Here is a 119,038-nt window from a genome sequence, read left to right on the forward strand (position 1 = left end):
ATTGTAGCCATGTCTGAATACAAAGTAGCTTGAATTCAATCAGGGCTGGACTGGGACAAAAATCGTCCTGGGCATTTTGACTAGAGAACCACAAAGACATAAAACCTTTGAATGAAAACAAATGCTGTTGTGACAGTGATGTACACTGTCTTGTTGGTATATATGTATGATTTCTATACATTTTGCATCAGATGACCACTTTGGTTGTTTTGAGAATAATAGATTGCTGAATATACATTAGAGCTAAAGAGACTGTATTTTAGGGTGGCTTGCAAAATTATAATATGGAGTTTGCTAGTGTGTAAGAATACAAACAGAAAAGGCCTGGAATGTGAACAATGAACTGGGGTGCAGGGCAGGAGAAGAATTAACCCCCACCCCCAGGACAGAAGCAAGAGTTACTGCAAGAGTTACTGAGGGTGAGGGGCAGACAAATAACAAAAGGACACTACCTTAAACACTTAGACCCCCGGAGAGCAGTCATTTTGGTTTTCTACCTTAGACCCCCGCGGAGTCATCATTTTGCGTTTCTACCTTTAAAAGCCGGAGAGCAGTCAGTCAAATGCTGGAGTCATTCATATGTATATTAGGTCGTTACCTAGGAATTCTGGAGGGAGGGGAGTGGGGGTGAGTGATTGAGGGGGTGGGGGAGTGGAGTGTTTCAGTTTGCCATCTTAGGGAGAAATCAACACATGTCCTTTGTATGTCCTTTGTTGCTGACATTTATTGATGAAAACAGTACAAAAAACCAACCATTTGTACACATATTTACAAATAATGATAAAAAGTGAGTGAGTACATTTCAACATTTTCAGCAATCACTCACAATCCTGGCACTGCCACGGTATCTGTCGTCTGCATTTACCACATGTGTACCTGTAGCAGTGAACACATCGCACAGTGGCCTGATTTTTTTTGCATCTGTGTTTGACCTGACACGTGGCTCTTTTTCCAGGGCTCGGTGTGGAGGGTTGTGTCCGAAGCAACTGATCTTTTCTTGCCTTCTTCGCAGCTACATGAGAGTGAGCCAACTCTGTTGCAAGCGCAACCAGGAAGTCCACCCGTCTTTCCTTCGTCCCGGTGCATGCTTGATACAGCACATGTGCATTCAGTGCTGCCATGTCAATCATGTTATAAAACACGGCAACTGGCCAGCGCCGTGTTCCTTTGCGGACAGTGTACTCCCGAACCATCTGGTCCATCACATCCACGCCACACTTTGTTTTGTTGTAAAGGGTGACAGTGTTTGGCTTCCTTTTGGTAGTGTTATCAGTCTGAACCACGCTGTGCATGCTGCTAAGAATATAGACTGTCCTCTTCCGTTTGGCCGCATACGCCGTCAGCGTGGCAGCAGAGGTTGAAAACACCTAAGAAATAAGATAAATTGTTATTTCCATAGCCCTTTTACACACAATGAAACACATAAACATAGAACCACAAAAGACCTGCAACATACCTGAGTGGTGAATTCATTGCGATCTGTCTGTCTAGTGGATTGAGGAATTTCCCTGCGAATCTTGTTGACTGTGCCGAGGATGGTGGTTTTCCGTCCAAGAAGTTTTTGCGCAAGTGAAAGCGATGTGAAGAAATTGTCTGTGGTAACATTTCTGTCCTTGTCTAGGAATGGTTCCATCAGCCTCATTACTACATTTTCAGCTGTTGTGTTGAATTCTTGAGATCAGCCTTTAGAATAGGACTGCAAAGGACTGCAGTGTGCTGATCTCCAGATGTATCTGTAAGGAAAAATGGGTAACAACAGGATTGTGTGAAACTTGGAAACATCTCTGCATGCTCTCTACCAACACGAAAGGATCGGAGAGAGCGGCGTTGTCTCCCACAGTTGTAAGATTCAGACATTTTAAATGAGAATAAGAAAGAAAAGTATTTCTTTGTGCCCCCCTCCTCTCCCTGTTAATGCTCTACTTGGCCCCCTGGCAAAACTTTGCTAGACCCGCCCCTGCACAGTTACCAGCTGTCAGCTACATAAAAAAAAAGGATGCTGGTGTTATTGGTCTCTCAGAAACAGTTCATAACTTCCCTTCACTCATGTCACCTATCATGTTTCTCCATCACCTGTTCAGCTCTGATGATCCAGTAAGGACATCTCCTGGTTTCATCTTCATGTTTCCCTCTCACCAGATAACCAACCTGACATCATGACCAGCAGCTTTACGGCTGTGGCTCCAACAAACATCAGCAGATCCTAGAAAGTAATATTAAATCAATTAAATAAATGATTTAATAAATAAATTAAATAAACAACTTATCAGGCTTTAACATGCTGCATGTATGTTTAGCGCAACATCCGCTGGTTTCCTCTTTCTGGCGCAAAGTGGGCGATAAACAAACAAGAGAGACGGGACCTGAGACAGAAAAGCCGATCATTGATCATTGATCAGTTTCATAACTGAAGTAGCAACAGGAGAGGGAGGGGGAGAGAGTGAGAGAAGAAGAAGCTGTGCAGCGGAGGACACAGATTAACTCCAGTTTTGTGTCTGTTTTTTTATTCTAGCTGAAGCACGGGACAAACTGCGTTCCTTTTCGCTGCTTTCAGAGCCGTTGCCCAAACAAGGAGGAGAGTGTATCCGACCTCCTCGGCTGTAATTGTTCCAGCCCAGAGTCGATCATGACCAATTGGCCAATCGACCACCTGTCATTGTTTATACCGTTACAAAAAAAACATAAAAACTAAAAGTCACCATCGCCCTTTGTGCCCGATACTCAGTCACAGTACTTCAAAAACACAATTACATTCCATTTCTGGGTTTAAAAAGTTCCCTGTCATTTTTTTTTTATTTAGCAAAATTCAATTCACTTTTATTTATATAGTGCCAAATTGCAACAATAGTTGTCTCAACGTACTTAAAAAAGAGTGAGAAAGGACAAACAAAAGGTTGTTTTTACACCTGGCTGTGCAGACTGCCCTCCATGTGCTATACAGACTGAGTACTGGCCAATACATTTAGCTAACATGTCTGACTTCTGTTTGTTGTTATTTCATAAAATTGTTAAACAACACATCTGTGTTAATTGTAGCAGGTTTATATTGTAACAGAGATTGTAACATTTAAGTAACCAGCAGGCTAACTGAAGCTGTCAAATAAGTGCAACATAGAGTAAACTCTTTTAAGTAGTGGAGGTAGTTCTTTAAGGAGGCAGCTGCCCGATCACACGAAACAAACAAAATACGCTTTAGGATTCAAACATCCTCGAACACTAGTGTGAGCACAATACATTCTAATGGTGCTTTTCCTGCTGTTGTTCTCTGCAGCGAGGAACAAGACTGTGACAGCTTCTGATTTAGAGACCTTCAGAAAACAAGGTGAATGCCTCAGGTTTCCCACGACACCCAAGTTTAACTACAACCCTAACAATGGTAAGCACCACATATCGTCTACATTGAAATAGAATATGAAATCAATCTGCTACATAACTTAAATGCAGTAGATTGCCCAGTGAGCAAGTTACTGATAGGTTCGTAGCATAAACCTATTGGCTGGAACGTTCAAGACAATTCTACTACACAGCAAAAGCAAGACACAAGTAGTCAAAGTTCTTTGTGTTACTCATGCATGAGGGAGAGGACTGGACGATAGTGATGGGTCGTTCGCGAATGAAATGGCTCTTAGAGCCGGCTCCTTGACGTGAACGACGCGAGCCGTCACGTGGGGTTTTTTTTTTCTTTCTCTCACCCTCTCTCGCACTTTTTTTCCGCTTCACTCTGCACGCGAGCCTTTTGCTTTACGCTGGGCAGAGGGGGGGAGGGTATGGAGCGGTAGTTACACACAGGAACAGAGCCAGAGGGAGAAAGAGAGAAAGAGAGCCAGGGACAACAACGTCACATTAGAAAGGTATAGTAATCATCCACAACTATTTTTGGTTGCAGATGATGAAGGATTCAAAAAGTTTATTCATGCAGGTCCATATGACAGAGAATATGCATGTTCTAGGCTAGGCACAGTGTTGAGCTTTTGTTATCATGTGGCTACACAAGCCAGCAAGTACCAATGACTGGATTTGGTGTGTGGTAGTAACAGGTAAATGAACTTTTTTTTAAATTATTTGAATATATATGAGTGCCTGTGTATAAATACACAAACAATACACACATGCTTTCAATTGTGTAATTTAAGTGATCTAGTAGCTCTGCTTTGGAAGTTCAGTTCATGCTAGAAATGTGTTTTGGAGTTTGTACGTGTTTTGTCTCTAGGGGCCACCGCATATATTTATATATAAACATATATAAATAAAACCACTTTTTTTACGTTAGTAATTCCTTTTGTGCATAATTTTATATTATTGTTAATAATAAATTAATTAAAGCAACAAAACAACCTGAAGAGCCGGTTCGGAGCCGAAAGAGCCGGCTCTTTTTAGTGAGCCGAACCGAAAGAGCCGGATCTCTAAAAAGAGCCGGAAATCCCATCACTACTGGACGAGCGCCGTTCCTTCGCTTGACCATAGGTTGCTCTCGTCTGCCCCCTCGTAACACTGCTCTTTTATTGAGGTTACATGAATGAACATATGAGTCTTACATAGGTATACATGTTTACATGTAGACAAAGAGTACCGTGTGTGTGTGTGTGTGTGTGGTCAAGATGTGACCCCATAAATGAATTCCCTAATCCTGCTGGTCTGGAAGTCCAGCCGTTCATCTAAACAAAAGGCAGTTAGACTAAAACAGATATACTTGTGTTTGCTATACCATGAAACAAAAAAAGAAGGTACGACCTCTTCTCGTGACCCCAGGATGTGAGTGTGTTTGCCAGAACACTCTGGAAGGCACACAGAGTCTTTACAGACTGCTAAGGATCAAACCTCTATCAATATGCAATTGATTATAAAACTCTAAGCATATATGAGTAAATATTTCTAAGCATAAATGACAACCTAATAATATAAACCTGACAGTTACCACACACTGAAAATGGTGTTGTAGAACAGGTTATCCCTGAACTTGTTTTAGCATTTCGGTTCATGAGTACAATAAAGCTTCAGAGGTGCTGGAAGATGGGGGTCTAATCATTTTTTGGCTGAAAGAAATCATCTCATACATCATGGACAATTTCTCAGTTGAGTGTGAGGAAGTAAAACTTAACATAAGGAGGTCTATAAAGAAAAGGCACAATACAATGTAAGCTTTGTTAGATTATTTGGTAGCTGTAACTCAGGAAGTACAGCATGTCATCTAATAGTTAGGAGGGTTTTTCTTTTTTTTTTTTGCTCTAATCAGTAGCCTATGCAATGTATCCTTGGTGAAGAAACTAAATGCTCTCCAATACATGAGGGATGCATCCAGTGAGGGATATTGTATAATCACTAGAAGTCCCAGACTTTTCTAACCCTCTGTCAGCCAAGTGGAAGCGAACTTGTCTAGTCTTTTCGCATCAATTCATATGTATATTAGGTCGTTACCTGAGAATTCTGGAGGGGAGTGGGTGTGTGTGAATGATTGCTGATGTCTAACTGCCAACTGCCTCTTTGTGTGTGTGTGGGGGGGGGGGACGACTTCCTTTTGTGTTGAGGTGGATATAATCTCACTGCATTTAGCCTAATCCTTCATTGCCCTGAAGAATTCTGTGGTGTACGAACCTCCTCTCCAAGGAAAGAAAATGCAGCAGGCCTTGGAAATGATCCTGAGCGAAGTCAACCCTTGTGACTCGGATGGAGAAGACCTAGAACTTCAGCTGGATTCGGACTCGGAGCTGTCTGATCAGTCTTCAGGTTAGATTTCATTTCATATTATTTCCAATTTCATTTCAAACAAGTAAGTGAAAAATACTAAAAAAGCAGAGCAGGATTAGGGTTAGCTAGTAACCCTAACTCTAGTTGTATCTTTTTATTTAGGAAGACATTTCATATCATTTCCTATTTCATTTCAAACAAGTAAGTGGATGTAGTAAGTAAGATATTTCAGACATTATTCTGATACAGATGAGGAGATACTGGAATTATAATTAGTATCTATGCATGCATTTGTGATTTCGTTTGACCTTCCCATTGCTCACAGTTTGAATTTGTTCACACTGCAGATGAGGAGACTGCTTCTCCACCTAAAAAGAGAGCTTGTTTGGGGACTGAGACAGCAAAAGATGGCACAGTGTGGCGTGAAGAACAGGTGGGGACCTGTCTCCCTTTCACCCCAATAGAAGCGTACGCTGCAGATGGAGAGCCAACGGCTAAGGCCAGGAAAAGTATCTCGAGTCGCCTTCAGAGCTTCCTGTGTTTCATCACTCTTGACATGCTTCGTAGCATTCAAGAATGGACTATTCAACATGCACAGGAAACGGAGCATGTTCATTGGTTCATGGACCTCCCTGAACTAATGGCATTTATTGCAATTGTGATCTTGCGGGGGGTTTGCAGGCTTCCATCTCTAAATGACTGCTGGTCAGCAAACCTGGGAAACCCACAGATCATTGGAATTATGGCACGAAACCGCTTCAAAGAAATCATGCAACACCTACGCTTTGATGACAAGTCCACCCGCAGTGATCGAGCAAAGACTGATAAGTTCGCTGCAATTTCCAGTGTGTGGGGATCATTTGTCACCAACTGCATCACGTGCTACAACCCTGGTCTACATATCACCGTTGATGAGCAGCTTTTCCCATCAAAGACTCAGTGCTGTTTCCTGCAGTATATTGCAAGTAAACCTGACAAGTTTGGGATCAAGTTTTGGGTGGCTTGCGACCTAAAATCCAAGTACATTTGCAATGTCTTCCCATATCTTGGCAAGGACCCCAATCGTCCCAGTGGGGAGAGACTTTCTGAAAATGTAGTAATGAGGCTGATGGAACCATTCCTAGACAAGGGCAGAAATGTTACCACGGACAATTTTTTCACATCGCTTTCACTGGCACAAAAACTTCTTGGACGGAAAACCACCATCCTCGGCACAGTCAGCAAGATTCGCAGGGAAATTCCTCAATCCACTAGACAGACAGATCGCAATGAATTCACCACTCAGGTATGTTGCAGGTCTTTTGTGGTTCTATGTTTATGTGTTTCATTGTGTGTAAAAGGGCTATGGAAATAACAATTTATCTTATTTCTTAGGTGTTTTCAACCTCTGCTGCCACGCTGACGGCGTATGCGGCCAAACGGAAGAGGACAGTCTATATTCTTAGCAGCATGCACAGCGTGGTTCAGACTGATAACACTACCAAAAGGAAGCCAAACACTGTCACCCTTTACAACAAAACAAAGTGTGGCGTGGATGTGATGGACCAGATGGTTCGGGAGTACACTGTCCGCAGAGGAACACGGCGCTGGCCAGTTGCCGTGTTTTATAACATGATTGACATGGCAGCACTGAATGCACATGTGCTGTATCAAGCATGCACCGGGACGAAGGAAAGACGGGTGGACTTCCTGGTTGCGCTTGCAACAGAGTTGGCTCACTCTCATGTAGCTGCGAAGAAGGCAAGAAAAGATCAGTTGCTTCGGGCAGAACCCTCCACACCGAGCCCTGGAAAAAGAGCCATGTGTCAGGTCAAACACAAATGCAAGAACAATCATGCCACTGTGCGATGTGTTCACTGCAAAAGATACACATGTGGTAAATGCAGACTACAGGTACCATGGCAGTGCCAGGATTGTGAGTGATTGCTGACAATGTTGAATTATTTGTAAATATGTGTACAAATGGTTGGTTTTTTTGTACTGTTTTTATCAATAAATGTCAGCAACAAAGGACATACACCCATGTGTGTTGATTTCTCCCCAAGATGGCAAACTGAAACACTCCACTCCCCCACCCCCACTCCCCTCCCTCCAGAATTCCTACTTAACAGCCTAATATACATATGAATGACTAGCCAATTTAGCTTCCACTTCCACCATTTGACTGCTCTCCGGGTTTTATAGGTAGGAATCCCTAAAATGATGGCTCGCGGGGGTTTAAGTGTTAAACTGTTGGTTTGCTGCAAACTGATTGGTTCAGAGCTGTCACACCTTAGCCAGTATTTCATCTTATTTTGAAAAGCTTCCTCTTGATGGTTTGGCAGGATGTGATGTAGAGAGCGAGCAGCAGGTGGCAGTAGTGATGTGCGATACCACTGATTTCCTTTCCGATCAGATACCAAGTAAAATTCAAGGTGGTATCGACGATACTGATCCGATACCGATACTTTGTATATAAACTTATTCTATTTATTGTATCTTTTATTGTATCTCAAAGTATAGCGTCATAATGATTACAGGACATCAGATTACTTGTTCTTATCACTTAATAATGCAGAATTCATCATATAGAAATAAAAAAACTGAAGTTGTGAACATCTTGCCTGCCAATCAGATCTGAGAGCAAACTCGAACACAAAGATCACATCCAACTTTATTTATTCAGACTTTCCTAACAAACACACAAATTTCCCAAAGGAACATCAGAACTGTGGCGGCAGCGTTAGCGATCCATCCAGAAGCTCACAGGGAACCCACAGCATCAGTTTGTCAGCTAAACTACCAGCTGATTGATCACAGGGAGGGGTCGGCGATGGTCTCGATGGTCTGTGATGGTTTTCTCATGGACTTCTGTTTCACAGTCAGCGGGTTCGCCACCTGCTGGATTTTAGAGAGAATGCGCTTCCATGTCGGCTTCACTCTTCAGATCAGGAAGCTACAACTAATTTTTTTAACTTTATCACTTCTAAACTAACAAGTTATTAAAGATGAACCAATGACCATGAACCCCCAACCCCCCCGTTGGCTTTTAAGGTGCTCTGTAGTTATCTCAGTGTCCATCGTCTCTCCTGGTCCGTCACTCTGTGGAGAAACACAATACGACACTGTGGTGGCGTCTGCTATTTTCTATGCTGTGGTCTGCTGGAGTGGTGGAATGGCAGAGAGGGACGGGGGAGACTCAATGAACTGGTCAGGAGGACCAGCTCTGTCCTGGAACATCCGCAGAAGTCCATCGAGCAGGTTGGAGAGGAGAGGATGTTGTCTAAGCTAACATCCATCATGGACAACACCTCCATCTCCTGCATGAGACTGAACACCGAGCAGCTCGTTCAGCAGTGGACTTTTACACCCACAGTGTAGGAAGGAGCGCTACTGCAGGTCATTCTTACCAGCAGCTGTCAGACTCTGTAACACAGTTTAACATTCTTTTGGTCATCTTACTCACCAGCTTGTTTGTTTACTGTACATTTTATACATATCTCTGTACAATTTTCTCAGTTTTTCTATACCTATTCTGTGCATTGGTACCTGTATATATGAACTTCAGTTGCTTGTGTTTATAGGACCACCTTGTGTCTTCCTTTTATATTTTATTTTCCCTTGCTTTAAGAGCTCTGTAACACCGAAATTTCTCATCCGTGGGATAATAAAGGTTTATTCTATTCTATTCTAAACACAAGCTCCAGGAGCTGTGAGGAGGGTGTTCGTGTTTCCTGAATCAGTAACAGCTCACAGGTGAACAGGATGTATGCAGGTAAACTGGAGGGTCCGTCGAGCTGATCGGTGGTTTCCTGAGAATAATGTCGATACGTGCATGCATTTGTACAAGCTGCAGATGGAGACTTTGTTTGCCAAGGTCTTCAGTCTTGTCAAACCGCCTGACACTCTGGCAGACAGACACAGAAACCCTTAACCTGAAACACCGGCACAGGTTAACGTGGAGTCGAAGTCTGAATAGAATAGAATTCAACTTTATCGTTGTTACGTCCCCCCCTACCATGGTGGAGGCAAAAGTTGGAAGGAGACAGCAACACTGGACAACCACAATCAATGAAGGAGGAAGACCACAGAACAGTTAAGAATCAGGCAGGATTTATTGGTTGCTTGCCTGGATAGTCAAACTTAACAAAAGAAAAGAGGTGGGGGAGGAGGACTGGGCGGTTGATCCAAATCAAAGAAATTAATAAAACAAAAAGAGGTTGATAGCTTCCAGGGCCTAACTGAAACAAAAAATGCAAAACAAAAGGCCTACCTAGCTACTCGTCAAAAAGGTCAGTGAAAACATACAAAAGTGGCATCAACCGCATAACCTAGTGTGTCTAACAGTTTAAAACCTGCAACCAGTGTATAGGATACCCCAGCTTACCTGTCCAGCCTCCCACCACACATAATACAAAGAAGCCTGTTCGCAAATGTTTGTCATAGCAGAAGCCAGCACCCACCAGCTGGCCAGGGAGCTGCTCATTTGTAGTGATCCTCGGCGTGTGATTGGCCAACTGGGCGCAGATAGCCAATAGACACATGCCAATCAACTTCGAACTGGCCAATAGGTGGAGGCTTGACACCTGAAAGATAAAAAGAACACCAAAAGCAAAGCCACATCTCTTGGCACGTTACAATCGTCATTGCAGATGTCACAAGTACAAGGCAATGAAATGCAGTTTGCATCCATCCAGAAAGTGCTTTAGCAATAATACAGATATATTACAGAATATGGATCTATGTTACAATGTACACGGTATAAAGATATGTTAGGAATATGCTATAACTACAAGTATGTACAGGCTGTAGTGAGTGTACAAGCTATGTACAGGCTACGAACAGTCTGTTTAATTTTAACCATGTACAGTGGTACAGTACAGAGTGAACTGAGACAACCTGGTGCTACATATGACAGACGAACACAGGATTACATAAAGTGCAATGTGCAAAAATTTGAAAAAAAAAACCAAGACAAGACAGTGCAACACTAGACAGAACAGGACAATGGAAATGTGCAAAATTGAGTAATGTGCAAAAAGTAGCTTGGTGTCTGAAGGTGTGTGTGTGTGTGTGTGTGTGTGTGTGTGTGTGTGTGTGTGTGTGTGTGTGTGTGTGTGTCGCTCCAGTCACTGAGGTTTCAGGAGTCTGATGGCTTGGGTGAAAAAACTGTTCCATAGTCTGGCAGTGAGGGCCCGAATGCTCCGGTACCTCCTTCCAGAAGTCAGCAGGGTGAAGAGGGTGTGTGCGGGGTGTGTGGGGTCCTCCACAATGCTGGTGGCTTTGCGGATGCAGTGGCTGCAATAAGTGTCCGTGATGGAGGGAAGAGAGGCTCCAATGATCTTCTCAGCTGCTCTCACTATCTGTTGTAGGATATTGCAATCCAGGTGCTGAGGAATGATTGTGTTGAATGCTGAACTGAAGTCTATGAACAGCAATCACATATGTGTCCTTTTTGTCCAGGTGGGTGAGGGCAAGGCGTAGGGTGGTGGCGATGGTGTCATCTGTTGATCGGTTGGGGCGATAGGCAAACTGCAGTCTTAGGTCAAACATCTGCAAATCCAAACCCACAATGGTTATGCTTAGTTCTATAGTATTCATACATAAATATATTTGTCTGACACCTTTCTCACCCAAAGGAAAACATTTCTTCAGTTTGTGAATAATTTGAAAGTCTGATTCAATAAAAGGACTAGATGTTACAATCCTTGATATTGCATCACTTCTAATGGAGAACTGGAAGCTTTACCAGCAGGACACATCATCAGTTATGTGCCTCAACTTAACAGGGTGTTTTGGCCTTTTATCACATGACACCCTCTGCTGAGACAGGCCCACTAAAAGTTGATCAAGCCTGGTCATGTGTCTCACGGTTAGCTGACTGCCTTAGGCTGCCCATGTGTTGTCAGCCCTCTGCAGCTATAGCCAATGACTGGTCCTCTCAGCAGTGTTAGCTAACTCTCCTATAGCATGCCGTTGCAGCTGTCTCCTGACTCCAATTTCTCTAAGTAGTTTTGCTGTTGTACTGGCAACAAAGCCCCTGCACCCCACTTCCACCAGGCACACCCTGATCTTCCAGCCTCTGTCCTCTGCCTCAGCTCCCAAGTTTGCATACCGCAGCTTCCTATACTCAAATGCTTCCTCAATTGCTTCCTCCCATGGTACTGTCAGGTCAATGACATAAGCACGTTTCTGGGAGTTAAACCAAAGGATGAGGTCTGGTCGCAGAGTAGTTGTTAAGATCTCTGTGGGGAAAATGAGTCTCTGATCCAAGTCGAGTTGTATCTGCCAATCCCTGGCGACCTTCAGTGGTCCCACATCCGGGGTTGAAGGGCTAGTCCTCAGCTTGTCCCCGTCCCAGACAAATGCTAATGGATGCTGATGCTCCTCTTGGTTTGTGAAAGGCTGAGCATTGATGGATTCCCTCTTGTACTCAACCTTTTCAGCAAGACACCTGAGGAACTGGTTGTATTTCCGTGTATCTGCCCTTAGTAAGGCTAGTCCTACAACCAACCAACATGTTCTTGAGTGTTGCTGGGACTGTACACAGGAGCCAGGATGGCTCCTTTCCAAACCACAGCTGCAGATTTATGGGGGAAGGCAGCACATTGTATGTGGCTCATGTGATGAGACATCGCCTATTAGACTCCATTCTGAAACTGTTTTTGCACTGAAAACACTACATCCGGATGAACAGAATCAAGCTTTTTGGGAAGATGAAAAGTATTTTTTTCAGTCATAAAACAAAAAACATCAAACACTATTGTTTATGCACATGTTGATCATTCACTTTGTGGATCACAAAACTAACTAAATGATTGCTGATTGCCACTAAAGCAATTTGGACTCAAATGCAGGACTCTTAATTTAAAAGATCAAAAGGTTTATTTACAGCATAAGCAAAGATGAAGACTTCAAACACAATGTCAGTGTTAATAAAAGCCTCAGTTCCAGAAAGGCAGGCTATTCCACAGATGCAATTACTCCACAGAGTCTTTCTCATCAGACTCAAGTTTTCAGCTCCTACCTTAAGTACTGGTAGTGGAGTCAAGGGTGGGAACTGAGAATAAGTCATGTAAAATAAATATTTGACCAATTAAACAAAGATAGCGGAGGGCATTATACAGCAGTTGTTTTGATTGCTCTCAATTTTGACAGCCCTAAAAAAGATTAATATCAGTTTGTACTCACTCGCTTTTGTGCATGCGCAGGACTGGAACGTAAGCGTTTTGGGCTGTTTCAATGTGGACGCACAACTCTGTGAAAACGACTGAAAACGCTAATGTGGACGCAGAGCGTTTTCACACAAAAACGCAGTTTTCAAATCTATGTCAAATCATGTCAGGTTTGTTCACACTTTGTCTCCCAGCAAGATCATGGAGGAGATTGCAGGAGACCTGTAGTCACCCTAGAACAGCTGGACAGGACTATAGAAGGTCTTTAATGAGTCAATGTAAACAAAGAAGTAGATAATTAAAACTAATTAAAAATACAGGTAGCTGATCAGACAGTGGATGTGGCGCAGTATTTGTCAGAAGTGTTAACCCACCAATCCCCTGCAAAGTGTAATTGAACACTAATTTGTTTAGCAATTGTTTACATTGTAAATAGTCAAAATGATAAAGTTATTAGATAAACTATGTTAGGTTTTGTATGTTTGTTGTCTGTCTTCTAGAGTCAAAACCGAACCACATAGTAAGCCCACAATTAATCCTGCTATTACCATAAAAACTGGTTCTACAATTAAAATGGATCCATTAAAGTAATGATGAATGTGGTTATTTATCGCTGTTTCATAACTGAGTTATGTCATTTAGTTTCAGCTGCAGTGAGAAGAGGAGCAGGAGCATTAGAGGCCATACAGTTTGAATGTGGTAGCAAAGGCTCTGTTGCCACCTGCTGGTAAAGTCATGCAATTCCCCAGTGAATATTTAAGAAAAAAATGCTACTATATTTTGCATAAATTGAAAAAGTTATTTTTTAATCTTTCTACGTTGTACAAATATCCCATTTCATGTGTTTCTTTATGTAGTATGAAGATGCATTTTTATACTGCAGGATATTGCCCATGACATGGACAGAAACTTCACTTGACTTATTTGAAGCTTCTTAAAATAGTTCTTAGCTCCTTTTAAGCTCAGAAGTAACTATTTGATTTGATATCACCTGGCACTTTCCCTTTAAATTGATCAAATCTTCCACTACTGGTGCACACCAGTTCATGTTTGCAGAATTTGACTTGACCCAGCAAGTTTGATAAACCACCAGGTCCCAGTCACTCCTGTCCATGTGTACAGGGACAATTTTGATCCCTCATTCTGAATCATTCATTTACTCACATGTGTGGACAAAATATAACTCCAAACTTAAAGTCTTTCCAGTTCTGAAAAAATTGGGACACTGTGTAAAAAGTAAATAACATGTAAATAACACTTCATGCAATGCTTTTCAAACCTCATAAACTCAGGGCCATGAGTACACCACTGAGTAGCATCCCCTGTTCTTTTAAGTTTGTAAACATCTGGCCTTAAAAATGTTGGCCTTTGTTTGTCTGATATAGGATTTTAGCTGTTCAACAGTCCGTTGTCATCTCTTTCAGAGCCAAAGGTGTCATAGTCCTGGCTCAGTTTACCCAGTGTTTTGAGTTTTCTTGTGTCTTTTGTCATTTTGCATTACTTTTTATGTTTAGGTCCGCTGTGTAAGTCTGGGGTTTATTCTATAAGACCTGGGTTGGTCTGTTGAGATTTGTTTATTAGATTTCCCCTTGTGTCCTTACCATCGGTCTCCCGCTGTGTGTCTGTTGTATGAGTTCTTGTGCCTTGTTTCACCTCCCCGTGTTTTATTGCATCATGTTGATGTATGTTTCCCCGGCCCGTCATGTCTGCTCTCTCCCTCGTACTCCCTCACTCCCTCTCATCTGCCTCTCCTCCACTCGTGCATCCTGTTCCTCTGTTTCCTGTTTTATCCTTTTTCCTGTGAAGGTCTCATGTTTCCATGTTTGTTCTGTTCAGTTTTGCTTCGCCTGTCTCATTATGATTATTCATGTCAGCTGTGCTCCTTGTATGTTCTCATTTTTTCGTTATCTTTCTGTGTATTTATGTCAGCATCTCACTCAGTCCCTGATAGTTGCGTGTGATTCTCCATCTATTTCTTAGTGTGATCAGTTGTTTAGATTTCCCAGTTTAGTGTTGAACTGTTTATTCATTCAGCAAATAAAGCTGTGGGCTTTTTTGTTTTGTTTTTTTGAGTTTTTGTTTCTCTCAGTAAGTCTGTGTTTTTGTCACGGTTTGCAAGGCAAGCCGTGTGGAAACACGGGATGATAAGCAGGGAAACACAGACGGACCAACGACGAGCACAGGAGGAAACTGCACACAGAAGGGAGAGGTGGCTGAACCTAATTAAGCATGACGAGCCGGGGAGGAAACAAAACAAAATACGAGACATGGACCTTCAAAGTAAAACAGTAAACACAGAACACGGGAAGCCAGATAACAAAACCTAAAACTAGAACCCAGGAAATGCTAAAGAGCTAAGGAGCTAGACATACTGATAAAGAAACCAAAACACTACCATGATCAACCATGGTGGAATCAAAAACTAAAAGTACAAAAAAACACTGGGTCACCAACCTAGGACCATCACAGTTTTGGTCCTATCCTGCCTGCACACAGCTGTTTTATGACAAAAGGTAGTTTTACTACCACCCGAATCTTTTGTCAGTCACCTGTCAAAATGCACTGTGTTATCAAAAATGTAAGTGCAAATGCCTGTCAGCTTATCAAGCTCTAACCTTTGGTAATGAGACATGAAAATCCCCATTAAAATCTCAGTGGATTGGGGCCAAACTGACTTCCAAAGACAATAAGCAGATGTCACCAAAAGATGTCAGTAATATACAGGAAGGTTGCAAACAGGAGATATGCAATTCTTTAAAGAACAGAAAGGCATTCTGGTAGAGATTCTGAGATTGTGTTCACTTTGATATGTTTTATCAATGTATATTTTTAGATTGCACTTTGCTTTCACTGATCAAACACTCATAAATAACTGGTACCCCCAAGTTTGAGGCCCTGCTTTTCAGCTGAAAAGGGGTCAAATGCTGACTCTGTCATGAACCGAAGTTCAGTACACAAGCTGGACCCAGAAGCAGAGACAACACGCACAGGAGTACGATAAATAAACTTTATTTCAACTAAAGGTGTCCCGGAAGGGTCAAAGGAAAACACGCGAGAAACTAGAAAAACCAAAGGACCGGGGGATGAGTTACGCAGGAACGCCATAATCGGGACTGTGGGAGGCTGCAACAGAAAGAGGAAGAGAGTTACTGGGGAGCGGGGAAATAGCAGCATACGTGGGGGAGAGTGTGAGTCTTACAGTCAAAGCGGGGCCGTGGGAGCCGGAGGGAGGGGTGAGGGTCCGCGGGGGCCGGAGGGAGGGGTGAGGGTCCGCGGGGGAGCTCCAGGAAAGTAGAGGTGGTTGGTACTGGAGGCGATCCAAACTCCAGACGGGCAGGTGGCTCAAAAACACGCCGAGCTGTTACCTGAGCGCAAAGGAAAAGATTAGCGTTTGTTCAGGTAAATGAGGGTTTTCACAACCGCCTTCCCGTGGGTGTACGTTACCGCTGTGAGACGACTAACGGACTGACGTGGAGCAGCTGGCTGGGCTGGATCAAATAGTCCACCTGATAATCGCCTGAGATGGAATGCAGGTGTGGAGTTAACAGCCACACCCGTGGGCGTGGGCATCCCATCAGCTCCTCGGACACCGGGCCGCGTACCATGACAGTCTCCAGGTTGGAGAACCGTTTGTTCACAAGTGTGTGGAAGACTGGAGGAGAGACTAACAAATGGAGTAGAGTCGTATACTTTACTGGACTGCTATGTTGAAGAGGGAAAATAGCTGTCCTGCAAAGCTGTTAATTTAGTAACTGACAGACTGAGGTGACTGTATAGATAGATTATCATGAGAAATCATTGCTGCTCATAATTTACAGTTACGCTGTTTGCAGTAAGTCCAGGTTGTTTGGAAGAAAATTTAAACTATTTCTCAGTCGCTTACTTGGTGTTTGCACAGAACCTGGCCGTAAAAGTACAGTAAGCAAATTAGTTTTAGGTTATTTAAAGAATAAAAGAATATCATATTTATGAATATACATTGATCAGTGTGTAATTATGTCTTCCAACAAATTGTATTCTTATAAACTAAGAATGAATACATTAAAAATCCATAGGACTGGGTGTTGATTTCTGGAAACCGCCATGTTGCTCCCATCATGAATACAATGGCCGAGATGGCCTTTGCCACTCCTCCTAATCACATTTTAACTATGTGGCTAGAAACAAGCATCATATGTAGTACACCTATAAGTTACCTTTCATTTTAAAATCATAAATACTGCTTTTAAATTCAACAAGTGCCTTGAGGCAGCTGTTGTTGTTATTTGGCGCTGTGTAAATAAAATTGATTTGAATTAAATTATGTATGACTATCTAACATTTGTACATGTATATTATCATGGCTGAGATGGTTTAACTGGAAAACTCCAAGTTGATCAGTGTTACAGCCCCTGGCCTCGGGGGAAGTGAGCTGGCCTTCAAGGAAATCCAAGCGTGCCAGGACCCACAGACGATTGGCTGTCTGGGGACCCGTGGGTAGCACCTCCGGGGAAAGGTGGCTCAAGAGTTGACAGTTCATCTTGTAATTGGAAGGTTGCCAGTTCAAGGCCCGGTTTGGACAGTCTCGGTCATTGTGTCCTTGGGCAAGACACTTCACCTACCGCCTATGCTGGTGATGGCCAGAGGGGCCGATGGCGCGATATGGCAGCCTCGCTTCTGTCAGTCTGCCCCAGGGCAGCTGTGGCTACAACTGCAGCTGCCTCCACCAGTGTTGAGAGTGAATAGTGGAATTGTAAAGCGCTTTAAGGGTCTTGAAAAGCGCTATATAAATGCACTCCATTATTATTATAAAGGGACCAATCAGCCACTGATTGTGCTCGCCTGTGCTCTACAAATGGCTGTTGAAAATGTATTTGGGGGCTGCTTTGAACTGAATGTGCAGTTCACCTCACATGCTTCTGTCTGTGAGACTTTCTTGTGAAACTCTGTTTGAGGTGTGGAACTTGTTTGAATAGCGTCTAGTTCTACTGCTAGTTTTATTTTCTACTCGTACGTGAACCTGTTATTTTTGTGTTGGGTATTTGCCGGTTTTTTAGTTCCAAGTTCTTTTTCTGTGAATAAAACTGTGCCTTAACTGGTTTCCTTCCCCTGTCCCATAGCAGAGCCGGGTCTTAACAATCAGCTCCTGAAATACTCAAATCAAAGTATCTAATCATTGATTTCCTGACTAAATACTTTGGTTAAGGAGCTACACATGCACATACACGCACGCATATAAAACGCTAACAATAACTTGAATTAAACAGGTGCAACTGATGATATGAGCAGTGACTGTATTGTGCTATTACTTTAGCTTAAAAATGTTTTCCATTAGTAAATAAAGATGATCCTATGCAGTTACACATTACACAAAATGTTGTATACTGTGCAAAATGTACATGTTGAATTGCCATGGAAACCTAAATGTATTCAGTTCATGGTGCAGAAATACCAAATGTGCTTCAGGGATTTGTCCTAATTTGCTTTAAAGTTCTTTTTATACTGCTGATATTAAAAAAGTGAAAGAAGAGAGAAAGAAGGAAAACTGATTAGACTGTTGGTTCTGCAGATAATAGTAGATAAAAGCATCAAATCATTCATGTTTAGGTCGAGTGGGCTAAACATGAATGATTAAATGAGACAATCGAAAGTGTTAAAAAGTGAGTAATTGAGTTCTGGTGAATGGTTTTGCTCCACAAATTACACATTAGTTTTGTTTTTTCAAGAAGCTAAACCATGCATCGCTGTTCAGTCTGCTTTTCTGCTCTTCTGAAGAACGAAATGTCATGGCGCCTCACCAATGAAACATACAGCTTGCAAATTTCTTTTGAAGTGCTGAGTTTGATGTATTTTAGGTATTTCTTGCAGTACACACCACAACCAGTCGTAGAAGTCATGCATGTTGTGTTTTCTGTTCTGAACATTTGAGAACGTGAATTATAATCAGACAGAAATAGTCAAAAATTAACAGTAAATAATAAGAAAAATTGCAACGGGAGATTAAACAGAGATAATAAGAGTTAGAAAATGCTGAAGAGAGACCAATGTGACAGGAAGTGTATTTTAAGTCTTTTCTGTTTTAACCAATCGGATGCATTTTATGGTCTAACCCAGTGTGCTCATTTCCCCTTCGTAACTTACTGAAAAACCCCAAAGCACATTCTCAAGATGGTCGTCTTATGGATTACATTGCTTTTTCTTCATCAAGGAAGTAAGGGGGGATTTGTTTCTGTTTGTTTTTGTTTTATCTGACCATCTGACCAAACTGAACGTATTATTTATGTTGAATAGATTCATATATAGATAGACGTAGAGATAATAACATAAAAACTGAACGTTTTCTTTTACAGCAGATTCTCTGGTTCCAGTGAAAACAGTCCATGTTGGTGAAACAGCAACATTAACATGTGTTTTACCAAATGAAGAGCTCGGCAGCAGAAAGGTTCAGTGGTACAAGCAGAGAGTCGGGGATACTCTTAAATTATTAGTGTCACTTTCTGGAAAACCTTCTTCAGAGTTTTTTCAGTCAAGATTTTCTGCACATAACAGTAAAGATTTTAGCAACCTGACCATTTGGAATGTAGCCCAAGAGGATGAGGGAATGTATCACTGTGGAATAGACACCTGGATTAAACTTGAATGGAGTGGGACATATTTGTTAGTAAAAGGTAATGAACTGACCAACTTTTACAAAATTATTAAATGCCTCTGAGAATGTGGTGAATAATTTACTTGTATTACATTTTGTATTACACAGGAAACACTGAAAGGGCATCAAACTATATTGTTGTACAGCAGCCGACAGAATCAAATCCACTCCGTCCAGGAGACACAGCAACTCTTCAGTGTTCAGTTCTGACAAATTCTGAGAACAACACATGTTCAGGACATCATAATGTTTTCTGGTTCAGAGATGGATCTAATAAATCTCTTCCAAACATCATCTACACTCATGGAAACAGAACTGATCAATGTGAGAAAAGATCTGACCCTCAGGATGGATGTGTTTATCGCTTCTCTAAGAACGTCAGCTCCTCTGATGCTGGGACCTACTACTGTGCTGTGGCCACATGTGGGGAGATATTATTTGGAAATGGAACTACACTGGATGTTCAAGGTATCTGTGCCTGATTTTGTCTAAAGTACTTTTCAGTTTGTACTTAAAACACGCTCATATCAAGATCAGTGATAAAACCTTTTTTGTTTGTTTTGTAGAGAAAACAACACGACTGGTATTTATTGGAATTGTAATATTAATAACCTGTTTTGCCATTTCGGTCATTGGAAATCTTTTCTTCATCTGCAACCGAAGGGTATGCAAAAAATGTAAAGGTAAGTGTTGTCAGTAGCTTAACATTTATGTATAAAATCATAAAAACAAGTTTGCTGTAAAACTGCAAGGAGGCAACTATTGTACTAATTGTTAATGTTTAAGCGCTCCATAATGGTTGTTATTTCTTTGTGTACCTCATTAAACAATCTAACTTCTCATTAACTTAACTTATCGCTTCACTTGAATGATACATTTATGTAAGTAAGACTTTTGTAAAAAAAAAAAAAAAAACATCAGAGGAGAAATGTCACATTAAGTGCATTTCACTATCATATATTTATTGTTATTATTTTTGTTTATCTTAGAAATAAAAAGTGATACAACAGAAGTACAAACTGACAACTTGTACCAACCAGTAAGTAATCAAACAGATTTTGTGTAGGTTAAATATGTATGCACAGTTCCACATCCTCTTCTACATGTTTGTGTACTGTATACTCTTTCTGTTACTGCACAGACTGAAGCTGATGATGATATAAACTACGCTGCGCTCAGTTTCTCTGAAAGAAAAACACGAGGAAGAAGGACAAGAGAGCATACCGAGGACACTGTTTTCTCCTAAATGTTGAGTTAAATGAATATGACATTGTTGAGCATCTCCTTAATATTAAAATAAACCTTAAATTAAGTTTTGGGCCTTTTATTTGTCACTCTTTGGCACCCTTTGTTTTCTTATTTCTTTTCTAATTTTTCTTTTTCCATCTTTGTTAAAAACTAACCCCCACAGCCCCCCACTCCAAGAAAAACAAATCTAGTGTTTATTTGTACGACAGTGCAGGAAAGGAAAGCATGTTACTTAATTTGCTTTGTAATTGTCTTAATGTAAGTGCATTTTCAATTTTTAATTATAATTGAACCTTTTTTCATACAGGTTGAGACCTGGTGTCTCATTTACAACAGGGGCTTGTTTCAGACAAACAAAATTGCAGAGTGATATCTAATCCTACATTTTTACCAAGTAATCTCACTCCGCAGATCAGTTGCAAATGTAAACATGAAGAGAGACCCAAGAACTTCTTTTTATAAGAAACTTCTTTTTTTCTGGTTCTGTGTACTGTGTTGTATTGTTTTAAGACTGAAACACAGTCATTCTTGTAATGTTGAAAAAGAAATATTACCATACCTCCACAGAGACTATAATAAAACTTTTATCCAAAACTTTGTCCTTCAAATTATCATAACAATCCAGGCAGTTTGAATGTATAGGATTCACCTGTTGTTCAATTCAGTTTATTTTATTTTATTTTTTATAATATCTTGAACTGCAAGATATTAGCTGTAGATAGAAAAAGATATTTAGCTCTGGTGACTACAAATAGAAAAACGTAATAAGTTCTGTAGTGATAAAATATATATCATTGTGCATTGCTAAACAGATTGTGCAACAAACATGCACTGCATGTGCATATAACACTATCTATTAATCAGAAGAGAGACCGAAAATGAGAATCCTGTCAAAATAATAATTAAGGACCTTGCAAAAATCACTGCAGAATCGGAATTTTGTTTGTGTTTTGAAACCTTCTTTGCACCAGACTAAGCACAAAATCTTAATATGTTACCATTTTTCCATGTTGTGACAAAGCTCCAAATCATTTTAAGGATACTTTAGAGTTAAATTTAATAGCACTTCAAAATCAATGTCAAAGTATAGGTTCAGAAACTCAAGACAGTAGAAAGAACAGTGAAACATCTGTCATCATCATGCTGGAGAATCCCACAAGTAACACCCTACAAGTTCTTACAATTCACACCATGTAGCTAAGTTTGGACTTTATTCTAAAGTAAACAATTTGTGAAGCTGAAATAATTAAAACATTAAATTGTGTCTTTTGGACTGATTGTCAAACACATATATACATAAAGTGGCTGGTGCTGTCACGGTCCGTTCTGCCACCCTCACCTCTTGCTCCACCGCTCTCCTGTCACCGGTTCCAAATAAGCATTCACTTTGATTCATCGCCTGTCAGTTACTCTCTGCCTTGCACTAACCCCTCTTTCCCTGTGTTTGCAGTGGCTTCAACACCTGACTGACTCTCACTCAGATGTCCCTAAATTAAATAAACTTTTCTTGATCAGTAAATCAGTCTGTTTATTGATTCTGCTTCTGGGTCCAATCCACGTACAGCACACAGCACAAAGGGGAATAAAAGATTCTCTTTTGAATGATAGTAAATTGGTGTTGACATTTACTTCTGGTCTGCCTGACCAGCACAGACCAGGTCAGTGTCATATATTTGGACAGTTTTCAGCATACGGAAGCACTTTTAAGTTTGTTCTTAGGAAGTAAGGAATCTTTTCAGCAAAAGCTCAAATCAAAAACATTCAGGACTGCAACAACTTCACTGACTTCATCTCCTAGATGTGCTTTATCTTTGTGATAAAGTTTGCTATTTTTTATGGATCCAGGAATCTTTTACTTAGCACAACTTTAAAAAACTTTTAAAAAAAATTTAAAAAACTGTGCTACATACTGCAGCTTATGACAAAAAGCCTGCAGTCGGCATGTTTCTCCATCAACCTCACAACAAAAATCAGCATGTAACCTGCATAAGACAACGCGAGCAGCTGAAACTCAGGTGCCTTTATGTAACAGAGGACACCACAGGAAACGAGAAGAAAACACAGAAATACAGAGAAAGAACAAAGAGGGCAAATGTCACAGACTCAGCCAAATGCCACCTGTGAAATCATCAACTCATGTAGGCTAAAAATTGAAAGCAGTTTATATAAGATCAGTCTAACTTGAATGATCTGGGTATAATTTACTGTGACAGTGAAACAACAAGAAAACAACTTCTTTGCTTACATCTCTTATAGTTAGAGAATACACCTTACCCCCTTTGAACCTTTGTCTTTTTTTAAACCCTCCCTGAAGGGATATTTAGTCAAACTTTCCTCAAACAATTATTTGAGTAATATTTTGAAGATTCAATTTATACCAGTAAGCAGCACATCATCCCTAAAGACATTATATGATAGAGTCACACCATCTCTAAGGTTAGCCTCAGTCAGTTAATACAGAACCTCATTCATTTTGCTCAGAGCTGAAGAAAAAATAAAGGCAAAAAAAGGCAATATAGTGTCTTGAGTGAACTGTTGGTGTGATTTGGTGCTGTGGAAAGAAAATTCAAATGAATTAAACTGAGCTGAAGACAAAGCAATTTAAAGAGGTATAATCATCACGCATACATTGTTACATTGTATACAATCGTACATCCTACAGCGCGCAAGAAGAAAACTCACACAAGAGATCAAAGAAACTGATCGTTGTGGTACCTCAACCTTCTCTTGCACAACTGAGCTATTAGCTCTATCTATCTATCTGGAGCTGTTACCTTTATTAATCATGAAGACAAAACAGTAACTTGTAGTAAGATAGTCCTGCACTAAAGTAGCTAAGCCATCTAAAGGATATGTGTAAAATACGAGATTCAAACTAGTGCTCAAGAGAGTCATGTTTACACGATAATGTAGTGGACATCCAGTGGTGCATGAGTCAGTTGTTGTAGTTTGATTCTGAGTGTGTTGAAACTGATTTGTGTCCTTTAATTCATGCCAATCAAACTGATAATAGAGCTAGAACCGTACTTTATCTGACTTATACTTCTGCTGAGCTACAGTTCAGTAAGATCTGATTGCAATGCATGGTTTTCACTTCTATCTAACTTTTCATTATTATCACATTTCATTGTTTTATTGAGAAATTGTCTGAGAGGTGAGATATAATGTGGGAAATTGTAAACAATGACCACAACAGACATATGCTGACTGGCTTGATAAAAAAATCTGAATGCAGCAAGTGGATGGTGCAGTCTGAAACTATGATACATGTTAGTTTTTTGTTTTCTTTTAGTGCTATAAGTATGTTTTGCAATTTTTGCACCCCAAATTGGAATCACATTTTCTATAATTTATGTTTTATGCAAGCAAATCCCACTTCATGTCACATACTTAGACTTTTCAGACTTGAATTTGTTGTCAGGACTGATTCTGATTGATTGTGATTCACAAACTCATGTCTATATCAGGAAACACCTATACAGTTGAGTTTGTGAATCACAATGAATCAGAATTAAAGCCTGAGCTGTTGCTCTGTAATTAAAAAAACAAAACCTCAGCACTCATCTCATGGAGTAAAACCGTAGTAAAACAGCTCTGTAATGCTTTGCTTTTGTTTCTTCGGGGATCAAAATGAGTGTAAGAACAGCTCATTTGACCTTTTCGGCTACTGGTGGCTTCCTGCAACGCTGTGTCTCACACAGACAAGCCCAGCTGTTTCCGTTCCTTCTTTATGTAATTTATTAGCCATGCTATCAACTGGATCGAAAAAAATGTAGTGGATACAAATATGTGCACTGACACAAATTAATATGTTAAAGTTTATGTTCACAAAAAAGGGAACAAAAATCATTGGACTAAACTTTGTTTTGCACTACCAGTCTCAAGATTGTGTCGTAACTCCAGATGTACTAAATCAAAAGCTTAGTAGACTCCCACTCACAAACAAATACGTAGTGAACTGAAACCTATTGAACAAGAGTGTTTGTTGTGGTGGGGGCAATGTTTTAGCACACTTTCAGTATTTTCGAGAAATCTGTTTTAACTTGGGGGGTCTCAAACTCGCGGCCCACGCACCACTTACGGCCCACGTCACCTCTGTTTGTGGCCCGCATATTGAAGTGAGGAAATATTTTTAAAAATTATTATTGAAAAGATGATTTAATATTAGTTGATATGAGCAGAGCGCTTCAGGCATAGCCCTTTAAGAAGCCTCATGGGCAGTGTATTCTGTGCTGCAGGGAGAATATGTGGGACTGCCCCTCCCATTGTGTGTGTGTGTGTGTGTGTGTGTGTGTGTGTGTGTGTGTGTGTGTGTGTGTGTGTGTGTGTGTGTGTGTGTGTGTGTGTGTGTGTGTGTGGCGGGAGGGAGGGAGGGAGAAAAAGGAGATTCAAAAAGTATGAGTTGCTACTGACAAGAAACAGAAGATGAAAGCATGTAAATACAATAATAACCACTGCAGCCAAAAAGAGGACCTGACCAGCCCAGGTGTAAGTAAGCTGTTAAGACTCGACTGTACACAGTGTTCGCCGCCTCCGAAACAATAAAGTTCAGTTGGAGCTGCCTTTCAACGCCTCTCTCTGTCTCTCGCTAGCAAAGTTGACCCAGACAGTGAAGTTATTTACAGACAGTAAAGCTATTTACTGTCTACGAGCCAGACACGGAAAGCGCAGTATTAGTCAGAGGTCCTGTTACCACGGACAGAGCCGCGGACATGGCCCAGGTAACAAGAGAGTACAAACATGTTGATATTTTGGCTGTGTTAGTTCAATGATAGATTTAATTAGGTAAGAAAACACTTTTGCTAGGGGTCAAAAACTAATGTCTACACTTATGTCTGCATTTTGATTTTGTTAAATACAAACTGAATTATAGTAGAAGAGCTGCCACGTGTCTGGCCAGAAAGAGGTTACCAATGGGTTTATTGAAAGCCTTCAGTTAGTTAAGCGTGAGAGAAAAAAATGCATTCATGTTTGCAGTTTTGTCTTGTCATACAATATTTGAAATTTTAAAAAACAAACAAAATACTACATTTTAGTGGGTGTTTTCTTGTTTTTGTTTGTTTTTTGTACTTGTTGAACCCTAAAGTGGCCCACCAATGAGATGAAAGTGCCAGTAGTGGCCCATGGCTCAGCTGAGTTTGAGACCCCTGACTTAGATGCTTTAAATTAAGTTATCCTTTTCTCTTGCAAGCTATGTGTGAATTTTCAGGGAGACTGTTAAGAAAACTTTTTTAAAATTTCAACAACTCATTTTGACTAATTGCAAAAATGCCATTGTACAAATCAATCACTCTACATCCAAACAACAGAAAAGATTAAACTTTCTGAAAAACAGAGTGAAAAATTAACCTATGAAATGGGGGGTAGGCCTCACCACTTCAGACCAGCCAGGGGTGTGAAACATAAGCCTGGAGGAAAGCCAACCCTGCAAAGACTCTAAATGACCCATTGGATGGGAAACAACAAGTGTTAATAGCAAACACAACAAATAAATCATAAATAAATCCAGTTTTAAACAGTGGTTAACACAGTAAACTGAACCTGTCGCATAGCCTGCGGCGTTGCTGCTTTGAAAGTGACCAGTCATATAGTATAATGACTTTATTTTCTTGTTCATATTTTGTATTAACTAATTAAGTAATTAATTAAGTTTACACATTTGACTACAAACACACATCCTTTTCTTAGAAATGATGTGTGTTTCTACCATTTAGTTTCTGAATTTTTTTTTTTTTTATCATGAAAGATATGTGATAGTGTAAAACAGATAATGGCACCGGAGTGCAGAGGCTTCACCCTTTTATGGAAGCCCGTTTTTCCGCCACACAAAAAAAGTATCCATAACTCAAAATTTCAAATTATCTTTCTCAAAATTTAGACTTATTAACTGGAAATTTTGAGAAAAGTAATTCGAAATTTCGAGTTAGCCAATCAGTAATCTATGTGAATGACGTAATTTTCTTGTTACCGGGAAGGACTATGGCGCAGAGGAATGCGCACTCAAAACCGAATCGCAACAAATTGGTGCTTTCAAGAGTACGTTTGCTGATAGTAATGCCTTCTGATTCAGCTAATAACACAAGGATTTCATCATTTGTGAAGCCAGGCTGAAAATACTCAGCAATTTGTGATTCAAGACTGGCTGTAATACCGGTAGCTTAGCTGTAGCATTTGTAGCTGAGGGCTTCAGCTTCCGGGTAACAAGGAAATGACATCATTCACGTAGATCACTGATTGGCAGCGCTATAACTTTTTAGGGATTTCTGCTGTGTTTTTACTGCTTTGAAAGCAGAGTTATCCAAAAGCATGAATCTGCCGTAGTCTGTCTTATGGCTTCTTTGTACACATGACTGCTCATTTTAATTTTTCATGGGTTATTGAATTTATGTTTGACGAATGTAATTGTCTGATAATTTACTCATGATTGTGTTTTTCCTTGCGAGCGACCTTTAGAATAAATAGAACTCCACAGATGTCTGCCAACCTGTATTTTACAGAGAGAGAAGGCTTGAAGAAGGTCCTTGTAAACACACAAACAGAGCTTGGTGTTCCTTCCTGGAAGTCAAGGTTCAAGGTTCAAGGTTCTTTATTTGTCACATGCATAGTTATACAAGTATAACACACAGTGAAATGTAGCCTGACACGCTCCTCGACATGTGCAAAAATTGGGGGGGGGGGGGGGGGGGGTGTAGAGGAAGAACATTATATATACACATAGTATATACACTGGGTGAATGTGCAGTAGTAGTAGCAAGCAGGTGAATTCTGTACATTAATATGAATAGACATCTGACTATTTTACAGGATAGACAATATAAACATATTTAAAATTAAAGGAATTGAAATGTACATTGTGCCTTGGTTTAGAGTGTCTGGAAGAGTCCTGTCTCAGTCAATTATAGATGATGTGAGAGGGCGGGTGTGTGTGTTTAGGGCACGGATGGCTTGGGGATAGAAGCTCCTCTTGAGTCTCTATGTCCTTGCCCGGAAGATGCTGAACCTTCTACCAGATTGCAGAAGTTGGAACAGTTTGTTGCCTGGATGGGACGGGTCCTTCAGTATCTGCGCTGCTCTAGTCCGGCATCTCCTGGTGTAGGTGTCCTGAAGCGGGGGGAGAGCAATCCTGCAGCAGCGTTCTGCTGTACGGATCACTCTCTGGAGAGCTTTTTGGTCCTTCACACAGCTGTTCCCGAACCACGATGTCATGTTCTGTGTGAGGATGCTCTCCACAGCGCCTGTATAGAAAATCCTGAGGATCTTTGGAGAGACCCTGAACTTCCTCAGTTGTCGTAGGTGATACAGGCGCTGCCTAGCCTTTTTGGTCTGGACCTGAATGTGGGCAGCCCATGTCAGGTCTGAGGAGATGTGGACACCAAGATACTTGAAGGACTGCACCCTCTCCACTGGAGCTCCATTGATGATAATGGGCTTGTAGTCTCTGTGCTGACCCCTTCTGAAGTCCACCACCAGCTCCTTGGTCTTGCTGACGTTCAGCTGGAGGTGGTTGTCCTGGCACCACGATGCCAGATTCTTCACTTCATCCATGTAGGCCGCCTCATCGTTGTTGGAGATGGCACCCAACACCACTGTGTCGTCAGCAAACTTCACAATGGTGTTGGAGCCATGGGTGGCCACACAGTCTGAAGTGTAGAGGGAGTAGAGCAGTGGCGAGAGGACACATCCCTGAGGTGCTCCTGTGTTGATGGTGATGCTGTTGGAGAAGCACCTGCCCACCCTCACCACCTGAGTTCTGCCAGTGAGGAAGTCCAACACCCATGCACACAGACGGCTGTTAAGTCCCAGTTCCCTGAGCTTTGTGAACAGTCTGCAGGGCACTATTGTGTTAAATGCTGAACTGTAATCAACAAACAGCATTCGCACATAGTTACCCTGTTTCTTGTCCACGTGGCTGAGAGTGGTGTGTAGGACGTGGGCGATGGCATCCTCTGTGGATCTGTTGGATCTGTAGGCGAACTGCAGCGGATCTGTGGTGTCTGGGATGGAGGAGGAGATGATGTTCTTCAGCAGCCTCTCAAACACCTTCATTACTACCGAGGTCAGTGCAACTGGCCGGTAATCGTTCAGGGATGAGGGTTTGCTGTTCTTGGGCACAGGGATGATGGTGGATCTTTTGAAGCATGTGGGGACCACAGACTTCGCCAGGGACTCGTTGAAGATGTAAGTGAACACACCTGCTAGCTGGTCAGCACAGCAGCGCAGCAGACGGCCGGTGATGCCGCCTGGCCCCGCCGCTTTCCTTGTGTTCACTCTCCTCAGTGCCGCTCGGACGTCATGCTCCGCGATGCTGGTCACCGGTCTCTCGCTGATGACGTCACTGTCCTCGGTAGTCAAGCGGTAGATAGCATTAGCCGCCTGGCTAACCTCGAAACGGGAGTAGAACCGATTCAGCTCGTTGGTGAATGCAGAGTCAGCGTTGATCGGCGCAGTGTCCCTGGCTTTGTAGTCCGTAATGGTGCGTAGTCTGTGCCACATACTCCGTGTGTCGCCCTGGTGGAAGCGCGACTCCACACGTTCCCGGTACCGGCGTTTGGCATCTCTCACCGCGCGCCGCACGCCGTATGAGGCCGCTTTGTAGGCGCTCATATCGCCAGTGGCGAGACCCGCGTTGTAGGAGGCGGTCCTGGCGTTTACTGCAGTGCGGATCGATCTGTCCATCCACGGTTTCTGGTTTGGGAATGTGGTGACTCTCGCAGTGGAGATAATCTCCTCCGCTAGCATATTGACGAAGCATACTGCTACTTCCGTAAACTCGTTGATGTCGACTGCGCATGCTCTGAACATGTCCCAGTCTACGTCGTTGAGTGCGTCCTGTAGCGTAGCTTCTGATTGGGCAGTCCACCGTTTTACTTCCCTCTTGGTCACGTCTTCCCTCCATATGCTTTGTTTATACTGGGGAATGAGGAAGATGGCGTTGTGGTCAGACTTCCCAAAAGCCGGGTGTGAGACAGCTTTGTAGCCCTGCTTGTATGGCGTGTAGCAGTGATCCAAAATCCGATCCCCTCTCGTTGGACACGAGACATGCTGGTAAAAGTTTGGCATGACTTGTCTGAGGTTCGCTTTGTTAAAGTCTCCTGCTACAATGAGGGCTGCGCCCGGGTCCTTGTTTTGAAGCGAGCTCAGCACATCATGTAATTCGGACAAAGCCATACCTGTGTCCGCTTGGGGTGGGATGTAGACCGCCGTGGCGATGACTGAGGTGAACTCACGGGGCAGATAGAAAGGGCGGCACTTAATGCTCAGGATCTCCAGATGTGGCGAGCAGCCGCTGGAGAGAGTAGAAATGCTCCTGACATCACACCACTTTCTGTTTACCATGAAACACACTCCCCCACCTTTGGTTTTGTTCGACTCTGCCGTTCTGTCCGCGCGGAGCACAAAGAATGAATCCGACGGAGTTACGGCCTGGTCCGGCACGGTGGGGGTCAGCCATGTCTCCGTGAAGCACAGAATGTTGCAGTCCCTCATGCCACGTTGGAAGGTGACCCTTGCTCTTAGGTCATCGAGCTTGTTCTCCATGGATTGTACATTGGCCAGTAGGATACTGGGCAGTGGTGCGCGATGCGCCTGCTGTCTCAGTCTGTTCCTAATACCAGCGCGTTTTCCCCGGCGCTTCTTTGTTCTGTGCCTCGGATGAGCGGCCCGTCCTTTGTTGTTCTCCGCGCCGCGTAGAATCTCTGGCGGCCAGGAAGGGTCAGGTTTAAAAGTGTCCAAGATTAGATGTGCAACCTTGGCACCGATGTTTACAAGTGATCCGCTGTCGTATACTATAAGACTAGAGGATTTTGGGATGTAAACCAGAGCAAAAAATAAGTAAAAAACAAGAAAAGTGGATAGTCGGAGCGGAGCGGTCAGGAAGGCGTCTGGACGTGGCCGCGCCATCTTGGTTGAAACCATCTTGGTTGAAAGTCAAAGGAATTCCTGGTGGGTGTTGGATTCCCCCCTTTGTTAATGATCCAGTTTGCAATTTTGACAGATAGAATTTGTAGACATGGTCAGAGATGGATTGAGGCCAATGCAGACATTTTTCCTGTCTGCTGGGTTTGAGAGAAACCTGAATGTAAAATAGAAGCTGTCAATTTACTTGTCGCTCAAATGTGGTTACAAGTTCTTGGTAGTGATCAAAAGAAAGAGATCAAAGCTACATGGTTCATGCATCTGACGTGACTCCCCTCTGGGCACCTTCTTGATGAGATATTCCTGGAGGATGGCCCACTCTCAAACATGCTGGAAAGACTTTTCTGACTGGATTTAGAGTGTGTGAGCTGGAGGAGTTGGTAATGCTGCACCTTGAAAAAAGACACACACAAAAATCTGACAGAGGAACAGGAGAGACAGAAGTTTAATTCCTTGAAGTCCAATCAGGGGAATGGGACACAGTTAGGGAAATAAGGAAAGGAAAACTAAAGAAACTAGGCCTCTAAATACCAAAACATCAGTGAACTTTAAACAGAAAAAAAATAATAACAGAGATCGCAATGCACACACACACACACACACACACACACACACACACACACACACACACACACACACACAGACTATGGCATTTACGTACAACAAGACTACTAAACCAGTTGCACAGACAAAGGAAGTCACTCAGATCTGGATCTATTGTTCCGTATGTGTTATCATTGCTTAATCAAGACAGTAAAGCACTTCTAAGAGTTAACAAATTTACACGACAGCTGCATAAACAAGAGCTGTTTATGTGTGCAAAAAATAAGCATTGCATAGGTGCATGTAAACTAGTTAACACTGGCTAGTGAGCATGCAACAGCGCAGAAATAGTTTGCCTGAATCAACAAGTCTTGTACTTTTTTATTTCAAAGAATTGTGGTATGTGTACGGTGACAGTGTCTGTAAAAGAAAACTCAAAGCCACATGTGGCAGCTGAAGTGTGAGATTCAGGCTGTGGCTGGCCACTTCTCTGTTTCCGACATCCCCTCAAACCTGTTTACTCAGAATGTTCATGAATTTTGTTATCAACAGAATATGCAGCTGGTTCACAAGAAGCCTTCGCTGGCTTTTTTAAACTTAAACCATTAACAAGATCGTTTTCTGATCTGTCTTCCTGGTCGTGGCCATGTTTCGTTCAATTTTATGCAGAGTTGTACAAAAGTAATTATTTTCAGTCACACAAACGCCACACACCTGTGCTTACAGTTTAAAATGTAATAGTCGACTTTCGTCAGGTAAAATCTTTCATGCACTCATGATGTTAAATATGTAGCACTTAAGGCTTATTTGATCAGAGGTCAAATTAAATCTCATCGGTATCTCAGAAAGAAGTTTGCCGACCACCAGGTGATTTGCATGTGACTGAAAAGCAAGACATGACAGATATTAGAAGCCTGGCCTTTTATTTGTTATTGCAGCAGAAACACACTTTGTACATAAATTAGCCACACTAGCATCTTTGACAAAATAGCACTAAATGGCACCTCGAGGATGGGGAATAAGGTGCATTAAAAGAATGCTCAGACACGATAGCTAAGAGGATATCCTCCCTTTGGCTGTTTGCACCTCTGATGGCTTCCTTTCTGAAAAAACTAATTAGGGTAGGCACAATTCAGTTGCAAATGCAACACTGGAAGCATTGCATTGTATCAGTGTAGTTCTGTTGAAATCCAAATATCAACAGATGTTGTTTTGTTTTCTTAAGCAAACTTGTGTTTTTAGCTATTGTGTTGAGAACTATATTGAGTCACAGACTGCATTAAGGTCAGAAAAAGAAGTGCGTGAGGGGAAGATCAGCTGTTTCAGCCCCCGAGACTTTCTACAAACATTAAAGCGACACCAGTGACTAATTAAGGAAACCACATTGTTGAAATGGAAATTCTCATTGAACAACTGTTCTTATCAAGTGCTTGATATGCTGCAAACTGCTATTGTTTAAAACCTTCTTATTTTTATCTGACATGTCCTGTGAAAAAGGAGAGAAAAACATTAGCCCCCTACACAGAAACTAAAAATAAAAAAGCAAGAGAGAAAAAAAATCCCCCCTGTGGATTCACACCAGATAACCACCGCTGAATTTTCCATGCATCATTCGTTTCTCACTGCTTGTGAAACATGAACCAAAGAGTTTTTACAAGAAGCTGATCAGAGAGTGGATGTGACAGCAGAACGCATGAGCCAAAACTGTTTAGCCCTTTGTTTCATTATGAATGGTCGACGTTATTAAGGTCAACAGACAACACGTACAAAATCGAATTTAATGTGCACAATCTTCTAGTGAGTGGTGAAACACAAAGTAACACCACAGTTTGCCACGCAAGTACTACAAAAACTGTTGAAGTGCTGAAGTTAAAATTCATAAAAGTAATGATGACTGGTGTTATTGCCTGAGATTAATTAATTTAGTATCAGATGCTCTGATAGGAGGAGCAGGAACCTTGCAGGCCCCACATGTTAATGATATGATGACAAATACTCTGTTGCCACCTGCTGATGAGTTCTTAAATCCTTTAAATGTAATTCCCCAGTGATTATTAAAGAAAAAAGTTACAATTATAATATTATTATTATTATTATTGTTGTTGTTGTTGCTATATTTTGCCTAAATGAAAAACTTCTTTTAACTTACATCTTTCTATAATGTATTAATATCATATAAAAATAATTTGTCAGTCTGTCAGTTGTCACTAATTAAAATTAATAAAAAAGACTTTGTGATTGTGATCATCTGCCTCTGTCTCATCCCATTCGTAGCATCCTCCTTTGTGACGCGTTACTCTAATCCGATTACTTTTTTCGAGTAACAAGTAAAGTAAGGGATTACTATTGCAAAAACGGTAATTAGATTACTTTTACTTTCCCGTAGGAACGCTGCGTTTCTGCGTTACTAAAACCGTGATTTTCTTGCGAGAATGTCTCACGACAGTGACGTAAGCGAGTGCGACGTTAGTGACAACAGCTGTGTGCAGATCAACAATGGATCATATATCGAGTGCAGAGAGAGTATGAGCGTGCAGCGTTTAAAGCGTGGAAGTACTGACCTTACTTTGAGTTTGATTCCATAAAAAGTGACAAAAACATTAGCGTCCGCTGTGCGTGGGAAGAAAACTTCTTTTTACAGCGAAAAAACCCCTAAACTTCCGAGCAAGCACCGAGTAGCTACGACGTAATGGGAGATTCTTCAACTGACCGCGGCACACCTGCACCAGGGTAAACCTCCGCCTGCCCCACTCCTGCTATACAGGTGAAAATAGAGCAACAGGACCGCTGAGTCTTTGACTTTATTTATGTTCTGCTGTGTTTTACTTGCATCTATTTGAAAGAGTGAGTGTAAACACAAAAAATATTTTATTTTATGTGCTGGAATGTGCAGAAAATAGGTTTAAATGTTAAACTAATTTCTTCCAGTCAGAGAATGTTGCATATAATTTAATTTTTGCTTGATGCATAAAGTTAAAAGATTAAAACTAATAAAACAAGTTTTAAAAAGAGATTTTTCCATTTGATTACATTTTGTATGATGGATTATGCAGAAAAAGTAGAATTGGGCTGAAAGATCTATCACTTTATCACCTACTCAGGTTGTAAATTGTGTTTTTAAAAAGTAACTAATTACTTTTGAAAATAAGTAATCAGTAAAGTAACGGGGTTACTTTTTTGGAGAAGTAATCAGTAATTAGTTACCGATTACTTGACGGTAACTTGACCAACACTGTTCACAACATGCACAGTCCCTGCTCTCCACAAGTGAATCAGTTTGCCTCCCTTACTAAGTCTCAAACCAGCAGGGCTCACTGCCCGTCATGTAAACTTTGACCTTTACTTTTGCTACTATCCATCTGTGGCAATTCCACTCCACTCACTCCACCTTGCTTGCACTCGCTTCTTCACTTCTCTTATGGACTGTCCGTTACTTCGTTTTCGCAGGTTTATTGAACCTCTGCTCATCTTTACTTCTGAGAAGCTCTACCTCTCTGATGTACTTTTTTATATCCACTGTGTGGTCGCCCTGATGCCATTTAAGGTAAATAGTTGCAAAATGTTCCTCCATCAAATTCATTAATTATGAGATATGCAAATATTTGCATTTGTTCCTATCTATATTTAACACTGCTTCCCAACTTCGGAATTGTGATTATATATGTAACAATGGTTACAGTCCTTATATTAACATGCAATTGCACACATGGACACAGACTCAGAAAAAGCTCAGGATGAGACCAATGTGACAGAAAGTGTAAAGAAAAAGTGCACAACAAACTACACTTTCCAGCAGCCAATAGAATCAAATCCACTCCTCCCATGAGACTCTCTCACACATTCATGTTGAGGTTAGTGGGATTTTTTCAAACCTTTAAATTGATGTCAAATAAATGTCAGCCAAGCACCTGAAATATATCTATCTGAAAAGATAGACATAATCAATGTGAGAAAACAGCAAACCAAACAGTATGTTACCAATTCAAAAAGTGTAATAAAGAAGCTAAAAAGGTTAAAGAGTGAAAGAAAAGAGCAAAATTAAGTGAACTCAGTAAGTGAACTTGCTTAAACCCCTCTTCCAAGGTTAGTATTCTGTAAAACCCAGGTAGTTTATGTTTACATCTGGCAATAAATATTAGTATTTTCTGTATCTCTGTGTGCTTTGTCTGCATCATTTTTCTGCTGTAAAGATAGCTGGTATTTGAGATACTTTTGTTTCCATTAATAAATGCTTTATAAGGAAAAATCAGTGATCGCTTTATATGAACTCACACAAAATACTTAATGTTGATAGATCAGAGGTTGTGTCGTCTTTTTTAAAAGATGACACAACCCCTGATATATCTCATTAACTAACAATTAGTAACTGGATGAAATAACCCTAATTTACCCTATGAAATAAGTATTAATAAAACCTCTGTTAACACACTCACAAGCAATGAGGTTATATCTTAATTATATAGATAAATGCGCTTATAAATACATCACTTATTTAAACTTTATAAATGATACCATGAACACATTATATATGGGGTTGTTAAACAAAAATAAACATTTATATCTGTAGCTATAAATTATATAGTAAAGATGAGTAACGCTGTATAAATGATTAATTAAAAAATCAAACACATCAGTCATTTCCTCCACAGAACCATTTCTCACTGATATTTTCTCTTTTGGACTGTTGTTGTCAGTTGGTGCTGCATAAATAACAATAATTTGGATGAATTGAATTTTAGCCTGTATGCATATTTTGCCACCTCAGTATTAACCTTGTAAATTCTGGAGTCAATGGGGTTAAAATAATTATAAAAAATATTGAATTGCATGTCAGTCTTAATGGAAAATTTGCACAGAGCCAGATTAAGAAAAACTGTCTTTGACAACAGAAAACTTAATTTCATCTCTACTGACCCCAGAACATACTGATGTTCTAGGGTCTGTTGTTAAAGAGGTCTGGTATCCTAGTGCAAAGCGAGGTGCTGAGGCCCAGGTTGCTTTGCTTTGAAACCACTCTGTGTATTAAGGGGAGAGCATCCTCACATGGGTGCTGCTGTTGTCCAGGCAGGTGATGGTTGAGATCTTGCACTTGGCATGATTCTGGCTTTACCTATAGCTCCACCATAGGAATAATTTATATGATATTAACAAAATATCTGCTGCTGCTTTTCGTGTAATTTCGTCCACTAAAGCTAAACCATATAGTATTTGTTCATCCTGCTCTTCAGATCTTATGACGAACAAAATGTTATTGCCCCGCACCAATGAAAAAATACAGATAGTAAACTTACTCTGTAGTGCAGAGTTTGATGTATTTGATGTATTTCTTGCAGCACGTATTACAACCCGGAGTAGAATTGCCATTTGCTTTTCCTGTGTTTAACATCTGACAACATGAACTACTATCAGACAGACATCTGAAAGACTGCAGAAGAAGATGAAAAAGAGGCAAAAAATGTTAAGATCAGTGTGACAGGAAGTGTACTTTTAAGTCTGTTCTGTGTTAACCAATCAGATGCTTCAACCAATCAGATGCTCTAACAAACAAGCACATGTCACCTCTTAAACCTACTGAAATGCCTCAACAAGGACCAGTGTCAAGATGGTCATATTATGGATGGTATTGGTTTTTCTCCTTGATTTGTGTGTGTGTGTGTGTGTGTGTGTGTGTGTGTGTGTGTGTGTGTGTGTGTGTGTGTGTGTGTGTGTGTGTGTGTGTGTGTGTGTGTGTGTGTGTGTGTAAAAACACACATTGGAATATGTTGGAATATTTTCCCCTCATGATTCTTCTTTCTATGTTTTGTTTTCACTCAGATTCTCTGGTTCCAGTGAAAACCGCTCATCTTGGTGAAGCAGCAACTTTAACATGTGCTAGAACTACTAAAGAGATCAGCAGTAGAGTCCAGTGGTACAAGCAGAGTGTCGGAGATGCTCTTAAATTAGTTGTTACATTTTATGGAACTACACAACCTGTTTATACTCCAGAGTTTCCTGAATCAAGATTTGAGGCAAAAATTGATAAACATTTTGGCAACCTGACTATTGTGAAGACAGTCCAAGAAGATGAGGGCTACTATCACTGTGAGCAAGGCAGTTGTGTTAGTGGTGAATGGAGCGGGATGTATTTGTTAGTAAAAGGTATTCAACTGTTCTACTTTTACAAACATTTTAAAAATCTCTGAGCATGTTTTGAAGAATGTCTTTGTGTTTTGTATTACACAGGAAACACTCAGAGGTCATCAAACTATATCGTTGTCCAAAAGCAGATGGAATCAAATCCAGTCTATTCAGGAGACACAGCGACTCTCGAGTGTTCAGTCTTCTCCGATTCTGAGAACAAGACGTGTCCAGGAGATCATAATGTTTTCTGGTTCAGAGCGGGATCTCATCCAAACATCATCTACACTGACGGGAAAAGACATAATGAATATGAGAACAGATCTAACCCTCAGAAAAGATGTGTTTATCGCTTCTCTAAGAACGTCAGCTCCTCTGATGCTGGGACTTACTACTGCGCTGTGGCCACATGTGGGGAAATAATATCTGGAAATGGAACTATACTTAATATTCAAGGTACCTATGCCTGATTTTGTCTCCCGTACTGGAAGTTATACTCAAAACATGTTTTTAAGAACTGATTTTTTTTGTTTGTTTTGTAGAGCAAACAACACAACCAGTATTTATTCAAATGACAATATTAATAGTCTGTTTGGCTGTTTCTGTTATTGGAAACGTTTTCTTCATCTGCAACCGAAGGATATGTAAAAAATGTAAAGGTAAGCGTTAACAGTGGTTCAACATTCATGCATTTTAAAAACATAAAACCAATTCAACTTTAAAATCATAAGGAAAAATTATTGAACCGACTGATGACAATTTTTTTATGGATTATGCTCCAGAGTGGGTATCATATCTTTGTGAAACTTCAGTAACTGCAGTAAATTGAGAAGGCAATGTCTCATTAAGTGTATTTCACTATCATATATTTATCATGATAATATTTTTTTTTATGTCAAGGAATAGGAAATGCTGTATCGAAAGTACAAACTGACAACTTGCACCAACCAGTAAGTAATGAAAATGATGCTATAATTTAGTTTAAATATGTCCAAAGATTTTTGTATCTTCATCTAAACTACTATTTTATTTGCTTTTTGTTACTACGCAGACTGAAGCTGATGATGAAATAAACTATGCTGCACTGAATTTTTCTGCTAGAGAAACAAGAGCGAGAAGGGCAGAGTTTGCTGAGAACCGTGTGCTCTCTATGTTGAGTTGAATGCTAAAGGAAATTTTGAGCATGTCCTGAATTTTAAAATAAAACTCACATTGTGTTACAGATCCCATGCCTGCTGCTTTCTGTTTTGTTTTTTTATAAATTAATATAATTAGTAATATGATCACATGTTTATGTCTATTATGTGTATTGTTAAACTTAAATGTAAAAGTATAGGTTCAGGAAACATGAGCTTTGTTTTACTCTAAAGCAGGGGTCTCAAACTCGCGGCCCACATGCCATTTACGGCCCACGTTACCTCTACTTGCGGCCCGCATATTGATGTAAAGAAATTATTATTTTTTAAATTATTATACGAAAAATGATTTAATATGACAGCAGAGTGTAACAGGCCCTTTAAGTGGCCACTTTAAAGTGGCCCTCCAATGAGATGACAGAAGTGGCCACGGCTCATTTGAGTTTGAGACCCCTCCTCTAAAGCATAATTTCTGTGAAGTTGAAATAAGGAATAAAAACAATAAACTGTGACTTGTCTTTGTCAAATACATGAATCATGAACACATGAGGTACATATAACATAGTTTTAATGACAGCAGATTATTTATTGGTATTTATCCATTTGAGTGGTTAATCAATATTGCATGCATATAATATTAACACAGTAAATATGTAATATATATATATATATCTTCTTCAAAGGGGAAAGATTTACTAGTAGTCTCTTATTCCAGAGTACATGCTGTGTCATCCGGTAGCTCCCTGTTATTCTTTCATCTTTTAGCTGTTCTTGAGGGAAAATCAAGTGCCGCATAGTTTACTCCCACTTCTTCACCCTCCTGCAAATTAGTAAGAGCAAACTGTAATTGAACAATCAATTTCAAGCCTGGTTACGATTTACATTATACGGTTAAAAACACACAGAACATAGTCACAGTTAACTGCAAATACCTCACAAACTCTGCTTCCTATAAGAATAACCATATAAATTAATAACCATAACCAAAGTACTTTTTTAGTGTTAAATTTTAAAAAATGGAAAATGAAAAAAAACAAAGAGTACAGTTGAAAATTGAACATTAACGAGTGTCTCTCTGTGTCAAAGTTCAATTCTTGTTGACTCATCAGTCCAATCCAACCCCCTCTCTTACAGCTTTTGTTGGGATGCCAGTGGTGATCGATGACTACACTGTAATTTTACACTTCAGCTTCAGATTCATTTGACAATTTTCATGTATTTCACATGATAAAAGTGTTTTTCTTAACGAAAATTTTAAGCTTGCTGGTTCTGTGTTTGTCTGAAAATCTAATATTTTATATACCACATTATTCAGCTGATCCACAGTCGATCTCTCCTGTTGACTGACTGGAGATTGATTGGAGGCTGTAACTTTTCCTGTTAATAAAAAGAAGACATTACCATTGGCAGAAGACCTAAAATGGAGATGTTAACAGTGTTAAAAATATATGCTATTTGATGTAAATGTTTCCCAGGTCAGAACCAAGAATCTAATCATCAAGACTAAATTAATACTGCATAGGGACTCAGTTAGCTGTCATGGTAGCTTCAGTTCTTTTTACTATAAATATTATGATGGATACATTCAGTTCATAGTTTGATCTACTCTAGCTGTCACCAGAAGATTCATACTCTGAACACCCTGTTCTTTTACATCAAGAAATAAAGTCTGTCTACCACAATGGCTGCATTAGTCTATGGAGTCACTATCATGGTCATAGAATGAAACGTGATACGACTTCTGCTTCGCTTTCTGTATCCGTGACTCATCCAGGAAGTGGGCTTCTGAGGTTTGGTGTTTGAAAATGCGCAAGACAGATTTGATAGATCTCTAGTGTTTATGTCTAATTCTGACTGAAATCTATCACATCATGCATTATTAGTGAGGATTTCCCCAATGTCACCTCAATTTTTTGTCATTGCTATAAAAGGCTCAGCAGAAGCTCTTCTGTTTATGTACTCTATGGGAAGTTGGGACATAGTTCATTTCTGACATTCATAATTCGTAAAAAACTATGGTGGTGAAAGTACAAACAACATGTTTGGGGTATACTGCCGAGAAAACTTGAACTAATATTACCTGATATGACATTTGAATTTCTACTAGTTCAGAAACTTTGCAGTTCATGAACTGGAAACTTTGTTCCCCTTCTTTTTTTTCCCTCAGAGGACCATCCACTAAATAAACCAAAGCTGGAACCTTTCACGCAAAGTGCTGAAAGATGTAATTTTGTAGACATGGCCAATCACGAGCATGACAGTAAACAGTAACTCAAAAAAACACTCATTATAATCAAGGGATCCGGAAGAGAATCTCTGAATTTTGAGCAGAACCTTGAAGCAGATGAGCAACAGCAGCAGAAGGCGACACCCGATGTTACTCGCGCGCTTGTATGTGTGTGCACATGCGTACATATGTGTATGCATTAGGGGTGCAACGATACACAAAATTCACGGTTCGGTTCGGTTCGATACTTTGGTGTCACGGTTCGATATTTTTTCGATACAAAAAAAATGTTCATGCCTTTTTAATTTGTCATTTATTAAAATTATAAATATATATTTTAACTCAAAAGTACAGTTTTTAAATTTAACCCTAACCCTTGTGCGTGTTTTTTATTTTGACAGCGAATGCGCACCTGCGGACCACTTATGTGCAGCCCTGGTTATTTAGCTCATCATATTGCAGCCACAGAAATTCTTTTGTCCATGAAACCATAAAGCTGCACTTTCTTTTTGCCTTATAGTCTGATTTGTCATAACTTCTCCGTTTTGTGGTAAGCTTTTCTTTGGCTGTCACTTCTTCACCCTGACCTGTCTTATTTGGCTCAGCAGAACTGAAATGCTTTTACACGCTCACTCACATAAGCTCAGCGATTCTCTGCGCGATCAACCTCTCACATGTTTAAGCTGCGGGAGATTTCACTTGTCATGTTTGCATAGTAAGCTAACGATTAATAAGACGATGTCAGAGGAATTGGTGCACAAATTATCATCACTCACAGATCAGTGCTGTCGCTCTCTATACACAGTTCGCACGATTGCAAAGTGAAAGCAAAAAAACAAGCGCAAATTCAAACGCGATTTCAATGTCACATATTGACAGTGGCTCACCGATGCCAATGACATAATTACCCAGCTACATTTCTGAAAGAATGCAAAAGCATTGACATATATTTTTCCTACAATAGCCCGACGGGCAGGGCAGAGAGATTTTTGTAGCCCGACTGAAAAAATCGCTAGCTCCGGGACGTCGGGCTAGCGATATTGCGAGCCCTGTATCTGATTGAGGAATCACTCATCTTTGGAAAAGAGAGTTTATTACAGAGAAATGGCTCTTTCCAAAATAAAAGCTATACTATCCGCTTCTTCTGGGCTATATTCTCAGCAGCATAAGGAGAATCATGTGCTAACAGCTGTCTAAATGACTCGGCTAAAGTTAGTAGCATGCTTGTTGTATTTGTCTTTGCACTAGGATGATGTCGGAGTAAATGTGCAGTCATATTCGTTGTGTTCCCACTAGTGCTTTCAGGTTAATCTCGTTGAAATGACCTTAACGCCACAACACGGCAAATCTCCGTTAACGAGCTACCGCCGATCGCTCCGTGCATGGGGCTAGACGGCCAACACGTTAACGAGCTAACTGCGCTAACACACTAGTTCACACCAATGTAATTGAGCATTGCATGGCACATCCAACATACTGTTTTACTTTAGTCCATGACTCGCTTACCTTCAGGGTCATACGTCACATGAAAACCAAAATAATTCCAAACGCCAGATCTGAATGAGGTTCAATTTGCCTGTTACAAGGAGAGCTTAGCTTCTGTCTCGCTAGCTTGCCCTGCGCTCTTCCTTCTGACGATGCTGTCTGTGTTGAGCGCTCAGTGAATCTGCATTCGACTACTCCGCCTAGGCTGCACTGTCGAGCCTAGGCGGAGTAGTCGAACGCAGATTCACTGAGCGCTCAACACAGACAGCATCGTCAGAAGGAAAGTTGATAAAATAAATTACAAATGTTGTATTGTTCGATACATATGCGTACCGAACCGAAAGCACTGTATCGAACGGTTCAATATCGATACGAATATCGTTGCACCCCTAGTATGCATGTGTCAGTAACCTACCTCTGCTGTGTTTCCAATCTGGTTTTTGTTTTTGTTTTCTGGTGAGAATCAGTGCAATATTCACAACCACAGAGCAGGTCAGCAGTATCACAAGCACAGTAACCAGCGGGAACCCCTCTGGAATGAGAAAACATCCCAGACATTTAACATCTCATTTACAAGTCTGTGTAACAGTGCACGTCTACATACAGATCAGTTCTATGTTAAGTACGTATAATGATTGTTTTCATATTTAGGACTTTAAGACTCTTTTCACAAAAGCTAGAAACAAAAAACATTCTGGACTCCAACCACTTCATTGACTCATTTTCCTACATGTGCAGTAATAAATTATCATAAAAGTTCAGACATTCATTCATGATTTTTTATGTATACGTTCAACTTTTACTAAGCACTACTTCAGAACAATTATATTAAAAAGAACTTGGCCCACCCTGAAAATCATGACATGCCTGCAGACAACCTTTTTCTCCTCAACCTCAAGAGCACTTTTTCTTCCCTACATTACACAGTAACAGCTGTACAACAAAGCCAGATTAATGGGCTAGTGAACTATGTGTAGCTTAGTTCAATTTCCACTTTCACAAAGGTGACGCTCTTTGAATCTGGCAAAATGAATGTTGTACCTCGTGTTGAATGCATTCATTTACTCACCCATTGCATTTACTCACCATTGGATTGTACAATATAAATAAAAAATAATACAGATAAATTACTATTTCATGGAAATTTGTCAATATACGGGAAATAAAAGAGAGTGGTGCAGAAAGAGTTCACAAATACAGTTGTAGCCTTTTTTAATATGAATAACCGTTTCCCTTAATTTCTTTGTACAGATATATTTATCTTACTCATCAGTGGGTTTGTCATGATCAAATCACAAGATTAATGATTTTCTGCAGCGAAAGATGATAATGAGACCAATCATCTCTTACTGCATTTTAGATTTTGTCACAAAGAGCCCAGCTATGTTGAACATGTGTCATAGTGCACCCCTCTGCTAAACATCAGCACGTTCATATTTGGGAGAGTTTAAACACAGTTGAAAAAATAAAACAAAACTAATTTATTAACATGCTTGTAAACTTCATGTGACATATTCTTATTATACAATTTTCCTATTGGATTGTGGTGTATTTTAAGTGTTCATATGAACAACACTGTCACAACAAAAATCATCATGTGAAGTACACAAGACAACATGAGCAGCTGAAACAGAGGGGCCTTTACGTGAACAATGCAGGAAATGGGGATAAAACACATACACAGAAAAGTACAGAGAAAAAAGAAGCAAAGGTCACAGAGGCAGCTAAATGCCACCTGTGAATTTATCAACTCATGTGGGCTGCAAACTGAAAAAATACTTCATAGGGCAAAGAAACCAGTGATGCTTAAGAACATTATAATGTTTATATACGATCGATCAAACTTAAATTGCTCTCTTACATGCTCACAAAATCAGTGCAGCAACAACTAGTACAGATAAGCAAATATTAAAATAATACTTTAAAAACATACCTATCTCCACTTCAGTTCCTTCACCAAACAGGATCTGTCCACATGTCGCCACGGCACAGTAGTACGTCCCAGCATCAGATGAGTTTGTTACAGTTTTGGACAGACTGTAGTCACATCTCCCGTCCTCTTTATTTCTGAGACTGCCGTGGTAAATGCTGCCTGGATGGGATTCTGATGCACCTTTAAACCAGTGCACTTTGTCTTCATCTGGACACTGATCTGTGTCATCTTTGTTCTCAGAGAGGAGCGAACACTGCAGACTCATTGTATCACCCAGATGTACTGACTCCACGTCTGAAGTTTGTTTCACGGTGAAAGATTTCTGCAGCATTTTTGTATCTGTGTGAATTACAAAAAGACACAAAATAGCATTAACTGTAATTATTTGGGCTTAGAAGCAGATATGACAAAAACAGTCAAATTAAAATACGTTACCATCCACGACCAAAAGTGTGCTATTAAAAAATTCCATTATGTATGCCGTTCCTCCTTGGCATAAGTAAGTTGCTTCATCTTCTTTGGTTGCATTTGTTATGGTAAGAGAATAGATATCACCCACTTTTGTGGCATTGAATCTTGAGTTGTTAAATGGTCCCTTTAGTGATATTTTGTCAAAACTTCCTGAGGCAATTGTTTCAATCATGTTTCCAAAATTCAGCTTATACCAGTAAGACAACCCAACATCATCCCTAGGGATTTTACATGTCAGAGTCACATTATCTCCAAGTTTAGTCACAGTTATAGAGCTCTGGAAAGGATCCTCATCCCCTTCGGTCAAAGCTAAAATCAAAACAAAAATTGGTTAGAACATGACAGGACAAAGCACTTAAAAAGGTATCATCTATATATAAACATTACTCAACCTTACAGATTTTTGTTTTATATTGTTTACAATGTCAGATGTTTCAGTGAAGTAAACTCACACAATGTACTTAGAAGAATCAAAGGAACCAGTCTTCCGATCATTGTGGTACCTCAACCTTCTCTTGCACAACTGATGTCTTCCCACTCAAAGGAAGATTTAGTCACAAGCTGATCAAGGTTTACCAAGTGGAAATCACTGTGATTGGCTGAAGCACAGAAAATGTACTTCCTGTAAAATTCAAACCATTTACAGTGAATCTACACAGGTTGTTGTCGCTGCTGATTCTGCAGGAATAACTTTCATTGGTCATTGCTTTTATTAATCTTGTATAACTGAAGAATAACAATAACAACTAATTTCTACACTTATAACCAGGCAGCATAGGTCAAAGTATGAATTAAAAGAATAAAGTTTTCAGTGTTCACAGACTGCACACTTATTTATGTGATGGCCAGTATAATCTAGTGGCGCACGACTCAAGTGCTGCAGTTTTGTTTTGACTGCACACAAACTGATTTGTGTCTTGTTTTTTCCAGTCAAAGTCATAATCAAGCTAGCAAGGAATCTGGAAGAAAAACATTCCGATATTTAGAAGAAAATCTTACAAACGTAGATGTATAGACAGTGTTGGGGAGTAACGGAATACATGTGCCGCCGTTACGTATTTAGAATACAAAATATGAGTAACTGTATTCCGTTACAGTTACCGTTTAAAAAGGTGGTATTCAGAATACAGTTACTTTGTTGAAATAAATGGATTACACTGCGGTACTTTCCTGTTTCATATTGTCGCGGGTCAGGACTGTTTGGGTTTTGTTTGACAGCTACGTTCTGTTGTTCCAGGCGGCAGCGTTACGGTTGCCATGGTTACAGGGTGACGCTCTCGCTCTGCGTGTTTCCTGGGTGAGAGAGCGCCTTTTTGTTGTTGTCGTTGTTGTTGTTGTGCTAAGCTAATAGACAGAATGCTACTGCTTTAAAGAATGTAGCATCATGGGCAGTGTAGTCCGTGCTGCAGGGAGAATGGACTGCCATACACGTTATGTGTCTGTGAGCGCGAGGAGGGAGAAAAAGGGGAGTGGAAAGGTACGAGTTGTCATCGAGCAAAAATGGGAGCTGGAAGCATGTAAATATAATAATAACCACTGCAGCCAAGAAGAGAGCCTGACGAGCCCAGTTGTAAGTAAGCTATTAAGACTCGACTGTACACCGTGTTCGTGTTTTCCTCTGAAACAATAAGTTCCGTTGGAGCAGCCTTTCAACGCCTCTCTCTGTCTCTCGCAAGAAAAGTTGACCCACACAACAAAGTAAAGCTATTTTTCAGCCCGACACGGAACCCGACATATTAGCCAGAGCCCCTTTACTACGGTTCGGACCTTCAGTAAAAGTAATAGATCACAGCAATAGTACATTCACGTAGTTGTAAAAAGCATGATAATATATTAAGTAATCCAAAGTATTCAGAATACGTTACTGTCATTGAGTAACGTAACGGAATACGTTACAGAATACATTTTGGGGCATGTAATCTGTAATCTGTACTGGAATACATTTTAAAAGTAACCTTCCCAACACTGTAGATAGATCAAAGTACATTTTAATACAACAGGGATCAGCTCTTAGCCCTTTCTTGTTTTTAATGGTGATTGACTGGTGGACAGATAAAACCAGGCAGGAGTCTCCATAGACTGTGATATTTAAACATTATTTACCGTGAAGGTAGGGAGGCAGTGGAAGACAGCCTGGAGAGTAAAGGTACTGGAGAGAAAAAAATGAAAGTCAAAAGAAGCAAAACAGAATTTCTTGGGATTGTACTTGTATCAGGATTTTACCGATTTACAAGTTACAGAACAATACTTTATGCATCTACATCCCAACATTTTGGTAAAAGGTTTCAAATAATTATTTTAAATGCAATGCATAGATCAATGCATGTTTAATCTGTTGGGTTTTTCTGGTTATCTTCAGTTATTAAAGAATGTGTGAGTTTAAAAAAAAACAATCATACTTTTACAGTGTGGTAAAATTTCAAATGTGATCAGAAAACTTTCAACATTGCTAAAAGCATGAAAATATTCTGATCACTGTTAAAAGTCTTGCTCATGATTCTAAAAACAAAACAGCAGCAACAACAAAAACCTGTATTCTGATTCTATTTCTGGTCAAAGTGAAAGTGTGAAAGTAAAACTATACAGCAAATTATATCAATACGGTGAACAGTTGTTTCAGAGGCTGATACCCTTAAACATCAGTGACCAAAAATGTTTTTTGTTAATCTGATATGATATAATAAGAAACTACTTACAGTTGAAGAAGCCACAGCACATTGAGCAATTCTCTGAGAGGTGAGAAATGATTGTGGGGGGGGGAGTTTAAATGAGGTCACTACACAAGTACTTGACTGCAGCAAGTGCATGGTGCAACTCATATTTTCCATAATACAAGCAAAGCAATCCCCATTTCACATAGCTACAATGTATGTACTTAAAATTTGGTGTTGTGACTTTAAAACGATAATCTGAAGAACGTCACAGAAAACAAATAGATAATAAGTAAAAGTATTTTCAAACAAAGTTAATAATAATATGTTCATTGGTCATTGCCCAAAAAAGCAGAAAAAAGCAGAGTCTTATTTTTCTGTCTGTAAATAGTCTGCAAACTAACAAACCCTCTGTAACCTGTAAATCTGTGGTTCTTTGAATTCACTATACAAGCAGCTATCCACTCATCTGGATAGCTGCTTTCTGAGGCATCCAAAATACTACACAAAGTTGAACAAAACATTAAAGTAGCTCTTTATTAGGCAGTTTCTTCCCCCACTGAAGAATAAATTTGGTTTTAGTCTTTTTTTTAAATTTAATTTATTTTACATGCATACTTGAAACAGCCAAACATGAGCTGAAACAGAAGGATATCAGTACTCCTTTTATACAATAATGCAATAAGAGGGCTTTTTAATGGTTACTTTTGTTTCTTTTGGGATCAAAAATGTATGTAAGCACTTTCTCAACTTATCTCTGTAGATCTACTGGATGCTTCCTGCAACTATGTGTCTCATTCACATGGTCCAGCCTAGTTTAGTGTGTCCCCTATATGTGTGAATTATTAATCTTTCTATCAACTGGACAGGAAAAATTTTATGTTCTAGCAAACCCTGATTTTATTTCCCTCCATGCTGCCTTAGTCTATTGGCAAACCATGAAATAGTAATTTATCTGTATATTTACATGGGCATAAATTGTCCTTTTGTTTCGCTCAAGTTAGAATGACTTTTACTTAGCTTAAGTCTCAAGAACACACATGACTTCTCATATATCACAAGTTATGATCTTTCTATAACACTAGCAAGTTATAGGGTTAGGTTATTCTTGCATAAACCCACCCAAACACTCGCCAAAAAAACAAGTATAAAAGTAGTATAAAAAGGCATTGCATGGTGTCTCCATAGTTAAGTTTAACTGCTGTTTCTGAATGAATTACATCTCTACCACCCCTCCAACCTATGGAATTTTTCTCTTTTAAAAACTGGAAGCACATGTATCACTGGATTCAAATTTGTTTACAATAACTATCTTGAGACTGTTGTCAGTGCAGATGCACTAAATTAGCTGCCTTGTGTCTGTGAAGGTTCTCAGTCATCCAGGTCATCGTAGTCAAAGGAGCTTGCAAAGAAAAGCGTCTGGACTTCTTTAAGTTGCTTGAAGACGTTTCACCTCTCATCCGAGAAGCTTCTTCAGTTCTAAGGTCAAATGGTGGAGAGTCATCAGGGGGTCCTTTTGTCCCTCTGTGGGGGGATACTCCCACTAGGTTTATATCTGGGACTCTCCACCATTTGACCTTAGAACTGAAGAAGCTTCTCGGATGAAGGTGAAACGTCTTCAAGCAACTTAAAGAAGTCCAGACGCTTTTCTTTGCAAGCTCCTTTGACTAGCTGCCTTGTGCAACCAAAGTTTACTGGACTCCCACTAACAAATATGTAGTGAACTGAAACCTACTGAACAGGAGTCTTTGTTGTGGTGAGGGGTTCTGTTATGACATACTTTCAGTATTTTCAAGGCTTCTGTTTTAACTTAGTTGCAATTATGTACACTGTAAAGATTGAATTGAAATTGGTTTTTAAATATATTGGTTATTTTCTGCCATCACATTATTTGTTTTACACACATATCTCTGAAGGGTAAATGGTAAAATCCAATTGGTGGTTAAAAGACAGAAAGATATCCTTAAAACAGTGGCTGTATTTCTAAAGCTTATATTTTACAGTGTATGTATAATGACTGAATTTTGTTCTTTTGGTCAAAAACAAATAAATAAACAAACAAACAAACAAATAAGAATTGCTTCTACAAGCGTTTATAAAAGAACAGCTTGCTTTGAACAGCTCAGTGAACTCCAGCGTGGTATCCTGATAGGCAATGTTCCCTCTAAGCTGCGCACGTGCGCAATTGCGCACTGCTGGCACGGTGTCTGCGCAGAAAAAAACTGCGTTGCGCACAAAAAATATCTAACCTGAATTGAAATTAAAATTAATACTTTAACAATTCTGTTTTGCAGTGTGAGTCAGTCAGTGACTGGCTGATTACAACGAGGCCACCTTATCCCACAGTCCAGCCAATGATGCGATTCACATTCGTATACGCAGCTAATCAACGTCGTTGTCAGGCTATGACAGCGTCCTTATGTGCCGACACCGGTGTTTTAGCGAGCAAAGCGGCTGATGTGGAGTGAAGCCACGTTAATGACAACGTGTACAACCACTGGAGATGTGAGCAGGACAGACGGAACAACTGACGGACAAAGTGTGGACTTTATACCAGTTTTTAAATTGTGTTGATCGGCCACGTAAAACCAGAGTTATGATAAAATATCTGCAATGTTTGTTTTTCTTCCTGAATACTGTCGTTGTTTATATTTACTGCAGGAAGAAACGTTTTATAAGAAAAAAAGGCTCGAAAGCCTGTGAGAAAAAACAAAATTAAAAGAACCCACCCTTTCCTATTGGTCGAAAAATGTACCATGTCGACCAATCAAAACATGGCATTTGTTGTTTAGGGAGGGAGGAAGTTTTAGTAGTGGCGTGTTTGAGATGTGAGAGATTTGCGACGTTTAGCGCAAATCTTGTGTAGTTAGTGTGTAGTTAGTGTGTAGTTAGTGTGCAGTGTAGTCATAGAAGTAATAGTTTTGTTGTTGTGTGTCAGAACAATGAGGCGCCTGCTGAGTGTTACAGGTGTTACAGCAGTGACACATCTGCTGCTGTCAGGCCTGCAGGTATCAGGCTGTTGTTCTCCTTCATCTCATAGTGGACAGAAATTATTTTGTGGAGCGGCACAAATAATTTGTGTGGCATCAGATTTGATGCAGAACAGCTGATTGTTCTGTAAATAGTTTGAAATGTTTGTTAAAAAAACGCCTCGGCTGCATTTTTAGGTAAACAGCTGCAAAACACTTTGTTGTTTGCAAAACTCAGTTACTTTTTTGAAGAAGTAACTATATAATTAATTGCCCAACATTGGTCATTATATACTGTATTTTGCAGACAGAGAGTTACAGACTCTCTCCCAGACCACAGACTCATAATACAAGTCAGAGCTTCATTTAAAAAAAAGAAAAAAAATAAAGTTGTGTTTTCAAAATTGGAGTTCAAGTTATTTTTACTTCCAATAGTGTTAACATGCTACACAGGTCAGGAACTAGATTTTTTTTTTCATTGTAAGTGGGCTAATTAAAAGTAGTCTAACATAGATGTAAATGCTGTAATTTGATTATTTTAATAAACATGTAACTTGGATGGATCCGATGCTGGCGTGACCACAGTGCACACGTCTGCTGTCGGTCACAGTGGTCCAAGGGAGTTTGTGCGTTCGCTCAGACACATGAAACATTAGAGGGAACATTGGTGATAGGACGTCACATTTGTTACTAAATGGTTCACAGTCAACTGTGAGTGGTATTATAACAAAGCGGAAGCAAATAGGAATGACAGCAACTCCACCATGAAGTGGTACGCCATGTAAGGGGGAGTTATGGTATGGCATTATTTTTCAGGAAGTGAGCCCGGCCCTTTAGTTCCAGTGGAAGAAATTCTTAATACTTCAGCATAAAAAGACATTTTGGGCAATTTCATGCTGCCAACTTTGTGAGAACAGTTTGGGGATGGCCCCTTTCCTGTTGCTATATGACAGAGCAAGGTCCATAAAGATAGATGAGTGAGTTTGGTGTGAAAGACGTTGACTGGCCTGCAAAGAGTCATGACTTCAACATCATGGAGTAACTTTAGCATACAGGGCGGAGTCTAACGTAACATATGGAAGAATGGTCAAAAATTCCCATGAACACATTCCTAAACCTTGTGAAAACCCTTCCTGGAAGACCTGAAGCTGTGACAGAATTCATTTGGCTGCTTCTGCCCTGTGTCTCATCATCAATCCTGGGAGCCATGCACGCTCAAGCCATGTTTTATAAATGATGTGCTATGCTTTGGAGCATTCTTCTGGATCAGCCCTATTCATACTTTTTCCTTACCAACATTCTGGTAGCTGATTGTGGTTTCAACTGTCCAAAGAATGTTTTTACAGAAGTAACTATCTTGAGACTATTGTCAGTGCAGATGCACCAAATTAGCTGTCCCGTGCAAAGTTTACTGGACTCCCACTCACAAATAACTATGTAGTGAACTGAAACCTACTGAACAAGAGTCTTTGTTGTGGTGCATAGACTTCTGTTTTAACTTAGATGCTTTTTTTAACACTAAAAATATAATTAAAAAATTAAAATAGGAAAAAAGAGATTAGTGGTCATTTTCTCCCATTAAATTAACTTTTTGTTTTGTTTGTTTTGTTTTTTGCACCTAAATTTCAGGAAATGGTAAGACTTTAAATTGTGTGGTAAAGTGTGGTTAAATATTTTTGTTTGTATTTTTGTTTGGGGGGTTTTCACCATATATATATAAAATATTTCAAATTCTTTTCTCTTTTGCAAGTGTGTTAATCTTTTTGTAGCCTGTAATTTGTAATCTGATCATTCAAAAGCTGCACCACATAGTGACTAAATACAAAATCAACAGATCAACACAATTACCATATGATACAGTAGTTCTTCCTTGGTGCAAAAAGCAGATCAGGTGCTTTGATGATTAAAGGTCACTGTACGTTTGCTGGTTGGTGAGCCTTGCCACTTCAGAGCAGATTGTAATCCTCTTATCTCATGAACTGTGATATGACACTTTCCCTGTGTGCTATGCAAACAGAGCTGGGCTAAACACTTTATTTGTTGTTGTATGTATTGTTATGTAAACCAAAACAAAATATACGACAAAATTATTCCCCCTGACTCTTTTACATTATCAAAGCAACATAATGTAAAATAAGATAAATATTAGGATTCCCTAATCCTAATATTAATATATTAGGATAATACTGCACAATTAGTGAGATAACTCCATTACATTTCAGAAATCCTGTTTTTCGTGGATGCCTGGATGTTAAACTTAATTGTAGAGCAGCCACACTGATCATGAAATAATTTAGACAGTTTTTAAACTCTCACTGACGCCGCAATGTGTCTTTGACTTTGCGACCTGAAGCGGAGTTTGGACCCGGACCCAGCTAATGACGTATGGCAATAGCGCCAGGCGGCCCATGATGTAATTAGTATGCTACAAAAACCCCACAACAAAGGAGGATGTGAAGTCAGTGATATACCTGCTGCTTGGTCTGTGGCTTTTTCTCAAGCTTGCAGTTGTTTGTAGCCTTTCTCCTCGTTGCCAAGTTTAAAATAAATAGCGGCTGATTGTCACAACTCATTGAGTGACATTGGGTGATCTGCCAGTCAGCTGCATGAAGTCTGTGGACGTTACATTATCGAATTGCTTGAAACCCCAGTGGGGTAGATACTAAAAAAAGTACCTGTTATAGCCACAATTGCCTTATGGACTGGGCAATACTAATGCTAATGCCGCTGCACTTTAACTGATGTTAAAACTAGCTATTTGCTGATTAGGAAAGCATGCTAGGTTAAAGACTATTACAGTTCAAAAGCAAATTAACACTACACTCTGCCAGATAACTAAATTATCTTTACTGTCTCTATGTCTGTCTCATTTCCCTCCCTGGGCATCAGACAGTTTTGGTTTTAATGTTTTTTGGGGGTTTTTTTGTTGTTTCTTTTTCCTGTCCTGCAGTATCACGGTCTGAAAGCTTTGTTGTGCCAAACACATTTTCTTTCCTAAGAGGAGCACCTTGGACTCTCTGTAGGATCAACTTTATATCTTTGATTGTATTATTCATATTATTATCTGTGTGGCTATTATGATGACGCAGACAGGGAGTGAACAGCATGAGAACAAAGCAGAGGACAAGAAAAGAAAGGGGGTGCGATGAAACAGGGAGGTATGCTGGGTCTCCAACTGATGCAGCAACTGTAACAGCTGTAACAAACTCAAACAATACACAGCACCTGAAAGACAAGACAAAGGAAGGGACACAAATAAACATTGCAATTGCTCTTTGTGTGTGTGTATGCGCATGTGTGTGTGCACATGTGTGCACGTGTGTGTGCACGTGTGTGTGTCCGTCCATGTGAAAGAGATGTTAGCACAGGTAGTGGGGGGGCAACAACCAGTGAGGAGCAGCAGGGAGGGGAATCCTAGTACTCTTACAATTTCCCAGAGGGACTAAGGCTCAGTAAGCCCCAGAACCAGGCCTAGCCACACACACACAAACACACAAACTACGCCACCCTCTGAAGTACTGACGGAGAGTCAGCCGTGTCCCCGGGATGTAGTTAAAATCCCTCCAAATCAACAGCCAACCCCAACCATACTTGCCAACCTTGACACTTCAGAATTAGGGGGACATTCAAATATACAAATACAAAAAAAACTTCAATTTCACATTGTTTAATTATTTAAAATTATTTATTTAAAGTAAGTAAATTGTCACCGTCATTACTGTCCCCCAGCCGGGGCTGTCGAAATTCAGACGCTGCATCCACCTGAGGACCTCTGAAAGCCAGGTAGGCCGGAAGTGAGTGATTGTACATCACGAGCTCTCTCGGTGGAGGGAAACTCTGCCGCCTGCTCCTTGCTATCTAAATATAACAGGACACTGGCGTAAATTCTCGACCATCTCACACTTCTGTTTAATCAGTTTTCTGTTTGACGTTTATTCAGCTGTGTGAAAACCCTCCCGAGGGATTAATGAAGTTTTATTTAATCTAATCTAATCTAATAACTTTCTCAGCCAAAACGATTTACTCAGGAACAAATAAAACACGGAAAAAAGTCAAACAATCACATTTTAGATGATCTAAGTTACTTATATATCAGGTTTAACCTGAGTAGAGAAAGACTGCGGGGCCGATGTGCCGGGAGTTCACTGTTCTCGCCGGCTCAGATACTTGAAGTTTACACAGGTTCATTCTCGCCTGAAAATCTGCTAAAAGTTTATTTTGTGACACAGAAAGAGCAATAAGAGCAACATTAAAACGAAGTCGCTGCCGCCATTGTTGGAAGCTGGGATTGGCTGGCCACGCTATGAATTCTGGGATATAGTTTTTCAATTTTGTTGTCCGGGTGGAAAATCAGGAGAAATCTGGGAGAACGGTGGCTCCCAGAGATTTTCAGGAGGGGCACTGAAATTCGTGATTCTCCCGGAAAAATCGGGAGGGTTGGCATGTATGACCCCAGCCCCAGATAGGTGTAGGAAATTGGGGGTGTAAAAAAATCCGCCGGCCCCCCTCCCTACTTATCTGTGTGAAAAGTGGTCTGCTGGATGCATGTATGGGTGCAGCTCAGTGTATTAGGGGTAAATATGAGAGTGACTGTGTGAAAACTAAGCACTATTAAAATTGAGGGGACAGATGCAACACGAGATTGCTGCAGAGGAAAGTATTATTATAACAATTTAATAGGCTTTACTAGACAGTTAAATTAATATTTATGCACATTCTAATACCTTTACAGAGAAGTTCTTAAAAGTATTGCTGCATACTTCTGATAACTGAAAGATTATCAGAAGACCAAACCCAGAAATATTTATGTATGGAAACAATGAACATTGCACTCATTAGATGCACATGTTGTAGCACCAGTGCACCTGCACCTGTGCCAAATCACAGCAAACGTTTTGCATGTTTGTCTTTCAAAGAATGTTGCTACGTATTCGTCAGTGGCTGTGAAAGAACAAGCAAAGCCACATGTGGCAGGCGAACTGTGAGATGCAAGCTGCGGCTGGCTACTTCTCTGCTGCCGACACCCCGCCAATCCTGTTTACTCAGAACGCACATGATATTTGGTATCGACAGGATATGTAGCTCGTTGACAAGAAGCCTCCCAAGGCTATTTTTAGCTTAAACCGTTAGACAGATTTCAGTTTTCAGCCTTCCTGGATATGGCCTTGATTATTATAAGGCCAAAACGAATTACTCTAAACCTGAACAACTACAAGTGTGCTTAAGTTAAAAAAAAGTAATTTCGGTAAACTTCTGAGAGTTAAACTCTTTCACCATTTAATGAGGTTTGCGGACCTTGTTGTGACCTTTACTTGCGTAAAATTGTGGAGAGAGGAAAAAAGAAAAGACATATATTAGAAACGAGGATGAATATTGTCTGGTTTCTTATGAGGCAGGTATGGGGGACTAAAAGCAATCTTAAGACCCATCACATAACCCAGTCCACGTTGTGTAATGTTGCTTTGTCAGCATTATTTGCTGTATTCCTGCTGCATGTCTTTCAGTGCTAGTACATTGACTCTCCTGTCAGAGATTTGCTGGCCCCTGACAACACCCACGTTTAACAAATCTGTAGAGTCCTCATTAGAAGGCTGGAGGGGTGATAGTCAGGATTGGTTCAATTTGGACAGGGGTGGCTAACTCCAGGCCTGGAGAGTCAGTTAGATGTGTCATTGATCCATCACTAGATTACCTTCTCAATATTTCTTGAAGTTCTCCCGAGGCCTGGTGATGAACTAATCATTTGATTAAGGTGTGGTGACCTAGAAATTTGTGTTTTTCACTTTTTTCTTCTCCCTTTTCATCTTCATTTCTACTCTGCCTGACAAATATTCATTACAGCACGCACGTCAAAGGACACGTTGTATGTAAATTAGCCACATTAGTAGCTTCGAAAAAGTGATACTTATTGGATAGTCTGGGGATGAGAATGAGCTGCACTAAATGAAAACTCAGTCATGATACTAAGAAGGTGCAAAAGCATGGGGATGATATGACAGATGCACTGGAGAACAGCAGCAACGTTTTTCTATTTAAATGCTTCATTACATCAATTTTGATGTTATTAGCTTCGAAATAATGATGACAAGGGACACAGTTCCCTTTTTCAGCCATTGTGATGAGTTTACTATGAGCTCACTATTTATTGGCACAATGCATAAAGGTAAGAAAAAGAGGCATGTGAGGGGAAGATCAGCTTTCTCTGCCACTTTCACTTTGAACAAACATTAAAATGTACCGGGTGACTAAGTAGCACAGCTTTTCAAAACAAAAAATCATGATAACCACATTTCTGCAATAGAAATTCTCACAGCACAACTGTTGTATTTTACAGTACAAATGTGTAAATGCTATGTCTATGAACTGCTGCCGTTAAAAAAACAAAGTGGGAAAAGTTCAGAAACTAAAAATGAAAAACGAGAAAAAAAAAGCCTTCTGTGGATTCACACCACACAACCACATCACTGCTTAATTTTCCATTCATTGTTCATGCTGCTGCATGTGAAACATCAACTACAACCAAAGAATCCTGTATAAATGAATCATTTACAAGCTACTTATTTTTAAGTTTTGCGTAAGTTAAATCAACTCAGTGCAAACACGCAGGTCGATCATTGAAACTCTGATCATTAAAAATCTTGTTTGATGACCACAAAGTGAATGTGATGCTGTGTTGCATGAGCCCACCAATTTCCCAGTATGTTTATTTTTAAAATGAACACTAATTGCACATTTTTCTCTTGTAAATGGTTGACGTTACTATGGTCAAGCCCCTTTCATGACTACATTCCAGAGTAAAAAGTCAAACACAAAGTAAGGCCATATGTAGTCCTGCTATTACTACAAAAACTTTTGCTACAGTTTCAGTCTTGTTGTCTTTTGGAAGTAAACTGAAATCATTTAACTTCCTATTAAGAAGAAGAATTGTAGGCCCAAAAGATGCTCTGCTGCCACCTGCTGGTGAGTTGTGTAATTCTTTTCCAATGCCCTAGTGATTATAGAAGACAAAAATGTTACTACACTATGTTTTGTATAAAGTGGAAATGTTAATTATTACTTAAATCTACATTTTAAAAAATATTGCATGAAATGCCATACAAATATTCATTTGTCACTTTATCAATTTAATTGAATGACAGACATTTTTGGTTGGTGATGTAAATCCTAAAAGCTTGTGTTTGACATTTAGAGGATTTAAGGTATTTATTGTTTGTTTATTCTAAGTTCTGTTAATAAAATTGTGAACATTTAAGATTTTTGTCATGACGTTTGTTTCTCATTCTCCTCAAATGAAATTCAAGTGGGAAAATTTATAGTGGCTGGGTTGCCAGATGGCTTAAAATAACTGAAATTTACCGTCACCTAAATATTACTGAAATTTTTCATAATCAAAATACAGAAAATCTGTCTATTATTATATTTGGGTACTTGCAAAATTGCATTTCAATACATATTCACCTGACTACAGGTGCAGCTGAGATTCGAAGTATAATGCCCGAAAGGTGGTCAAAGACCATTGTTCTGTTTATCCCTCCTTTTGTTCTAGTTTTGGTCTTTGCTACTGTTTTGTCACTACTGATAACATGGGATGTGCCATTGCCAGAAGGCTTGCTGTATCTCTCAGCAGAGACTCAAGAGGGCAGGAGGAGAGGGCTGTAGAAGTGCATCATCCCGGCCACAGGATCAGTATCTGCATCAGTATCTGCATCTTTGGGCAAGAAAAAAGATCACAAACACTGCCAGTCACATAAAATGACCTCCAGCAGATCACATGTGTACATTTTTGGCCAAATTTTAAGAAACAGGCTGCATGGGCGTGGCATGAGATGCCAGCATCCATTAATATGAGCTGTGTTAATAACCCAATACCATGCAGATTGAAAAGAGTGGGTTAACACATTTTTTTAATCAGGGAAAGACTGACAGCAGGCAACCTGCTAGTTAAATACAGAAAAAATCACGTTGCTCTATAAATGATCCCTGGGGGGAAAAACACACACATGTGAGACTTGTAACATTGTAACAACAGGCACTTTGGTGCCTCATTTTGTATAGGCCTTGATGATGTTTAAATAACCTTTTAGGGTTTTCACAGAAACGCCACAGCTATGACAAGTGTAATATTTAAACATCCTTAACATGCTTATGTTGCAGACTCAATCCATTCATTTAAAACACCGTTATACACATGCAAGGTATATAATGAGTCTGCTGAGCACGAGATTAAGCCTATGAGTGCATATTTAGGCACATAGTCCCTAAATGTGCCTAAATCCAATAAAGCATGTCTACTGAACTCTACCTATTACCCAGGAAATATGCCCCCTATGTGCTCATATCTAGGCGCTGCGGGCAGACCAACATGCCCCACTCATCTACTGTGGGCCCACATGGGGCCATCCACACAAGTCAGTAGGGCAGCCCACACCTAGATTTTGACCATTCTGTGGTATGGTGTGGGCCCAGAATGGGCATCACCACATGCCGGCATCATACCCACAGGATGCCCACAATGTAGATCTGGGGTTACCTACTGGTATCCATGTGACCCACATTTCATGCCAGTACAGTACAGGGCTGCCCACCCAGGTTCAAATGTGCAGTACCACTCACTTCACACTGGTACATGAGTCCATAATTTCAAAGAAACAGTGGACTGCCCAATACAGGTTGCACACAGGAAACCAACACGGAGGGCTCCGAGAGGTAAAACTACTGTGGTTTATTAGCAAGATAATGCTACTGAGCTTGAGTCTGGAATATTTACCTTGCAAGTATATTGTGTATTGTTGAGTTCTCTGCTCTGTGAGATGCCCTTTTTTCTCCTTTATTTAGCTTCTGTTGTTCTTACAATAAAAGTTGAGTGTGCCCTTTCGGAAGTACCAGCGCTATGTTTGGTGGAACTAGTGTAACAGACACACCGGTCCACTGTGTCCATTTCATGCTTTGCTTCTCCAAATCATGAAAAGTGCATGCAGCAGTTGCAGTAAGCAAAACTGTATTCTGTATTCTAGCCTTAAGTTAAGAATGAATATTGGGTTATGGTGATATTTCTGCTCATGTACTCTTCCAGAAGGCCATATGTCCATGTGATACTTCAGGTAGGGGAAAACATACATGATTGAGGTATTTTAGTGAGCAAAACTTAAATAAAGAATCACTTACTGCTAGGGATGGGTATCGTTTAGGTTTTATCCGATACCAGTACCATATTGGTACTTTTGAAACGGTGCCGGTGCTTAAACGGTGCTCAAACCGCTGCTTAAAGAATGGAGAACACAAAATTGGTCCAAAAACCTGGCTTCACTGGCTTCCAGTTCATTTATGAATCCATTTGTCTTTAAGTATCTTAATGGTTGTTCCCCATTTTACCTCTCTAATCCTGAATCCTGACAGAATATCTTCATAAAGGTGGTTAAAAGAATCCGTCTTACAAAAGAATCTGTCTTTTGTCATTGTAATTTCCTTTTTCATCTACCCAGAGGAATGGCATCTGCATCAGCCTTAAATCTGCCTTTTACTGGCCCTCTCTGATGCCAGAGTATATGGTGCTCTCTGATGACTCCTTCTTACTCTTCCATCTTGAAGATTTTCTTGAGGGGAAATCCAGAGCCACATAGTTCAGTCCTGCTTCTTCACCTTCCTGTAAATTATTAACAAAAATATAAAAAATTGAAAATAATAAATACACAAAGAGAGAACATCGCATAGTGTGTGTGTGTGTGTGTGTGTGTGTGTGTGTGTGTGTGTGTGTGTGTGTGTACCTCGTTACTCATTTGATCCCCAGGTGATTTTTCCTGTTTGACATCAGTAAAGACTTCTACTTTTCCTGTTCATAAAAAGAAAAGGTTAGCAGTGAATTTATTTATTTTAAGTGCTTGTCTGGCAGAATCAAGAACAAATCTTTTGAGATTGTAGAAATACGTTATAGGGCGATATCATCATTACTGCCAGGAAACCAACAAGGCACCATTTTTACAATATTTGAAGATATTCTTTTGTATAAATAATGCCTGGTATTTGTGTTAGCTTTTAATGTTGTACCATGGTAATGGTTCTGCATTTAATTGACTTTTTTACTGTTATCCTCTGGCCACGTGTGAGCACATGAATCAATAGTTAATGCAACAATTTTAAGTAATATCGACCACACTGAGTACCACGCCTGTCAGCTAAGAACAGGAAACAGGAAAATTTTTTACTGAGTTTAGTAAAAAATAAAATAAGGAAACTTTGTATTCATATAAATTATTAATAATTACTGATTATTAATAATTATTAATTATTAATATATATATTAATTATTGATATTAATTATATGTACACAGTATGTTATACATGTGATTAATTTACCTTCGCAGTGTTTACGAGGTTGGATTTTTTTTCTGGAGAGAATCAGTGCAAAATTCAGAAGCACAGAGCAGGTCAGCAGTGCCCCAAGCACAGTAACGAGCGGGAACTCCTCTGGAATGAGAAAACATCCCAGCAGACAATTAACGTTCGATTATATAATAGTATAATACTGTACATTACTCACTCAGTTAATCCACAGTAATAACATTTCATATAGATGGTTTAAATTAACTCAATCTCCAAGGTATGCAGTATCTCAGTAAAAAATTATCATAAAAGTTAGTTTGGATGTTAATTTTTATGCATCCAGTAACAGTTTGCTTACCAATGGTCAAAGGATAAAAGTATTAAAGGCCTGAGAATATCTCTTGCTTATTCACACACAAATCATCAGGAATCAGGAACAACTAGTACAGATAAGCAAATATTAAAATAATACTTTAAAAACATACTTATCTCCACTTCAGTTCCTTTACCAAACAGGATCTGTCCACATGTCGCCACGGCACAGTAGTACGTCCCAGCATCAGATGAGTTTGTTACAGTTTTGGACAGACTGTAGTCACATCTCCCGTCCTCTTTATTTCTGAGACTGCCGTGGTAAATGACGCCTGGATGGGATTCTGATGCACCTTTAAACCAGTGCACTTTGTCTTCATCTGGACACTGATCTGTGTCATCTTTGTTCTCAGAGAGGAGCGAACACTGCAGAGTCATTGTATCTCCCAGATGGACTGAATTCACATCTGGAGTTTGTTTTACTGTGAACAATCTATGCTGGGTTTTAGGATCTGTAGGAATTAGAAAAAGACAAGAAATTCACTGTAGTTGTTTAGGGTTCGACCCTCCCTTATCAAAGACAACCAAATGAATATACTTTACCATTCACTGCCACAATTGTGCCATTAATAAAGGTAATACTGTATACTGATCCTGCTTGACAGAAGTATGTTGCTTCATCTTCTTTGCTTACATTTCTTATGGTAAGAGAAAGCACGTTACCCACTTTTGTGGCACTGAATCTTGAGTTGTTAATTTGAAATAATATTTTTTCAAAATTTCTATTATCAACTGTTTGAACCATATATCCATAATTCAGCTTATACCAGTAAGACAACCCAACATCATCCCTAGGGATTTTACATGTCAGAGTCACATTATCTCCAAGTTTAGCCACAGTTACAGAGATCTGCTGAGGAACCTCATTCATTTCAGTCACAGCTAAAGAAAAGAGACAAACAGTAACAGTTAGAATGTAGAATATTACAAAGCCTAATATATATCTTGTTTTATATTTTTTACAATGATACATTTGGCAGTGTAGAAGAAGTAAACTCACTCAGTGTACTTAGAAGAATCAAAGAAACCAGTCTTCCGATCATTGTGTTACCTCAGCCTTCTCTTGCACAACTGATGTCTACCCACTCAAAGGAAGATTTTGTGACAAGCTGATTACAGTTTGCAAAGTCGACATCATAGTGATTGGCTGACGCAAAAAAATAAACTTCCTGTAAAATTTTCCAAACCATTTACAGTGAATCTGGGCTCTAATCATCAAACAATTTTAGTTTGTTTGTAATTTCAAATTTGTCATTTTAAGCACATGATGCTAAATATGGTTCACGTTTAGCACGACTCCATCAGTATATGAAAGAAAAGTCAAATAGCCTTTAGCTGTAGTTGTTTTTTATTAATCTTGTATAATTAAAGTAAACCAATAATTAACTCATACTTTAATAGAAAGCTTTTTTATACTAAAAGCTGGTGATAGAACAAACAACATTATTCAGCACAGTGCTTTTAAAGTAAATTTTTTACTAAAATAACGTTGTTATATGTTGGTACATTTCATTTACCAACATATAACTGATATGTTGGAGGCAAATCGTGCAAAGAGAGTGAGGTGTGGAACCAAATGCAGACACAGAGGGAAATGGAGCAGAGGTGCGAACCAACAGCCAATCGTTTATTTAGCTCCTGAATGATTACAGGAACAAAACTGAACTGTGACTTGACTCGAACTGAGATATCAAACTATGATACTATACTACTGTGGCTATGACTAAGGGAGAGAGCATAAGCAGACCTCCAGACACAAGAGCTAAATACACTGGAGGGTAACTGGGAAAGTGAACACACATGTGGAAAAACAGCTGCCACAACAGGGAAGTGGAAACAAAACACATAGAAATGTGGCAACAAGGCCGGCAATAAACCGGAGCTAAACTTAAGAACTAGAATTTATAGAACAGAGAAAGTTTTGAGTGCTGGAAGTACAAAACAGAAACATTACACTAGAAGTCATAACGATATATAAACCCAGAATTAATAATAGTCATAATCAATGAGATGAGATGAACAAACACAATTTTTTTTGGGGGGGGGTTGTTTGTTTGTTTTATGACATGACATTGAAGGCAAGTACTCACAGCAGAAGAACATGCAGCTTTCTGAGTAATTTTCTGCAAGGTGAGAAATAATGAGGGGAAACATGAAAAGAGGCCACAACAGACACGTACTCATGGTCTTGATAAAAACTGACTGCAAGAAGTATATGCTGTGTGCAGATTAACATCCTACAAATCAGATTTCTTTAATTAGTGCTACATATTTTCCAAGTTACCGTGACCTGTTATTGACAGATTTTTTTCAATACATAGCTGATATTGTGTGATTCTGACAGCAAAGCCTGGATTTTCTCTCTGTAATAGAAAAATATTGCATTCCTCTCACGAAGCAAAGCACTACAACAGATTTCTGAGGCTTTACTTCTTGTTTCCATGTCGATCAATATACGGATAAGAAACTGATAACCGATCTACATTTTTTTTTTCTCTGCTGGCCTTGTTTCATATAAAACATGAAATAGGGATTTATATTCCATTGCTCTTAAAATGACTTTTAATCAAAGTGTATAATTTGGATGATCCAAATTATATGCTGCAATCACGCCTCGCCGGCTTAAAAGTTTTGAGTTTTTGGCGAATTTGGTTGCTATTATGTTGAACTGGCAGCGGGAGAGCTGTAGCTCTGTGTGTGTGTACGGCAACTGGTAAAATAAAGATGATCAAAATGCCACTGGGTCTGCCGTGTATGTTTACAGTATTATTGATACTGCTAAGTATAAGTGTATGAAAAAGTATATTATCCTCATATTACTAAATATATAAGGTATAAAGAAAATACTATTATTTCAATGTCGTACATTAGAAAGTTCTAAACAGCCCTGCGGGGAATTAAAGCTGTGTATTATGTGAACACAACTGAACTTGTGAACACAACTGTGTGGAAGCAGTGATCATTAAAAGCGATCACATTGGTGGTGCACAGGCAGCTGTGTAAAAATAGTTTGACTGAATCAGCAGGAGTCCTGTACTTTTTCATTTTCAAGTATTGCGGTATGTGCCAGTATCAGTGTTTGTGAAAAAACAAGCACAGCCACATGTGGACCACAAGATGCAAGCTGTGACTGGCTACTTCGGTGCTTCCCACACCCCAACAAGCCTGTTCACTCAGAATGCATATGCATCTGGGCATCAACAGGACATGAATCTAGTTCATAAGAACTCACCACAGGCTCTTTTTAGCTAAAGCTGTCGATAGTTCTAGACCTTCCTTCCTGAATATGGCCTCATTTTGTTTCAAGTAATATAACGTTGTACAAAAACACTTTTTAGGCACACAACTACAACTGTTTGAAAGTTAAAGATAATTCTCCATTGAGGGAAAGTTTTTATGATTCATGAGGTTAAATATGTTATATTTAGATTCGTGTGATTTAATCTTACTGTCGCTTTCTCTGAATGAGGTTTACAGACCACCAGATATTTGACTTGTGTGACTGAGGAGCTAAGAAAAAAGACGTGTCAAGTATTAGAAACCACGATGAATGTTGTTTGGTTTCCTTTAAGGTGAGTGTGGGGGACTAAAAAACAATATTCAGACCTAACAACCACACAGGTGGTTAAACTGTACAACCTTTGATTTCTACACACAATTTAAGTTAAACCAAGTCAGAGATGGCAAATTAAACTTACCACAAATGTCCTTGAGGTCCTTAGACTCTTGACTTTGATAAGCAAAAAACTTGACGACAATGTGGAGGATAGCACAATCACTCCGTGGTGAAAAAGGCCCGTCAGCGTCTCTACCACCTCAGATGCTTGAGAGACTTCCAACTGCCCTCTAAGGTGCTCAGGAACTTTTACTCGTGCACCATAGAGAGCATCCTGGCGGGAAACATCTTAACCTGGTTCGGGAACAGCACCATGCAGGACAGACGAGCTCTACAGAGGGTTGTGCGGTCAGCTGAGCGCACCATCCGCTCCGAGCTCCCTGACCTGCACTCAATCTACAGCAGGCGGTGCTGGACCAAGGCCAGGAAGATGGTGAAGGACCTCAGCCATCCCAACAACAGACTGTTCTCTCTGCTGAGGTCAGGAAAGCGATTCCGCTCCCTGAAGACCAACACAGAGAGACTAAGGAGGAGGAGCTTCTTCCCACAGGCGATACGGTCTCTCAATCACAATCACACCACCACACAGTACTGACCCACACATATGGTTCTTACACACACACTGGACTTTCTGGACATTGTTTTCACTTCATCACTTAAATCACTGCTGCTGTTATTGTGTATATATTTATTTATACTTCTTGTGTATTTTGTTCATACATTCTTATATAGTTCTATATTGTGTATTGTGTATTTTGTTGTAGAGTTATTTTATTTTCAATTTAATTTATATATTTTATCTTATTCTTTCCCAGTGTGTTGTACAGTTATTTCATTTTTAACCTTAATTTATATTTTATTCCTTTCTAGTTAAATTACCCTTTTTAATTTTTTATATTTATTTCCTATCTTATTCATAGCCTTTTCCTTTTTTGTTTTCTTTAGGTCACGAGCAGTTGTCCAAGCATTTCACTACATATCGTACTGTGTATGACTGTGTACGTGACAAATAAAAATTTGAATTTGAATTTGAACATTTCTTTCCTTGTACAAACAATGAAGGAAACCACATTGCAACAATGGAAATTCTCATAGACCAACTTTTATTTCAGAAGTGAAATATTTCTGATACCTGCTACTGTTAAAAAAAAACGTAGACTCTGTGGGAGGGGTTCAAAATGTTAGCTCCCCACACAGAAACTAAAAATAAAAAGCAAACGTGAAAAAGATACCTCCTGTGGATTACATCTCATTTGGATTATACATACACATTACTCAATTTTCTGTGCATTTTTTAATTTGTAATTTATCATTTTACTTACAAAAATGTTGACTCAATTTAATGTATGTCAGAAGTGTTAGTCCACCAGTTACCCACAGTTTTTACATTTAAATTGAACACTATTATTTGTTTACAACACTCTGGTACTGTCACGGACCCGGTTCTGGGGACTTGGGGTCCATGAGCAGTGTGGACCTGTAGTATTACTATTGCTGTTATTATTATTATTGTTATTGTTATTATTGTATTGGATGTATGTTTGCTGCACTGTGCTCTTGTGTGTGAAGGCGCCAAAAAAAAGCTCCAGCCGATTCAAGAGAGAAGGACAACTGCTGACAAAGCAAAAACCTGTAGTGATCCCGCATGTGTCAGGAGTATCGGAACAGTTGAGACACATTTTTCTAAACACCGGGTCTCTGTGGCTTTTAAACGCCAAAAGACACTGCGCCAAAAATTGGTCCACCCCAAGGGTCGTGTCCCCCAACATAAACAGAGTAACATAATGTACACTGTTACGTGCCAGGATTGCCAGGATTTATACATCAGGGAAACCAAACAACCTCTGGCGAAGAGGATTGCACAACACAGAAGAGCTACCTCGTCAGGCCAGGACTCTGCAGTCTATTTACACCTACAGGCCAGCGGACACTCTTTCAATGATGAGGATGTAACATCCTGGACAGGGAGGAACGCTGGTTTGAGGGCGGAGTCAAGGAGGCCATTTACGTGAAAAGGGAAAGACCATCTCTGAATCGAGGAGGGGGCCTAAGGGTACATCTGTCACCATCTTACAATGCTGTGATTGCAGCCATTCCCCAACTCTCTGTGAATGGTATTTGTTCTGGCTCCTTAAGAGTCGCCCCACATGTTATGTGGTGTTATATAAGTTCATGCAATCTTTATTTGTTTCTGGGCCACTGTTCGTTTTATTTTGACATCCTACCAAAAGGGCTATCTCTCACTACTTCCTGTCTAATGGGAGAAGGACAGTTTGCTACTCCTGTGCCTGCCTATGCTACCTCTTAAGCCATCACAGTCTGTAAGTTGGCAGTAATGTTGTGTTTTACCAGTGTGTGTTTGGCACTAACTGCTGTGAGTTGCTTGTGATAGTTTGAGCAAGTGAATTCATCTAATGATGTGCTTCATTTGATATTAGGCTAGACGCTAAGTAGCACTATCTAACCTCAAATGTTAGCTTATTAAGTTCTGCTTTGCTTTGCATAGTAACAGGTCATATCATCTTCTGATTGTAAAAAACATCCTGCTCACACGGGATATTTTGTGTTATGTTTACAGTTTTGCCATTCATCCTTTCATGTATTTCAAAAAGCTATGCTATGCATCCAATTGAATAAATCTGCCAGAAAGGAACAACAGTGTGTTTTTTTCTACATGAGATGATGGTTAAGTGAAAGGGCAGAATAGTACTAAAAATAAAAAATGTCTGTGCAGAATAGTACTCATGGCCATTAATCAATGGTCTTTGATCAGTGGCTGTCGATGAATGGTCATGAGAATTTGCATAACTATGATGAAGGAATTGACTTTCCAGCCCATCGTTCCTTCAGTGGGCTGGTTTCGGTTATTATGCAAACGTACTGTTTATAAGATTGGGGAAACCTGCAGTCAGCTGAGACTGAAGAAGTCACCTGGATGAGTGATGAAACGTTTCCTCCACTGAAAACGCTACATCCAGATAAACAGAATCAACTTCTGGAGATTTACTTACCTGAATAATTGAGCATGCATCGAGACCTTTTTTTTATGTCGTTAAATATTTTGTATTTATCTGACCATGTCATTCAGTTTCAAGTTGTAAATAAGTAATATACTACATTACTTTTAAGAAAAATAACCAGTAATGTGTAATGCATCACTTTTTTGAATAACAAACCCAATGGTGGATACAATCAATATTTTTTATTTCTATAATTTTTTTATAAATGTATTTCCACAGTGAGCAGATAAGCATGATGCTATTTAGCTTTAGGTATAACAAGCAAAGAAGTAAGAGGTTACAAGACCATAAAGTACAAACATGCTGTATAAAGACTAAAAAAACATCTTTTTGCACAGGCACCAGTCTGCCACACAATAAACATACATTGCATATATATGGTAACAACTCTACCTATTTAATCAGTCTAGAGTACCTGAACAAGAATCCTGGCAAAAAATCTTCATAAAGGCAATTAAAACAATTTGACTTACGGCAATAACACAACAACAAAAAACCCCACTCTGCCTTTTTCATGGGGACAGCCTTTTACTGGCCCTCTCCGATGCCAGAGTATATGGTGCACTCTGGTGACTCCTTCTTACTCTTCCATCTTGAAGATTTTCTTGAGGGGAAATCCAGAGCCACGTAGTTTAATTCTACTTCTTCACCCTCCTGTAAATTATTAACAGAAATGAACAAACTTTTGAAAATATTTTTAAACACCTAGAACACATAAACACAAACAACACAGAGAACAATGCACAGACATTTTTTTTTTATTGTTTGTCTTTAGGCAACAGTCTTGTTTGACATGACTTCATGTTTCCATGCAATGGTAATTGCAGCTGTTTAGTTATGATCATGAAAACACACATCTAAAGTGATATTACACTAAAGTAAACATGTCATTGTTTACTTTAAAGGACTGGTGAGATGTCAGATGTGATTGATTACTAGACCATCATTTGACACCTACTTTTCAGATCAAACCTAGTTTTTCTAGGTTTTCTTTTTTTGCCCTTTCTTGTATTTCACAACATCAAACTGCTTTCTATTTCTTTTACAAAATCTTTAGCTTCCTCGTTCTGTGTGTTTCATCCTATCCAATATTATGATCAAAGTCAAGTCATGCATTTCAATATAGATAGATTGCTATAGGGGTGTGTGTGTGTGTACCTCATCATTTATTTGGTTGGCAGGTGATCTTTCTTGTCCAACATCATTGAAGACTGGTACTTTTCCTATTCATAGAAAGAAGACATTAAAAATGTTTTTTTAAAGGATTATTTTAAGTGCTTGTCACGTCAAAATCAAGAACCAATTGTTTGAGCATTTATCACTGCCAATTTTTGTTTTTGTTTATTTCTATGCAGAATTGTGGTGAAAATGCTAACAATAGTTTTACAAAATAAAAAATTAGTCTGGAAAATTTCCATGAACTGCTAGGAATTGATTTAAAATTAAAATCTGACAGAGGTGAATTTTAACAGTTCACCCCTGTCAATGGAAAATTGTATTTAGTAGTCAGTATAATCTTTTAGTGATATAAGTTTGCATATGGTAGAATACTGCATGTAGTTATTTGTATTAGAAAATATTCAACCATGTATACTTAGAGGCATATAATTAATTGTGTGTGATCTCTAACAGGCTGCAGGCTTGGGGTGCATCCCAGGAATGCACCCCCACGCCTGGGAGCGTGGGAGAGGTCGCACCTTGTTTTATTGTTTTAACGTAGCTATGTCTGTTTCAGTCTAAGTGCTTTAACTGCTGGACTTCCTCACCGTGCCATCTAGGGTGGGGGAGACTACCCTCTTTATGACCAAGGATGTACCTTTTGTGTTTGTATGTTATATGACCCTTTTGATCAGCAGTGACACACACACACACACCACACACACACCATACACACACACATACGCTCAAGAGTATAAATAAAGACCAGGGCAGTTCTCTCACTGGAGTCTCTTAGTGTGGAGACTGCCCTTGCTAGCAAGAACTTCTGTGTGTTTCTCTTCTCTGAGTCTTTACTGAAGAAGTGTTTTAGAACATTTTCCCTAACATTATTTGGTCCTTCGTAGCCGGATCAGAAAATATCAGAATTGTTATCTGTGACTCTGTTCCAAGATCCAGCACTGATTCCTGACGCCGTGGGGAGCCAGCACCGAAGCCTGTGCACAGCCCTCTTGGACGAGGAGAGAGCCCCAGGACGTTAAATTCGGGTCTGGGCCGGTGTTATAATCTGGTCCACGGCGGTGGGATTCAGTCCAATGATCTGAATCACCAGTGGGACATCGGGGGTGAGAAACACTATTTGGTATTTAAAGACGGCCGCAAAGATTTAAAGTAAAAATACGTTTAAGTAACGTGATAAATTAGGTTGGGTTCGCCGGAAGGAGCCGAATTTGACTAGTTTTAGAGGTAGCTGAAATTATCTCGGGACAAATTAGGTTTAAGTTCGCCAAAAAGAATTGTGTTTCGACCAGTTTTAGAGGTAGCTGAAATTATCTCGTGACAAATTAGGTTGGGTTCGCCGGAAGGAGCCGAATTTGACTAGTTTTAGAAGTAGCTGAAATTACTTCGTGACAAATTGTAAAAGCGCGCAAATGTCCATATGTGTGTGTGTCTGGAAGTAAGTTGATTTTACAGCACAATAAATTGCTGAACTACTTCCATTTTTGTGTATCCTGCAAGAGCCCATGTACTGGTGACAAAGGAAAAAGGTTGAGTTTCATCTCATAAAACTGATACCGCTTCACCGTTAGGGTGAAGTCGAAGGCCGTATCAGTAAACCTCTCTGAAGTCAAGCGTGCCAGCGACGGCCCAGCAAAATCTTTGAAAATGGGTGATTAAACAAGTAAAATTAACACCTGATGAGAAATGTCTAGAAAAACAGCAAGCCGGAGCACGATTAATCCAAAAGAAAGAGAGAGGAATGCATCGTGGAAGAGCAAGAGGTAGAAGAAACAAAGTAGACAGTAACTCAAAATAGGATAGCAGCTCAGGTGAAGAGAGCAGTTCAGACTAGGAAGAACATAATAATCCCTCACCCAGTGAAAATTAGAGATCACAGTAGTTTGAAGTAGTTTAAAAAAGGGTTGGAAACAGACCCGACTGAATAGATATAAATGCAAGAGGAATAAAGTAAAATAAACAAAAAGCTAAATTACAACTTAATTTTAACGCATTCAAACTAATAATAAAAAGGATAACAACCTATAAACTGGTATTAATAATGAAAGCAGATATTTCACACAAACAGAACTATGATAACTGTGATAACTGGAGTGTGCAGCGTTTCCGTGAGCAGTTTTCCTGCATCTTGACTTGTGTGTAGAGTGTTCATAACATCAGCATTATGTTTTTGTTTATTTGTTTTGTTGGGTTGAAAAATAGTTAAACTGGTGATCATGCCTATGGATCACCATGGCACATATCATCAGCCATATGATTTATTTACGCAGATGAAAAAGTGAGTGTGAATGTGTCTGACGTCACAGTGTTTTTGTGCGCTGTGTAAAAGTAATTGCCTTTGATCGTGAGAGCGTGTGATTCTGCAGGTCACCAGCTATTTAAAAAAAAAAAAAGAAGAGTGAAAAAGAGAGAGAATTTATATTGTAGATGGAAAATAATCATAGGGAGAAGGTTTTGTGTTGATCAGCAAAAAAAAACAACTATAATTTCATTTTCTGCTTTTAAGAAAGGATTGTTCACAAAAACAGAGAGAGAGAGAGAGAGAGATGTGTGTTGATTAAGCAGTGATGATAATAATGAACATGTTTTAGTTTGTCACTTTCAGGTGAAAAGCAGACCTGAATCAATTTTCCACATGCAGCAGTCGGAAGAAAGTTATAGTTTAACATCATTGGAAACATGCAGGCCAAGTTTCTGGCTGACTTATTTACAACACCGTGTGTCTCTCAACCTCACAAGCAAGCTCCAAGGAAACTAATCTCTCCCTGAAGACAAGGAATGCAGCTCCAAAGCAATAACTTGATAAAGAGACAGCAGCAAGTCCTGAGCAAAGAGTCCCAGCAAGCAGCAGCAGTGTGGACAAACAGCATCAGAGAAGAAGAGCAAACCCATCATCCTGACTGATCGGATGAATGGCACTGTGTCTACAACAAGCTGAAACTTCACTGTGCATGTGAAGAAAACGTTTGAGGAGAACTGAACAGTTGGAGTTTGACATTTGCCACCTGTGGAGTAAAATGGCAAGAAGGGACAGTGGGACACAGGACAAAGCTGAAGGAGAACTGCCGGGACTGTTGAAGTGGGAGAGGACAAAAGAGTGAGAGGACAACAGACGACAGAGAGGAGTGGTGAGAACACAGAGGAATGCTGTTATTTAATGTGGGAAATCAAAATTTGGGTTAGCAAACCTGGGGAAAAGAAAACTGACTGCTTAAGTTGGAAAATTGAGAAGGAGTCTGGATATATGCAAATATAAAAAACATATACATCATATACAAAATCACACACACAAGAAGAACATGCATTAACCCTACTAACACTTCCAAACACAAGAGAGCTCATGAAGATTAGACAACATTTTAAGCATGTCAGTCTGTTTATCATCTTGTCCAAGTCACCTAGTGTGATGCAAAGACCAGTGGACTCATAGCACATTAGTTAAGAAATGATCAAATAATAGTAGAGAAGTGTGTAAGAAAGGCAGCTTTTAAGAACATGCTCTGCTGGAGATGCAGCTCCACAGACATGCATTAGACCTGCCTAATAACACAAACACATGTAATGAAAATTAGCTTGTTATCTTTCATGAGTGTTAAAATAGTGTCAATTTAGCAGACACTTGTTATTAAATACTGAATTTATCCTAAAAAAAATTGACTCTCCAAGTTGCAGGACAACAATTTAACTTTTGTGGGGAAAAAAAAAAAAAAATCCTGGTTTGATAAACCAGTGATCAGACAATAAATTTAGTTGTTAATATAGTAAATTGGGAGAAGCTTCCTGCTTGATTGAGGCAGCACATGTAATTTACTGTATGAGGGAAATTGTCTTTTGTGATACTATTTTGAACATGCTTTTCTGTCGTCCTGTCAACTTAGTGGGTTAATAGCTGATATGCAAATTAGTTGATCGGTTTTAGATTAATGAAAGGTGACTGAATTCTAGCACGAGTGAATGGGATGTTTGTTGTGTGTTGAGTGGAGACTCTAAAACACTGAGTTCCTGCTTTGATGTGCGAGTGAATTCTGTATTTAGATACACAACTCTGAATACGTCAGAACAAACTTTTTTTTTTTTTATGAAGTGCATGACAGCATGTCACATGTTTTATGATGAAGGAAAAAGGAAAATTGAATAAAATAGATCTGTGATTTAGATGAGTGAAGAGCACAGACCTGGTGATTAAACTCATAGCTAATAAGACACATTAGGCTTATGTGTGTGTTGTGCAGCTGATGGTTGGTTTGGAGTGAATTTAGCTGATGATTCTTCTCCTGTTGTGAAGTTGATGAGGAGTTTGTGTCATGACTTAACAAGGCCTTTTTATTTTGATACTTTCACAGTGCACTGAAAGTTTGGTTTGATAATTTGTTATTTTCCATTTTTATCTTTTAAACAGGCACTGATTTTGTTTGTCTATTTTCTTTTCTTTAAGCAGATCCGCACGTCGGGAATTAAAAGTGCTACACGTCGTCGAGAAAATTGTGACAAGTGAGTCTTCTCCACATTAAATTGGGTTTTGGAGAAGGCCACTTATAAGTGTCCCAGCCTAAAACTGGATTCAGCGATGTAATCCTATCTAAAGTTCTTTTTTCTTTTTTGAGATGACGTCATTTTGCTGAAAGTGGAAACTAAATGCGACGACAGGTTCCACTATCAGCAAAGAAAGAAAGAAAGAATGAATGAATGGAAATAAAAAACAAACTGACTGACTGGTAAAAGCTGACAGGACTTGACCACGACTCAAGGTTAACCTCCACCTAGACAGGACAAAAGGGTGGATGAATTTATGTGTTTCCTGTTACAGGAGCAGAAAGATGACAGCAACATTCGAGGTTGCATGATGGTTTAACCTTTGAAATGCCATTTTCTGTGTCTGTGCATCTACCAGGGGTGTTATTCACTGCCTTGTGTTGCTTACAGAGGTAACGGTGACAAAGTATGCATATGCCTGCGCAGCGCTAACATTTGTATTTTCTTTTCTACAGCATTACAGTTTTTTATGTGTTTGATTATGTGGTTTATAAGAGGATTAGTTAATGTTTTTTTTACTATAGGATTTTTGGGTTTACATGTGACTGACATTCTTTCCACAGCTAGGGTTGACTTTATGGTGTTTTTATGGCACCTCTGGAACCTGTTGACCCGTGTCTGACCTCCGTCTGACCACAGTCAATGTGTATTGCTTATGTTTGTTTTTTCTGGGACTGCATGTGGAAGATTCAGCTGAAACAAGTGACATGAGTAAAACAAATAAGAGATTGCGTGTTTATGGAATAGTTTATTGTGGGCTCTTTGCTGGCCACTTTGAGCCCATAATAATAATAAATAATATATGAGTGGAGTGACTTTGCTTAAGGGAAGTCACTGATTACATTAATGTTAACAGAGTACATGGGATGATCCATGTCTGGGGCAAATTGGGGTAATAGTTGTAATTTACTGATTTGAGAAAACCTGCACATGACACTTGTCCTGCTAGTGCTGAATGCTTATTACTCTTATAATATAATTGTTTGTAAGTGTAAAGTTTGATTTCACTTCCAGATTTTGCTTTCCAGGCCATGATGGTGTGTATGCAGGCTCCTGGCAGAGCCAGGTGTTATGCAAAACACACTAACATTTTTATTGCAGGATTATAGGTCCAGGGTGGTGCTGCTCCAGAGGAGGAGATGCCCTGATGTTACCTGGGATATGATCTAGCTAATTTTTTTCTTTGAGACAGGAATCTGATTTTGATGAGTTGACTCATGGGAGTGTCCATGTGTCAAGATGGGGGATCCAGGATTAATATGAAACAATGAATTAACATTAAATTTTGGAATTAACATTAAATTTTGTTTTATATAATTTTTGCAGCGATTTGTGTGATTAACCGTTTATTTACAGGTATTAAACCTATGCAAGTGGTGCATCCATGTTCAGATGAGGCTTTGATGGTCTATAAGTTCACTGAACTAAAGAATGTGGTTTGATGATTGTTGACATGCTCTCCAAATAGAAGTTTTTCCTCCTAGCAATGAAATACAGGTGCAGCAGTAATCTCCTGAGAAATCTTCAGAGGCCCAGTGAGAAGCGAGAACCATTCCAGGCATAACTGACAGCCCAGGCAGTGGTTGAGGTCAAAGGTCAAGCTGGTTGGGGCCCATCATGAGATCAGATTTTGGAGCCACAGCAAGGACCATGAAACTGCGTTGGAATGAGAGCTGTGCCAAAAGGGCTTTCCAGAGGCCAACAGAGGAGATTGTGGACAACAGATGGGCACCTGAAGGATGAGGGGAGCGTGCCAAGCTCCATCGACAGCGCAGAAGGAATCTAAGGATGATATCATGATTCTGTGAAAGCACAGGAACCAGAAGCCATGGTGGTGATGACAGCAGTTTCCTATGAACATCACCTAATGCTGTGTCACTATACTGTGCATACGCTGGCACATTGAAGACTGCTGGGATCATAACGCCAGTAAGATAACTGGACCCAGCACCCTTTCTACAAAGAGGATGGACAGTAGACAGTAGAAGAGTCATAAGTATTCCTACCGCAGGATGAAGGCCTGAAGTGAGGTGATGGGGGTTGATAGAGGCCAATTCAAGTGTTTCTGACCATTTCAACTGCCTGCAAAATAGCGGAGAGACCCTCCTGGATTTATCAGAGCCACTGCAAGAGGTCGAGGTCCCAGGAAACCCCGGCACCCTCAAGACAGCACAATAGAGAAATCTCACACTTGGTTGTTTCAGTGGTGAGGGGGGAGTGCTGATTGAGCCCCCGTAGGGTAAGCTCGCACTTCAACCTCCAGCCTCTGATCAACTCTAGGGCAACCAAGTGCGAGGCGTGACGGACCTGTGTGCAACCATGGGAAGGTGGACCCTCTTGGTTACCTTGACTACGACGCTCACTTTTACAGGACCCCAGCTGGTGCCGGAAACAGCTGAACCAGGAGGAAGGCAGAGAAGATGGACACACGACAACTCTCACCTAAGGGATATGACGCAAGACCACATCCCTCCGTGGATGAATAATGCCTGGTACCGTTATATCCACGACAGAACAAAAGCAGAATCGGCAAATACAGACTATTATGTCTGTTCCCATCTACCCAGCACGGCAACATACCCCACACTATATATGTTCCTGGACTAACTCTCAGGGAAGAACTACTCTATGATACTAGCAGAGAAAGGGGACTTTGTGTCCTCTTCAACAACACATGCTGCACTTACATACCAGACGATGTACATTCATCAAACATGACTGACGCCCTGAATGCTGTGAGACAGATCCAGCAGGCCCAAAAATCAGGACTATGTAAGTGATACAAGTGACTGGTTTTCTTGGCTTTACACTGGCTCCTGGTTACAGGTGCTAAAAAGACTACTCATCGGAGTTGGGATATTTTTACTTTTATTTTGTGTCTTTGTAACGTGTATATTGCCATGTCTAAAACTCATGATTAACCGCATAATATTTTCTACTGTTGCTGCATAAATAGCCATGACAAGTGATGATGATGATAATGACCCCGACCTGTTGGAACATGAAGACTTTGTGTGATTAATGACAAACTGGTATCTCACTTAAAGTTTTTCTGACAACAGGAGGGAATGTCAATGGAAAATTGTATTTAGTAGTCAGTATAATCTTTTAGTGATATAAGTTTGCATATGGTAGAATACTGCATGTAGTTATTTGTATTAGAAAATATTCAACCATGTATACTTAGAGGCATATAATTAATTGTGTGTGATCTCTAACAGGCTGCAGGCTTGGGGTGCATCCCAGGAATGCACCCCCACGCCTGGGAGCGTGGGAGAGGTCGCACCTTGTTTTATTGTTTTAACGTAGCTATGTCTGTTTCAGTCTAAGTGCTTTAACTGCTGGACTTCCTCACCGTGCCATCTAGGGTGGGGGAGACTACCCTCTTTATGACCAAGGATGTACCTTTTGTGTTTGTATGTTATATGACCCTTTTGATCAGCAGTGACACACACACACACACCACACACACACCATACACACACACATACGCTCAAGAGTATAAATAAAGACCAGGGCAGTTCTCTCACTGGAGTCTCTTAGTGTGGAGACTGCCCTTGCTAGCAAGAACTTCTGTGTGTTTCTCTTCTCTGAGTCTTTACTGAAGAAGTGTTTTAGAACATTTTCCCTAACAACCCCACACAATAGAGTCGAACAGAAACATCCTACAGAAATATGCTGAAAATCCACACATTTTATTTAACATGACTCATTGGTTTAAAATATCATTGGTCTCTTTTCCAGAAGCAAGAAACTTCCATCCATCCATCTTCTTCCACTTATCTGAAGCTGAGTCGCGGGGGCAGCAGCTTAAGCAGAGAAGCCCAGACCTCCCCAGCCACCTTCTCCAGTTTGTCCGGGGGAACACCCAGGCGTTCCAAGGCCAGCTGAGAGACATAATCTCTCCAGCATGTCCTGGGTCTGCCCCTGGGCCTCATCCCGGTGGGACATGCCCGGAACACCTTACCCAGGAGGCATCCTTGTCAATGCCACCTCAACTGGCTCCTTTCAATGTAGAGGAGCAGCTGTTCTAATCTGACCCCGTCCCAGATGGCTGAACTTTTCACCCCATCTCTATGGGAGAGGACAGCCACCCTTGGAGGGAAATTCATTTCTGCCGCTTGTATCTGCAATCTCATTCTTTCGGTCACTACCGAGATACTTAAACTGTTCCACTTGGGGCAGGAACTTGTCCCTGATCCGGAGTTGGCACTCCACCCTTTTCTGGTTGAGGAACATGACCTCAGATTTGGAGGTGCTGATTCTCATTCCAACCTCTTCATACTTGGTTCCATTATCCGCAAAAAGCAGAGATGAGATTCTGAGACCACCCAAGTGAAAGCCTTCCACCACTTGGCTAAGCCTAGAAATCCTGTCCATAAAACTTATGAACAGACTGACAAAGGATAGCCCTCAGTCCATCACCCACCGGAAATGAACTTTTTGCTGGCTATCCGGACCAAGCTCTTGCAACGGTTGTATAAGGATCAAATGGCACATTGCAATGGGCCAGACACCCCATACTCCCGAAGCACCTCCCACAGGATACTGCAAAGGACACAGTCAAATGCCTTCTCCAAGTCCACAAAACACATGTAGACTGGTAGGGCGAATTCCCATGCACCCTCGAGTATCCTTGAGAGGATAAAGAGCTGGTCCAGTGTTCCACAACCGAGACAAAAACCGCATTGTTCCTCCTGTATCCAAGGTTCAACTAACGGACGGACTCTCCAGCTGCCTGGCATAGACTTTCCCAGGGAGGCTGAGGAGTATGATGCCCCTATAGTTGGAACCCTCTGGTCCCCCTTCTTAAAAATGGGAACCACCACCCCCAGTCTGCCAATTCAGAAGTACCACCCTTGATCTCCACACAACATTGTAGAGACGTGTCAACCAAAATAGCTCTACAACAGGGGTCCCCAATCCCAGTCCACGAGGGCCGGTGTCCCTGCAGGTGTCCTTGATCCATCACAGCTGATTTAAATGGATAAATTACCTTCTCAACATGTCTTGAACTTCTCCAAAGGCCTGGTAATGAACTAATCATGTGATTCAGGTGTGTTGACCCAGGGTGAGATCTAAAACCTCTAGGGACACTGGCCCTCGTGGACTGGGATTGGGGACCCCTGCTCTACAACATCAAAAGCCTTCATGGAACTCAGGGCGAACCTCATCCACCCTAATAACTTCCCTTCCTAATGGGGATGGGACCATCAGTTGTGTTATGCAGAAGTCAGGTTGGTACACAGCTGACAGCCGTATTTGACAGCTGTTAGAATTCATATTATGGTGAAAATCAATGAGCTAAGTAAAGAGAAACAACAGTCCATCATTACTTTAGGAACTGAAGGTCAGTCAGTCTAGAAAACCGCTAAAACTTTAAATGTGTCCCCAAGTTCAGTCGCAAAAACCATCAAACGCTACGACAAAATGGGCTCATGAGGACTGCCCCAGACCAAGAGTGTGCGAATCAGGCCTTTATGGTCAAACAGCTGCTAAGAAACCACTTCTAAGGAAAGGCAACAAGCAGAGAGATTTGTTTGGGCCAAGAAACACAGGGAATAGACATTAGACAAGTGGAAATCTGTGCTTTGGTCTGATGATTCCAAATTTGAGATCTGGTTCCACCCACTATGTCTTTGCAGTGCAGAAAAGGTGAACGGTCAGTCTCTACATGCGTGGCTCCCACCATGAAGCATGGAGGAGGAGGTGTGATGGTGTGAGGCTGCTTTGTTCGTGACAATTGTGGGGATTTATTCAACTCAGCATCTCTGGGAACTCCTTCAAGACTGTTAGAAAACCATTTCAGGTAAGTATCTCACAAAGCTCACTGAAAGAATGCAAAGAGTGTGCAAAGCAGTACTCAAAGCAAAGGGCGAAGATTTGAAAGAATCTAAAATATAAAACATGTTTTGACTTATTTCACACTATTTTTGTTTACTACATAATTCCATATGTGTTGACTCATAGTTATTTATAGTTTTGATGCCTTCAGTGACAATCTACAATGTAAATAGTCATAAAAATAAATAACAACCATTAAATGAAAAGCTGTGTCCAAACCTTTGACTTGTAGTGTATATACTGTTTCTCATGCTGATTTTTTTTTCTCTCCTAGATGGCGTATTTGTTTATATGGGTATAGCTCATGTATATATATATTAAAATATATTTATACTGTATACTGGGTACCACTCCTGTCAGCTAAGAACAGGAAACTGACATTATGGCTCAGTAAATAGTAAAATAAGTAAATTGCCGGGGAATGTTTTCAGCATTGAGTGAATGCCTTTGCTAAATAAATATATGTTCAAGTGTGTGTGTGTGTACATATATATATATATATATATATATATATATATATATATATATATATATATATATACACATATGAATTACCTTTGCACTGATTTTCACCAGACAATATTAACCTCGTGAACATGGCAAAATTCACAAGCACAGAGCAGGTCAACAGTGCCCCAAGCACAGTAACGACTGGGAACTCTGGAAGGAGAAAACATTGCAGCAGACACTTAACATCTCTGTATTTAGGAAGCAAAGACTTGTGTCAGGAAAAGCTAAAAACAAAGTATCTAAGGCTGCAACTACTTGATTGAATTTCCTAGTTATATGGTACTTTAATGATAAATTATCATAAGTTAAAATACATAACATTATGAAAGAATAAAGTTACATTGAAACCAAGCACACCGTTGTTTTTCTTGTGACATTACCAATAAGTCTGATGTGTCACATGACCCTCTTCCTTTTGAAAAAACAAAAGTTATATCCAAGATGGCCGACTTCTAAATGGCCACCATGGTCACCACCCATCTTGAGGAGTTTGCCCCCTCACATATACTAATGTGCCACAAACAGGACTTTAATATCACCAACCATTCCCATGTTATTACAGTGTATCCATATAAATGGCCCACCCTGTAGATGTTTATCATTTTTTATGCATCCAGCAATAGTTTACATATCACAAGTTCAATGGTAATTTTTAAAAACTGCAGTTAATGACAAAATGGGTGCAGACAACATTTATTCTCAGCAACCTCAAATGCACTTTTTATTCTTTACACACAAGAATGAATTAAGATTAATGGGTTGGCATGCTATGTTAACCTTAAGTGAGTTTATTATGAACCTGGCAGTATAACCTTAGTAACATAAGCTGTATACATAACCACCTCAGTATCAGGTTATCTTCTGTTAAAGTAAATTGAGCTGTTAATACTTCTAGTCGATCTAACTCAAATTCATTTTAGAGGCCTGAGAATATATCTTGTTTATTCATGAACAAACTCACAGGAATTATAAATTATTAATAAAGATGTTAATAATACTTTAAAACATACCTATCTCCACTTTAGTTCTTTTACCAAACAGGATCTCTCCACATGTCACCACAGCACAGTAGTCCATCCCAGCATCAGGTGAATTTGTTATAGTTTCGGAGAAACTGTATTCACATCTCCCGTCCTCTTTATTTTTGATACTGCCGTGGTAAATGCTGCCTGGATGGGATTCTGATGCACCTTTAAACCAGTGCACTTTGTCTTCATTTGGGGACTGATGTTTTCCATTTTTGTCCTTAGACAGGAGCGAACACTGTAGAGGCTCACTCAGATTGACTGACTCCATATCTGGAGTTTGTTTCACAGTGATAGATTTCTGCTGGGTTTTAGGATCTGTGTGATTCACAAAAAGACATTTAATGGTATTAATTGTAATTGTTTGGGTTTAGACACAGTTATGACATAAACGATAAAATGAAAATGCTTTACCATTCACTGCCACAATTGTGCCATTAATAAAACTAAACTTGTGTGATGATCCTGTTTGACAGAAGTATGTTGCTTCATCTTCTTTGCTTACATTTCTTATGGTAAGAGAAAGCACATTACCCACTTTTGTGGCACTGAATCTTGAGTTGATAAATTGTCCATTGAGTGATATTTTTTCATAAAGTAAAGTTCCTTTACTAACTGTTTGAATCATATATCCAAAATTCAGCTTATACCAGTAAAACAACCCTTGATCACTTCCAGAGAGCGCACATGTCAGAGTCACATTATCTCCAGGTTTAGCCACAGTTACAGAGATCTGCTGAGGAATCTCATTCATTTCAGTCACAGCTAAAGAAAACAGACAAACAGTAACAGTTAGAACAAAAGAGAAAACCTTTTTTAAAAGGTATATTCATCATGTAATGTAGAATATTACAAAGCCTCAAATATTTTGTTTTATATTGTTTAAAATGATACATCTGACAGTGTAGAAGAAGTAAACTCACACAATGTACTTAGAAGAATCAAAGGAATTAATCTTCCGATCATTGTGATACTTCAGCCTTCTCTTGCACAACTGATGTCTTCCCACTCAAAAGATTTTGTGACAAGCTGATAGAGGTTTACAAAGTCGACACTGTAGTGATTGGCTGAAGCAAGGAAAATGCACTTCCTGTAAAATTTACCAAACCATTTACAGTGAATCTAGTTGCTTATCATCATTTTCTATTGATGATTCTGCAGAAACAAAAACGTAATATCGGCATGGAAATACAGGTAGACAATTACACATGAATACGACTAAATTTACATTTGAAAACAAATTTTGTTTGTTCGTAATGCCCAATTTGTCATTTTAAGCACAGCAATTTCCTAATGTTGTAAACCTCAACATCTGGCAATAAACCCATTCTGATTCTGATTCTGATTCTGATGATGCTTAATACGCTTTATGTTTAGCACAACTCAAAAAGGAAAAAGTCAAATAGTCATTAGCTGTAGTTGATATTATTAATCTTGTATCATTAAAGTAAACCAATAATTAACTCATATCATTATATAAACCCTTTTTTTAATACTAAAAGAACTAAAAGCTAAATATATTTTCTGTTTACACTGGCCATCTTCTGGTCAAAGTCACTCGGCTAGACTCAAACCAAATTCAGTTTTGTTTAAAACCAAAAGACCCAAGTGGAAAAATTTACCCTCACTCTCAAACATCAGTGACCAAAAATGAATGTTTGTTTGTTTGTTTGTTTGTTTGTTTGTTTTCATGTCATGACGTTGAAGCCAAGTACAAACAGCAAGATGCAGTTTTTTGACTAACTCTCTGTGAGGTGAGAAATAATGAGGGAACATATGAAAAGAGGCCACAACTGACATGCTGCTGATTGTTCTGATAAAAACTGACTGCAGGAAGTGTATGCTGTGTGCAGTCAAAACTTTGTTTATATAGCACATTTAAAGACCAGAGGTACACCAAAGTGCTTCTCAATAGTAAAATATGAAATAAAATTCACTGTACCATGGTTACGATTAGGGTTGGGTATCGTTTAGGTTTTATCCGATACCGGTGCCAAACCGGTACCGGTGCTTAAACGGTGCTCAAACCGGTGCTTAAAGAATGGAGAACACAAAATTGGTCCAAAAACCTCTCATGTTCAGCTGGTTTTTTGTAAAAAGATAACAATGTTAGCCTTTTCTGCAGCTATGGGGCATATATGGTATCACTCTTGGCTGGAAGCAGTGCTTAAACAATGGAAAAAACACAAACTTTGTCCAAAAACCTCTCATGTTTAGCCGTTTCCCTCTTTTTCTTTGGTCATTTTAGCCTTTTTGGCCAGGGTGAAGGGAGCATCTGCCATCAAACAAGAAGACAGCCGCATGTAGCTATGATGATGTTTGCTAGTTCACCTTACATGCATTAATGTAATAACGTGGTTAGCCTACTCAACGTAAATTACACACGAACAACATGAAGCTACTCACGCAGAGAAGAACGGCTGCTGCTGCATCATCATCATTTCTGCTACACTGGCAGGGCTAGGGGCCAGGACTCTCCTCTTCGGGTTTTTGGGGACATTGCTAACTCCGGGTCAGATAACAGGCACCACACCCGCAGTAGATGCGCTCGGTGTGAGGTCTCGCAGCAAGCTATCAAATACGGTGCATTTCTCGGCTTTTAAAAAAAAAGCCCGCTATGCGTCGCCAGGTATTTAATCGGATTTGAGGTGTTACCTCCTTTGACAGTATCACAGTATCAGCTTAAAGCACTTGTTGCTGGCTGCTGAGTTTGCATATTTTGCTGTGAAGTATAGCCAGACTTTGGCCGCTTCGCCTTGGGCATTTTTAATCTGTAGCTCTGCTCTAAAAGAACGTATGTACCTGGGCCCGCCTACTACGCTTGCAAAGGTAAAATGATTGGCTAGAAGTGTATCACAGCTCAGGAAAAAAAAGCACCGAAATAAAGCACCGAAATGTGCGCTGCTTTTCGGTCTGGTTACTATCGTTTATGTCAGAACAGCTGCCATCATGGCACCGGACACCGGTACCCATCCCTAGTTACGATAATAGAGTACAAATACATTTCCAGACAAAACAAAGCACTAAGTAACCTGGGAGCACTATGTTAAAAGAAATATTGCACTCCTAGTGTAAAAGTTAGGTAAAATCAACACAGAAATATCAACTGGGAACACCCAGTAACACAATAGGTTAAAATTTAGATTGGAGGCCCAGGTAAAGGGAGTTGCAGTAGTCTAATCTTGAAGTAACAAAGGCATAGATACGTTTTTCAAGATCCATTCACGGTAATGCGGTAATGTAATACTTAGCCTTAGAAATTTGTTGTAGTTGATAAAAGCTAGACTGTACTACAGAGGACACTTGTTTAACAAGTTTACAATCAAGAAAGCATTGTAGTGAAGATGTCCTGGAAAATCACAAAATAGTCCAAAACAAAAGTCCATGAAAGGCACTGGAGCAGAGGAAACAGTCTATAAACATTTCAGGGTGGCAACCATGACTCCAGGCGAAGAAAGTTCAAAAGCACCACTCAGGAGGCCGACCCAGAGGACAGCTGCACAGGAGATTATACAGTTCAGGGGGCCGACCAGGGGGCCGACGGCTCAACAGCCCATGACTGAACAGATCAGGGGGCTGACCGCGGAGCCAGCAGTGGCGACGAAGCAGGTCAGGAGGCCTTGAAGGTGGCCGCTGACGCCAAACCAGGCGTGGACGATGTTTAGCAGGCTGAGCAGGACGTGGACCAGGCAAGGCAGGACCAAGCGGTGGCGCTGCAGGCAACGGCGTGGAAGCCGCAGGTTGTGGAACAGAAGGAGGCTGGACTGGCTCCTCGGGCCCTCCAGCTGATGAGGCATGTACTGGTCCTGCATCTGCTCCAGCTGGGGGGCCCGAGGAGCCCGTCCAGCCTCATGCCTCGTCAGCTGGAGCAGATGCAGGACCAGTACGTGCAGAGACCACTGGCTGAACAGAAGGCTGAGCAGGTGGTGGAGCAGATGACTGAGCTGAACGCTGCGGAGATAGCTGAGCTGCCCAGTGGGCTAAGGGCTGAGCTAACGGTAACACAGGAAATTGAACTATGGACTGAGCTGCTAACAGAGCTAATTACTGAGCTATAGACTGAAATGCATGCAGTAGTGATGGTGGTGATGATGGTTGTGGACTTAAGTCTCCTGAGCCTCTGGAACACAGGCAGGACTGCTTGGCTTGCCTGAGCCTTCAGCAGAAACAAGAACGGGTGCAGGCACCTGCACCCGTTCTTGTAGCCGCTAGCCGCTCCCACCCGAGGAGTAGGTATGGGTGCGGAGACGGGCTGTAGCCTGGCTGACCTCACCCTGGGGACCGGCATGGGTACAGGGGTGGACTGGTTCACGGCCCCCCTCACCCTGGAAGCCGGGACAGGCACCGGCAACGGCTGGGCAGCTGCCGTTCTCACCCGAGGAGCTGGTACGGGTGCAGAAACTGACAGAGCCTCAGCCGGCCTGGAAACCAGAGCAAGGACCAACTGGGCCCCAGCCTCCCTCACCCGAGGAACTGGTACGGGTGCAGGGGTTCCTCAGGTGAGGAAGTAGACTAGACTGCATCTTTTGATCCATGGTCAATCATCCAATTAAATAAATTTCCAAAAGTTGACTCTATTCATCTGGACGTAGCGTTTTCAGTGGGAGAAACGTTTCATCACTCATCCAAGTGACTAGACTGCATACATTAAAATAAAATAACCAACAAAATTATGCTTGCTGACTCTTTTACACAACATACAAGATAGATATGAGTATGTGTTGTCCTCTTTCTAAATGTATTTTAGATTTATGATTTTATAATAACAATAATAATTATTATTGTTATTATTATTGCTGTTGTTGCTGTTGTTAGAAAGTAAACATAAAACTAATGTCCTCGTGCATATCATAACCTTCAAGAGCATTTCCATCCAGCTTCAGTAATATTTACATTTAGACACCAAACTGTAGTTCTTCAGAGATCTTTACTGTTGAAGCCCAGTCAAACCTCTCATGGAAAAGGCACTCACTAACTTCAGCCACCTCCCCTAAGAAAGCAAAAGGTCCTACCATGCTACAAAGACACTTTAGGAAACATAATAGAGAATCCAAGGTGTTTGTCTGGTCTTCAAAAACACAAGAACCCTGCACTGCAAGCCCACACAAAACCCACAGAACCCAAAGTATCTCCTGTTAAGACTTCAGTGCCAGGCAACAAGGCAACTCTAGAGGTCCCGTGTCAATTTCCCAGTAGTTCACAATGGTTTTGGTAGCAACAGAAGGTACGATACAATATTATTAAGGTGGTTTTAATGTAGATCAGAGATATATTTTTGTTTACTTAGAGTATTATAAAGTTATAAATCAGTGTTCCTTGTATACAGAACAAATAATAACCACGGGGTGAACTGTGTTATAGATATTTAAGAAACACATAAGTGCAATATCGATATTGGTAAGTAACAGTGTATAAAAAAGTACATTATACTCATGAACAATATTGTAGATTAGGAAATTCTTAACAGCCCTGTGGAGAATTAAAGCTGTGTATTATGTGATGCACATAACTGAGACCACTGCGGGCTGAGCTGGTGCAACGTACATACTGTTGATAGGACAGGAAGGGGCTACAAACAAGAGATGAAGACATGCCAAAAACTTTCCTGCATGTAATCCTGTGTCCAATTATTGGCAGAATTCTAGCATCAAAGTGTGTTTTTAAAGAGAAAAGTTCATTTTAAAGTATTCTGGTATGTGCCAGAATCAGTGCTTGTGAAAAACAAACAAAGCCACAAGTGGACTGCAAGATGCAAGCTGTGACTGGCTACTTCGGTGCTTCCCACACCCACCAAGCCTGTTTACTCAGAATGTATATGCATCTGGGCATCAACAGGACATGAATCTAGTTCACAACAACTCACCGCAGGCTCTCTTTAGATGAAGCTGTGGATAGTTTTTAACCTTCCTCTCTGAATTTGACCTCAATTTGTTTAAATTAATGTAGTGTTGAACAAAAACACGTTTTTTAAACACACAAACTATCACTGTTTCAAAAAATTGGGAAATATTTCATGTTTAATTTGATTAAAAATTTAATATTTAGGTCTCTGTGATCGGAGACCTAATTTAAATTTACTGTCACTTTGTCAGAATGAGATTTGCAGACCACCAGATATTTGACTTATGTGTGGCTGAGGTACAAAAAACAGACCCCAAAGGAAGCAGGTATAATGAAAAAAGAAGAGGGCCAAGGATTGAACCCTGGGGCACCCCACAAGAAAGGGGGCTGAGGTGGACTCAAAATGTTCAACTTTAACACTAAACGTTCTACCACTCAAATATGTACGAAGCCAATCCAGTGCTGCACCTTTGATGCTAACCAGGTGTTCCAAACGAGAGATAAGAATATTGTGGTCAGCAGTATCAAATGCTGCAGTAAGGTCTGAAAGCACAAGGATCACAGGACTTCCTCAATCGCTAGCTAAAAAGATATCGTTAAAAACACGTAAAAGTGCTGTTTCAGTGGAGTGTAGATGTTTAAAATAGACTGAAAAACTTCCATGATACCATTAGTATCTAAAAATGTATTCAGCTGGGTAAAAACTATTTTTTCCAATAACTTTGGGAGGAATGGAAGTCTTGAAATGGGTCTAAAATTTGAGCAAGCTAAAGGGTTGAGGCCAGGTTTTTTTAATAAAGGGTTTACAATTGCATGTTTAAAACCATCAGGAACCACACTGGAAGTAATACTGCTATTTATAATTGCAAGGACTGAGGTTCCAATTGAAGGGAAAACATCTTTAAAGAGCCATGGAGGGATCACATCCACAGGAGAAATGGAAGGTTTAATTTGCCTAACCATCTCGTTAAGAATTGTAATTGAGATGGGTTCAAACTGGTATAAGGGAACAGGGACTAAATGTGGATGGGTCACATGTAGGAGGTACTATTGCTGAGCTGATGGACTCAACCCTGTTTACAAAAAAAAAAAAACTGATTCTGCCATTGGGGCAGATCAACAGGGGGAATGTTAAGATAAAATTATCTGAAGTGTCTCAGTGCTATGCTTTATATTAATAAGTGTCATATAATTATATAGTGTAGTATTAAGTGGACATAGCCCTGATAATAAGGGCGCTAATAGACAATAACCTATGAGTACGCTATGCAACGTGACTACTGAATGCCTGTGAAATGCTGTTGTTTGGTCTAGTGTGGGACAGCCGGTAATAAACCTGTTAGGGGCGCACCGCTATTTCGAGAGCCGCGGCAGAGTGTCATGCAGGACACATCTCTCTTCTTGAAGTGATTTTGTAAGAGAGTAAAAGTGTAAAATGGTCTACTGAGCAGTGTGTTGTCTTCCATCAGATACCTATGAGGAATCAAACGAACTCGGGGAAGTGTTGATATTTAACAGTGTTCATACATAATGTGCAACAGATTATAAGGCGCATTAAATAAAATAAAACAGATAAATTAAACTGTACTTACCTAATTCTTCTTACTTCCTCCATTTCCGTACAATTGATTCATTAATGTTGAATTCTCTCGGTGCTGCTCTATTCCCATCTTGCTGCAGTATATTGATGATTAACTTCGTATTGTGGATGGATTATTTCAGTTGTTCTCCTGACTGAAGTTTGGTCCGTTTACAGCATCCTGCCATACGATTGCATTTGTCCCTAACCATCAGGAACCCTCACGTTAACTTTTATCAAGTGGAAAAAAGTTAGCGTTCATCCTTCTGCTTCACTGTGTTTATGTTATGCTAACATAGCTGTGTCGCTAGCGATCCAGTAGCACATCATTATATACCAGCTAGTCCAACTTCAGTAACCCTACAAACGTCACTGCTGTTTAGTTTCCTGTCTTCATTTAAGTTGGAAGTGATAGCAGAGCAGCACATTTCAATTTGTTTCAGAAATCTCTGTCAGAACATGGTAAATCATGTGTAGGTGGAAACTAGAGAGCTAACTTCTAGCTAACTTCTAAGTCCGTTAAATTTAATAAATTGATTGGATTTTAAACTTAACCTGGTAAAGCAGCAATGCTGATCATTTTATTAAAGATGAAAGGATTTAGACTGTTTTTAACTCTCAGCGATGCCGCAGTGTTCGTTTGACTTTGGGACCTGAAGCAGACATAGTGTTGGACCCGGGTTACTCCGGGAGGCTCCTGACTACAGTAGCCATAATGCTCCGACAATCCATCAGGCGGTGCAGCTGTGTAGCTTACCAAAGTCCTACTAAAAGATTTTTTTAAAGATTTTTCGAGCGCCGTGTACCAAATAAGGTCAGAAAGCACAACCAGAATTCATACATATGGCGCACCGGATTGTAAGGCGCATTGTCGATTCTTAAGAAAAGCAAAGGATTTTAAGTGTGCTTCATAATCCGGAAAATACGGTATTTGCAGAGGAATAGTTTATTTGAGGAGTTTCAGTCAGGTTTCAGAAGTCATCACTATACAGAAACAGTGCACTCATCTCTCTGTGCTTGTCCTGCTGGACCGCAGTGCAACGTTTGATGCTGTTGACCATAATATTTTATCACATCAATTACAGCATGCTGTAGATATTTATGGTACTGTGCACCAGTGGTTTGATTCATATCTATCTAATAGTCTCCAATTTGTTCATTTTAATAGAGAGTCCTGTTCACAAACTAAGGTTAATTATGGAGTTCCACAGGGTTGCATGCTAGGACCAGTTCTGTTTACATTATACATCTTGTACTTCTTCTTCTTTTAGCAAGTATTATTAGAAGGTACAGCATATATTTTCACAAGAGACATAAAGACCTCGATGAAGCCTGTTTTTCTGTTTCTAAATTCAGTCCCTGGCTGCTGTAGCCTGCATGCCAAATATTGCATGCTAGTATGTTAGTAGCTTGGGAAAGATACAGTACTAACCTCAAGTTGCCCTATGATGCATCCAGCGGAGTGTGAATGAGTATGAAAGGTGAGCATGGTGTATAAAGCGCTTTGAGTGCTCTTTTTGTGTTTTTAAAGAACATTTTAAGTAAATAAAAAAATTTAAAAAAAAACAGCAAACTGGACAAGTGGAGAACAAAGTAATGTCAGGCCTAAAAAAAGACTCGTCTATACCAGATGAACAGTGAAGGTAGCATGTTCAACACTATCAGTCATAAGGTTGGCCTCCAGAGTGTTGAAACAGAGTGGGATCATCTTGACAGACAAAGACAACTTGAAAATTACAAGAAATCTTGACTTTGTGCTGTTTTGTGTTGAAGAATCCCTTTCCCTTATATACTGTATGCTTGTTTCTGCATGTTTCCACATTTTAGTAAATCACCACACCTTTTTTCCCATTTTCTTAGTAAAGAAAAGGAAATGAGCAGCAGCTCAAGAAAATATGTTTTTATTTCCTCTCTAAGAATGTCAGCTGCCCTGATACTTGGACTTGGCCACCTGTGGTAAATGTTGAGGAGTAAAATGCGGATGCTAATGACAGTGTTGACCATGGCATGAATTTAAAACAAACCTTACATCCTGTTACAAATTCTGTTTTCTGTGATGTATGCAGTTTCTGTCATTTGTTCTTCTTTTAGGCTTAGGAAATACACATTTGGGTGTATTTATAGTTAGTTAATAGCCTCAGCTGAAAACAGTAAAATGACGTAGTCATATTAGACCTCATGCATTTATTTCACAGAATGGAAACAAGGACATATTAACAAGACATATTCACCTCCAACTACAAGCTGCCAAGCCTGGGAGCCATCGCCAGTCCCCTTCGAGAGCTTTCCCAAACTGCAGCTCAATTCATGTTTATCTATTCAGCCACAGAATTTCAAAGACAGACTCAGGACTGCTCCGAAATCGAATCCAAATGACTTTGCAAAATTATTTATTGATTCGCTTTTTTTAATCTACTAAAATGCTGTCAAACCTAAAATGAGGATGTGGGCCCAGCTAGTGAAATGCATTACAAGGGTTCTTTGGTTATCCACAAGCCAGGCAGAGAGAAAGAAAGAAAATCCTTCAAGGACACCTCCGTTGGCTGAAGGACTGTTGGTTAACTGGGTGATAGGACACTCTCTTAAGTTGAACACAGGATGCACAAACACACGTACACATACGCATGTACACTGACACAGATGCACACTCACTCCCCTCCCCATTCCAAATGCATCCGATGCTTGCCCCCCATCTGATGCAGACGGCGGATCAGCTGGACCTCGTGGAGATGCCGCGAACCGATGCTGCTGTCTAAATACGGTTGTTAAGTGATGACGTGACGAATCCTGCTTCCGGGCCTAAAGTAGTCTGCGTTTAATATGGCTTTTGTGTTGTTAACATGTTTAATGTTTTGTATTTTCTTCTATTTGATCTCAAAAAGCTCCTAAAACAGTCAGTGATCACTGTTGACCTCCCTCGGCTTTTATTACCGCTAAGCCCTGTTCAGCTCCACAGGAATCTCTCCCAGACCACAGACTCATAATACAAGTCAGAGCTTTATTTTAAAAAATAAATAAATAAAGTTGTGTTTTCAAAATTGGAGTTCAAGTTATTTTTATTTCCAATAGTGTTAACAAGATTTTTTTCAAATTTTCATTGTAAGTGGGCTAAAGCAGTTAATTAAAAGTAGTCTAACATAAATGTAAATGCTGTAATTTGCTTATTTTAATAAACCATGTAACTTGGATGGATTCGATGCTGGCGTGACCACAGTGCTGTCACGGACCCGGCTCTGGAGGACTCAGGGGTCCGTGAGCAGTGGTTATTATTGTCATTATTATTATTACGACTATTATTTGGGGTCTGTGTCGTCTACTGTTCTGTCCACGTTTGTATGTAGAGTGCGTGTGTCTGCTTCTCTCTCTCTCCCCCCGTCCTTGGGGCTGTTGACGGAAGCGCGCGTTGTGGGAGAGGCGTGTCCGGGCGACTGTCGTCATCGGGAGTCCCTCTTTGCTGTTGCAGCTGATTACCTGACCAGCTGGTGGTAATCATCCCTCCCGGCTAGGAAGAGGTATTTAACCTGGACTCGCAGCGACAGTCGACGTGGGATTATTACTCTTGACCGGTATAGTCTGTGCTAGGCGTGTGGTCTTGGTAGTCGACTAGCGTGTGTGGCTAATTGTGGTTTTCCCTTCTTCCTCCAGGAAAGTCGAGCGAAGAAGCGAGTTGGGGAGCACACAAACTAAGGGGACTACAACACGGGACGCACTGGGAGCAAGGGATGAGCACCATTGGCAAATTACATCTCTGAGTTAATTGTTGGACTTACCTGTCTATTCACTGTAAATAAAGTGCACTGTGGCATCGCAGAGTCCTGCGTTTTGGGTCCTACTTTCCTCATCCCCACGGTCTGCCAGCCAGACCGTGACGAGTGCACACGTCTGCTGTTGTTCACAGTGGTCCAAGTGTCCGCTCAGAGAGCTTGTGTGTTCGCTCAGACACATGAAAAATTAGAGGGAACATTGGTTACGATGTGAAGATTTATGTGCTTTTTTGCTGAAGAGTTTTTTTCTGTTCTCATTGTTATCCCCTACCACTAGCTCAGTCTAAATAGAGTTGTCGTTTTTCTCCTCCAATGCCTTATTGTGTTGTACATTTGTTTCTCTTTACACTCCCTGTTCTGACCTGTCTCCCCAATGTGATGTTTGTGTAATGTATGTATGGTAAGCAGAGGTCCAATTTCGCTGCACGCAACTGCAAGCGACAAATAAAGGCTTCATCAGTCACTCAATTAATATGCAAGTCCTCATTACAGTATAGATTTGTTTCAGTGTGTGGTTCTTTAGTTTATGTAGTTAATAATAATATCTATGTGACCAGTTTCATGGTGTGAATAACTAACATACTGGATTACTTTTTGTGCCAGAGGCATGGTCCCTGGTCCCTCAGCTGCAGGGACGGAGTGGTGCAGTGATCTCAGTAGGGAGAAAAAAAACAAACTAGTATGTGTAATGACGTACTTTTTTGAATAACAACCCCAACACTGGATGCAATAGTATTGTTTATTTCCAGTATCTTTTATAAAAGTATTCACAGATACTACAGTGGGCAGATAAGCAAGATGCTATTTAACTTTGAATATAAAAACTAAAAAGTTACAAGAACATAAGCAGCAAATAAATTGTTGCCCCTAAGACTTTTACTTAAAAAATGTATATCTTTTTGCACAGCTACCAATCTGCGTTGTACGGAGCCCTGCAAGGGACATGGGAGAAAAAAAAAGGAAGATGAACTTTTGCGAGATCTCGCAAAATAGGCTGCATCCTCCGGAGGCCACCAGCTCGAAGCTGACAAGCCAGACGACGAAGGCTGTCCCAATTCGAAGGCTGCTCCAAATGCGTCCTTTGTGTCCCAACCTATCCCAAATTTCATAGTGAGGCCCAGCCAACTCCAGTTTCCAACAACTGTGGCAGCAATATTACTTAGTTTTAATATTACGCTTTCTGGGTCACAAAATAAACGTTTAAGATATTTTCAGGCGAATGTAGCCGTGTAAACTTCAAATATCTGCTCAGTTTATCAACACATCAAATACTTGCAAAAGCGTTCTCATGTTTTCGGAGACGTTTGTTACCCAGCAGTTCAAAGCTTACTGGGATGTTGAGACCTACAAGAGCCAGCGAGAATACTGCACTCCCAGCACATCGTGCCTCAACCACCCGGTCAGCTTCGAGCTAGCAGCCTCTGAAGCATGCTGCCTATTTTTGCAAGATCTCGCAAAAGTTTATCTGCATTTTTTTTCTCCCATGTCCCTTGCGGGGCTCCGTAGCCTTGCAATAAACATACACAGCATATATATTAACTACTCCACCTTCTTCATCAAAACAAGAATCATAAAGGTAATAAAAAGAGTCTCTCTCACAGCAAAAAAAATGAAACAGAAGAAAAAAACAATCCCTCCTCACTGTAATTTTCTTTTTGATCGCAACACATTTTCTTTACCCCAGAGGAATCTGCATGCTTCATGGGGACAGCCTTTTACTGGCCCTCTCTAATGCCAGAGTATATGGTGCACTCTGGTGACTCCTTCTTACTCTTCCATCTTGAAGATTTTCTTGAGGGGAAATCCAGAGCCACATAGTTTAGTCCTGCTTCTTCACCCTCCTGTAAATTATTAACAGAAATGAACAAACATTTGAAAATATTTTTAAAAACATAGGACACGTAAACATAAACAACACAGAGAACAACACATAGCCTTGTCTGTTTGTTTCTCTTCAAACGATTATTATTTGAGACGACTTCATGTTTCCGTGCAATGGTAACTGCAGCTGTTTCATATTTGCTAGTTACGATCATGAAAACACACATCTAAAGTAGACATATTACACTAAAGTGTGACCTAACCAAACATGTCCTCGTTCACTTTAAAGGACTTGTTGGTGGGATGTCAGGTGTGATTCATTACTAAACTGTCATTGACACCTCAGCTTCAGATCAAAACTATTTCTTTTACCTTTGCTGTCTGCACTTTCCTGTATTTCACAACATCCAACTGCTTCCTATATCTTTTCCAGAATGTTTATCTTACTCGTTCTGTGTGTTTCAACCTTAAAAATTCAGTATTTAATTTGTCAATGAGAGCACCTATCAAGTGCAGTACCTATCCAATATTATGATCGAAGTCTAGTCATATATGTCATTATTAGATAGACATTATATGGATATTTGGATAGCTATAGATGGTGTGTGTGTGTGTGTTTACCTCATTGCTCATTTGATCCCCAGATGATTTTTCCTGTTCAACATCAGTAAAGACTTCTACTTTTCCTGTTCATTAAAAAAGATATTAACAGTGATTTTTTTTTTTTACCTTGTCAGGTCAGAATCCAGAATAAACTGTTTAAGGCTTTAGTAATGCTGTACAGAGCCTCCATTTACTCTCACGGCAGCTTCAGCTTCACATGATGATAGAAGCACATTTTAGCACCTGCAAATTCAAACCGTTAACCTCCTGTTTTATCACTTTGGTCGATTAAAATCTGACTACTGGAACAGCTGCTTAAGTCTGGTGGAGTCATTTTTATGTTCATGAAATGCATTTGAAACAACTTCTCTTTAATTATCTGCAATTGTGACTTCATCTATTAAGTAACTATTTGAATTCTAGTAAACTAGGAATATTTTTGTTTGTGTTTACTTATATACACTATTGTAATGGAAATGTTGATAATAGTTTTAGGGAAAAAAATTGTTTTACAGAAAACTTGCATGAACCACGAGGAATTAATTTGAAATTCAAATTTCTGGCAGTTGTGAAGTTTGACAGTTCTCTCTATGGAGTAGAGCCGAACAGAAATATCACACAGAAAGTGCTGAATATGTCGAAAATTCACTAATTTTGTTAAACATGACTGTTTGCTTTAAAATAATCGTTGGCCCTTTTTCCAAAACTGAAGAACTTTAATAAATAAAAGTTAACTATCCTCTGCCAATCTGGTGTGCAATCATCTTAAATGGCAAATGTATTTATACAGTAAAATACAATAAATTATAAAAAATATTCAAAGATGCAAATTATCAATAAATACATCGTCAGACAGATTGCGCTTTTTTTCATTCATCTGAGAGAACAGCGCAGTGGATTTACTATTGTCATGACTTTCCCTTACATTTGCCTACAGGTAGGCTCATCAGGTTGCGTTAGTGCACTGCTGTTGTTAAATTCATATCTTTTAGTTCAGCAGACTCCAACTTTGTCACATACTGCAACTGGTGATTGTAGTCTTTCTTCTGCTCTGGTCATGTTCTGTGAGCTGAAAGGCCTCTCTTATCAGAACCAATAGAATGTTTCATGACTTTCATGGCTGTGGTGAGCACAATTTAAATTTGCATAAATTATAATATATATATATATATATATTAAAATATATATATTAAAATATTTAAATAAATATCAGTTTGATGATTTTAAAGTTATAATAGAGTTGTTTAAGAGCTTAATTTAAAGGTTGAACATATTATATGGGACAACTCATGAGCCACAATTGAGAATTATTTATTTAAAGTTTAAAAAAAAATAGCACTAAAAGGGTAGAAAAAACAAATGCCCTGAATTAATTAAAAGTGTATATCATAATAAATAAAAACATAATAAATTAAATGAAAGGCTCTGAGCTGTACAAATAACAGTCAGGATAGAAAAGAACTTCATCACTACTCCTAGTTATAAATTAGTGATGGGATTTCCGGCTCTTTCGGTTCGGCTCACTAAAAAGAGCCGGCTCTTTCGGCTCCGAACCGGCTCTTCAGGTTGTTTTGTTGCTTTAATTAATTTATTATTAACAATAATATAAAATTATGCACAAAAGGAATTACTAACGTAAAAACAAGTGGTTTTATTTATATATGTTTATATATAAATATATGCGGTGGCCCCTACAGACAAAACACGTACAAACTCCAAAACACATTTCTAGCATGAACTGAACTTCCAAAGCTGAGCTACTAGATCACTTAAATTACACAATTGAAAGCATGTGTGTATTGTTTGTGTATTTATACACAGGCACTCATATATATATTCAAATAATTTAAAAAAAAGTTCATTTACCTGTTATTACCACACACCAAATCCAGTCATTGGTACTTGCTGGCTTGTGTAGCCACAAGATAACAAAGGCTCAACACTGCGCCCAGCATCCTGGAGCACTTCTGTTGTTCTTTTGTACGTGTTTTGAGTTTTTATGTGCTTCTGAGTTTTTATATGCTTCTGAGTTTTTACGTGCTTCGGAGTTTGTACGTGTTTTTGAGTTTGTACGTGTTTTTACGCGTTTTGGAGTTTGTACATGCTTCAGAGTTCGTACGTGATTTGAAGTTTGTATGTGCTTTGTCTCTAGGGGCCACTGTAAATATACTTTTATTTATTCACTCCACATAAAATGTAATAAATAAATCATATAATACAAAAATCAACTATTCACATTTCAAGTTTTAACTATTTACATTTTCAGCTTTTTCCTTTCACAAATTTAAAGTGAAAAGAACACAAAACACTGCAAACCACAACACAATTAAATATAAATTATAATATGAAAACTAAAAGAAGATGCATATTCTCTGTCATATGGACCTGCATGAATAAACTTTCTCAATCCTTTATCATCTGCAACCGAAAATAGTTGTGGATGATTACTATACCTTTCTAATGTTGTTGTCCCTGCCTCTCTTTCTCTCTCTCTGGCTCTGTTCCTGTGCTACTGAGTGTAACTACCGCCCCTCCCCCCTCTGCCCAGCGTAAAGCACAAGGCTCGCGTGCAGAGTGAAACGGAAAAAAAGTGCGAGAGAGAGGCTGAGAGAAAGAAAAAAAAAAAAAACCCACGTGACGGCTCGCGATAAGGAGCCGGCTCGCGTCGTTCACGTCAAAGAGCCGGCTCTAAGAGCCATTTCGTTCGCGAACGACCCATCACTATTATAAATGTCATAAGAAACCTACAAGATACTCTCTTGTAGAAACAATGATTGATATTAGTATTAGCTTTTAATATTTTAACATGTTTTAATACGGGTGCTACTCCTGTCAGCTAAGAACAAACTGAGGTTACAGTTCAGTAAATAGTAAATATATATATCCATCCATCTTCATCCGCTTTATCCGAGGCCGGGTCGCGGGGGTAGCAGCCTAAGCAAAGAGGCCCAGACCTCCCTCTCCCCAGCCACCTCCTCCAGCTTGTCCGGGGGAATACCAAGGCGTTCCCAGGCCAGCCGAGAGATATAATCTCTCCAGCGTGTCCTGGGTCTGCCCCGGGGCCTCCTCCCGGTGGGACATGCCTGGAACACCTCACCCAGGAGGCGCCCAGGGTATATATGTATATATATATATATATATATATATATATATATATATATATATATATACGCACACTACGTTATATTAGATGTGAATAACTTACCTTTGCAGTGCTCGCGAGGTTGTTTTTTCTTTTTTCTTTCTTTTTTCTTTTTGGTGAGAATCAGTGCAAAGTTCACAAACACAGAGCAGGCCAGCAGTGCTCCAAGCACAGTAACGAGCAGGAACTCCTCTGGAATAAGAAAACATTACAGCAGACTGTTAACATTCTAATTATATAATGGCACAATAATGTACATATCTCACTGTGAGTGAGGTCACAGTATTAAAGTTTCATTTAAATAGTTTTCATTCACTGCATGAATTTTGAGTTTCAGAAGTAGAAACTCAGGAAAAGCTAAAAACAAAAAACATTCAGGATTCCAACCACTTTTTGACTCAATTTCCAAGATGTACAGTGTCTCAGTAATAAATCTTCATAAACATTAGTTCATACATTTGTGATTTTTATGCCAAGACGAAGAAGAAAAAGCACAAGTAGCAAAGGCAGCCAAAAGGAACCTGCAATAATTCTTGTAAGCTTTAAACTGCAAATCTGATTTATAGATTTCCAACCACTGTGGACTGTGAGACGTAAGAACATTATAATGTTTATATTAAGTATTTTGAGCTGTCAGCAGCTAATGATACATCATATTGCATATCCACACAATGATCACCTAATTATCTAACTCACATCAATTTTAGAGGGCTCAAAACTACCATGCGAAGCCCTGTAGTATATATTCATGGAAACCAAGACAGCAATAACAAGCAAAATAACTAAAGACGTAAATAAGACTTTACAAACATACTGGTCTCCACTTTAGCTCCTTCCCCAAACAGGATCTGTCCACATGTTACCAGAGTACAGTAGTAGGTCCCACTATCAGATGTTTCACCATATGGACACTGATCTGTCTCAGTTTTGTTCTTGGAGAGGAGCGAACACTGCAGAGTGACTGCATTACCCACATGGACTGGCTCCACTTCTCGACTTTTCTTCATGGTGACAAATGTATTTTGCGTTTTAGGATCTGTGGGAGTCACAGAGAGACATAAAATAGCATTAACTAGAATTGTTTGGCTTTAGCCGCAGATATGATATAAACAATCAAATTAACATACTTTACCATTCACTGCCACAATTGTGCCATTTTTAAATCTCATACTGAATGATGATCCTGCTTGACAGAAGTACGTTGCTTCATCTTTTTTGCTTACATTTCTTATGATAAGAGAATGCACATTACCCACTTTTGTGGCACTGAATCTTGAGTTGTTCTTTTGAAATATTTTGTCAAAACTTCCTTCAGCAACTGTTTGAACCATATATCCAAAATTCAGCTTATACCAGTAAAACAACCCTTTATCACTTCCAGAGAGCGCACATGTCAGAGTCACATTATCTCCGGGTTTAGCCACAGTTAAAGAGATCTGCTGAGGAACCTCATTCGTTTCAGTCAAAGCTGAAGCAAAGAGACAAACAGTAACAGTTAGAACAAAACAGAAAAAAGCACTCAAAAGTATATTCATCATGTTATGCCAAATATTACAAAACCTCATGTTTTACATTGTTTACAATGATAAACTCACACAATGTACTTAGAAGCATCAAAGAAACCAGTCTTCCAACCATTGTGGTACCTCAGCCTTCTCTTTCATAACTAATATCTTTACACTCAAAGGAAGATTTAGTCATGAGCTGATTAAGGTTTACAAAGTGGAAATCACAGTGATTGGCTGAAGCACAAAATGCACTTCCTGTAAAAATTTGCAAACCATTTACATATTTAGAGGCAAACACATTATTGCAAGCTGATGACAGAACAAAAAAGCACTCTGCTTTCGCTAACATAAGTTATGTCGTGTTACACTTTTGCTTTTTTGAGAATTGTAATGTAATTCCATAATTTTTATTATACTCTACTTGATCTGCTAGTCTTTATCGACCTTTGAGCTTCAAATTGTTACATTTAATTGTTTTGTAAATGTAAATGTTAAAAAAAATTGTGAAGTTCATTTAGGTCAGCCTGTTAAAAAATAAATGATGATAGACAAACCTGACATGGATCACCTGTTAGCTCTACTTTTACAGAGTGATAATACAACGTAACGTAAACTTTATTCTGAACTCTATTTTCTGTTTACACAAAAAATAGAGTTTAAAAACTGAAAGTTTTACCAACCGTTTGAAAAAAATGTAAGTGCCAAAAATTAACCTGACACTTTGAAACATGAATGACCAACAAACAGGGTTTTTTTCCTTTGTCATGACATGATATTGTAGGCAAGTACTTACAGTAAAAGATGTTTATTGAGTAATTCTCTGTGAGGTGAGAAATAATGAGGGAAAATATGAAAAGAGGCCACCACAGACGTACACTCATTGTTTTGATTAAAGCTGACTGCAGGAAGTGTGTGCTGTGTGCAGCTTAGTGTGCTACAAATCCATCCATTCATCTTTTTCTTTTTTAATTATCTGCTATTAAGTTATTTCTTTTTCAAGTTATTGTACCCTAAATAATAAGTCACATTTTACATGACATTAAGTGAAACCAGCCCCAGTCGCATTTCCACACACTTTATCTCCCTGCACACAAAATGTTAATTCCATGTTACATAATTAGTTTCATATCTGAGTAGACAAACTTAGATCATTTTTTAACCATAACCAAGTATTTTTGTTGCACAAGCCAACAGAGTAGTTTTGGTTGCTACAACTACACCTTCACTGGCTTCACTGATACTGTGCTGCCAGTGGTGATGCACTGAATTAGTTTTCTGTATATCAGAGCTGAGCAGACACCTACTCATAATCAAACATGCAATGACCTGAAAAATACTGAACAAAAGTCTTTATTGTGGTGTCCTGTCTGCCTGTTTGTCTGTCTGTTTTGTGCTTTTGCTATTAGGTTTAATTTACTATCAAAGTAGTTCTTGAGTCGGTTCATTTGCAAATAAGGACTTGAAGTCACCTGCAGTCTTTTATTTCTATCATACTTTCAGTATTTTCAAGATCTCTGTTGTAACGTATGTAATTTTGTCTATAAGATGAATGAAAATTGTTCTTATTTAATTTTTTGTAAGCTGTTACCTTGTTTTTTTTATAATTTGCAGACTGTTGACATGCTGATTAAATACAAAATCATATAAATCATTCACTTTACATTCAAAGGACAGGGAAGGTGAAACCCGTCACAGAGGTGTGACACGATGAAGGAAAAATTCAAAAGTCATCAAAACAGAAGCACGCTGGTTCACTGCATGCTGTGAACCAGCGTGCAGCAAAAAATCCCCTGTTGCCCCTTCAGGCGGTTTGCCCTTCAAGCTCGGGTCCTCTACCAGAGGCCTGGGAACTTGAGGGTCCTGCGCAGTATCTTAGCTGTTCCTAGTACTGCGCTCTTCTGGACAAAGATCTACAGTGTTGTTGCTGGGATCTGCTGGAGCCACTGGCCTAGCTTGGGAGTCACTGCACCTAGTGCTCCAATTACCACTGGGACCACTGTTACCTTCTCCCTCCACATCTTCTCGAGCTCTTCTCAGAGTCCTTGGTGCTCCTCCAGATTCTCGTGTTCCTACTTCCTGATATTTAGATTTAGATCTCATTTCTAAGAGAAGTCCCACTATGCGACAAAAACAGTTCAGGAAACAGAATACAAAGTGCAAGGTGTTGATCTGGCCTTCAAACTCAAGCATCCTGCACTGGAACAAGCCCACACATAACCCAATACACAACCCACAGAACCCAAAATGGTTGTTCATTCATTATTTAAATTATATAAAGAGATTTTATTGTAGATTAGAAAGTTCTTATCAACCCTGTGGTGAATTACAGCTTCATATATGATGTGCTCTGCATAACTGAGACTACTGGTTGTGTCTGAGCTGTGGATAGGACATGAAGGGAAACCACAAATGACTAGAGACATGGAGATGAAGAGACATGTCAAGAACTGATCATTTTGTAAGTCAGTCATCCTGCCAAGACACTTATTTATATAGCAATTTACAAACAGCAAGTGCTGACCAAAGTGTTTAACGAGGACATAATAAAAATGAAAAAAGAAAATAAAGTAAAAATATATTTTAGTATATTGATATGTAACACCCTTATTCACATGCTAAACCGGGGGGTAGAAATGGGCACATACACATGCTAACACTCTTACAGGGGAAAGTGCGGAGCTTCTTGCACAGATAAAGGAAATCACTAAATCCTGGGGCTTATTCACTTATTGTTCCATGTGTTTTCTTTTTGTTTGTTTGTTTTTTCATTGCTTAATCAAGATTCTCCAAAACTTCTCAGACCTTATGTATGTTTATAGGTGGAAACACTGACCTTTACAAGCTAACAGCAGTGACGAGGCAACTATCTAAAAATAGTTTGACTGAATCAGCAAAAGTCTTGTACTTTTTCACTTTCCAGTATTGTGGTATGTCCCAGTATCAGTGCTTGTGAAAGAACAAGCAAAGCCACATGTAAGCCACATGCAAGATGCAAACTATGGCTGGCTACTTTTCTGCTTTCAACGCCCTACCAACCCTGTTTACTCAGAATGCATATGCATTTGGGCATCAACAGGACGTGTAACTAGTTCAAAACAAGCTGCCGCAGACTATTTTTAGCTGAAGCTGTCGATAGTTTTTAGACCTTCCTTCCTGAATGTGGACTCATTTTGTTACGATAAACTTTAAAATATACAACTACAACTTTTAAAACTAAATGCTAAATACTTCTTTTTAAAGTAGAAGCTTTTAAACCACATCATTGTGAGCAAATACCACAATGTGCAGGACGAAACATGAATGATTCGAGCAGGCACGATCAATTACAGAAGAAAACCACACTGCTACAATGGAAATTCTCATAAAACTATTTTTATATCACACGTGAAGCATATGCATATACTATTTATGCAAACTGCCAGAAAAAGATGCCTCTCAGTGGATTCACACCTCGTTTGGATCACACAAACTGCTGCTGAATTTTTCATGCATTTTTTGTGTGTTGCGGGTTGTTAAATGAACAAAACATTACAGTGCAGTCTAGCCTAGAAACAATCCGGTCGTTAAGTGATGACGTGACGAATCCTACTTCTGGGTCTAAAGTAGTCTGCGTTTATGGCTTTTGTGTTGTTAACATGTTTAATGTTTTGTATTTTCTTCTATTTAATCTCAAAAAGCTCCTAAAACAGTCAGTGATCACTGTTGACCTCCCTCGGCTTTTATTACCGCTAATCATTTATTTAAGCTCAGTTTTTAAAACCTTAGGATGTAACTACAGCCCAGCCCATGCAGCAGTATATGAATGACTAACCTCGTATTGTGGATGGATTATCTCAGTTGTTCTCCTGGCTGAAGTTTGGTCCTTTTACAGCATCCTGCCATGCGATTACATTTGTTCCTGACCACCGAGAACACTCACGCTAACTTTTATCGAGTGGAAAAAAAGTTAGCTTGTTTATATTATGCTAACATAGCTGTGTCGCTAGCGGTCACGTAGCACATCATTATATACCAGCTAGCCCAACTTCAGTAACCCTACAAACGTCACTGCTGTTTAGTTTTCTGTCTTCATTTATGTTGGAAGTGATAACAGAGCTGTACGTTTGAATTTGTTTCCAAAACCCCGCAGTCAGGACATGCTATATTGTATTTAGATAGAAGCTAGCGAGCTAACTTCCTGCTAACTTCTAACTCCGTTAAATATCACAAATTCTGTTTTCATGGATGCCTGGATGATAAACTCAATTGTTACACCTGGTAGAGCAGAACGCTGATCATTTTATTAAAGATGAAAGACTTTAGACAGTTTTTCAACTCTCAGTAATGCCACAGTGATCGTTTGATATATGGACCTGCAGCGGAGTTTAGGCCCAGACACGGCTAGTGACGTCAGACTTAACGACCGGATAAATGCATGAACTAGTTTTTCAGCAATAGTCTGAGACAGGATATTTCTACGTAATTTTAGAGATACAACGCAAATGGAATAAAATAGTCTTGTATATGCATTGAAGGACATATCCTGGTCCTAAATGAAAGGTGTTCTCACAGTGTTACTGGAGGCCAAGGTAATGCAGAGTAAGAATCCTGTTAGATATCATATTTCTAAGATTTTCAGTTTTATCTGAATTTAGAAGCAAAAATTAGAGGCCTTCCAGGTCTTTATTAAGATATTCCTGCAGTTTAACTAATTGGTGTGTTTTATCTGACTTCATGCATTGAGGTTTAGCAGGACAAGCATAGAGATGACTCCACTGTCAAAGGCCAGAAGAAGATCATTTGTAACCTTCACGAAAGCTGTTTCTGTGCTGTGATGAGCTCTGAAACCTGAATAGTACTTTGTCAGAAGTATTAGCCCAGCAGTTCGATGCAGTTTTTATTTTTAAATTAAATAATAATTTCTTTATAGCACTTTGTTTCATTATGATTAGTTGAAATATTTAAGTCAATGTAGAATAAATGCAGCATTGCAGCCCCAGCATGTTGATCAAGTGATGACAGACACTCTGCTTCCACCTGCTGGTGAGTTGATAAATTCTTGTAACTTGTAACTCAAACCTTTAGCTCAGGCTTTCCCGTGCCACTCCCATCTCCATGAACCTTGTACACGGTCTTCTATTGTGTGCCTTCTTCCTGTTTGGCATATATTTCTCTAGTTTGTATATATTCCTCTTGTCATATACAGTCCTCTTGTCTGTTATTTATTCTTGCTGACCAACAAGTTATATGTTTACACGATGCATAGTTGGTGTGGACTGCCCACAATTTTGTTGTACTGAACAACAACAACAACAACTATTCACAAAAAAGGACAGCATTTTTGGAGTGTTTATCACCCTGCATATATGTTGCATACTGCCTATGGCTGTTGCAGGTGGTGAGAGCTTTTATTAAGCTAAATCAGATTAAAACCAATTTGAGTTACACTAGGTCTCAGTACAAAACATGTTTTAGTTGGTTACTTTGTTTGAAATTTTTATGAGAATTTTAATTTACGTCTGTCTTCTAGTCCTAGGTACATTCCTCAAAAGGTTTGCTACGGTATACTTTGCTAAATCCTTTAATAACGCAATTTGTAAAAAATATTTAAAAATATGTCGTAACAGGAGTTTTACTAATAATGTATGGATTGCATAATTTTAAATTGCCTGCTGTGAACAAATCTCCTCCAGTGCTCTGCACATCTCTGGTAAATCGCTGCAGTAATGTGAAGACCAAACTCAATTTTTACAGACACGTAAGACAAAGCAGACTGTCATTTGCATCACAGCAGATTCTTTTGTCTCACATTAGCATCTAAATCTGAGACTAATGAATATATGTACACTATATATAATAGTATATGCATTACTGGATGTGTATACTAAATATGTGTTTCTACACGTGTGTGTACATATTTTACAAATTAAATAGCGTAAACAATAAAATAAAATATATAAAAATATACAGAGTTGGTTGAGACATGTGCAAAACAGAGGCATTTATATACAGTGTGGTGCTCCACCCCAGGGAAGAAGGTAACACTACCTGGGTGGAGTTTCCCCCTCCATGGGCAAGGGTACCTAGACCTGGGGTATAGAGTACGCTTGGGGAGTGTGATTGTGTATACAGTTTCTATTTATGTCTGCCTCTACGTTGGGTGAGTGCTGAGTAATTACATATGAGAGCATGAGGGTGGGAATGGATGTTTGTATCTGTGTGTGCCTGTTTGTTTGTGTCTATATGTCAGGTTGGGTATCAGACGCCACCTCTCTGGGGACATCTCAGGCCCTCCAAGGTATGGAGGCCTATCTCCCCCCACCACTCCCCCTGCCAGTGGCAGACGCCCTCAGACATCAGTGCGTTGGTGGTTCTTTGTGTCCGGGGATGGGCGTCCAGGTACACACCGGCTCACTCCTGGTGGTTGCTTGTAAGGGCCTGGAGCCTGGGGCTTGCTCGGGCCCCTTCGGGGGTGGGGTGCCCTCGGCCTCTTGGCCTGGGGCTCGGTCACTCTGGCACAGCTGGCTGTCAGCGGAGCTCATGGGCACGTCACTGCAACTTCAGATATGTGAAGCTGGCAACCTTTTAAGTTCATTCATTTCTCTTTTTGAAATTTTTGACTGACCGGGGAAGCCGCACAAAAGCTAGCAAGCCACCGCTTTTCCCACTTATGTACAAATACCTTTCTGCTCTTATGCATGTCGTCATATCGAAATATATGTTATTGTTTATTAATAAACAGCACACAGTGGTCCCGCTGTTCATCCGTCACTGCCTCGCTTTTTCGCTGATTTTTTTATGGCACAGTTCAACTGTCAACAATGTGCATTGCATTCTGCAGCCTGATTGACAAATCTCCTCCATGTCGTGTCTCCTGCGCTTGCCAAATTTGTCATGTTTGGTTTTGATAACCATCACGTCCAATAAAAAAAACAGCACAAAAACACCCATAACTATGACCCTCATTCGGAAATAGGCACCTCATCCACACCAGGGGCTCTGCCACCAAGGAGTTGTTTAAGTGCCTCAGTGACCTTGCCCCCAGAAATTGGCGGGTCATCCCCCTCATCCCCAGACTCTGCTTCCTCCTTGGAAGACATGTCAGTGGGATTAAGGAGGTCCTCGAAGTATTCCTTCCCACAGGCTAACCAAGCCCGATAGGACTCCTTCTTCAGCCTGGTGACTCCCTTCTAGTGATGGGTCGGTCTCGAACGAAAGGGCTCTTAGAGCCGGGTCTTTGACGTGAACGACGTGAGCCGGCTCCTTATCGCGAGCCATGGGGTTTTTTTCTCTTTCTCTCACCCTCTCTCTCTCTCTTGCACTTTTTTTCCGCTTCACTCCGCATGCGAGCCTTGTGCTTTACGCTGGGAAGAGGGGGGAGGGGCGGTAGTTACACTCAGTGTTGCCAATTTAGCGACTTTGTCGCTATATTTAGAGAGTTTTCAGACCCCCTTAGCGACTTTTTTTTCTAAAAAGCAACTAGCGACAAATCTGGCGACTTTTTCTGGTATTATTGGAGACTTATTTATGACCACCTTTTGACGTGAAAACGTGTATCGCTCTTACTCTCAACAAGCAGCGATGCTGCCTTGGGCACCTCACCCGTGCTAAAGCGCTCACAGGCGGAGGATAGCCCTCCCCCAGCTGCTATCAGGGCAGGAGGCTAGTGATGGGTCGGTCGTGAACGAAATGGCTCTTAGAGCCGGCTCTTTGACGTGAACGACGCGAGCCGGCTCCTTATCGCGAGCCGTGAGGTTTTCCACTTCGCTCAGCAGAAGCGAGCCTTGTGCTTTACGGTGGGAAGAGGGGGGAGGGGCGGTAGTTACACTCAGTAGCACAGGAACAGAGAGAGAGAAAGAGAGGCAGGGACAACAACATTAGAAAGGTATAGTAATCATCCACAACTATTTTCGGTTGCAGATGATAAAGGATTGAGAAAGTTTATTCATGCAGGTCCATATGACAGAGAATATGCATGTTCTTTTAGTTTTCATATTATAATTTATATTTAATTGTGTTGTGGTTTGCAGTGTTTTGTGGTCTTTTCACTTTAAATTTGTGAAAGGAAAAAGCTGAAAATGTAAATAGTTAAAACTTGAAATGTGAATAGTTGATTTTTGTATTATATGATTTATTTATTACATTTTATGTGGAGTGAATAAATAAAAGTATATTTACGGTGGCCCCTAGAGACAAAGCACATACAAACTTCAAATCACGTACGAACTCTGAAGCATGTACAAACTCCAAAACACGTAAAAACTCCAAAACACGTAAAAACACGTACAAACTCCGAAGCACGTAAAAACTCAGAAGCACATAAAAACTCAAAACACGTACAAAAGACAACAGAAGTGCTCCAGGATGCTGGGCGCAGTGTTGAGCCTTTGTTATCTTGTGGCTACACAAGCCAGCAAGTACCAACGACCGGATTTGGTGTGTGGTAATAACAGGTAAATGAACTTTTTTTTAAATTATTTGAATATATATATGAGTGCCTGTGTATAAATACACAAACAATACACACATGCTTTCAATTGTGTAATTTAAGTGATCTAGTAGCTCTGCTTTGGAAGTTCAGTTCATGCTAGAAATGTGTTTTGGAGTTTGTACGTGTTTTGTCTCTAGGGGCCACCGCATATATTTATATATAAACATATATAAATAAAACCACTTGTTTTTACGTTAGTAATTCCTTTTGTGCATAATTTTATATTATTGTTAATAATAAATTAATTAAAGCAACAAAACAACCTGAAGAGCCGGTTCAGAGCCGGAAATCCCATCACTAACTGTTATGCTGTTTTGTGGATCACAAGGTTTAAAACTACTTATAAACACGCACTCTCACACACAAAGTAACTCCACCAGAGCGCCAATTTCGGGTCACTTTTGCTGGTCCAGGTCTGGATAAAGGAGCAGGGTTGGAATTGTGACATTAAAAAACAATAACTGCTAAAAGAAATTTAATTTGTAGTTCTAAATAAATTCGAAATGCATTTAGGACGTTTTTTACTCACTTTATGTCTCTTCCATGATGTTATTTCTCTCTCCAACATCGTAGGTCTTCTTTTTGTTTTCATATTATAATTTATATTTAATTGTGTTGTGGTTTGCAGTGTTTTGTGTTGTTTCACTTTAAATTTGTAAAAGGAAAAAGCTGAAAAATTAAATCACGTATGAACTCTGAAGCGCGTACAAACCCTGAAGCACGTACAAACTCCAAAACACGTAAAAACTCCAAAACACGTAAAAACGCGTATAAACTCCGAAGCACGTACAAACTCCAAAACTCGTAAAAACTCAGAAGCACATAAAAACTCAAAACACGTACAAAAGACAACAGAAGTGCTCCTGGATGCTAGGCACAGTGTTGAGCTTGTGTTACCTAGTGGCTACACAAGCCGGCAAGTACCAACGATGTGGTAGTAACAGGTAAATGAACTTTTTTTTTTAATTATTTGACTGTATATGAATGCTTGTGTATAAATACACAAACAATACACATATGCTTTCATGCTTTCAATTGTGTAATTTAAGTGATCTAGGTAGCTGTTTTGGAAGTTCAGTTCATGCTAGAAATGCTTTTTGGAGTTTGTACGTGTTTTGTCTCTAGGGGCCACCGCATATATTTATTAGGGGTGCAACAATACTCGTATCGATATTGAACCATTCGATACAGTGCTTTTGGTTCGGTACGCATATGTATCGAACAATACAACATTTTTTATTTATTTTATCAACTTTCCTTCTGACGATGCTGTCTGTGTTGAGCGCTCAGTGGCTCTGCACTCGACAGTGCAGCCTAGGCGGAGTAGTCGAAGGCAGATTCACTGAGCGCAGGGCAAGCTAGCGAGACAGAAGTTAAGCTCTCGTTGCAACATGGCAAATTGAACCTCCCCCACCCTCATTCAGATCTGGCCTTTAGAACTATTTTGGTTTTCATGTGACGTATGACCCTGAAGGTAAGCGCGTCATGGACTAAAGTAAAACAGTATGTTGGATGTGCCACGCAATGCTCAATTACATTGGTGGGAACTAGTGCGTTAGCGCAGTTAGCTCGTTAACGTGTTGGCCGTCCAGCCCCACGCACGGGGCAATCCGCGGTAGCTCGTTAACCGAGATTTGCCGTGTTGTGGCATTAACGTTATTTCAACGAGATTAACGCTGACAACACTAGTGGGAACACAACGAATATGACTGCAAATTTATTCCGACATCATCCTAGTGCAAAGACAAGTGGAAGCAGACAAAAACAACAAGCACGCATGCTACAAACTTTACCCGAGTCATTTAGACAGCCGTTAGCACAGGATTCTCCTTATGGGGACCTGATATGTTTAATATGCTGCTGAGAATATAGCCCAGAAGAAGAGTATAGTATAGCTTTTATTTTGGAAAGAGCCATTTCTCTGTAATAAACTCTCTTTTCCAAAGATGAGGGATTTCTCGATCAGATAGATTAATTTTTTTATTACTTTGGTGTTTCAGCAACATTACATTTAAAAACTGTACTTTTGAGTTAAAATATATATTTATAATTTTAATAAATGACAAATTAAAAAGGCATGAACATTTTTTTTTGTATTGAAAGAATATCAAACCGTGTATCGAAAGTATCGAACCGAACCGTGAATTTTGTGTATCGTTGCACCCCTAATATTTATATATAAACATATATAAATAAAACCACTTTTTTACATTAGTAATTCCTTTTGTGCATAATTTTATATTATTGTTAATAATAAATTAATTAAAGCAACAAAACAACCTGAAGAGCCAGTTCGGAGCCGAAAGAGCCGGTTCTCTTTAGTGAGCCGAACCGAAAGAGCCCGTTTTCTAAAAGAGCCGGAAATCCCATCACTACTCCCTTCACCTCTGGTGTCCACCATTTGGTTCAGAGATTAGAACCACGTCAGGCACCAACCACCTTGCGGCCACAGCTCAATGCAGTAGCTTCAGCAATGGTGCTGAACATGGTCCGTTCGGACTCAATGTCCCCAGTCTCCCTTGGAATGCTGTTGAAGCCCTGCCGGAGGTGTGCGTTAAAGATCTCACGTACTGGGGCCTCTGCTAGATGTTCCCAGCACACCCTCACTACGCGTTTAGGTGCACCGGGTCTGTCCAGCGTCCTCCCCCGCCACCTGATCCAAGTGATCAGTTGACAGCTCAGCCCCTCTCTTTACCCAAGTGTTCAGAACATATAGTCGCAGGTCTGGTGATACAATTACAAAATCGATCATCGACCTGCGGCCTAGAGCGTCCTGATTTATAATCAGCTCACAATAAAATCTATGTCTTCTGTGTGACTCTGTGGACAGTAATGTAATTATAGGTATCCTTGGACTGTAAACATTTACTGTATATTACTGTAGGAATCACGGTTTATATAAACATCTGTGTAATACTAGACAGAACACACAGATCAATGATCAATTTTTTGTGGTGTAATTGGTCTCACTGCTGGAAACATGTCTATCGTAGTTGGTTCGAGAACACAAGGTCTGTGATATATAGGTTTTAAGTCCTCGAGTTTTTATTACAATGTTATTAAGGTGGGGTGTACGGTGGCCTTGATAGGTCAAATGCACTGCAACTCAAGAAAAAAAAGACAAGCAAATAGAAAAAGCAGACAAGCAAATAGAAAAAGCAGACAAAGCAAAAAGGAAGTTGAATAAAACAACGGTAACCGAAAAGTTACAACAGAAAACAGCACTTGTATATGAATTTAAGAGTTTAATCATGTATTTTAATCAAGTGTTTTTTGTCTTTTTAATATTTTATGCTTTACAAATAGGCTTTTAACATTTTCAGTGTGGTCATTGTGGAAATGCCGGTACAGCTTCATGGTCAGCATTGACAGGATTCTCTGGTGTGTGGGTACGGTAATGCTTCTTTAAATGCGCTGACTGTCTAAAGGACTTCCCACACTGGTCACAGAGGTATGGTCTTTCTCCAGTGTGGATCCGCTTGAGGACCTTCAAATTAGATGAAGATCTAAACTTTTTACCGCACTGGTCACAGAGGTATTCTCTTTCGCCGGTGTGGGTATGCTGGTGAACCTTCCAAAGAAAAAATTGGAAATGTCAACACTGAGTGTTCAGGAGCAAATTTCAGTGTTTGGATTGTTTTCTGGGTTTCCCATCTTCCTCTTCATCATCCTCCTCCTCCCTTGGCTCCATCATCATCACTGTCGTTGTCGTCAGTGTCACTGTGATCGGCGTCACTGTCAGGACCACTCTCAGGGACACTGTCACTCTCAGCCTCCTCGTTATCCCAGAACCACCTCATTTCTTCAGCTATGGAATCTTCTGCTTGCTGGGCCGCGTTTATTTCCATTTCTCCTGCTGGGATCTCTGCTCTGTTATTGACCCAGGGTCCTTCAACTTGAGGAGGATTTATTTCTGTGCCTGCTGCTGGAACAGCAGCCTCTTCCTCATCATTCTGAAGATTGTCCTCCTCAACATCATGTTGTTGCTGTTGATTAATAACTTGGCCCAGAACACAGGAGATTTTCTTAAGTCAAGAGGCCGCGCAGCAGACCGATTTGAAGCCAGTGGACCATCAGGGGAACTGCTTCAAAATCTTCACTGTACTTGTACTCTGGATATTGTTCCATCTCATTTACTAAAAGATGTTATGACACTGTGGGTATGAGTTTGCTGTCTATTGTCAATAGCAGTCTTCAGTCTGGGTGTGTCCCTGCTGACTTTAAACATGCTGTGGTCCAGACCTTTCTAGATAAAAATGGCATTAGTGAAGCATTTCAGTCTGGTTTTAAAGCCCACCACAGCCCCGAAACTGCTTTTTAAAAAGGTTTTAATGACCTTTTCACTTTTACTGACTTGGGAGATTCTGCCATTTTAATACTATCAGACCTCAGTGCTGCCTTTGATACCGTAGATCATAGGATTCTTATCTCTCAGCTTGAACACTGTCGGAGTCAAAGGGACTGCATTGGAGTGGTTTAAATCTTATCTCTCCAACCAAAGCTTTTCTGTTAGATTGGGGATACATCATCCTCAAAAACCTCACTCACTTGTGGGGTCCCCTAGGGGTCCATTCTTGGCCCAGTTCTCTTTTCAATTTATATGCTCTCTATGCGTTCACTTTTTAAAAAACATGGCATCTCATTTCATTGTTATGCAGACGACTCACAGATTTAGCTGCAACTGAAACGTACATCTTTGAATCCTCTGATTAGTTTGCTAGATGTCCAGGTGCCCCATCTTCTTTTTCATCATCCTCCTCCTCCCTTGGTCTCCTCCTTGAACCTCCCAGTACTGGGCTGGAGGCCAGTGGCACAGGGCCATCCTGAACATTGTCTCCACCATCATCATTGTCATTCTCATCAGTGTCATTGTTATCACTGTTGTTGTTATCAGTGTCGTCGTCAGTGTCACTGTGATCGGTGTCACTGTCAGGACCACTCTCAAGGACACTTTCATTGTCACTCTCAGCCGGGCCTGGGCCGGGTTCATTTCAATTTCTCCTGCTGGGATTTCAGCTCTGTTATTGACCCAGGGTCCTTCTACTTCCTTTTTTTTTTTTTTTTTTTTTTTTTAACAGAACAAAAATGCGGGGAAAAAAAGCGAAAAGCGAAAAGCAAAGTGGCCACAAATGGCCAGTATAGAGCCCTGAGGGATATTACAATCAAGTGGGCCGTTGAGGTAATGCAACATGGGGTAGAAGGACCGGGCGAAGTTATTGGTAAGGTGGAGTCACTTTCCGACATTGGAATCAGGCAGGGAAGGAGCAGGAGGAGCAGCAGCAGGAGCTGAAGAGGGAAGGCGGCACGCAGGGCCCGGTAGAAGAAGGATCGAGGGGGAGACGATTCCCGCTTCTCTCTTTGAGTGGAGGAGCCTTTCTTTGAATTTGCAGCCTCCTGAGAAACACTTTGACACTGGGCGGCTGTAGCAGATTCACAGTCCAGACGTTGCCGCAGGTTGCTGAGGTCGCCGTCCACCTGCTTCAGGAGCAGCTTCAGCTTGCTCCCCGTCACGTGGAGTTTCTCCCGGGCCTCGTTGCTCTCCTCTGTGCCGTCTTCAGGCTGGAGCTGAGACCACAGAGTCTGAAGGGAGGCCTGATGAGCCTGCCTGTCCTGCAGCTCCTTTTGCAGAGCAGTGAGGGTGTTGCTGTGCTGTTGCAGCGCTGTGAGAGTCGTGTCTGGGTGGCCGATGTCCACTGCGTAGCGTCCGCTCTCTGCGTGAGCGAGCCACAGCAGCAAAGAGTGGAGGCTTTCATGAAAGTCCTGAGTCGGTGATGTCAGGATGGACGTCTCATTTGGGCTTTGTACCGTCACCACCTCCCACATCTCTCCTGTCGTTCTTCTCCTCAGCTTCACCATAAGACAAATACAGTTCTTGATGGATATCTGTGCGTCGGGTTACCCGACGGACGGGCGACTGTTATCCGACGGACGGGCGACTGTTACCGGGTCCTTCTACTTCCTGAGGTGGATTTATTTCTATGCCCGCTGCTGGAACATCAGCCTCTTCCTCCTCTTCATTATCAGCCTCTTCTTCCTTGTCCTGAACTCTGTCCTCCTCATCATCATTTTGTTGCATTTGAATTTCTTCAAAATCCAGACGCTGCTGTTGTTCAAAAACCAGTTCTTCGACTGGTACCCCTACAACAACAAACAGAGAAATATATTATTGTTATCATTCATATGATGCCAAAACTGTCCACAAATCCATCTAATCTGACTGAGCTGGAGCTGTTTTGCAAAGAAGAATGGGCAAGGATTTCAGTCTGTAGATGTGCAAAGCTGGTAGAGACAGACCCTAAAAGACTGGCAGCTGTAATTGCAGCAAAAGGTGGTTCTACAAAGCATTGACTCAGGGGGCTGACTAATTACGCACACCCCACTTTGCAGTTATTTATTTGTAAAAAATGTTTGGAATCATGTCTGATTTTCATTCCACTTCTCACGTGTGCACCACTTTGTGTTGGTCTTTCACGTGGAATTCCAATAACATTGATTCATGTTTGTGGCTGTAATGTGACAAAATGTGGAAAAGTTCAAGGGGGCCGAATACTTTTGCAAGCCCCTGTATATTTGTTATTACCTGAAATAAAGATGGAGAAAAGAAGCAAAAAACAAAAAAGCTGAACTCAGACCTGACGGGCCAGGCCGCAGCTTCAGCTTTAGCCGACTTCCTCCTGATAAGGTCCTCACACAAAGGGGGCAGGGCAAGATGGCGGGCTGAGCAGTCACATCCGTCTGAACTCCTCACTAATGTTATAATCTCTTATATTTCTATTGTTCAGCACTTTGGTCAGCCTTGTGTGTTTTTAAAGTGCTATATAAATAAACTGTGATGATGATGATGATAATCTTAAAGTTATATATTTCACTCCTTTGAGTTATATTGACGATGTTTCAGCCCGAACATGAAGAAAAACAACAACACAAAACCTCCGGCAGTGAAAGACCTCCCTTTCACAACAAGAGGGACAGACTGTTAACAACCCCTGATAATACTCCTGAAAAACCACATATGGAGAAAAAAGCAAAAGGTACGGCTGTTGATAACAACCCCAACACATCCAAAGACAGTATACTAAAAGCTACTGAGAATCTTGGAAAACGTGTTGATGACCGCATGGACGAAGTTAGCAAACAAATTCAACAACATAGCGCCATGCTGGCTTCCATCGCTAAATCGGTGCAGTTTGATTCAGAGGAGCTACAAGAATGCAAAAAGAAAATACAACACCTGGAAAAAGAGATTGAATCACTCAAAAAAGATAATGACGACATTAAAGAGCGTGTGTTGAGCCAGGAAATATAGAAAAGAAGATGGTGTCTCCGTATCAAAGGGAAAAAGGAGAAAATAAATGAAAATATCAGAGAAGAAGTGGTGGAACTTTTAGGAAGGATTGCTCCGGACCTAAAGAAGATGTTGTCCACAGAGTGGGAAGAGCGGCATCGACAAATCATTATTCTGTTTGTGAGACATGCTGTGAGAGATGACATCTGGAGGTGAACGAAGGCTTCTCCCGTGTGCAAAGAAGAAGGCATCCGCTTTGCTGAAGACCTGGCCCCCGGAGGACTGGAGATCCAGACAAGCATTGTGGCCAGAAATCGACCAGGCTCGGAAGGAAGGCAAGGCTGCGGGCTTCAGGGGCCCTTTTGGTTTCATAGAAGGCAAACGCATCAGGGAAGAGACCCCAGGTACGGGCTGACATCTGACTATGAAAGGAATATAGTGGAACATTTCAGATGATGGGACTTTTACCTCAAGACTTTCCTACTCAACCTCCTAAACTTCATCTTTAAAACTGTTCATGTGTTCTGTGTTCCAATTGAAAACTTACATTTCTTTATTTTCCTTTAACACAAGGGGACTTAAAGACTCAATTAAGCGCAAAGCTGTTTTTCAGTTCTGCAAGGGGCAACAGGCAAATTGTTTTTTTCTCCAGGAAACTCATTTTGAGGAACATGATGTGAAGTTTTGGTCACAACAATGGGGAGATAGTTATTTTTAGTCATGGTACAAACAGGTCGGCTGGGGTTCCTATTTGTTTCAACTAGTAATGTGTGATACCACTGATTTCCTTTCCAATCCGATACCAAGTAAAATTCAGGGTGGTATCGACGATACTGATCTGTTACTGATACTTTGTACAAAAACGTATTTTATTTATTGTATCTCAAATTATAGCGTCATAATGATTACAGGTCATCAGATTACTTATTCTTATCACTTAATAATGCAGGGTTCATCATATAGAAATAAAAAAACTGAAGTTGTGCGCTATTTGAACACCTTGCCTGCCTGCCGCACTAAAGGACTCTGTGAGAGACGTCTGTCTCGCCCTAGCAGCACCTGTCCCTGTCCTCCTCTTCAGTTCGCCTCAACATACGCTCGTCATATTCTGTGATATGATTTGGTGGTGTTGCCACAACACCTCACTTTCTTGCCACATGTATCACAAACCACGTTTGTGGATGTAAAATGCGTCCGCACATGACTCCAGTTACGCTCAGCCACGAGGAAACCATCATCTAAGAACCAACAGAGCCCTTAACAGGCCATGACAGGAGGGAGGTTGAACGTCTGGTGTCCTGGTGCAGCCACAACAACCTGGTGCTGAATGCCCAGAAGACAGTGGAGATTATTGTGGACTTCAGGAAGCACACAGCCCCACTCCCCCCCATCATCCTGACTGACACCCCCATCACCTCTGTGGACTCATTCCGCTTCCTGGGTAGCACCATCACCCAGGACCTGAAGTGGGAGCCCACCATCACCTCCGTCATCAAGAAAGCCCAGCAGAGGATGTACTTCCTGAGGCAGCTGAAGAAATTCAACCTGCCAACACGGACGATGATGCAATTCTACACTGCAATCATCGAGTCCATCCTCACCTCCTCCATCACCGTGTGGTACGCTGGAGCCACTATCAGGGACAAACAGAGACTGCAGTGTGTTGTGCGCTCTGCTGAGAAGGTGATTGGCTGCAGACTCCCATCTCTGCAGGACCTGTACACCTCCAGGACACTGGGGCGTGCAGCTCGGATCTCAGCTGACCCTTCTCACCCTGGACACAGTCTGTTTGACCTGCTCCCCTCAGGCAGGAGGCTCCGGTCCATTCGCACCAGAACCTCTCGCCATAAGAACAGTTTCTTCCCCTCTGCTGTTGGACACATGAACAATAACCATATGACTGTTCCCACCACTAACACATGACCCTACGCTGTGTCACTGCATCATTCCATGTTTGGCACTGATCACCACCTGCACTGATGTATATATCTTTCAACGTAGCACTCTTAATTCTTATTCTCATGTATATATCTCATGTATATCTCATGCACATATCTTTCCACGTAGCACTTTTAATTCTTATCCCTACTTTTATTTTTTTCCATGTCTATTTAAGTGCTATTTATGACAGTATGTTTGCACTGAAGCACCGCAGCAATTTCCTAATGTTGTAAACCTGCTCAACATTTGGCAATAAAACCCTTTCTGATTCTGATGACCGCAACCCCGGGCTGAGCCTTCCAAAGAAGACGCTCCTGGGGAATCCCCAAGCCTGTCCCTACCCCCACACCAATCACAACAGTGAAGGCGGGACCAAACTATGACCCCCCACCCCCACTAGGTGATAGAGCTGATCAAAGGAGCCCAGAGCAATTGATCTGATGTGGTGGCAGAGGCTGTATCGAGACTAATGTAATCTAATAGATAATTTCTATATTGGTTAGAATTAAGATTATTTTTATTTTTCCAGTTCATGAGGACAGTTTTCTTGGCTATGCATAGGGCAGTGAAAACCAAATGGGCTATATTCTTATCTGTAGTGACATTATCTAAGCCCAACAAACACACTAAGGGGGAAGTTGGAATGTTACATTTCAGACACTTCGATAAGTCTTCACATATCTCGCGCCAAAACTTCTGAACTGGTGGACAGAACCAAATAGCGTGGATATAATTGTCTGGTGTATTGGTTTGGCAGTGTGAGCAGTTGTTGCCTGTTGCTCCTGCTGCACCAGGCTGTTCTTCTTCTCCTTTCTTTTCCTCCTCATCTTTAAGATCCACAGTGGTCTGAGCCTGACCAGCAGGTGGCGCTGACTTTTCAGGTTCTGTTGCTGTTGTTTGTTACTGTGGCCTAGGGCGGCGCTGCTCTTCATATTCACAGTTAGTCTGCCCTCCAGTTAGGCACAGCACCTTTCCATCCCAGGTATTTAATGAATGGATAAATAATCAGATGCTATCTCCAACTATGAAACGAGAAATAATTTCTTTACTTCCTAAACCAAACAAGGGCTCTATCCTTTTAGATAATTGGAGACCAATCACACTTCTTTGCTGTGATTATAAATTGTTAGCTCATGTCTATGCCAACAGATTAAAAACAGGAATAACTCAAATAATAGATGAGACACAGTCAGCCTTTATAAAAGGACATCACATTCATCATCATACCCGTTTAGTATTAGATATGTTGGATTACAATTATTTAATCGATGATAGCCTTATTTTATTTCTTGATTTCTTTAAAGCTTTTGATTCTTTGAAGCATATTTTTTATTTAAAGCTCTGGAGGCTGTGGGTTTTGGCCCCAGATTTGTTAGTGTAGTGAAAATGTTGTACAGAGATATAAAAAGTAGTATTGCACTCAATCACGGATTTTCTAATAGTTTTAAAATTAATCGTGGCATTCGACGGGGATGCCCTATTAGCCCGTTATTGTTTATTGTTGCAACAGAAATGCTTGCCATTTATGTCAAACTCTCTTCAGATCTGGAAGGCATAAACATTCTTGATAAAGAATTTGAAATTAGTCAATTTGCTGATGACACTACCTTATTTCTAAAGAATATAAATTTGGTCTCTATTGCAATTAATAAAATCCTTTCATTCTCAAAAGCATCCGGCTTAACACTAAGTCTTAAAAAATGTGAAATCTTAGCTGTACACAGCTGTAATCAAAGTATTATTAACAATATTCCAGTAAAAGAGGAGGTAAAATACCTTGGTTTAATAATCAGTAAAAATACTAATGATCGAGAGATTAATAACATAACTGCTGGATTAAATGCAGTTAAAAAAATATTTAATCATTGCCTAACACATGATTTATCCATATTAGGTCATATCTTACTGTCTAAAGCAGAAGAACTTTCAAGACTCATATACCCCCTGTTATTCAATTTTTACCTCTCCAGAAACGATTAAACTGCCCAATTCTATTATATTCAGCTTTATCTGGAAAAATAATTATATATGCAAATCACAATTGGTTAAAGACTATGAAAATGGGGGCTTAAAAGCTTTAGACTTTGAATCCATTATTGCTGCATTCAGGCTCACATGGTTAAACGATTGCATTTCCTATCCTCAATCTATGTGGTACCATATTCCAAACAAACTCCTTAATAATGTCGGCGGGTTCGATTTTTTGCTCAAATGCAATTTTCTAAGATTCCTCTTAAGTTGTCTAGTTTCTATAAGCAGGCTTTGGATTTTGGGAAACTAATTTTAACCCACAATTTTTCACTTCACAATTCTGTGATGTGGAATAATAGGGTTATTGTCGTCAATAAGAAGTCTTTATTTAAATCAAACTGGTATGATGGGGTTGTATGTTTTATTTTTGATCTTGGCAAAAACGGAAACTTGCTATGGTACGAAGAATTTATTGATAAATAAAAATGACGTTTCATTTAATAATTATAATAAGGCTTGTAAAGCGATACCCATA

At 40.0% G+C, this 119,038-nt stretch overlaps 6 protein-coding genes and 1 long non-coding RNA gene across 8 annotated transcripts in view; 3 read left to right on the top strand and 4 right to left on the bottom strand.

Moving 5' to 3' along the window:
- LOC147338327 (uncharacterized) overlaps positions 1 to 3,583 on the top strand; it is a 4,999-nt gene extending 1,416 nt beyond the window's left edge. The window contains exon 3 of the long non-coding RNA XR_015125067.1: positions 3,272 to 3,583. This is a non-coding gene — a long non-coding RNA (uncharacterized LOC147338327). The remainder of the gene's footprint in view (positions 1 to 3,271) is intronic.
- Positions 3,584 to 18,986: 15,403 nt separating this feature from the next.
- Positions 18,987 to 21,270, top strand: LOC147338328 (signal-regulatory protein beta-2-like). Its single transcript, XM_086264442.1, has 6 exons — positions 18,987 to 19,029; positions 19,172 to 19,486; positions 19,576 to 19,935; positions 20,034 to 20,150; positions 20,457 to 20,506; positions 20,609 to 21,270. The coding sequence occupies exons 1-6, from the start codon at positions 18,987 to 18,989 to the stop codon at positions 20,711 to 20,713; spliced, it is 990 nt and encodes a 329-aa protein (XP_086120568.1). The 3' UTR covers positions 20,714 to 21,270.
- Positions 21,271 to 36,886: 15,616 nt separating this feature from the next.
- LOC147338329 (signal-regulatory protein beta-2-like) lies at positions 36,887 to 38,884 on the top strand. 2 transcript variants are annotated; one of them, XM_086264449.1, is made up of 5 exons: positions 36,887 to 37,311; positions 37,396 to 37,746; positions 37,833 to 37,949; positions 38,191 to 38,240; positions 38,342 to 38,884. In XM_086264449.1, the coding sequence occupies exons 1-5, from the start codon at positions 36,933 to 36,935 to the stop codon at positions 38,450 to 38,452; spliced, it is 1,008 nt and encodes a 335-aa protein (XP_086120575.1). In that variant the 5' UTR covers positions 36,887 to 36,932; the 3' UTR covers positions 38,453 to 38,884. The 2 variants fall into 2 exon arrangements, with proteins under 2 accessions (XP_086120575.1, XP_086120582.1); XM_086264456.1 differs by lacking the exons at positions 38,191 to 38,240; positions 38,342 to 38,884 and having other exon boundaries at positions 37,396 to 37,960.
- Positions 38,885 to 39,033: 149 nt separating this feature from the next.
- LOC147338330 (uncharacterized) lies at positions 39,034 to 45,127 on the bottom strand. Its single transcript, XM_086264466.1, has 6 exons — positions 44,995 to 45,127; positions 44,507 to 44,851; positions 44,072 to 44,410; positions 42,554 to 42,670; positions 39,730 to 39,803; positions 39,034 to 39,246 (listed from the first exon to the last, which is right to left on the bottom strand). The coding sequence occupies exons 1-6, from the start codon at positions 45,035 to 45,037 to the stop codon at positions 39,181 to 39,183; spliced, it is 984 nt and encodes a 327-aa protein (XP_086120592.1). The 5' UTR covers positions 45,038 to 45,127; the 3' UTR covers positions 39,034 to 39,180.
- Positions 45,128 to 59,504: 14,377 nt separating this feature from the next.
- Positions 59,505 to 61,897, bottom strand: LOC147338331 (vascular endothelial growth factor receptor 1-like). Its single transcript, XM_086264477.1, has 6 exons — positions 61,855 to 61,897; positions 61,398 to 61,736; positions 60,968 to 61,306; positions 60,516 to 60,626; positions 59,927 to 59,991; positions 59,505 to 59,805 (listed from the first exon to the last, which is right to left on the bottom strand). Exons 1-6 carry the CDS (start codon positions 61,895 to 61,897, stop codon positions 59,680 to 59,682), a joined length of 1,023 nt encoding a protein of 340 aa, XP_086120603.1. The 3' UTR covers positions 59,505 to 59,679.
- Positions 61,898 to 67,714: 5,817 nt separating this feature from the next.
- LOC147338332 (uncharacterized) lies at positions 67,715 to 81,565 on the bottom strand. Its single transcript, XM_086264486.1, has 6 exons — positions 81,502 to 81,565; positions 80,993 to 81,343; positions 80,564 to 80,896; positions 79,599 to 79,703; positions 68,649 to 68,713; positions 67,715 to 68,144 (listed from the first exon to the last, which is right to left on the bottom strand). The coding sequence occupies exons 1-6, from the start codon at positions 81,542 to 81,544 to the stop codon at positions 68,019 to 68,021; spliced, it is 1,023 nt and encodes a 340-aa protein (XP_086120612.1). The 5' UTR covers positions 81,545 to 81,565; the 3' UTR covers positions 67,715 to 68,018.
- Positions 81,566 to 92,551: 10,986 nt separating this feature from the next.
- On the bottom strand, positions 92,552 to 98,966 carry LOC147338333 (uncharacterized). Its single transcript, XM_086264492.1, has 6 exons — positions 98,924 to 98,966; positions 98,461 to 98,796; positions 98,143 to 98,364; positions 97,392 to 97,520; positions 94,205 to 94,269; positions 92,552 to 93,603 (listed from the first exon to the last, which is right to left on the bottom strand). The coding sequence occupies exons 1-6, from the start codon at positions 98,964 to 98,966 to the stop codon at positions 93,478 to 93,480; spliced, it is 921 nt and encodes a 306-aa protein (XP_086120618.1). The 3' UTR covers positions 92,552 to 93,477.
- Positions 98,967 to 119,038: the final 20,072 nt, after the last annotated feature.

This window comes from Aulonocara sp. 'chitande type north' Nkhata Bay, linkage group LG2, assembly GCF_057382095.1.
Source record: "Aulonocara sp. 'chitande type north' Nkhata Bay isolate Kocher_YH1m ecotype deep benthic linkage group LG2, A_spYH_male_GT1.1, whole genome shotgun sequence".
Classification (NCBI taxonomy): domain Eukaryota; kingdom Metazoa; phylum Chordata; class Actinopteri; order Cichliformes; family Cichlidae; genus Aulonocara; species Aulonocara sp. 'chitande type north' Nkhata Bay.

Coding starts and splice junctions, on each gene's coding strand:
- LOC147338328 (XM_086264442.1), top strand. CDS start 18,987: ATGGTCGTCTTATGGATTACATTGCTTTTTCTTCATCAAGGAA. Junction 19,030..19,171: donor GCTTTTTCTTCATCAAGGAA/GTAAGGGGGGAT, acceptor CTTTTACAGCAG/ATTCTCTGGTTCCAGTGAAA. Junction 20,151..20,456: donor GGTATGCAAAAAATGTAAAG/GTAAGTGTTGTC, acceptor TGTTTATCTTAG/AAATAAAAAGTGATACAACA.
- LOC147338329 (XM_086264449.1), top strand. CDS start 36,933: ATGTTGGAATATTTTCCCCTCATGATTCTTCTTTCTATGTTTTGTTTT. Junction 37,950..38,190: donor GATATGTAAAAAATGTAAAG/GTAAGCGTTAAC, acceptor TTTTATGTCAAG/GAATAGGAAATGCTGTATCG. Junction 38,241..38,341: donor CTGACAACTTGCACCAACCA/GTAAGTAATGAA, acceptor GTTACTACGCAG/ACTGAAGCTGATGATGAAAT.
- LOC147338330 (XM_086264466.1), bottom strand. CDS start 45,037: ATGATCGGAAGACTGGTTCCTTTGATTCTTCTAAGTACATTGT. Junction 42,671..44,071: donor AGGAACTGAAGTGGAGATAG/GTATGTTTTTAA, acceptor TTCTCATTCCAG/AGGGGTTCCCGCTGGTTACT. Junction 39,247..39,729: donor TGGATCAGCTGAATAATGTG/GTATATAAAATA, acceptor ACTAATTTGCAG/GAGGGTGAAGAAGTGGGAGT.
- LOC147338331 (XM_086264477.1), bottom strand. CDS start 61,897: ATGATCGGAAGACTGGTTTCTTTGATTCTTCTAAGTACACTGA. Junction 61,737..61,854: donor GATTCTTCTAAGTACACTGA/GTGAGTTTACTT, acceptor TCTTTTCTTTAG/CTGTGACTGAAATGAATGAG. Junction 59,806..59,926: donor GGGATCAAATGAGTAACGAG/GTACACACACAC, acceptor AATAATTTACAG/GAAGGTGAAGAAGCAGGACT.
- LOC147338332 (XM_086264486.1), bottom strand. CDS start 81,544: ATGATCGGAAGATTAATTCCTTTGATTCTTCTAAGTACATTGT. Junction 81,344..81,501: donor GATTCTTCTAAGTACATTGT/GTGAGTTTACTT, acceptor TGTTTTCTTTAG/CTGTGACTGAAATGAATGAG. Junction 80,897..80,992: donor CACAATTGTGGCAGTGAATG/GTAAAGCATTTT, acceptor TGAATCACACAG/ATCCTAAAACCCAGCAGAAA.
- LOC147338333 (XM_086264492.1), bottom strand. CDS start 98,966: ATGGTTGGAAGACTGGTTTCTTTGATGCTTCTAAGTACATTGT. Junction 97,521..98,142: donor AGGAGCTAAAGTGGAGACCA/GTATGTTTGTAA, acceptor TTCTTATTCCAG/AGGAGTTCCTGCTCGTTACT. Junction 93,604..94,204: donor GGGATCAAATGAGCAATGAG/GTAAACACACAC, acceptor AATAATTTACAG/GAGGGTGAAGAAGCAGGACT.